At 41.3% G+C, this 144,179-nt stretch overlaps 2 protein-coding genes across 5 annotated transcripts; one reads left to right on the top strand and one right to left on the bottom strand.

The window, feature by feature from the left end:
- Positions 1-50,252: 50,252 nt before the first annotated feature.
- On the top strand, positions 50,253-52,490 carry GPR12 (G protein-coupled receptor 12). The gene is made up of 2 exons (XM_042867792.1): positions 50,253-50,296; positions 50,668-52,490. The coding sequence occupies exon 2, from the start codon at positions 50,681-50,683 to the stop codon at positions 51,677-51,679; it is 999 nt and encodes a 332-aa protein (XP_042723726.1). The 5' UTR covers positions 50,253-50,296; positions 50,668-50,680; the 3' UTR covers positions 51,680-52,490.
- Positions 52,491-82,222: 29,732 nt separating this feature from the next.
- WASF3 (WASP family member 3) lies at positions 82,223-143,870 on the bottom strand. Of its 4 annotated transcripts, none has more exons than XM_042868453.1 (10): positions 143,816-143,870; positions 124,699-124,790; positions 106,657-106,799; positions 100,808-100,942; positions 98,099-98,252; positions 96,429-96,546; positions 90,638-90,813; positions 87,831-88,094; positions 85,850-86,220; positions 82,223-84,784 (listed from the first exon to the last, which is right to left on the bottom strand). In XM_042868453.1, the coding sequence occupies exons 3-10, from the start codon at positions 106,787-106,789 to the stop codon at positions 84,627-84,629; spliced, it is 1,509 nt and encodes a 502-aa protein (XP_042724387.1). In that variant the 5' UTR covers positions 106,790-106,799; positions 124,699-124,790; positions 143,816-143,870; the 3' UTR covers positions 82,223-84,626. The 4 variants fall into 4 exon arrangements, with proteins under 4 accessions (XP_042724387.1, XP_042724383.1, XP_042724384.1 ...); XM_042868449.1 differs by lacking the exon at positions 90,638-90,813 and adding an exon at positions 88,791-88,957; XM_042868450.1 differs by lacking the exons at positions 90,638-90,813; positions 143,816-143,870 and adding exons at positions 88,791-88,957; positions 129,522-129,568.
- Positions 143,871-144,179: the final 309 nt, after the last annotated feature.

The following is a 144,179-nucleotide window of genomic DNA, read 5'->3' as shown; positions in this document are numbered from 1 at the left end:
ATAAACAGAGATGCAGTTGGCGTTGGGTCACCAGACTTAGTGCTCCTTGCTTGGAAAACTCTGTGCACCAAATTCTCCAAAATAATTTGGTGAGGCACAGGCTGCCCAGGGAAGTGATGGAGCTACCATATCTGGACATGCTCAAGAAAAGGGGAGATGTCACACTGAGGGACTAGCATGGTCTAGCACGATCACAACCATGGGTTCATGGTTGTACTAGATGATCCTATCGGTCTTTTCAACCTTAATCATTCTGTGATTCTATGATTCTAATTCAAAGTGTTTTATGAAGCCTGCATGTTGGAGTTAGCAAAGAGCGCTCAATCACCACTTGAGTCTACAGAGGAAAATCTGTGCAATCGGGGAGCTCAGGGTGTGTTACTGGCATTTTTCAGTTCTTCCATAAAGTGGGGTTTATTTCAGAAGTATATGCTTTAGGAAAACAAACAAACAAAAGGGGAAGAATTAAATATGATAAATAATGACTAAGGTAATGAGGCTTGTTGTATTTACTTATAGCCAGGCTGAATGGGGCTGTGAGCAGCCTGGTCTAGAGGGAGGTGTCCCTGCCTACAGCAGGGAGGTTGGAACAATACGATCTTAAAGGTCCCTTCCAACCCTAACTGTTCTATGATTCTATGGTTATATGATAGATCTAAATGAACCTTAAGAATCTCCACAGAAATGGACACCATTTGAAATAATGAAAAGGAAGTGTTGAAATAAGCCTGTAAGATGCTTTTTAAATTATTTTTTTCCTGCTGTGAAGAGAAGGTTCCTTAGGCATTCTCAATATAATAATAAAAATCTGGAAAAATGAAGCATTGAAAATTAGAAGTAGAATTAAAGAGGCAGCCACATGAGGCGTTTTGACATCCGATTCCAATATGTCATCAAGGAGTTACGATAGAGTGAAGATGCTTTTCATGAGCCATAGAAAGAGCCTGGGCTGAACTGCTAAGCCACAGCAATTTCCATGGCAGGTAAGTGTTCTCACTGTGCCTTCCCCATAGAGCTGTCCCCTATGCAGGCAGGATGACCTGTGGTAGAGGTGACAATGAGGAGACAGATGGCTGGGGTGTGGATGGCAGCTCCGTGCTGATGGTGTGAGACACATCCGGCTCCGGGAGCACCTTGACGGGAACAGGAGCTTCAGGGTCTGCGAGGGAGGCTGGGACAGCCTGTGCTCAGAACACCCAAGGGATGTGTCAGTGACATTGCAGAGGGATCAGACATGCAGATGTACAATCAGGGTGGTTATTTCTGTGTTGATTCCACCATTACTCTGATTACAACTGCTTTGGCTGCACCAAGGTGGGCTCTCTCCATCAGCTGCCACATCTCTCCTTCAGCTCATGTGTTCCTGGGATGCAGCATCACGGCCTTTCCCTGCAGGAGTCCAGGTCTCCTCACTGCTTACCAGGGAGCCTGGAGCCAGGAACTCCTCATGCAACAGGAGTGGGGTTGGGGTTTGCAACAGACACTCAACATTGGCATTCAGAGGAGTGGTGCTGACATCTAGCCCTGGTACTGCTTATTCTTCCCATGCCAAGTGCCTAATGAGAATTTGGGTAGGTTCACATTTTCCTCCTTCCTATAAGACAAATTAGATCATGTTTTCAATAAGATATAAAACTCAAGAGTTGGATGGAATTCAATAATTATGTTAATACAAATGCAAAATCTGCCTTCATTGTGCCTAAAAAAAATCCAGCCATGCTCATACAAGCACACGGAATAAAATGTCTTGTTTTTCAGGGTTTTATTTTGATCCTAATAGCACATTGCAGTACTTGCCTCAGACACTGTAAGAGACTTTAAAAACCTGTTAACCCCTGCAAGCAAATAGAAAAGAAACAAAAAGCCTCTGTGCATTACTAAAACGTTACTGACAACTACAGCTGTTCAACCCTCATAAGCTTTACTAATTCCTTGCAATAATGTGTGAATGCTGCTGATAACGTGCCCCAGAGCCAGCTCTTTGTATGTGCTTGGCATTTTAAGCAAAGGGTTTAAATCACCTGGGGTGGTTTATCCTTATGTAACTGTAGACATCTCCCACTCACCTTTCCTCCCGCATCCAGCCCTGCATGTGCAGGTCAGCTGGGCTGTGCTGGATGTGTTCAGATCTATCCCTGCCCCAGCTGTGCTGGAGCTGTCAAATTCTGGTGCTATTCATCAGTCTGTCTCTGCCACATGAGAAATATTCAGCAGCTTTCAGACTCTTGTTGCTGCAGGAGAACATATTAACAGTCCATAAAGGTTCACAGCTTTCCATGATCCCATATAAGTGATATTTGGGAGAAGGAAGGAAGTCAAAACACAAAATCGACTCTGGGACAATAAGACAGCACTGGTGCCATCCCCAGAGCTGAGCTGTGATGCACAAAACCTAACAGTGGTAAAGGCATTGAAGACTCAGATTAACTACGTAATGCTTGGTTAATTGCCTTGCCCTTGTCTAGAATGTGCCTCTGCCTCTTCTCTGTGGATGCCCTCAAGACATTCTCTCCTCTTCCTCCTACAATTCCTCCCATAATATTTTCAAAATGCTGGAAATCATTCAAGTTTGATAAGAAGTATTTTTGCAAACCTACAAAAAGTCTTCAGGGCTTCTGCAAATATTTGTGCTTGGACTGGCAGGGGCTGGTGAGCTCATCCTGGAGGTTCAGAAGAACATCACATCACAGCTGAGGATGCTCCCCTTCGCCTTCAATACTATTTTTAAAGTAGATTTTCATTATCTTTTCATATTCACTCTTATAAGTCAACTTGTGATTTCTTTATGTGCCTCATCGCTCCAGTGTGTTTCTCTAGATAAGCTCATTTGTTACAATGATCTTAGCTCTCCTGGCAGTGCAGTTTGACCACTGCTCTCTCCTGGGGAAGAGGGCATCCTGTGGCTTGGATAGGTACACTCTTTGCTGGTCTAACAACTGGCTGGAGGGCTGGACCCAGAGAGTGGTGGTGAATGGAGTTAAATCCAGCTGGCAACCGGTCACGAGTGGTGCTCCCCAGGGGTTGGTATTGGGGCCTGTCCTGTTCAATATCTTTACTGATTATTTGGATGAAGGAATTGGGTGTGCCTTCAGTAAGTTTGCACATGACACCTAGTTGAGGGGAAGTGTTCATCCACCTGAGGATAGGAAGGCCTTGCAAAAGAACCTGGGTTGGCTGGATTGATGGGCTGAAGCCAATGGGATGAAGTTCAACAAGATCAAGTGCCGGGTTCTCTATTTTGGCCACAACAACCCCAGGCAATGCTTAGGGCAGGGTGACTGGAGGACTGGGTGAAGGAAAGGACCTGGGAGGGTTGGTGGACGCATGGCTGAACCTGAGCCAGCAATGTGCCCAAGTGGCCAAGAAGGCCAGTCACATCCTGGCCTGTATCATAAATACAAGTGCTGCCAGCAGGAGCAGGGAAGTAATCGACACCCTGTACTGAGCTCTGGTGAGGCCGCACCTCAGTTTTGGGCCCCTCACTACAAGAAAGACATCAAGGCCCTGGAATATGTCCAAAAAAAGGCAATGAAGCTGTGAGGGGTCTGAAGCATAAGTCTGCTGAGGGAATTGGGATTGTGCAGTCTGGAGAAGAGGAGGATCAAGGAAGACCTTATTGCTCTGCGCTGCTGCCTGAAAGGAGGCTGTGGCAAGGTGAGGGTTGGCCTCTTTTCCCAGCTAGCAGTGATAGAACAAGGGGGAATAGCTTTATGTTGTGCCAGGGAAGGTTCAGGTTGCGTATTAGGAAAGAGTGGCCAAGCAGTGGAACAGCTGCCCAGGGAAGTGCTTGAGTCACCATTCCTAGAGGTGTTGAAAAAATGTGGAGATGTGGCACTGAGGGACATGGTTTAGTGGACAATATTGGTGGGAGGTAGATCTTAGAAAACTTTTCCAACCTTAATGATCCTATGATTCTATTATTCTACAACATGTGCTGTCAGCACTGAAGATTTCTAAACAATAGCAAATGTATGTATACTTATATATAAAATCCCTGCTTGCTTCCTAAGCTTACTAACCACTGACACTTGATTTCCACAGAGAACTTATAAAGGCTGGTGTCATGTGTGACCTCCTTGAAGTGTGGGTGGCCACAGCCACTCCTGACAAGTGACCATGGGTAGTGGGGACACGACCACTTCTCCAGCAGGCACTGGGACCTTCAGGCAGAAGTCATATCCTCAAAACCACCAGGGCATGGGTCTGCATCATGAGGAGCAACTGCCAGAGCCCATCCCACCAGCAGTTGCACAAGGACCAGAAATGTCTAAAAACACCGTGTCTGTGGTTATATGATGCTGTGCAATGGGATGAGGTGGGAAGACGTTGGTTGGAACTAGTCCTACTCAAACAAGTTGAGGGACCAGAAGCAGAGGAGTTGCATTACACGGTGCTAAATCATTTTCTGATATTTCCTGTCTGAAAGAAAATGTGGCCAGAAGTGAGATATTTACTTGGTCCCATTCCTCCAAGCTATTTCCTCAGACCCGCAGGAATGTTATTCTTCAGGATAACTATTTTGTTCTGGTTGTTACCAATGTTTTGAATCCTGAAAGCTTGTAAGCATTACCTGTGATACTATTCACTGATACAGCCCTGCTCCAGCAATCCCTCTGTGTTCAAGACACTGCCATTAATCTGGGGAGCAACTATTGGAAAATATCAGCACAATCATCCCAAGAAGAAAACGTCCACTCAGCTGGTGCACAGAGGATAATGAAGTTTCTCTCCAAGGTCTGCCATGATCATAATGTCAGACAAGGCTGCATTATGTTCAGGTGAATGTCACATTAGCAACTTGACAGAAGCCCACAGACCATATGTATCTTCTTTCAACTACAGATTACTAATCCCTAGGAAGTACAGAGTAAAGAAAATGGTCTTTTAAGAAATAAAATTAAAGGCATATTCTGTATCAGAAACCCCAGCTTTGCAGAGATAGAAAAGTGCTCTTGATTCTTATAGGTTATACATCTGCTATGAATGCTGCTTCATTCTTTCCTATACCTATCCAGTTCTCCTTTAAAGCAGAAGAACTGAATGCAAATACACGCAGTTCATTTTATAATGTTAAGTAATGATGGCAAGCCAGTGTCTAGAGACACACTGTACAATCTGTCTGAAAAGTTAGTTATGACAAACCCACTGAGACCATCTAGCCTTTCCCCTCCAGTTGGAGAGTTTAGTCCCCTGCAACGATGATCTAATATTATATTTATCATTATTGACTTTCTGTGTCAAGTCAGTTCTGCAGGGACCTGTGCTATTAAGCTTAGGGATGAAATTTTATCAGTCAGAAACTATGTAGTCACTTGATTCACAACATCTTTATTTTCTTGAGAATAAAAAGAAATGTGGTAACTGTCCTGCAGAAAAAGATACACAACACCAGTGCCTTTTTCTGCCACCAGTGTGGATATAGACATAAAACATGAGGGCTCACAATAGGCTGACAAAGAAAGAGGATGGGAAAGTGAAGGGAAATTATGATCAGACCATACAGTTAATTGCTGCTGCGCATTTTGTCTATTCTGATTAACCAGGGGTTTTGTCACCTCCATCTGACTGTTATGAAGCTACATCATCTGTTTAGAACTGTGGAATCATATAGATTGGAAAAGACCTTCATGATCACCAAGTCCAACCATCAACTTCACCTACTGAGTCCCATCGCTAACCACATCCCTCAGTGCCATCTCTTAAAATAGGGACTTTACCACTTCCTTGGGCAGCTCGTTTCATTGCTATTGTGAATGGAGTTGGATCCAAGAGGAGGGATTATTTTAGGGTCTTGCTCTCAAAACTGTACCCTCAAAATTCAGTGACAGTCATCATCATTTGACAGATTCATCTCACTCACCTTCACCATGTGTGACATACATGTCAACATATGAGACAGTCGCACCAGCCTCCTGTGCACAGTGAAATGAGAAATTGTGGATTTTTTTGGTGTGTATTTTAGTCATTTTTCTCCTAAGACAGACACCTGAAGGTTATTAGGCAAGTCATCTACTTCACCCCTCTGTGAAGGAAGCCTGAAGCTACACTGTGGATATCTGCATTTTAGGAGGGTGCAAACTGTGTACCATATGCATTAACATGTGTGCATTTGTGCTATTCTGGAAAAATTCACAACGGTTTTTCTTCTGTTAGTAGTTTATGAAAGTCATAGTGTTTTTTCCAATCTAACCTTAAATTCTAGGAATCTTTGGCTGATATCACTTTAATGTGCATTTCATAGTACATTCACGGAAAAATAATGGCACAGCAAGTGATCAGTAGCATCTGTGACTAATTGCAAACAATCACAACATGAAATTATATTTTCAAGTCTTTAATTAGCTAGAGAATGAGTCCCTTGATTATTTCTGGTATGCTCCGTACTGCCTGACCTAGCAGACTGAAGCCACTGCTTTCTTTCAAGGTCAGCAAAACAAGTATTCCTTTCCTGATCAAAGCAAGTTATATGTTTTTCATCTTGACTACTAGAAGTCAAAAGACAGGAAAAAGGAAGTTCTTTCCCCTGTCCAAGGAAAGTGGAAAAATGAATACTAGCTAATACTACACTTCTACATGCATTGCAGATTTGGCCTCAGAGCTTTTATTTGACTGTTACCTGTTGTTTCTTGCTGTAAATGTTGAATTTACCTTCTTTGAACAAGCCATTAGTCACAATTACTGAAAATTACAGGCTGCACAGTAGTAGTATACCATAGCTGGAAAACATTTTATTGCATGCTGGGAAAACAGATCAAGTCACATTCTGCAGGTGGGTATTTACCAACACTGATAAAGAGCTTTCAGTGCTACACCAAAGGAAGATGTAAAATCAGAAAGTCAACTCACAAAGATGAAGTGGAATAGAAAATTACAGCAGAAATGGACACAGTCAAAACCTGGATCAAGATACAAAGAGTATTTTGCTCTCTTTTCTTCACCGAATGGAAATCACAACTGATGTCTAATGTGGTGAATAGTACTTCTCAGACTGGAGGTGTCCCATGCCCAAGCCCAACCTGAGCCGTGTTGTTTTTTATGCCCAGCCTACAAAAAATTATCAGTGACAGTGTTCCCAATGACAGCACATTCCCACTCACAAGTTTCCCTGAGTCAAGTTAAGCGCTGTGTCTGGCTCTCTCCAGAAAGATGGACTGCCTTTTTGTTCACCTTCTGTAGGGTTGCAGTTCCCCTATCTTCGCTTCAAGACAGTGAACTTCTTTGTCTCTTGCAAAAACAGTGCCAGAAAATGATGCTCGATAAGTATGCTTCGTTCTGCATCTGAGTACCTGAGCAAGGGACAAGCACAGAGATCCCAAATTCAAAAAGAATTTTCAAATAGAAAAGCCTGATAAGTCATTTCAGGATACATCCCTCCTCACCAGACCAAAACGTGACGTATTTGGTTGGAATTTTTCCACCATTTTTTCATTTAAATTGTTCTACTTCACAGCACACATGGCTTTGGTCCATCATACCGTACGGCTGCTGCTAAATGTATTAGGAGGCTCATTGTGTTCTATCATGACTCCAGCAAGGATAAACAGCCAAAAAGACATATATTCCACTCAGCCTCTGGCACGGGTGGACAGTAGATGTTCCACAGCAAAAAGTCACGAGCTATTTTAAAATCATAAATCAGATGCCCCTAGTCTACTGCTAAAATCCGAAATGTTACTGATTTATTACTATTAGTTGCTATTAGTACACACACTAAGAAATTTTCATTAAAAACACTATTAGCAGGAAAAACCTTGTGTAAGTTATCTGTATTAACATTGAAATCTGTGTTGTCATTTCTGATGTTTAGAGTTTCATGTTGTTTCATCTCTTTCCTGCAAAACCCAAAAAATCCAGTTTCCTTTGGACCTATGTTCTGCATCACCTACAGCTTCCCAGTACAACAATCCCATCTCTCCCTCAGGTCAGCTATTGGTGATACCACCACAGCATCCTCACTTTCCCCACTGCATGTCATGAAAACATTAATAGCCCAAACCATATGCAGAAAGGCTGTGAGGCCTGGGATCTGCTTGCCTCTAACCTCAACCTCAACTTGCATGACAAGTTTAATGTGATTCACTGGTCAGAGCTAAGCCCCTAAATGGGAGATAAGGAAAAGAGGATCCTAGGGACATCTGCAGAACACAAAGCCCACATCATACTTTAGGTTCCAAGACTTGCAGGCTTAACAGCACTGTGAAAGAGCATCAGATGTGCTCCTGCTGGATCAGCTCAATCTTAACTAACAGAATAATTATTGGTATTTCACAGCTGAGGGAAAACAGCTTAAAAGAAACCTTGTGCAGCTGTCAGTGATACAGACTTGTATTAAGAGATGCAAAAGGATATGGAGGTAGCACTGCAAAGAGAAGGAAACAAGGCTGCAGCTTCACCACATCCGAGCAGTGGTAGTTAGGTCCGGAGCAGTGCACAAACCCTTTACAAAACTCAGATGTAATTAGTTGTATTTGCTGGGGGGCAGACTTAAAACTCAAAGATTTCAGAAGGCGGACGCAGCTGGTTTATTTTGTTTTGATTGGCTGGTTGGTTTTGCTTGTTCATTTTCTTTTCTTTCTTTGTTTTTAAATCACTCATTTCTTAAGAGATTGTCAGGAGAAGATTGCAGCCTGCCTTAGGCAGTACACAGTATCTCATGTTGCAGAGCCTCATACCTCTACAGTTCCTACCACCGGTGACCCCAGGGACAAATGTACATGCAGTACTGCTGGCTCAGAGCTGCCTTTGGTATCCCATCCAGGAGCTACCCATCTTGTGGCAACCCATTTTGTGGCCACTTTCTCTGAGGAGCCTCATTCAGCATATGGCAATTACTCTCCATACAACTCTGGTTCTGCTGGGGCATCTTGAAGGCATCCCTGAGGGAAACCAGGAGCCTTCTAATGAGCTTCATGCATAATTTTGTATCACATTTTCTCTGGAGGTGAAAGGATTGAATCAGTCAATATTTTGAACTCTGAGAGATGGTGGCTCTCATCTGGAGATACTCATGCAAACCTGGAGAGTGCAAAAGGCATTGTGAGTTGGAAGGTTTGAATGGCATCAGACTCCAGAGAGCAAACATTTGCATCACAAAATCAGTTAATTGTGGTTTTTTTTTAATCTATTGATGCTCTTTGATTTCCCAGGTGAGCTTGGGCAAGATGGTGCATTAGCAATATTGCAAAATGGAAATGGTAATGTTCCCCTTTTGCTGTCTGCTTTATCCATTTTACTCTGCAAATCCCCGGGGCATGGTGAGATACTGCAGCACCTGCCCAGGGATGATCCCACTCTAAGATTGCTCCTACAGGCATTCTTGTAGCATAGTTATCATGAAATCTGTATTTACTGTTTAAACCCACAAGTAGTGCATTTTGGGTTCATTTGTGTCACTGTAAGGCAGTGATTTATTGCCTGAGCAAGGAGATGCTCTCTCCAGGGGAGGAGCTCATCCAACTCTCATCCAAGCCCTCCCACATGGCTCTGGATCGTAGAGTGGAAGTCTAAAACATCCTGATGTCTGAGTTAAGTTGGAAATGGCAACTCTTGCTTTGTGTTTCTTCAGGATGGAGTTTCTATGGTACTCCATGGTTCCATGCACAGTGCTCTGCTCATGGTAGCAGCTCCATCAGCACCTTGCACCTCCACCAGGTTGGGTGCACCCTAAGCTGGAACTCCTCTCCAAGCTGTGTGCATATTTACTGTACAAAATGAGGCGACTCATTCCTCCTCATTGTGTTTTCCCACATAGATGCCTTTTTTTTTTTTAGAGCACAGAGACCAAGACAAGAGCTGGGGCAGTGTCCTCATTTTCCCAGTAGAATCCCCAAGGTCTTGCTGATGACATGGCTACATGTTGGCTTTTTTTTCTGAGAGGGAGTGGGAGGACCAGCTTGGGTCTGGATACAACATAGACATATGAACTGTGGATGTTTCCTCAAGTGCCAGACTCTCATTTTCCTCCCAGCACATCCAGGGGCAGGATAATACTTCATAGGGATGGGGGTACACCAGCATCTCTTTTATTTTCCTGGTAAATCCAGGAAGGAGCCATGTTCTCCAATGTCAGAAGCATGAAAATTTTCTCAGTGTTGCCTTGAAAGGAGGTGGGGTGAGGAGGGATCAGAGACCCACTGCAACACACTCCCTGTATTCTATCAAAAGTAATGACTCATTCATACAAACCAATAGTGGAATACCAACCTTTTTTCAGCAGGCAGATACTAAGGGTACCAAAAGGAGAGCTTGAAAATATCTCCAACCCAGAATATGAAATAGGGAAAATTGGCAGCCCTGAATATAGATAGCTGGCTACCCATCCAAGATGTTTGCTTTCTAATAATAGATAGCTGAGAGAGACATATGGAGAAATTGAGCTCAAAGACTTTTATTTCCTATGTATAAATACACTGAAGTCACAGATGTCTATACAGCCTCAATCTGCCAAGACCAAATGCAAGGAACAGACCCAAAATGAATGGAACAAAAAATGTAGAGCAGTAAACTCTCCGTACTGAAGGATTTGTTCCCTTTCCAATGGGGTGTTTAAAAAGGTGTACCAACCAGTTCAGAATTAATGGATTGATCCATACAAAGTCAAATTTTCTTTATATAGTCCTTTTTCTATTAAACTAGTGCATTGATACCCAAGCTGGTTAGAGGTGTTGGCAGACACCTGCATTTGATCACCCCTCAGCATCCTCTCAGCACTACCAGAAACCTTGCTTAGGGGCCTGAAGCATTGTGAAAACTACTGCTGGGTGGGGAAAATCTGTTTTATATGTACAACGTGAAACTCATATCAATTGCTTGCCCCATTAATAGAGCATTTGAGTTCTAAAGGATGAAAATGTCATTTTCTTGCATAACCCATAAACAGAAATAGTTAATGTACTTGGCATTTACAGTCTCCAGCACTTTTACACACCAGTCCAGCTGGTAACCTGTACGTCTTATGAGATAATGCCCGTGAATTATACTCATCAAGTCTGCAAGGGGAGTCTGTAAGTCCCAGGAGAGCAATAGACTGACTACAGCTTTTACAAGTTCTGCCATAGCAGGAGTCTGAGATTGCAATTGCCAGGAGAGAAATATTTATGGGTCATGAACCTTCAGGCTGCACCAGGAGAGCCTTCAGCTCTTGTCAGCAGCATATATAAACTCTGCTTTTATGTTACTCAGTTGTCCAACCATGGGCAAATTGAATTCCTGCCAGCACTGCCAATATCTGCTGAACAGGTTGTAATTTCTTTTTTTTTTTTGTCATTTCTATGTGATGCATCAGGCAGAGTACGACAGATTTATTATTAAAGTCATATGGGAGGCAAATAGACTTTCTCACTTCTAGGGAAATCAAAGCCTTGTATACTCTGGAAAGCCCCTATGAACAAAAGGGAAACTTAAGGGACCAGAAAAGGGAAAGGTGGTGAAGGACAGATATATTACTGGACTAATTTCTTTTGCAACTTCTTTTGAAATTGCAGCTGCGGAGCAAGGGAAGGACTCTTTTGTCCGCAGGTACTTAGCATCCCACCTCCATTTCTGAGAAGCAAAGAAGGCACCGAATGTCTACTATTCCATTATCCCTGCAATAAACAAAAAAAGATTTAGTTTTTCCAATAAATCCAAGGAGATAAATGAAATCAGAAAAAAATGCTTTCTCAAAGACAGAAAACCAGAGTTCATACAGAAGATTTTTAAAATATCTTGTTCCCTTCTGTAAATCTTGCAATCCTTTATGAAGCATTTGCAGATCATTTGTATCACACTGCAATAAAAATGGAAGCTATTATGACAGTAAGTGTCATTTGGTGCATAGGAACATATATAATCAGCCATGAAACACCTTGCTGCTGAAGTAAGTCAGTCCTCAATTACAGAGCAAATCTAATGTCATCTCTCAGTATATTTATAAAAGAGCAACTGCCATTACAGGCAATGGCACAATTCACATCAATTTGCCTTGAACAGCCCCCTTTCAAACCATAAGAATATATTTATTAATTAATGAGTCTTGGTACAGCTGTAATGGAGCTGTGAGAAGAGCATGGTTGTTATTTTCCAGCTTTATCCGTTTATCGAATAAAAGATAAAACTCCTTACTCCATACTTTGCCTTTCTGAAACAGTTCCTAGGAACTACACCTACTATTTTTAGCTGAGGAGCAGCACACATCGTGCAAACCTCCCCCCAAGACTTCCGCTGTTTTTCTAAGACACTGGAATTTGGCATCTGCTCTGCCTGCAACAACGCCAGGATAAAAATCAGGTTGATGCTGTCCAGAGCCACCGTCTGACGTGTAGGAAATATCGCTTTCATTCCAGCACAACCTCTGCAGGTCTCTCCTTATCCCTGTGCCCAGGTCTTATGCAAAGCCTGACATCAGCACTGCAGAAAGAAGGAAATCCTGAAGATGATGCAGGAGGAACTGGAGCCTGAGTGCAACTAAGTGCCCATGCCATGATGTCCCCGTACCAGCAGCAGCAATCTCCTCTCTCCCAAACCAGGGAGCAAATGTGCTGATGGGGAGTCAAGTTGTGCTGTCTTGGGATGAGTTTTAAGACATATTTCTTCTTCCTATTATTCAAAAGGAAGTCCCATAGGCTCCCTATCCTTGTCATGCAGCTCCGGGTGCAGAAAATGTCCCTGCTGCTCCCCTCCCTTCTGACAAGCTGCATTTTAGGGACATCCATCACACCTTTTTCAGACCAGTACCCTGTACCCCCCACTGGCAGTGATCATCTCCTTGCAAGTATCAGCCCCTGGTCCTCCTACCACTACATCCACCTGCAAAAACTCTGATGCTTCTTCAAATGAGACCAGGATTGTTTAAGCATTTTAGAAAACCTTCTCTCCATTGCTGTAATTTCATAAGAAAGTGTGAGAGCAGGGATGGGTCTCTGTTCCCCATCTGAATGTGAAACTCACACTTGCCAGGTCTCTGTCTCCCCTCTGTGCTGCAGCAGAGCACGGTACAGCCCTGCCTAGGAGACCCAACTCAGCCTGCAGTGCTCCCCCAGATATGCCCAGTATTATGAATGCAAGAAGCATCTCTGCAGGCAGCAATCACCAGCTGCAGAGCACTGTACTGATGCTGGCTGGGCCTGGGAGCAGTCTGTGATGCACACATCTATCATTCAGCGGTACGGGAAGGCAGTGAGGAGGATGGTAAAACAGGAATTAAAATAAAACCGTTTGGATGTAGCCTAGACTGAATTTTATATATCATGGCAACACATAAAAGCTAGCAATCTTGGAAAACACAGGCTTGAACAACAATCTCCAGCCAAGGCTCATTTAAATATATATGCATTTGTAGTATTGTAGATGTGTACATACACATATATATAATTTATGTGACAGGAAAATATAGTGTTTTCAATTTCTACACCCTCCACTGTGGCAATAATTTCTCAGGAAGTGGAAACAAGAAAGTAAAGCCCACCTCCTGCGTGAGCTCTGAGCAAGCCAGATCTCCTCTGCTTCAGAGCTGCTACTCACAATAACCCAAGCTGCAAGTCTCAGTCAGGGACACAGAAATGCTGCTTCCACCCACCACCCCAACCCACTGCACAGAAAATCACATGCAAAAATTCCCTTTAGGTCTGTGGCCAACCCCTGAGCTGCAGAAATAATTTGATTTTCCCTCATTCAAGGCTCCTCTACCAGAAAAAAAATAACAAGAGACTATCAGTAATCAAGAAGAAAACCAGGAGACTATCAGTAATCATGAGGATCTGTGGAGAGAGCAGTAGCACAGGATTGGCAGGCAGGAGCCAAGGAAATCCCCAACAGGGCACTGGGAGATGTAATTCCGCAGCAGAGCCAGTTTGACATAATAAACTCATCTGCACTGGGGAAATGCTTCAGAAACAATCAGTAAAGATGTGAAAGAGCCTCAGAAGTGAGGATGTGCCATGGAGTTCTTCACAGAGAGGCCCATCCTGGGATGGAAGTGGTGGGAGTGGTAGAAGGGTTTGCTGCCCAGGGAGGAGGTGGATATGGCCTCATCCTGCATTAGAATATCCTCAAATGTTAATCAAATGGAAATAGTGTCTGGGCAGCCCCCAGAGGGCTTATTATTAGAGCAGATGGCAGATCAGTATTAGGGTGAGAAGCTGAAAAGCTCGGCCAGCTCTTCTGCAGTGCACACCGAGGAGGTGAAATTCATAGCACGTGCGAAATCACCAAGGGACCAAATGGAAAACCAATTGTTGTTACAAGGAATTGTAGGATATGGAATATCTCAAGTTGGAAGGCACCCATGAGGATCATCAAGCCCAACCCCTGGCTCCACACAGCAGCACCCCAAATCCAATCTCTGCATCTAAGGGTGCTGCAGAGCTCAGCGCTCCCTGTGAGGAGCTGCAGCTGCCATCAGGCCTCCCCTCAGCCTGCCCTGCTCTGGGCTGAGCACACCAGGGGCCACAGCTGCTCCTCATCAGTGTTACTCTCTGTACTCTTCCCATCTTTGTAGCCCTCCTCTGGACACACTCTGATAGTCTTATGTCCTTCTGATACTGCATTGCCAAATCTGCACACAGTTGTTGAGGTGAAACCACACCACTCCTTGGTGTAAAGTCGAAGGGCAGGAGCTTCTCAGATTGCACTGGTTAACAGCTACTCTGCCTTGGGTGATATCAGTTAGTGCTGGGCAATTCTATGCTCCAGATCTCTCTCAGGCATTGCAGAGTAGCTACTGATTGAACATGGCCACTTGCCTCTCCAGTGACTGATACAATAAAGATCTTTTTAGGGTCACATCTCACAAGCGAAGAAAACTACATGTTGGTGAAAGGGTAGTTCTAGAGCTACATTCATGTAAAAGCCAATATTTACCAGCAATTTTAGTTGCAATATCTATTTAGGTACCTTTCGATGCTTGCTATTAAGTGTATTTTCTTCAAGCAGTGTGACAAATAACATCAAAAAGCACAGGTGCTGTTGATTTGTTCTGATCCTTTTCGATCAGCTACACTTAGGGATACTGTTCAACGGGTAGTAAGTAGTGTAATAAATCTCTTTAACTTGGCATAACTAAGCGTAATAAATCTCTAACTATGCATAAACTAAGGAGTGCCAACCTGAGTGCCCTTTCCAAACAAATGCCCATTTTTTTTCCCATCTTTGAAACAAGTTGAGTTGGATTGGACTTGTAAGGGTCATCGTTTCAACCAAATGCTTCAGTTTGAGGACTTTTCATCACAGAATCATAGGGGTTGGAAGGGACCTCTGAAGATCATCTAGTCCAATTGCTCTGCTGAGGCAGGTTCCCTACTTTCCTCCTGAGAGGGAGTCCTCTCATCCTTACACACCCATGCCCTACATGGGAATTATGAATACTTCCTTTGAAAACAGTGATGCACTTTGAACTAGCTGATGAGGAAAGATATCTTGGAGTGATGAGAGGGTATTCTGTGAGAACATCAACTCAGTGCTCAGGAAAGGACAACTGGAAGATTTAGAAATGCAATGCAGAAAGGCACAACAAAGGACATCTTGCCAACCGCCAGTGTATCAATCATAGCTCATTTCTTTCTAGGGCAGGCAATACAAAAAGAAGCTCCACCTCTGGGTCAAGAAATCAGTGCAGGTCTGTCCTGAGCTGCTGGGTGCAAATTAATCCCTCACAGTCTCTCCAAAGATTGCTGAAGATGCACAGTGCTCAGAGGAGCACCTGACACCATCTTGCTCTGTCTTTTTTCACTCCGCGCTGCAGCACTTGAGCAAGATTTGCTGATTTTGCAGGATAAAGCATGGAGACACAAAAGAAGCAAACTAGCTCAGTCCAGAGGGAGGTGGCCTGTGGGAAAAGATGAAATTCCTCAAGGTGCACTAACCTCTTTAACTGCCCTGCTCCTAAAGGACATGTGATGGAGAATGATGCCTGCTGTTACAATCTCTTCCTCTTTTCCTTTGCACTGATGTATTTTCCACATTGCTTACTAGGCCTCCATGCCCAAGAGGAACTCCGTCTACTTTTTTACTCAAAGTCTGCAAAACCTCACAGCGTGAGTCAGAGAAAAAGTAAAAACCTCTTCTATTGAACTGCCTGCTATTGCTTAGATGGAGAAATATAAGACCCCAAGATGAGTTATTGGCCAAATTTTCACCCATGAAATGTGCTTTATTGGCGATAGAATGTATTTGAGCATGCATGATACATCTGCGTAGCTTTTGCTAGGTGTGGAGTCTGGAATCCTTCACCTTTCTGCCTGCATGTGGCAAAGACTCAGATCCCTGCATCCCACAGAAAACCCCATTTGATACAGTTTTAATCTGCATTAAATGTACATTTTTAATCTAGACAAGAGCATTAGTGCTATAAATATGAAGCAAACCTTCAGAGGGAATCTTCTCTGTGTCAGTGCCAGTGCTCTGGCACTGGGCACCACTGTGCAGAGCCTGGCTCCAGCCTCTTTGCACTCTCCTCTCAGGGATTTATGGACATTGATGAGATCCCCCTGAGCCTCCTCTTCTGCAGGCAGAACAGTCTCAGCTCTCTTGGCCTCTCCTCATAGCAGAGATGCTCCAGTCCCTTTATCATCTGGCAGTCCTCCGCTGCACTGTTTCCAGCTTGCTTAAAGCTCTCAAAATGGTTTGAAAATGGTCCATACCTTTAAAACTGTCCCCTCTGGAAGTCCAACTATTTCAGTCTCATGAGGCTGGGAGGGAAGGGTATGCCACCTGCGTGTCAGTCCTCACTTTCAATTTTATTTCCAAAGGATGAAATGCAATAAAAATATCTCCATGTGAAGGCAAGCCCAGGGTTGTGAACATTCCTGCCTCAGGCTGCATATCACAGGTATCGTGAGAAACAACTTTCTTTCATTTTCTGCCCACCAGAAGAAATGTTGGGCACAGATAACAAGGTTCTGGGGCTGATGCCCTCCCTGCACACCCCTCTCTTGGCGACATACCAGCAGACAGGTTGGAGAGCGTTGTTGTAACAGCACCAGGTAGGACTCATAAACTGTAGCTTAGTTTCTATAATCCCTGGGCACTTAGCCCTGAATGAAATCTTTACCATGGCTGTCTAACAAGGGAAGATAGTTCTACCTCTTTATTATTATGCCACTGACACATAGCCGAGGAATGCCAAGACCCACTCATCATCTTCCCACAAATCATCTTCGCTGGAAACAGCAGGCTGTGACATCTGCTACGGCATGAGCTGAGCTGCAGCTTAGATGCTCTGCTTCTCTTGGGAATGGGAAGGAACAGCTTACATGTCAGCTTTTACTCTGTGGACATCTACCCCATACAAACCTATTCCTTCTTCCCACTAACTGGGGCCTCTCCTGGTTGCACCCTTGCTTTAAAGTCAGAAACCTGATACAACATTACTCATACGCAGGAGTAGAGAGGAGAAAGAAGGAGAAAGACCTCCCCACTCCAGCAGTAGGAGTGAGGTCCAGCACAAACAAACAGACCATCTTGCCCTGTTCCAGCAAGCTCTGTAAAAGTTTTCTCCTGAGCTGAGCCAATGCTTGATCTGGGAAGGCTGCACATCCTCACCAAGAACCTCATTCCTGGCATAGCATTATGCGTTTGAGACTTCTCTGAAAGGTTTTGGTTTGCTATATATGCTGCGTTTGTAATGGTCTGCCATAAGAATTGCGCCTGATATCTGACAGATCTCAAATATCTGTGTATGTAACGTATTTTGCAATGATGTAATTAATTGTACCTTCTATGGCAGGGAACCTAAGCAGCTATTTTAAAATCTAATTTATATTTAAGCAAGTAAAGTTAATTGCTTGTCCATAACAATGAAAAAGAAATACACTTTGGAAGATTGCCACGGGTCTCCAATCAATGTAAATTTAACGTGCTTTTGTGCATCTTGGAGTAAAGCTGCATTTTAGTAGCTTAATCAAGTGTTCTAGGAACTCCTGTACAACACATTGCTAGGAAACCAGCTTGCCCATAAATGCCCGCTGGAGGTGTCAGAAGGCTAAGTTCAGGGCAGTCAATACAGATCAGAATCCCACAGCAAAGGGTCAAGTTCTTTCTCGGGTTCTGAAAGAAGCAATCTTACTGAAAACAAACATGATGTGTTACATATGTCTTTATTAAGTAATAATTAATGCTACGAAATGTATAACCCAGCAGTGTATAGAAAAAAAATACACGCTATTTTTTAATTCTCTATCATTCCCTACAGCACTAAAGTTTTTTTTGCAGGAATGGGAAAAAACAAATACTGAATGAGTGGGGTGAGGCCAAATTTAAGTGCTCTACAAACGTTTTAGGAGGTGTGGTAGTGACTCTTCTGTCATTTTCACTTTCAATCGCAGAACAGCATTACCTCTGATTTTGAGTGGTTTCAGGAGAACAGCCAAGTGCTCAAGAGCTGAACTTGTCAAAACCTTTCTTGATTTGGAAATCTCATGAGTTTTGGCTTCTGACAAGACTTTTACTACCCACTGGCTCTAGTGAACTGAAAATATTCCTAGAAAAGGAGATATTCCAACATCTCTTGCTTGTGAGTTCAGCTGAAGCCAGAGCATTCAGAGGGAGGCTGAACAGAATTAAGAGAGCAGAAGCTTTTGACTTGGATCAAGATGTTTTTAACTCTAATACCTGTCACTTCTGAGAAAAAAAATGCAATGGTATTTTAATACGACTTTTTGGGAAGCTGTATGTGCTCTGGCTGTATAAGACTACATCATAAAAGCTTTTGTGACAGTGGCACAGAATATATAGCAGCAAGTGGGAAAGTGACCTGCACCCGCCCCAGTGCTTTCGATGGAGCTTGGCTTCTCTGAGACATCTGAACACTCAAGCTGTGAAAGTCTGCTTGGTCCTGCTTATCAAATTCTGCCCTTAAATGAGCACACACAAAACAGTGCAGCTTAAGGCCAGGAAATATTGTAGGACTTGAAGCCTGCTTTCCATTCCTGGAGAAGCATTTTTCTACGCTCTGTTTCAATGCTTCTTTGTAAAATACAAACCTTGCTTCTTTAACTCACAATAAGTGAGCCCCAGATAAATGCATCCCACCCAATGGGACATGTCATACACACGCAGGTGTTCCATCTCCTCTCCCTGCTGGGGTGAGATGTGTGCACAGCCTGGCACAGATTCTGTAAGCATTAACTGTACTGAATACCATGATAATATCTATTTGAGTCATGGAGATGGGTGAATGTGCTCAACATCACGAAAGCTTGTTGCACAAAATGACCACAAAAGATGATGTCATAAAACTGAGTTTGATTATAAGAGGGAAGAAATTGTTCCTGATTCTGAATTAGGTTTCCCAAGTTCAGCCTTTTGAAATTGCATGGGTGAAACCATGAAGGGAAAAATTATCCTCAGTGAAACCAAATATCTCCATTACTCAAGGAACAATCTCTCTTTATAGCACCGGTGTCCATAATTAATTAGAATCCATGGAGCTAGTCCATTTCAATATTTCTAATTTCATCATTTGGTAATTAATTTATTTTTTGTGACAAGGTGCTTACTGCAGAAAGAAAATAGCATCTGCTCTTAAACCTTGTTAGAGAATGATCTGAAAAATAGATGAGAGCTGTGCTGTACATTTGTTCTTCAGTAGTTGGAAATGCTGCAAGTGATAACAGGTAGGTAACACATAAATCTTTCCCATCTCCTGAAATGTCTGGTTTTATATTCTATTATTTAAATATGTCTGTAAACCAATAACTATTAATCTCAGGAATGTTTTTGCTTATTATGTTTTCTAGGTTTGGTACTACACAGTACCAATCACAGAGACATTATTCAATTTATTGTTGTCTCTTTTTCAAGTGGAAAATTTAGGAACAGTAATAGTAGTAGTTATTATTGGTTATATGAAGGAATAGAACTGAAAGAATGAAAAGCAGAGTAACAAAACCCCATCTATCTGCCTACTCTAACTACAGCACATAGCTAGAGACACAACTGTCCCCAGAAAATCGTTGCATCATCCCTTCAGAATCAGTGGGTATGTATCAGTTGATTTATTTGTCACTATCCTCTCTGCTGGAGGGTCAGCCTGATTGTCCTGCAGAGATCTCAGGATTTCGTGTGAACAGATTTTGAGAGGGGAGGAGTGTGCCTCCACACGTACGACTGATGGTGCTATCAATCTTCTTGACTCACCCATCATCATTCTCTGATGAGTTGTGGTGTGTGGCACTCCTGACAGGCTCCTTCACCTCTCTTTGAGCCGTAGGAGCAGCTGCAGGACCGTAGTACTCTAAAGCTGCCACAGCAGATCTCAAACCTTTCGCTTTCTTTGCCTCTCCCTGTGTCTGTGCCAGCAATATCTGCTATCTCAAAGCATAAAAGTTCTGGCTAAAATCACTGCTTATTCCAGTGGCTCTTCTATGGATAGCATAACACCTAATCAATCAAGTGTCTAAAAGCTCATAAGAAATACAGCAACACTTTGGCTAACATAAACCTCTTCTGTCCAAGGTTTTCTCACTGCTTAAAGTACCAGCAGAACAGATTTTCTGACCAGCTTTTAAGCATTTTTTGTGTGTGTGTGTTTGTTCCTCGCAAGACCAATTTTCTTTCAAATTTTCATAAATTTCTCACAGACTGGCTGCAAACCAGTGTGGCAGTTGCCAAAGGCACAAATACTATCAGTTTATGATAAACAGAGCTAGCTGACCACCTGTTTAACATAGAGCAGATGGGAGAGATGTGGTACAGCCAAGACTGGGCAATACCTACTCCACCCCACTCCACAGTTCCAATTCAGCTGTGTTGGACTCACATATCCCTGACAGACATATTGAGCTCCACCAGCACAGGGACACATGCCCACATGCCCAGAAAGCAAACCTCCTCAATGACTGTAACAGGAGTTCAGGCACAGAAGGGTTTTGAGCTCACCATTGCCCAAAGGTAAACCTGGGGTCTTGACCCGTCTCTACTGGTAAAGGGCAGATTTTAGAAGACCGACTTTCTTCCAGGAGCAATCCCCTCCAGGCAGTTTTCATTCAGCCATCCTGTTTTGGAGATGGAAAGAATTTATCAGGATGGTTTCCAAGCTGATCTAAGTTCCAAAAGTCTTTCTTCAATCTGTTTAATTTACGAGTGTAGGTGAAGCCAAGATGTCTTGCTCTATTCCCTTTTCTGTGAACCATAACTATGTTAAACCTTGAGAAGCAGAGATTTCAGTTTGACAGTTCTTTTGTTACCACATATTCTAAATATAACTTTGAACTGGTGGGTTTACTGAGATTGTTGTCTTCTTTAACTTTTAGGTCTCAGATTCCTGTTCTATAGAAGCTTTGCACTGAGAAATACAATGAGGAATTCTTCAATGACAGCAAGATGCAGCACTAGGTACAATGCTTTATTCTGTGTAAATAATACCATTCAAAGGACAGGACAGAGCATGAATAGCATTGATTTCCAGAACAGCTATTTCAGGACTTAGCAAAATTTGGGCAGGCTGTTCTCTGATCTTGTTGATCTGATATGAGGCTGTGTCCCACCCTGGCAGACAGCAATATGGCCTGAATTACATGCAGCTTCTCACCTCCTGCTTGGGTCATAGCATTACTTTATGCTTGGGCTCACTGTTGCCTTATGGAAAACATGACAGCACTCTGCACTAACACTGAGCTAAAGATGGTGTTTCAAACCATGCTTTACACTCTACAGTGGCTTACAAAGAGGACTTCTATCATCACAGCACTTTGTGACCTTCTCCAAGGGCAGCTGAAATCACCTGGGGTTCAAGGATGAAGGCCTGAATGCAGGCTTAGACCCTCCAAGGGTGAAGCTGTGCGGGAGGAGACTCGATGGAGCCAGTCCAAGCAATGGGATGCACTTTCAGGACCTCACAAACCAAAGCAGCAATGCCCACTACAGAGAGCAGCTTGTCTGAAGCTTCCATCTGTCTAGGTGAACTATACCTTAGAAGTGCTGCCTTTTTCCATTAGCTCTAAATGGAGCCTAGAGCAGCTCTGGTGTAAAAAATTACATTCTCCAAGTTTTAGTGGGTGAATCCATCTCCAAACAACTAGCTGTATTATGGCTGCCCATACAAAGAGCTGTAATTAACCAGAAAGGTTTGCAATCATAAAGCATGGATGTATACAAATTTCAGATTAAACTGTATAAAATTGAAGTAACTATGTTTTATGGAGGATTTGGAAAGAGAAAAGCACAGATTGTTTGTCCAATTCTACTACTGTATAAAATGTATTCTTTCATGGATTTTCTATTTTAACATCTCTAACCTTCAATTAAGAAGAGTGTTTTAAAAATTCTATGGTTTTAAACATTTTATGAAGATAACTTTCAGCCACTTTACCAGCACAAGTATGTGAATAAACTGTTGTCTCATTAGAATGTCCTTTCTCCACCTGAATAGCTCAACATTGACAGCATTTCAGAGCACAAAACTTGGCAGAGAAATAGCCTGACTATATATCCAAAACTAGCCCTGAGTACTTTCTGTGGCCTGCTAACCTTGTGTACTTTGAAAGTGCACAGGTATTTTAAGAAAGTCAGAATGCTGTTGTCAGCTCGTAAATTATTTCATTTCACCAATTACCACAGTATCGATGCGACTGTAGATGTCACAGGTCTTGTGAAGTTCCTGCCAAATTAGAAAAAGGGGAGGGATGAACCCTTGGAGCCTCCTCCACCACTGCTGGAGACTAGGAACTTGTTTACTGAAGTTTTAGCATTTTTGCTGAACACAGAACTGGGAATTCTAATTGCTGTCAATGAAAGTTTTAAAGTTCCAACTTCTTCGAGCAGCACTGTGGGAAGGTGGCATGGCGGGCAGGAGCAGGGCCGGCAGAGAAGACTGTGATGAGACTGAATCTTTGCAAAGTCCCATTACTTCACAGATCCATTTACTCCTCTTCGTCCTTCCCAGGTCTTGCCACCACAGTTTTCTGTTGTCATTGGCTTCCCTGCGCCATTCTAGACCACAATGTGAGTCCATGTTCAACAGTGTATGAACTCCCCCAGTGCTTTCCTCCAGCAGTTTCAAACTGGGAAGCAAAGATAAACTGGGTGTAAAGCCATGCCTTCCTGATTCTTTCCCAGCTCCTGAGCAGTCCTGTGGCCATCACTCCAGCGCAGATCTCTGTCTTGCACATCACCCTTATGTTAATGTTCCACATACAGCTTTAGCTGCCCCATAAATCCTCAATGCATTCCTTGCATCACCCTGTCTGTTCACCATAATTGTGTGGTGAAAAAAGTGTCTGAAAGTAGAGCTAACAAAGACTGAACACAAGTTTGCGCTCAGGAGTCAGGCACCCAAGTAGAAAGGAGTCAGAGCCTGGTTCTCTTTCCTCAGCCTATCCAAGCATACTGCTGTGACAGGAACAGGGACAGCAATGAAGCTCTGCACTTGTCTTTGCCCTGTCTTGCTCATCTTGCCCCCATGTCCCCAATTCTTATGTGTCTCTCTTATGTATCATACTGATACATAGCTGGTTATGAGTATCATTGCAGAAAGCTTCATGTTTTTGTTTGGGGTCTTATTTTTATGTTTGTTTCCTCTCTGGTTGATTTTGCTCCTGTTTTCCCAGAGCTCCTATGCAAAATAGGAAGGAAGAGATCCCACAAAGCCCACCGTTCTTTTTCATAGATTTTCAACAATGTATCCAGTGAGGCAATGCATCCAGTCACATTTCAAATCTGTGCATTTTGGCAATCTTTTCACTGAATTAGTTTGAAATACATGAGGAGATCATGATATCTTTATGATTTTTTTTTTCAGGATATTAGAGGGATAACACCAAGCCCTCTACAAAATGATGGGCAGCATATCTATTACTTCTTCTTTAGACTCCATCACTTGTCCTTGCTGGGGTACCAAGACACTCAAAGTTGTTGTAATATCAATTCCCAGTGTACTAAAACACAATTTGCCTGTTGCTGTGGCAAGATGCTAAGGACCAGATGAAATGAATTATGCTTCTGCTTGAATCTGGGAAGGAGGGTCCCAGGAGCATAACAACAAAGTATAAATAACATCCATTCTGGCACATCTGACAAATGCAAGCTATTAAAAAAAAGTTTATAACATGTTCCAACAAACTTAAGATCTTCCATATAAAAGACCAGAAGCTTCAAAACTGATGCTGTGCATGCACGAAACAAACAAACAAGCAAAATTTAAAAAAAAAAAAAAGAAAGAAAAAAGAAAGAAGTGTATCTGTCTTAGTTTTCTGTAGGAACAGAGTCTGCTACAGGAAGGCCACTTACAAATAAAGACTGGGGTCATGTGAAATATTTGAAGCTGAATCTATCCAGATTTCAATCCCGCCACACGACACGACAGGATGTTTTGGGATAAGGATTTTGTTTGTAATGTAAATCAGTCCTGTGCTTCTATCTAACCCTAGGAAGGTTTTTCAGTACTCACTCAAACTAAGCAAACCTGGCAGGGTGACTAAGATTTCATTTAGCAGGAAGGTCATTATTAGCATAAATCATAGAGTTGCTCAGGTTGGAAAGGACTTTAAGGACCATCAGGTCCTTAACCTAACCATACTACCCTAACTCTAACAACCCTCTGCTAAATCACGTCCCTGAGCACCACATCCATACAGAAGTCCTAGGGCTAGCCAGTTAAAAAGGGTACAGATCTATGACAGAAAGACAGCCCCTGCACTGTGGGGTACATATGAGGCACGAGAGATGGACAGCAGAGGAAACAGTGGGGAGTAACGAAGCAGCTCCAGAAGCAGCCCCAGCACACTCTGTATAACCAGTGCCAGATTTTTTAAAATGTCACAAGAGGAATGGCTTTAGAGGGGAACCTGAATACTAACAGTAAGGTAGCTTTGCTGCTATCCATCTGGAACTCCTCCACACACAGATAAAGTCATTCAGCAAGTAATCTTCCATAGGTGACATCAAACTTCTCTTACACTCTCTCTAAACCGGGGAAGAAAATGAGAAGTTACATGTTGGAAGATATTACAAGTGCTTTATCCGAGCTGCCAGATATTTGTGGAACAGAATCAGGAGCTGCCAGAGAAATCTCCAGTTTGGCAAAACCAATGGGTTTTGCAGTAATGTATTTATCTCAAGGAACCTGCAAGAAGTCCAAGTGGGGTCAGATGTTTTAATAAAAGCCAGAGAGAGGGAAAGACCTCATCTGACCTGCAAAATCTGGATGCTGCTTGTTCATTCTAAGTGGTAAGGCTGAAATGTGCCATAAATGCCATATCAGAGAGGACTCTCAGTTGCAGCCCAGAATAACCAATAACAAGCATGGCTAATGTGAGGTCTAAGTTCTAGCCATGCCTGTGTGTAAATTGAGCAGCAATGACATCTTTACACTTTGCATCCCAAGAGGGTTCTCTTGTCATTATGCGTCTCATATACATCACACATTCTTAGTGAATGTATTTTGGAAAGTTTGCAGTTTCCTTTTGAAAAAAAAAAAAAGCTTTTTTTTTCATAAGATGGAGTTCTTGTTTTCCAGCTCAACTGAGCTTGAAGCCATGGTTTTCAATTCCTCATGCAAATAATTTGGAACAGGAACACAGAAAGGTCTGGGTACAGACTGAGTGTGAACAGTACAAATCAACAAGCATAAAACATATTTTTAACTCACTCCCTTCCCATAAATCCAAATTTCATAGAAAGTGAAGTACAGATCTTCTTATAAGACTGAAAATGTTTCCAAATTTCCTCTCTCATTTAAATTACACTGAGTGCCATAGAAAAGATACCCTTTAGAAATAACAGGTGATTAAACAGCCTGCCTCATCTGTAAATAAGCATGGAATTCAGTGTGTTTGATAAGTTATTTGATTTGCACCTCTTAGTCAAGCTCAAGTTTTGTGACTGCTTACCACATTCCTTTCTTTTGCAACAAATCCCAAATTGCTATTGATGCCAGGGATAGGGAAATGGAATCGCTGTCCAGGCATGTTAGCCTTTTGCTGGGCAGTCATCTGCAATCCAAACACAGAACTCTGACATTATTATTCCAGCCCAGTATGAAAGACTGCAAAACATAAACTCAATCCCCAGTTTCACTCCTACTAATGCACACACAGCATAAGGCTCAAATGATAATGTTCAGCTCTGAATATTTATGTTTTATATGTAGCTTTGTGGTGGTTAGAGGTTTAGTACACCTTTGACTGCTTCTCCTTGCCTAAACAGACAATACAAGGACCATATTCTCTTTGTGGCAATTACTTTCTGAAATCTCCAAGACAGAAGGAACATTACGTAGATACACAAAACACATCACAAGATTTTCTAGTGTTTGCCCCATTTCGATGGGATGGTTAAAAAATGGGAAGAGCCTTACTGATTGCTGAATTTACTTTCAAGAACCAGCAGCTTTCTGTAGTATGGTAATCTAACCAGCTCTCTTGTGCCCGCAGCCAAAATTGTAGCAAGGTGCTAATGGACTCCGGAAATGTCTATAATGTCCCTGTTGAGATTCTCCACCTAATAGACACCTGGTAAATCATTCAGTACTGTCATATGTTTTTCTCTAATTTATTCTCTGAAGACATAGGAAACAGCTTTCCGAGCTTCCCCATTAGAAAAATGCCTTTCAGACATTAAAAGTAAACATTCATTATTGTATCTACAAGCATAATGGTTGGAAAATCACATAAACCCAGCTGGAAAAGGTGCACAGTAATGAAATAAACTAGTGAAAATATGATCTGAACAGTAAAAATGGGTTTAAAAATGGGTTATAAAAGCAATAGTGATTGCGTTTGTTATATGATTACTGTACTGTCAAAACTAAAGGCTGCAACAGCTCTGCAGTCACTGATAACTAATTCATAAGGCACAGCCATAAAAGACTATGCATTAAAGAAGACGTTGTAAAATAACAATTAGATAACTGAATGTACTCTAAAATGCAAACACTGAACACAGAGATGAACCAAGAGAGAGAAGGCTGCATTTTAACAGCTATGTTCTCTCTCTCCAGTTCTGATTTAAATGCTGCTGAGTAGGACACAAGTGTCTATGCTGTGCCAGTTAATGTGCATCCAATACAATTAAAGGAAGCAGTAGTGACACAGACCATTTCCCCAGTGTGTCTGACCATGAATTTTTGGTGACAGTGACTTAGGTACAGTAATTACAGTTTCAGGGAAAGAAATAGTAGAAGACTCCAAGAATATCCACCCTTCCACTAGAATCATTACATCCAGCCTTCATAATCATCAAGCACTTTCGTGAACCTTTCTGTTATGTTTTGTGACCCAACTGTACTCATGAAATCTATAAGGTTTTCTAAAGGGAGAGTCAAAGCTGCCAACATGATCATAGGATATTTATTGCCACCTGCATTTGGCTGTATTTTTTTGCTTGACTCTTTCTCCAGACTGGCTCACAGCTGTATATTGAGCCAAAAGTTTTCTTTAAAGGAAAGAGTAGGTCTTGGACAAACTGTCAGGGACATGAGAACAGCCATAGACAGAGCAAGGGTCTATCTAGTTCAGTGTTCTGTCTCCATTGGGACAGGGCAGAGCATGACAACAGGATAAGCACTCATTAAAAACTGTCCTGATTATGTTCCCTGTCTCCTGTCATTTGTAGATCTTGCATCTCCTGGACCATGTGTGTTAACACAGTGTTAATGTATAGAGATAAAATGACAGAGATGAACATTGGTAACCATCCAGAATTAAAATTGCCCTTTATATTCCTCAATATAAAGCATATTCTTCAGAAAAAGCATGCAACTTTTTTGCAGCCTCTGAGCATGTTTACTACTTTTTCTTTTAAAAACATGAATATATATACTGGGTGCTAAGTAGAGTTGCACAAAACTCCCTTTTGACTCAGCAGTCACTCTTCTGTGCACCATCTCATGGTCATTTTAGCTGTAGCATAAACCTAGGATTTCATATTCAACCAAGTTCTCACTATGATACTTAAAATTTTATCAGCATCATTGTTTTCCTGATGCATAGTATCCATCTGATTATACTTGTATACATTTTGTGCAGCAAGCCCAACTCATCCAGCAATCCAGACTGCTCTTAGGTCTGGATCCTAGTCTCAATGGGTTTTTCTACAGTCTCTGTGAGATCTGCAAGTTTTATCCTGGCTTCCAGTTGAATACTAAACATACTGAGTAGCAACTGAGTCTTGTACAGAGCCTTGAAGACTCTCGTGAGACACATCCTAATCAGATGATGATTCCCTATGAAAAGCTTCTAGATTTATTCAAACTCAAGTCAATGTAATGTGTTTCTAGGAAAACAGCTCTAAAAGTACATCTTATCCTCTACTTACATCTTGCTTTCAACTAGAAATTGAGAGAAGTCTGTTGGTGAGTCTGGCCTCAAGTATGGCTGTGGTAAACTAAAATGGGCCACAGCATAATATGTACAGAAATACAGCAAGCAGAAATGTGATCGGGATGGAGTAACACCTTTTACATAGGTGGAGAATGCCAACTAGTGAACAGCAGCAATTGGTGTCAGTGTGAGGCAGATGCTCCCAGCCACTGCCCATCATAACCTCCACAAAAAATGAGTCAAAATCAGGTCTGTGGAGACAGGGAATACTTGAAACTATCAGGAATAGGGAAAAAGGTCAATGAGGGAGGCGGGGACATTGACTTGGATTCTGATCTGCAGGTCTGGGAAAAGAGAAGAGGATGGAGCTTCTGATCAAAGAGCACAAAGGATGGGTGATGCCACAGCATTAAGGGTGTGCCACAGCATGAGTGGGATGCCCTTATAGTAAAGCCAAAAGGGTTTTCTCCCATATAGATGCAAATATTTCTTTTCCTACACCTCATTTTTGGGTGAATATGATTCTTTCTCACCTCCACCAAATAACTGGCTACTAACCTATTTCACATACAAATCCTTCATATTATTCAGGTCTAACCTGTCAGTCAAAATAACAGGAGGAATCATCAGCTTCAGTCTCTTTATTTGTAATATGCATGATCTCAGGGAAAAAAAATATATATAGATATATATTTGCTTAATTATATATATCATATCTTGAAATACTAAAATACAAAATACCGCTTTGTCCTGTCTTGCCAAACAAACAAATCACAGGCCACTTCATACCATCTAAATGCAAAGACATTACAGGGCAGCTTTGGGAACATCTACCAAATCTCATTAAACACTTCCACTGATAACATAATAACATGCTAAATATTCTTCAGCTGCCATATCACACTCAGAGTCAGAATGCTCCTTTCTTGCCTTTTGTAATGCTGCACTTTGCTTCCATAAAAAGGGAACTCCTATAACAGTTTTGTTTTGAAATACTGGCTCACCCAGCAGGTTGCATATTTTCAAAACTCAGCTTTTCTCACTCTGGTTTCTGGGACACATCATTCTTTAACCTTGGGCTGCTCTCCTGACAAGGTGAAAACTCATTAACCGCCTCCATATAATTTAAACACACAGCTTTGTTACTATGCTGGCAGCAGCCCACAGGGATAGCAGGGATCCTGTAGCAGGAGCTTGTTCTCGTGGCTGGCTATGTCCTCAATAGCTTTCTCTGGGACAGAGGATAATTACCTTCCCAATAACAGAACTGCAGCACCAAAAAATGCAGATGTTTTATGAACTCATATAAAGTAAGCACACCTCCAACAGGACTGTCACATAGACAGTAATACAAACAGTCCCTAGGGGATAAACTCCTCTCCCCATCTCTCCAGGTACCTTCTGGCACAAGTGCTAATAGCACATACAAATCTTCCCGCTCGTGTGTCAATCGCGTTTCCTCAGACTTCCCCACGTGTTTTTTATTTCTAGGCTGAATGCTAAGCAGAAATTGTCAACTTTCCAGGTTCAGTTTGGGTGATGCCAAAATCTTTTGAGCACAACTCAAGGAAGTCAGAGCGGAAGATATTTCATTCACTAAAGAAAAAAGATACTCCAAAAAGCTCTCCAGAGTGTAATAAGGGCCTGCATACAGATTGCTCTGAGCTGTGGTTTGGCATTGGCATTCACAGCAACAGAAAGCTTCCAGTATTTGGCTAGTCCCAAAGTCAGCTACCTCCTGCAGTGTTTCAGGTGCCATCTAAAGCTACTCGTCATTGACTCTGATGAAGATACAATGACGATCCAAGAGCAGCAGCAAGGGAGCAAGGAGAGACAAAAGAATTAAAAGTCTAGCACAGTGTTCATTAACTATATGTATATATATATATATACTTATTATATATATATATAGTTTCCTATATGTAATTAAAATGATGGCAGGAGATGGTTTTGAAAGGATCTAATGATCTTCTACTCATTGCTCCCCTTTTTCCTCAGTCTCTCTTCTCCTTGCTTTCCTTCACTGAACTACATGGGCTTTTGCTGTTCTTTCCCCTGCACCAGAGTTCTTTCCTCCTCTTCTCTTTTAACTGAATCTTTTGGATTAAGAACTGACTGACCATCAGCTTATGGGCTGCCCAGAGCTCATGTGACCATCAGCTTATGGACTGAGCACCTCCGAGAAACCTCATTTCTCACCATGCTTTGCTATGTGTAAGGCTGTGGTTGGGGGTAAAGGCCTCATCCAGTGGAAGGAACAGTAAGGTGGGGAGAACACTGAGGAGGCCTGGCAGGGCCAATAGGGGCTATTGGTGCTCTCAGGGCCAGGAGGCAGTAGCTTACTTCTAAATATTCAGGCACTCCAGCTTATCAGATTTCATTAAAACTGATAGGCTCATACATATTTATAATGTATATTGCCCTCCTTTTCTAAAAATTTAAGAGTTCATTGCTGTAAGCAGATTCTTGAAAGCAGCTTCAAGAATGGCTTACTTTGAAGAATCCAGCCTGCAGTGCTGTAGGCTACTGCAGTTGCCTAAACCTTTACCACTGCTGCAAATTACTTACATTTGTCAATGTCCCCATCCTGCCCACCCATGATATTTCATTATCATTGCCTTTTGTTTCTGAATATTCCACACTGCTGCATTTGTTGCAGAACACATTTGTTACACAGCAAGACAAAATTTAAAGAAGACTGTTGCTTTCAGATAGCCTAAATAATATTCAGCATTCAGAATCAACATTCAACACTCTTTGCTAATGTATGCTTGCTCCTTCTCAACATGCACACACATACTGTGTAAACAGGGTCTCCATCAGAATGAGAGAGGCAGAGTATAGCTTCTCATTCCTCATGACAATACACAGTCACTCCATAAATGGTTCCATTTGCAAATTATCCAGTAGGTTAATAGATTTTAGAGCCTGAAGGGACTTCTGGCATCATCTGGCCTGTATTACCTCTTGCATAACTATGGCATATAGAAGCAGTATAATTTTATCTAGCAATTTCTAATGAAGAAGAAATGATTCTCCCTAACTTGTTGCAGTGAGAGATCTTTGGGGTGATCACTAAGAATGAAATGAAGAGTCTTTTGCCCTTAAAAATGACATTTAAAGGGAGATTTTATAAGTCACCAGTAGCTAAAGAGAGGTGCCCTTTATACTAAATGATAGATGTTATCAAGGTGACTTTGGGCTTCGCTCCACAAAGGCATTTAAGAGTGATTATCTTTAAACTTGTGAACTGTCTGGTTTCCATGGGACTGCTCCTCACTTCTAACAGAGCCTGCATCTAACTTCTCTGCTCACTTAACCGTCACAAAAGCAAACTGAAGACATTTATAAAACAGCCTTAGATGAGCTCTGGAGTGAGCCAAGACTCCAATAATAACTAGATTGCAGCAAAATGGTTTCAAGGCAAGTCTGGAAACACTGCAGTGTCTATTTGTAACACCAAGTTGATTTCAGCTTGACTCTGAGTATGACAATCACCCAGCTAAAAACAGCTTTGGTACTTAACACACCTACTTGAACAGCTTCATTTTTGCTATCAGTAACCACACATTGATGCTCATTTCTTCAGCATAGAATAAGAAATTGTTGATGCTGTAGTGTGTGTTGAGTAAAGACTGACTTTTAAGTGTTGGCTACAGCAGCTGGAGATGTTTGCTCAGCTCGTGCCAGGTTCATTCGTCCCCACTTTAAGATGACAGCATTGTCACAATAGCTGCTCCTTGACATAAACTCAACCTCAAAACATTAATTAGAATCTATGGGGACCACCCAATTTTTTTTTAAGGAAAATACATAATTATGTCAAAGTATATTAAAGAAAAGTAAGTTATATGTCAAGAAAATGAGAAAATAGTATCAGTATGGACAAATAAGATGAGAGATTAAATGTGATAAGCATTATTGCCAGCTTTTGAAAACAGCCGCAGTGTCCAGGTAACTACAGAATTATTTGGGAAAAGAAGAACACATCAGCTCATCAGCAAGTTAGGTATGAGCTAGGAACCTAAATAAAATGAGCAAGGCTGAATAAAACAGCTTCAAGATGAGTTTGTAAACTTTATTGAGTAAGGTAATTTAAGGATAGCTTCAGGTCAGGTTATCCCCTATTTACTTTAAAGAGCATCTTTCATTTCCTTGATTTGTTCCATAGGTTTATCTTCATTCCTCAAGCTAAAGATTCATTTGTCACATGAAGTCTGCATCTATTAATTAAGCCTCTGAAGAGCACCACTAAGATTCTCATTTATCTTCTTCTCACTGTAGACTTTAGCCTGAACAAACCATAGTACTTTAGCAATACTAATGGCAAAACCACTAAAAATGATTGCTTTTTTTAGTACCCATCCTAAGATGACAGTGAATGGAATACCTGTACTAAACACTGTGAATGGCACTTCTCTATTCTCCACTAAGGTGATTCCTTACACCTCTGGTTTTGCAGTTGTAATTTGAATCACAGATTCATTTGAGTTGGAAGGAGCCTTTAAAGGCCATCTGGCCCAAATCCCATGCAATGAGCAGGGACATACACAGCTCCATCAGGTGCTCAGAGCCCTGTCCAGTCTGACCTTGAATGTCCCCAGGGATGGGACATCCATCATATTTCTGGGCAACCTATTCCAGTGTCTCACCGTCTTTATCATGAAAAACTTTTTTCCCTATGTCCAGTCTAAATCTCCCCTATTGTTCAACAATAAGAGCAACAACAAAAACTCTACACTATGGAGAAACTGTAAGAAGATCTATTAATGGCTATGCAAAGGCTAAAGCAATATCCACCTGTGATATAGTGAAGAGAAAGACAGATTTGTAGAAGGAAACAGAAGACCTGGTTCCATAGCAGGAGCAGTTCAGAGCCTTTGCTTAAAACAAGTCCTAGTCAGGATCCAAGGATCAAATGCTCACTAGCATTGGCAAAGCACTGGGTCTGCTCCTGGAGTACATCTTTAGTTCCTTCAAAAGGAATCCAACTTGTGTATTCCAAGATCACTTCCAGATACAGATCAAATGCTAAGGGGGCAACTGTTCCAATAACACACTTCTCAAGTAAAATACCAATGCAGTTGCAGTTCCTACTGGAAGCAGGCACAAGTCTGCTCTGCTGGTTTCAGAAACAAAGCAGTGAGTTAACCCCTCTGGCAGGACATAGAAACTGGTTGACTAGAGCTCTTTGGGAGCTCTCATGTAAGTTCAATACTCTATTACTAGAAGGTAAGATCAGCCTTTTAAGAGGTTGATCTTTCCCCAAAACAGTGAGCTGCTTTTGTGTTCTAAATGCCAAAACAGTCACAGAAGGAAAACTTCAGCACCATGAAATGGAACTGGAGAGAGAAATCAGTTCCCTTCAAGCTTCAAACAGAGGCTGAAAGTTTCATAAATGATCTGTGGTGAAAAACTCCCTTGAAAACTGGGATGAAGGCTAGAGTTCGAGATGGAAAGATGTGGGCACACCAAAAATTAGGAAAATTGAGAAAGCCATTGCAAGTCTCACTTGTTCACCGATTTCCTCATAACCTTCAGCAGAACTTGAAGGACTGAAATATTTGGCTGAAGGATGGAAAAACAGTGAGAATTAGAGGTGTGAGCAACCTCCACTGATACATGAATCCCCCCAAAATTGATCACTAATACAGAAGAGAATCTCCCCTAGCAATGGCATGTCCTGCTCACAGAAGACTTCATTCACCCCTTGCCACTACTATTTCATATTCTCATGCTATAAATTGCTATTTCAGCACCAAAGCACCCCAAGTCTAAGCAATTGTTTTATGCATCCATGATGTGGATGCAAGAAGAGTTAGAAATTTCAGGCTTGAACGTGAGGAATGAAAAAAAAATTAGAAGTACCATTTATGATGTGTTTTCTTTTTTATCCTCTAGATAAGTTGCTAGCTGGTCCTAAAAAAAAATAAAATAAAAAAAAATAATAAAAAAAATTGAAATGAATTTCAGAGAGAATTTACTATCTCAGAAATGTAATGAAGACTTTGGGTTTTTGCCATTCATTTGCTCTTAAGGGAGTTTTTGTCTGGCATGGGAAAAACTCATCCACAGCCAAAGTGATGGTGCACAGAGAGCGAAAAAAGACAGATACAGCAAATTACACATGTGCTGTGTGCTTAGTGCAGACTGGGGAATCCAGACACACAACTATCACTCCTGACATAACATCTCACCAAAAATATACTGCCAGGAACATTCCATTCCTCTCAGCTAGTGGTGGTGCTGCTCCTGCAGTCCTATTACACTGAGCTACAAAGGAGTTGAAGAGCAGGGATTTTGTTGGAGTCCGCAGTGCTCTATTGATCCCTCATCCCCAGTTGGGTGTGCCCAGCTCCCTGCAGAGCCATGATGAGCACACCTGCTGCTACAGCACAGCACATCCTGAAATGGCTTTACATCTCTGCTTGTGTACCTGGTCCCCAGTTTCTGTACCAGGACAGATTCCCCCTGCATGTCCTCCCCTTCCAGCACATTAGTGGAAGGTACAAAACAGTAAATTTATACAGGTTTCTAGATGCCATTCTCTGAGAGATTGTATTTTAAGGATGCTTTTTGATTCAGACATCACTCTTCTACCCTGCCCATCAGCAGTCTTGGATGTAGCTTAGCAACACAGTCAGAAATGAAAAGCCTAAGGCAGCCAGACAAGTCACTGTAGGATGACAAGTTGTGTGCTGACCAACCTGCCATGGCTGCCTGCACCCACATTGTTAAACATGGGCCACAGCAGACTTGTGACTCTGTAGTTTGCTCTTGCCACTGAGAAGATGTATCTGCTTACAGTACTTCAGCTGAGAGGAGGTCATTTCCACTTTCATCCTGCCAGGGCCCATCATTTTGTTGTTAGTTGATTTGACAGCCCCTGTGTAGAATGAGTCTGTGGATGACTGGAAGCATGTTTCTATAATTTTCCACTTCCCTCCCATCTGTAGGACAGCTTGGCACTCTTTCTGCAGACACAAGGCTGGCAGGAGCTGGAAGCACCCATGGAATGAGAAGGAAATGCTGGCTGTGATGTAGGTGGCTGGGGGAGGCAGTATGGAGGGGTTGTAGAGAGAAAAGAATTACCCAGGTGCTTTTCAGGGCAGGGGGGAGCCTGAGGATTCACAGAGGCTAGAAGGTAACAGTTGATTGTGTGAAGGCATTTCTGAGGGCATTGACTCAATGTAAAAGAAAAAAATGCTTTGGCAAGAACGTAGATACTGCAGGCATTTTCATACACTATGAAAATCCTTGAGTTAGGGACGAGCTCTCCTATGAGGAAAAATAGATTCAAAGAAAACCAAGCAAATATGCATTACATCTGTATTTATCTTAGTAATCAGCACAAGAGTTCAGCAACTCTGCTCTGAACGACATCCAGCTCTGAGTTCAGCATTTTGCATTTATTATTTAGCTCTTTAGATTAAAGAGTTGGATTTTTTTTTCCACTCTAATGTTTTAAGTGATTCAGACACGCCTTTCACAGAATAAATAGTGCTGTTTTCTTAAAAATGCTGTTCCTGGACCTCGCTGGCTGGCAGGTCACATGCATTTCAACAGAAATTCAAGTTGGCTGCATACAACAGCAGAAATTAAACCGAGCAAAGCCCCGTGAGAACAATAAATGAGAAAGCATACACACACCAGAATTTGGTCAATTATTCATAAAATGTGATCACTGTAAATAGGTTGTTTCTACGTCTGCTCACAAATCTTATGTATTTCTAAGATGTAAGTCGGTGAGGTTTTATGTTTTGTTTCCTGTCTCTTGGGTTTCTCTAAATGTAAGTTAGAGTTTTCTGTTTGTTTACTTTCTTTCCCCTAACACCAACAAAATCTCTGGAATTGGCAATGGCACTCTGGATGCCTGAAGAAGCAATTTTTCAAATTGAGGCACAGACACTTGAATTTCTCTCGGGATCTTCATAATCACAGTATCTTTCAGGCATCAGGTACAAAACTTGCTTTTGAAAAGACAGCTTCAATTCTTACACATCTGACCTATCCCCTTGCTCAAGAGAAGACTCAAATTCTCAAAGCAACAAAGGCAGAGACAGCTACTTAGTTATCTGAATTTGTATATCATCAGTATTTACTATTTATATCCCAGTGGCATTGTCTTACACACAGTGCAACATAGATGAAGAGAATCCTCTCTGCAACGTGCAGCTCACAGTTATAACTACAGCCTCCAGGAAAAAGTAAGAGGAAGATGCTCTTGGTCTCTCCGCCTCAGTTCGTCACCTTTGAAATGTTGATTTTGGGGGCTCAAAATACTTATGCTAGTAGCTACCACAGAAAATAATCTACACACTTAAACAGAGCATTTGGAGACTTCTTCAGAGACAGATTCAGCACTAAGAAATATCTTATAAATGTGGGCTGCGTGCTCCCGTGAATCCAAACAGCTCAAAGACAGAGAGGGCAAGTAAGGAAACTCCAATTTATTAGTAAGCAAAGTGAACAAATACACACAAACACAGACAAAAAAAAAAAAACACCTTGTATCACACAGGCCATTCTCATCAGCTTTAGATTTGTAAGCCAGGATTTTGAATGCATGAAACTACAGACTTTGCCCTTGTATTTTGTTACTGCTGCCTCTGAGTGGGGCAGCAGTTACCTTACTGACAGCCTTCTTTGTGATTTTGCAGCGCATAAAGAGCTACTATCCTTAAAATCTGTACATTTAAAAATACAAATCAGCAAAACTCTTACCTGTTTCTTTTTCTTCTTTGTTCTTGTTAGAGAATAACTAAACAACCTACCAAGTTAAACAGAAACAGCAAGCAGCATTCAATGAATACTAAACTGGTTGGTTTCTGGTTCATCAGTTCTTACATTGGGCTCCCACCAGCTGGAGGCTCAGATGTGCTAAGCATAATTACAAATGTTATTTGCAAATATAATTCACAGTTCATTTATGATGGGAATTGTTTTCTTCTTACCTCAGGAATTTCTGCTTACTTGGCTGAACAGAAAAGGAACATTTCTTCACTTTAGGACTTGGATGTAGAAAAAGAATTCTACCGTATTTCCTTCATATTCCTCTTGTTCTCCTCACTTTCTCTTTTTCTCTTTAGTATGTAACACTACGTCTCAAACGCTATGACTGGTGTTTAGACAACAGCACGTAGGTGTACTTTGCTTCTGAGCACTGCACTGCCAGAAGACACAGAAGCACCACTGTATGGGAAAACTAAAAAAGAATAAAAAGAAAAAAAATTCTGATCTTGGTCACTTGTACAATGACTTGTCCCATTGTATACCTCTACAGATTAAATAAGCACTGAAACTAAAAGCCACCACCTGTGTCTTAATATAACAAAAAAAAAAAAAAAAAGAAATCCATGAGGCCTCTAGCAAGTGAGGGTGACCTTTCTGATCGCCCAAAGCAGAGGTTCCTTCACTACCTCCTCACAGTTCAAACACAACCTCACACAGTAAAATCTGCCTGAAAGCCAAATTCTTCTTCCTGTCAGTACTTCCTCTGATTGTGCCCTTTATATGCAGCTTAAGAGCTCCCTCATCAAGTCACTATAGCCTTGAACTCCTTGAGTTTGAGGTGTTATGAGATTTAGCTGAGCTTATCTAGTATAGAGCAACATGTGCCCACTAATCAGCAGGTACAGAAAAACCTGCTGCAGTATCATCTCACCCCTCCTTGCACTCACCACCTGTTTGCTGGCTCATCTGTTTCTGTTTTTTTCCCCATCCATCTGTTGTGCTTTCCACTGCCTTCACTGTAAGATGTGCTACATATTTTTATAGCAACTAGCACAAAACGACATGTGTCAGCACTGAGGCATGAACAAAGTTAGCAGTAGAATGATAATAACAAGACCCTGAAACAGTACAATTTTCACCAGAATCAGCTGAATTCAGTCACCTGAAGGAAACATACTTGATGCTCCAGCCTTCTATTTGTTCAGGATTCGCTCTTGGCTCAGTTAGCCATTTCAACCACCACAGACAGCGCTGAACTTTTTTATCTGCACAGCAGCACATCTTTCCAGCACTAATCAGTAAAGCATTGACCTCTTGGTAGGTGACAACAGACAAGCCTGCTTGTGCTCTGTAGTGGTGACAACTTCCTGCAATGCTGTAAGGAACATGCTGTGACAGCCAGTAATGAGACCAGACAGATGACAATCTGAAAAACATGAGAGTAATGCTGAAGTGAGCAAAACATTTAACCCTGTAATCTCTCTATGGAGAACACAACAGCAATCCCACATCCAGTCGCTCTCTGCAAGCAAGATAAGCCAGGAGGGGACCTATGTGAAATCTAGAGATCTTGGTTCCTTCCATATAGAGCAGAGGAGTGTCCCTTGTACCTTGTACACCTCAGAAGATAGTGCATTCAAACAGGTAGTGACCTCAGTATAAAGCAACTGGGTAACCATCTGCAATTGCTCCGTCTGTTCCAGTCAAGTCTGCATCATACAGCCACGGTGCCAAGTAAGCAAGCTACATATTCGTTTATTTCGTTTAGCTCCTCTCCTTTAGGAAAAAGGAGCTAGAGCTATTAGGATTTTCTTTCTTTTGAACTTCTATGTAACATTTACAGGAAAGAATTTCTCTTCTCCTCTGTCTGGGAAAGTTCTCTTCACTTGGACTTCAGTTCTAAAGAGTCCTGACTGTTTGGACAAAGACTGAAGGCTCTTGAGGAGAACACAGCAGCTCCCTAGAACCTGTGCCTGAGTGTTTCACTCAGTACTGGCTGTTGGCACAGCCAGACAAATCCCAATTACTTATTCCCTTACCAGCTCAGTAATGCATCCAACAAAAGCTGCATAATCAGGAAAATAACAATGACTGCTATGCTTAATCTCCCCATTTTGTACAAGCCCATCCAAGATACTGAATGTCAACAACCTTAAAAATAAAAAAACTCATTGATTGCTGGGACTGGTTTCTAGGGCAGCATTTCACAGGGGAGCATCCTGCTTAAAAGACAATAAAGAAAGGGGATGAAACACAGCACATCCAGACTCCAAGGACCAGGTGGATTTCCCTTTACAGCAATGTTGTGATACACATCCACATTCTTCATACAGAGCTCTTGGCGCTTTCTGAAGTTCAGTTTACATCTTGACAGCCTCAGGTCAATGCTGTACAACAAAAGAAGCTAGGTGGGTCAGGGCTTTTTCCCAAAGTCCTGCCTGTTTCATGGAAATAATGATAAATGGGATGCTCCCTTCATGAAATGTTGCAGTGCAGACTATTGCCTTTTGATTAGTGACAGTATGCTTTCAGTACTTTCTCTTTTAATACATTCTGTTTGTACTGTAGATTTCTATTAGTTTTCATATGAACTATGGCTCTAACTTAAAGTTTTTCAGAACTTCTTTTATTCTTGCTGTGAAGACAAAAGGGCAGGTTGCTTCTTAAAACACACATATTAAATAAAATGTGTTTTCCCTGAGTAACACAACTTGTTTCGTAGAAAAAGAAACCAAACATTTCCAGTAGGTACCTGATACAAAAGTAGATAAACAAAAGAGAAGTAACCTGGGTTACAAACTGATGGCACAGGGACAAGTATTGCTAGATGCAGGTGTCCAAAATCCAACGGTAGGGTCAAATCCAAATTTGATTGTGGCTTTGCTAAAGTTTCAACAGGAGTGCTTTTGTCTCCTCTGCTCTCCTTAATTAGTGTCAAATCCACTACTGAGCTGCAGCAATACTGACATTCCAGGAAACAACGGCTGGCTAATGGGGGAAAAGATCTGTACATGTTGCAAGGAGAAATTGTTTTTAATTTGTGCCTATGGGATTCTGATATTTAAGCACTGGCCTTAAACTTCTGCTCCATAGGGATCTATTGCTGCACATCTATGCTAAAAGTACCAGTTGTGTTGCAATAAACCTAAATAAGTAAGGACTGATATAATGCTAAGTGACATAGCGCTGTGAATGCCATTCCATATGCAGGAGTGCACACATCCATTAAGCATTCTACACCAATAACCACCCCCTGTGTATAAACACATTACCACATTGCACGTTGCCTGTACTACTCACTTTGAGCAAGAATCAGCTTTAGACAGCCCGGATTAACTCAGATCCACTCCCACACACACGGACATAAACTTATATGGAACACCAACAAAGACCAGCAGTGATGTTGAGGTTACCATCAGTTTTGCCACTACATGCATTATTTTCCATGGCTATGATGATTCACACTGAGACATTTGATTGGGTTATCTTCCATGCAGTCTCTCATATAAAAATATATAAACAGATAGATAAACAGACAGTTAGATAGAGAAAGGGGAAGAAGAGATCAGGTAAACGTATGAAAGTCTTCTGAGATACTTTTCTCCAGCTTAACACACAGTTGGATTACGCAGTGTGTGATATTTACTGCAAGGTGACATGAGGTCATCATGAACCATCCACTGCATTTTAGTATGTTCACTCGCTGCTGTAAATGGCACAATGGAATGTCAATGCCCATGGATGTTCATCGTCAAGCGTTTTCTTTAAAAGGCTTGGTAAAATAACACCACCAGATTTAATTTTCTTTAGATAAATGTCTTTCCTATATCAATATGTAAAAATGAATATCTTCCATATTCCATATGTAAAAACCTTTATTACATCATAATGTAGCAAACATTACTTTAATAAAGTGCAAAAGTACAAGGAAGACTTCAATGACAGAGATAGAAGCTCTCCTTTTTTTTTCCATGAGGTAAATCTTTATATTCAAGTAACTTCTGTTGTAATTCATTGACAATTATTAGCATCATTGTGGCAGCTTCCCAAGGCGTGATAATACTACTGTGTTTACTTTACAAAGGAGGAGCTGAAACACAAGAAGACTGTGGTTCATCTCGTTGGACTTCAGACATCTAAAACATTAGCCTAAGTTCCCTTTGTTATAAACAGAAAGAGAAGCAAGCTCTTTCAAAGGCTGCTTAGTCCTTCCTAAGATGAACGCACTGAAATTACTGCAGCTCATCTACAGCTAAGCTGGCTACAGACAGAAATTTGTTTGCTTGAGAAGATGATATGAGATATGATGCATAATCCTCACACATGCAGACTTGCTTAGAAAACACGCAGCTGAAAGTTTTCAAAAGTGCATGCAGTAAGTAATGAAACACACAGATGGATCACACTGCTGACTTATTGCTTTGAATCTACTGCAATACAAATTAAGATGTAAGGTCAAAAAACATCCTGGATTTTTGGACTAAAGTTGAATAATTTTGCACACATAAGGTTTTGAAAAAAATAATTTTACTTGTTTTTACTTTACATTCCTCCTATTTCCTTAAAAGAATCCTCTATCACAAATCTTTCCTGGAGTTTCAGCATGAAATGTGGCAATTTCCAAGTAGCACAAAGGCAGGAGAAAGTGAGCTAGCGTCTAAAGAGAATGGAGAGAATGAATCCACAAAGCCACAGTTAGTTTTTAAGTGTTATGGTCATATTGTAAAATTCCCATCAGTTTGGCTTGTTACAATGTATTTTTTCCATTATCATTTTTTTCCAGAAGAAATGAAGTGTGATACTATGGGCTGCGTTCAAAATCAAATGGTATCGTTGATTTCAGTGGAGTTGTCCGAGTGTAAAGTTAGAGCAGGATTTTAGTTCATCTCATACAGCTAAGTGAAAACAGGTGTTCAGAACAGACAAAAACAGGGTGGCCAAATTCTAAACCTGTTTAAACTAGTATTAAAATGTATTCCACATTTTGGAAACCAAGTTGCAGCCAAAGTGTTCTGGATTTAACATAGCGATTTTGCTTATTTCACTTTCGTAAGTTTGACAGCATACAAATAAATCAATCACAAAATCCAGATAAAGATCTAGTTTCAGCCAGGCTTGCCTTTGTATGCTGCGAAAGCACACAGCTGAGAAATCTAGGAGGAGGATTCTTTACTTTTACAAACCTGGATGTTTTTCAACGTTTCTTTTCATTCTCAAATCCTTCTAACTAGCCAGTTCAGGTATCTACTAATCTAAAGGGGAACTGAAATGCTTTAAAATGTGTACATGCCAATATTGTTTAACTCTGGTGATCACAACCGATGTACTGCCCAGGCAATGAAGAGTCGAAGAGTAAACAGAACAAAGAAACCATCCTGTGGTATTGATGCAGAATAGCACTACAGCTGCTACTGAGAAAGAAAAAAAAAAGTATTGGTTTGGCTGAGTCCTTCCATGGCTTAGATGAGTGGTTTCAGGCAATTTGTCAATACACTGGGCACGCCATCTCCTGTGCAAGTTTTTACAAGTCGGGAAGCCATACAAGAATATTTAGGTCAAATAAATAATATATATCTCATAAGGAGTACAAGTCAGTGGGAGTGGGCTAGTCCTTGGAGGTTGCTCTTTGGTGGGCAACATTTGTTTCCCGAAAATAGATGCAAGAGAGTTTTAACCATTTATATCAAGAGTGCTGAAGACTTATATTGCATTGCTGTGGGTTTTTTTTTCATACAAATATATAAAAAGAAGATGTTTCTAAGAGAAAAAGAGTCAGAGAAGCACATTCAGGTATAAATGAATATATATTAGGTCAGCTTCTGACTGTTTAGTAAGGCTCTTATCAATTTATACTGAGCGGTTCGGAATTTTCCTCTTCCACTACCCACGGATCTGAATTCACCTGGAAACAAAGATTGAATTGATAATGAAATAAAGCATGGCAAGTTAGGAATGTACACAGCAGGGTTGGACTGTCCAGCAGCCTGAGTTTATTGACTGTGCATTCCAGTTCCTATTGCATATATGTTTACTGTTCCTTTACACGTCAAACCACGTATTTTTGATATCAGCCACCCGCAGTCAGAGATCACCATGTGCTCTTTAACACATCGTTTTGCTTAACAGTGCACTTTATGTATCTTCCTGTCTCAATTACAGCAGCTGTAATATTTGAAGCGCTCAATTCAAGTGGCTACTTTCAGTCACAAATGGGTGCCTTTCAGACCACCACATGACCACCAGTTGGTGCACCCAGACCTCCCTGTCCTGCTGTGCACTCAGCAAGCAGAGAAGGACAGTGCTACAAACAGCAGCAGTAACGATACCGAGGTCCTTCCACTGGATTCACCACCCAGGATGGAGACGAACCTAAGCTGTATCTGTCACTTAGATCTCTCCTAGCTTCTCTAATCACAGTCTGTCTTGCTTAGCACATCAGGTTGGAAAACAAGGCTGGTCTCAAACTGACAAGAAATGTCCATAGAATTGACCCAAAACATCTAAGAGTAAGAAATACTTTTGCTAGAATCGCTACAGTTCATGGCTTGGGGCACTTCTATTACAAGAACATGAGAGTTGTGTGGACATAAGCAAAGGTATATTTGCCCTTTTCATATAATAATCACCATGTGGGAATGCAGAAACTTCTCTTGTTGCAAATAGTCAGCCTTATACTTTTTCATCAGGCCACTTTGCTATCTTCTGTCGTGTTTTGTGTGCTATAAATCATAGCTGTGTCACTGAGGTTTAGAAAGAAAAAGATGGAAAGAAGAAATGTATCAGTCACTGCATCCATAAATGAGGACGGGGGATTACTATGGCTTCTTTTCAGGCCATTGCTGGGGTGGTTATCTGCACGTACAGCAGTTCTCCTGGGAACAGCTGAAGCCTAATGGGTTATAGCAGCCTATATAGCAAGATTGTTAAAAAAAGAGCCAGGACTTGCCAGGAGAGATAGATACCAAGCCCACATCAAAGGAAACAACAAGATATAAAAATGAGGCTGGATTCCTCAGTGCCATGAATGAGTTTGTTACAGAGTGTTAAGCTATCAGTATGGACTAATTTCACACAAAGGCACTGGAACAACATTACTGCAGATTCAGAAGTGGTGCTCTCCCCTGGGAAGGTTCTCAGGAGAACCACTTCCAATTGCTTTTGTCCCACTCATCCCCCCCCGCATTCAACCCTGGGAAGAAGTGCTATATTTCAGCTCTTGCCAGAGAGAGAGACAAATGAGAGAAAAATCCTTCTACCAGGCTTGAAATCCCCAAATGCTTTTAGTGGTTGTGATTTCCCCAGCGAGCAATTTTTAACAGAATGAGCAGATAAAATTACACCACAAACCATCGGGTTGAAGGATAGAGCCATCATCATAATCAAGCATCACTCTCACAACTGTTTCATCTCAGGAATTTCCTGAATATTCATTCTTCTTAATAGCAAGGGACAGAGATCACTAACATATTTTAAATACACACGGAAGAACTCTGCCTATGCTTCACCACAATAGAAACACTGGCTGTATTTACTGGGCATGTATTTACTGCTCCATTAGATCAAGCCGGTGCAGCCCAGTGTTCTCAGCCACATGATATACAGCTGTACACGTGTACAGCAGCTGTACAGTTGCACTGTTTACACTGTCACTGCATCAGCCCCAAACTCCCTACCACATCCGTGGGATAATTAAATATCAGACACTGATCTCAAATATGTAGAAGGGGAGCCACGAGGCGATAGATTTATGGCCTTATAAATGAAATCACGATGAGCCACCAGTTCTGCTCATCTCCCTTTTCCCACTGATCTTAAAATCTCCTTTACAGTATTATTCTTTATTCATATGACTGCTGTGAATAATGATTGCTCTTATAAATCTTCACAGGTTCAGATACTTAATCACACACCTAATGCATCTATGAGCAGCTGAGCAGCCCTGTAGACCTGACTTATTAAGGCCAGCTTTCAATTACCAGCTGTGAGGTCGCATATTTCACCGTTCCTCTTTCCACCATCTGAATGTCAGATGTATAAAGCATTTGACATTTCGGGAAACACCAGCGTTATAACAACTCCCCAGAGTTATGACCATGCACTAATTTTTAGACAACAGCTGCTAATAAGCATGTAATTTTCAAGCTCTAATTTCAACTCTAATATACATAATTTAAAATCCCCAATTCAAAGCTTTTTAAAATTTAAATGAGATCTCTTGCTAGTATTAAAAAAATATATATATCAGCATGATCACTAAACCAAAAATATGAGTAAATGCACAATTAGCATGTGTGCATATAAATTCCACTGTATGAATGGGCACTGGTTACAAATAATAGCTTTTTTAGTAGATTCTCTGTGAGAATCTACTAAACCAGAAATGGTTTACTTAAAATCACTCTCATTGCAGAGACTGGTCATCTTAGCTGAAAATTTTTCCATGGATGAACGAGCTGTGAAAATTAATCACTTTTATGGCCACAGAAAGAGGTTGTTCTGGGTCACTGTCCAGATAGTAAAATACTAGAAGCCTATGATCTAGTTTATAATTCATCATAGGCTATAGTTAGCCCTAGAGTTATTAAAGTCATTTTCTTGCTCTTTTCGAAGCAGTAATTACTCCAGAGATTTCTGCAGCTTATAGTTTAAATGCCAAGTTCAATCATTTGATTACTATATGCCTGTAAGTTAAAAAATACTTCAGTAAAGTGCTTATTATTTGAGGTGGACATTCCAAAGGAAAACGCATCAACAAACCCAGCCCTTGAAGTTTCAGTAGTTCTGCAATCGCATGGAAATTCAGCATAAGTCATTCATTATCAATATAACAGTACAATTACAGTCGAACACTTGAGCCCAGCAGTGTATTTCATGCGTATGCAGTTCTTCAGCAAACACCAGTGGGTGTTTGGATAGTGTGGGGAGGCCAAGAGTTAATGTATAAAAAAGGATGGCAGAAATGAGTGGATTCAGAGCCTCGTAGGGCAGGTGGAATTCAGTGTATTTTAAAGGGGAAAATAAGTGCATTTAGCTAGGGATTCAAACAGAAGGGCGTCATGGTCAGAACATCAGTGGAAAGTACATTAGGATCTTTATTCTATTACTCGCCGTTTCACATCAGATTGGAAATGAGCCAATAGGAAACACAGCTCTTGTCATCACACCTTTACCTTTGAGAGAGATTCTGGAAGTAATTAAAAATTAAAAGTTCATGTGATGATGCTTGGCCTTTTGTCACTGATACCAAGCTCTGTTTAATGTACTGTGCCATCAGTAACAGTTTTGTTTGAGTATTAGTTTGGTGTGTACTAGCCAAATATAGTAAAAGCAGTCAGAGCAGCAGGGAGGGTTCTGAAGATGGTATTTTATGGGGTGTCGCATTAATTATGTGAATGTACCTCTTTTCTATAGAAAATAAGAACACTTCTGGAAGTATGGTATACTGAAGTAAAGCCTACAAAGCATATTCAGCTATTTACCAAGTGGATGCAGATAAAAGTAGCACTCAGAACAAACATCAAATAAAACTCAGAAATCTTTGAGTCTCTTAGCACTTAAGGCCAAGAAAAATCTTTGGACCAACAAGTCTGACCTCTGTAAGACTTATTTGAATACTCCTTATTTTTAATAAATCTGTCAACATGCTTCCTTCAAACGGGATTCAAAATAGCCAATGATGAATACTTCTCAATATCAAATATTTCCTGAGGAGCTTTGGAAGAGAAAAAGAGCACCTTATATTTGAAGCTTGAGAGGCACCAATTCGGAAAGGTGTTTCCATTCAGAGATTATCTCATAGCAGAGCTGCAAATGTTTCCTTTCCAGTGGATTCCACCTGAACTACATTTTAACTTCATTTGATAACATGGATTAAAGTGCAGCATCATTTTCATGAAGGTAATAATTCTTGAAAAATATGGTGGATGTCAAGAATTGCTGAGATATAGTTTCCTCTGACACAAAAGAGGAAGTCAAACCCTTCTATTCAGTTTATTTGGCCACCGAGCAAGCTGACAGTTAGAACTCTCTCACTGAAAGACGTCAGTTCACACCACAGAAAGCAGTCAATAAACAATAACTTCAATGTTTCTGCACAATGAGAGCATCTTGTTGGACCATCTGTCCGTCCATCCATCCATCCATCCATCCATCCATCCATCCATCCATCCAACCTCCTAACAGCTAATTTTGCTGCTGTGTATTGCATGACATTCCACTTGGGCAATTTGAAAAGACATTCGTGAGTTTTATAACAGCTTCAGGTCTATAGTGCTCAGATTATGAATGTGTGCAAGCTCACGCATCTTTTTCTCATTTCTCTCTTTCGCTTACCGTACAGGTTACATAGTTGGTTAAGAAAATCATGAAAATATTGCCTCCAGTAGTAGCCAGCTCCAGCATTCAGGTGTGATAACATACCTTTAAGCATCGTTATCACAATTTCCACCAAGATACAAGCTTCATAATTTAAATCATCATATATATATATGATGTAGGAGTATAGACAGGTTTCTGTCAGGGAACTTGGTCATCTCCTCTATTATAACTGAACACACCTTTCAGAAACACTCTCAGAAATATTCCCCATGCTTTTAATACTCAGGATGCCCATTATCTCATTTTAAATACCTAGAATTATCAACACACCTTGAATCACTTTCAGCTTTGAGAGATTACTCTGCCAGCAAACAGAGCAACCAAATATAGCTGGAAGCCAGCCTTTCCACCTAAGCGTGTTCAATATAATGATTCACAGTACAAACTTTTGCCATGATAACATACACCTTTTAGTATTTTTATTATGTATGTCTTGTTTTCTGGTTTAAAAAGCCTGAGAAGTGAGCACAGAACCAATGTCCTCTGTGGTCCTTTGAAGAACTTAATGTATTTTGTGGTGGCCTGAAGAAGCTCACTGCATACCACGCTCATCTCAAGCTTTATTCGTAATCAGTAATCAGAGACTGGCATGAAAGCACTTGTTGTAGATGTAGCAAAAAAATAGATGAAAGATGCGCAGAAGCATAAACAATGTGCACCGTACCCAGTTCCAGAATAATCCAACCATGACAAATCAAAAAAAGAGGAGCAAAATAGTTATTTAACGTACACATGTGCTTTGTTAAAGGAAGTAGGAAAGAGAAACAGTGGTTAAAAAAAAAAAAAAAAAAAAAAAGTAGATGTACATTCAGGGAAACATATCCCGAAGTCAGATACTTTTGAAGATTCCAAACATTAAACCAATTATTAGGTAAGATAGAGTTCTCTGACAGAGGATGCCTTATGCTAACCATGGCTATTAAAAGCAGTTGGCACCCAAGCGAGAAGGAATAGCTTCCAAACACCTAAGACCATCATGGTCTTTTACCTGAAGAGAATGAACTGTGAGTTAAGAGAAAATTTTCCCTGCTATCATAACCTATAAAGAAATAAAAATCAGGTGTTACTAATTTGGGGCACAGTTTTTATTCTGGCATTTGCACACGTAGAACTTTTATTTCATAAAGACATCTTCCTAAAAGGTATTAAGAGGAAATCATTCGTGCGGGATGCACTGTTCCAGTGATTAATTATCTTGCTATTAAATGTGCTTGATTTTGAATCTGAACTTCTCTAACTGGCTTCCAGGCATTATACCCTTTTCTGTTAGAGGCATATAAAATCCTGGTGAAAGAATGCTCTAATCCAGTCATCTCTCAATTTTCTCCTAGAGAAACTGAAAAGAGTAACTTCCATAAATCCCTCACTATGACGCAATTTCTCAGGTCTTCAATGCCATGTCTGTGACTTTTCTCTGAATTCTCTCTTCTTTCTCAGTACATTTAAAAAAAAAAAAAAAAAAAAGTGCATCCAGCTTTCAAATACTAATCTCATCAGTGCCCTGACCAGAGGTAACACAGAATCATAGGGCTTGGAAGGAACCTCTGGAGATCATCCAGTACAACCCCTGCTAAAGCAAGTTCCCTGCTAACACAGGCTGAGCAGGAAAGCATTCAAACAGGTCTTGAATATCACCAGAGAAGAAGGCTCCACCACTTCTCTGGGCAACCTGTTTCAGTGCTCTGTCACCCTCACAGTAGAGAAGTTCTTTTGCATGTTTATATGTAACTTCTTGCATCCCAGTTTTTGCCTATTTACCCTTGCTCTGTCACCGTGGTGATACAGTGGTATCACTGAAAGGAGCCTCGCTTCAACCATTTGACTCTCACTCCTCAGATATTTATGAACAGCAGAGATCCCCTCCGTCTTCTCTTCTCCAGACTGAACAGCCCCAGCTCTCTCAGCCTTTTCCCATAAGGGAGATGCTCTAAGCCCCAGTCATCTTTGTGGTCCTCAATTCGACTCTCTCCAGTAGTTCCCTTTCTTGAACTGGGGAGCCCAGAACTGGACACAGCACTCCTGATGTGGCCTCACCATGGCAGTGTAGAGGAGGAGAATCACTCCCCTGCACCTGCTAGCCACACTCTTTGTAATGCACCCCAGGATCCCACTTGGCCACAAGGGCACACTGCTGGCTCATGGCCAACCTGCTGCCCAACAGAACACCAGGTCCTCCTCTGCAGAGCTCCTTTTCAGCAGGTCAGCCATCAACCTGTACTGGCACATGTGGTTTTTCCTCCCCCTTTGCCCTTGTTGCCCTTTTCCTCTTTACCCAACTCTCCAGTCTGTCCAGGTCTTGCTGAATGGCAACACAGCCTTCTAGCTTTGTATCATCAGCAAACTTGCTGTGGGTGAACTCTATCCCTTTGTGCATGTCACTGATGAACATGTCAAACAAAAACAACAACATTTTCAACAACATGTTGAACAGAGCCTGCACTGACCTCAAGGAAAGCCCACAGCTACAGGTCTCCAACTAGACTCTGTGCCACTGACCACAACCTCCTGAGTTCTGCCAGTCAGCCAGTTCTCAGCCCACCTCACTACCTACTCCATACCCCCAACGTCACATCCTTGTTCCTGTTCACGGCTCTCCCTGTATCACAAGGAGGCTGTCTTTGTTACAGCCCTGCACGAGGACCTCTCGTATATAGCCGACCAAGCGCCGAACCCCCACCCGCTCCCGCCCGCCTCGCAGCAGGAGGCATCTGCGCAGGCGCGCGAGCACGAGGCGAACCCCCGTTCCCGCGCAGAGCCCACGTGGCCGCGCGCGCGCCGCCTTCCCCTTTCCTCTCCTCACCCGAACCGCTGCGCGCGCAGGAGAAGGGGGGGGGGGGGGGGGGGGGGGGGGCGAGCGCGCGCACCTGCGCTGCGCCCTCGGCCCCTGGCGCCGAGTGGTGGAGGGCGGCCGCCTCGGAGGGACCCTGCGAGCCTCGTCCTCCGGGACAGTCCAGGTGTGTGCGTGCCGGGGGGGGGGGGGCTGCTTGGGGGGTGCGGTGCCCACTCGGAGTTTGTGAGCCCTCGGAGGACCTCAGCCCCCCACCCTGGGCGGGGCTTTCCTCACTGGGGGTCGGGGAAGGACCGTCGCCCCCTCACCCGTAACGCTTACCGCGGCTGCGGCACAGCGGCGCTGCGGGGCGGGGGGGTCGCGCTGTGGCGCCTTTTCCTCAGCGGGGGTCGGTGCTCCGGGTACCCACCTCTGTCTGCGGTGCCGTTTATGTAACGAGAGCCCTCCCGGCAGGCGGTGCCGCCCGGGGCGCTGCGCTCTCGGGGCGCTGCCTGCAGCGCTGAGTGCGGGCGGTAAAACCCTGTCTTTCCGTTGAAGAACCGGGGTTAAAATGAATGAAGAGCCGACGGTCAATGCGAGCTGGCTGCCTCAGGACCGCGTAGAAGCCGGCTCTACCGAGAACGCCTCGGGCTCCTCCCTGGTTCCCGTGGTAGAGCCGGAGCCAGAGCTCTGGGTGAACCCCTGGGACATTGTCCTGTGCACCTCGGGGACCCTCATCTCCTGCGAGAATGCCGTGGTGGTGCTTATCATTTTCCATAACCCCAGCCTCCGCGCGCCCATGTTCCTGCTGATAGGCAGCCTGGCGCTGGCGGACCTCCTGGCGGGGATCGGACTTATCGTCAATTTCGTGTTTGCGTACCTGCTGCGCTCGGAAGCCACCAAACTGGTGACGGTTGGACTCATTGTTGCCTCTTTCTCCGCGTCCGTTGGCAGCTTGCTGGCTATCACTGTCGATCGGTACCTTTCCTTGTATTACGCTTTGACTTACAATTCGGAGAGGACTGTCACTTTTACCTATGTCATGCTTGTACTGCTGTGGGGAGCAGCTATCTGTATCGGACTGCTGCCTGTGATGGGCTGGAACTGCCTCAGAGATGAATCCACCTGCAGTGTTATCAGACCGCTCACTAAAAATAACGCGGCGGTCCTCTCGGTCTCCTTCTTGCTTATGTTTGCCCTCATGCTGCAGCTCTACATTCAGATCTGTAAAATCGTGATGCGCCATGCCCATCAGATTGCCTTGCAGCACCATTTCCTGGCCACTTCCCACTATGTCACCACCCGAAAAGGAGTGTCTACTTTGGCCATTATTTTGGGGACTTTCGCGGCTTGCTGGATGCCTTTTACGCTCTATTCTTTAATAGCAGATTACACCTATCCTTCTATATATACCTATGCCACCCTCCTGCCTGCTACCTACAATTCCATCATCAACCCTGTAATATATGCTTTTAGAAACCAGGAGATACAGAAAGCGCTGTGGCTCGTCTGCTGTGGCTGCATTCCTTCTAACCTGTCTCAGAGAGCGAGATCGCCCAGCGATGTCTGACTGGCGGCCAGCAGGACGCTCCTTAACACCTTCCTTCCCAGCCATCCCTGTGACCGTGTCTTTGGTTTAGATGCATTCATTAAGAGGCGTGTGGTGGGTTCCAGTCAGAGCCACAGGACATGCTGACCTTTTGTGAACAGCAAACCCCAGTGACCAAAATGAAGCAAATGGTTTAAAAGGGAGATTTCCAAAATCAAAGTAATCGGTGTTCTTACAGATTTATGATGTTGCTCAGGGTCTTTTTGTTATAAATATATAATCTAGACTTTGCCATGCTTGCCACGATTTTACATTAAGTTTGCTAATTAAAAATGGATTTAAACAGCATACCTCATTTGAAATTGTTTATGTGATTGAGTTCAGCCATACTGCATGTTACAGTCTGTTGTCAGGATATGTTTCCCCTCTTAATTCTTATTAAAACAGTAGGAAAAAAAATAATAAAAGAAGGAAAAAACCACTGCCCTGTTCCCACAAACCCATTTTTATATCATGAGAATGCTCTTCAAAATAATGGCCAATTGTACTGATTTATCTAGTATTTATTGTGATAATCTCACTGCAATGAATTTGCTGTGAGTGAGGAAGTACTTGCATAGCTTTTATTTTACATCTCTGCATGAATTAAGTTGCTCATTATTTTTATGGAGTTCCACTTCTCTACCGAGTTCTGGCTGGATGTTGAAACAGAAGATAGGCTTTGCCTTCTTACTCAGAAGTCAGGCCGATGTTTTCTCTTAAGTGTGGGACATCAGGCCTCATTATATTATTAACTTTAAAAGAACTCACTGGGGAGTTTTGAAGTTGATGAATCAACATGGTCTCTTCTGGCTGCATTTGTAACAGATGCAACACTTTGATGTGTCTCAGACAAGTTTTGTCTTTCTGTAGTGAAATATCAAATGGAATAACCTAATATTTTGGATCTACATGAAAGTTTGTTACTAAGTCAAAACGATTGCCACATGTTTTCACTATTCTGCTGTAATTTAAAATGTAGAAATTTATAAATTCTCGGAGCATACCTGGTTCATAATTGTATGCAACCAGAACTGCAACTTGAATCAAAATTGTCTCCCTTTCTGGCAGTTTTGTCCGTTACAGATTGGGGTTCTTCTCGCTGTATGCATGTCAGTTCTCTTCATTATAAGATGATAGTTCTGGTCTAAAAAGCAGAGCTTCCTCTCATGAATGGTTAAGTTTAAAAGCTATTTCTTACCTTTTACTGGAGCCACATTAGAAAGCAATAGAAATAAAACACTGCTTTCTAATTTCAAGACTTGATTGTCAGAGAGGAAATCTTTCTAGGAGATTTGTGAAGTTCATTGTCTATTCCAGTGTCAGTGCATAGGAGTTAATGGGAGCTCCTTGCACTGGCGTTAATGGGAGCTCCATGTGTTAATGCCCTGACATCAGTAGGAGGTTTTGTTCCCTTGAATGTCGCAGTCGGCATACTGTATTGTTGCTTCAGTGTCTTCAATTGCAGTTAAAACAAAAAATCTCGAGTGTAAAATCAGCAATATTTACAGTTCAATGAAATAATATACCTGTGTAGTATAAATAGTAGAGACAACTGTGTTGCTGGTCTGGATTTTTCCAAATGGAACCTGTCCTTTTCACATGGATGTTTGGATGACTGTAGCTTTCTGTGACGTTAAGAATCATATGCTGTACGCAGTGCTGAATCTCAAATGTGAATGAATTGTCTACAAACAAGGCTCTGTAGAGGTTTTATGAGCAATAATTGAGTTGCAATGCTGGGTTCAAATTCCATTATCTACCTGCTTCAACCTTCACGATATTTGGCTCTTTCTTTGTAAGCTGATTAGTTTGGTAATTGTGGCATGGTCTGTAGAGCTGTAAACTCGCAGCTCCCTTGGCTTTACTGCCATTTACAGATTCTCAACACAGTTAGAATGTGGTCCCTACTCTGTGTAGGGTGTTGGTGTTCTTTATCTGCTTAGGAATGCTCATGATGCTCCAGTTGTTGTCAGGTTCCTTTTTTGTTACAGATTTCTGTAGAAGAAATAATCAGGTCATAAATATCCACACTATGTACGAGTGTGGTTTTGCAAGTATGCAAAGTACTGAGATGAAATGGGGGTAGAAGGCATGAACTGAATAACGTAGAGAGGCTGGATAATATAGAGTGGCACTTCTTAAGACAACAGCTGAGATACACTAAAGCGATACATCTAGCCCCCTCCTTTTGCTGTTTTCTTTTTCTTTTTGCTCCTCTGAATCAAACTGCTGAGGAAGTGTGGTGAGGATGAGCAGCTACAACTGTGACCGTAATTCAGTCCCTAGGGCAGCCGTTCTGCTGTTTAAGCAGACCTGTTCTCATCTTCTCACATTGCCTTGCAGGCACGAGTGTTTTTCTCTCTGCAACACCTGGGTGGCAGGGAAGTTAGAAAAAAAAACCAAAAAACAACAGCACAGAGGGAAATCATGTCATCCCCTCTTTCACACTGCTCCTTGTCATCTTCCTCACTCCACAGGCTGCTTAAGTCCTCCATGGCGTTTAATGCTGTCAGGAGAGCCAACCTTTTCCCTGTGCCAGAGCAGAGATCTGTGATTGGAAGCTCCTCTCCTCAGGAATGATTCGAGTCAAAAAGAGGAGAGAAGGATTAATTATAGAAGTTACCAAAAAAAAACCCAACGGCTCACAGGGGCATGATTTGCCCTCATTTGATGAGTAACTCGTTTACCTTTCACCACAGACAGGTGAGAAACATGATTTTGCCTCCTGAGCTACTGCTGTGATGCCAGTGAGGGTGCTGGCTCTTTGAGAAGTGGTCTGAAGTTGAGACATTCTGGCAGCATAGGCCAGAAAATCCTTCTGGAAGTCAGTGACCTTGGTTTGTCCATAGCTGTCAGATTGAGCTCTAGCATGGTTTACGGTAGTAGTGAGATGCTATTAAATGCACCTCTGAATGATTTCTTGGGCTGTGGGTACGAAGCCACCTACCTCACTTCCATAAGAAGAAATGCATGAAAGACAGCTGCTTTTCAGACTGTGAAATTAAGTATTTTACTGCTTTTATGTTAGACTGTGTAGGCAGTAACAGTGTAGGCCCCAGATCATTAGGGTCTGGTGCCAGTATCCATGCGAAGATACCTCTGAAACTGACAGAAAGCTGGACAGCTTGCAGGAATGTCATTGTTTTTGTCCCACTGAAGCACACCTGTGCATCAGAATTCACCGTGCTGGGTACAATAAAGTAGTTTCATCATAATGTCAATTTTCAAGATTTGAAGTTCTTTTTTATTTATTAACGTATCTGACCTGAAGTTAAATTTGCTGTAGTAGTTTTAGTCATCCATTCAACCTCAAAGCCTGTATTTTAATTGTATTATTTTAACCGTTTCTCCAAACAGTGAGAACTCCAGCAATAAGGTTTTAGTATAACAGCAATAAAATCCTCCATGTTGCAGGTACTATAAACTGCTGAGTAACCTCAGAGCAATAGGGAGGAAGCAATATATTCTTCAGACAAAAAATAATTTGCGTAAGGAGAAGTCTTCCTTCGTTAAACAGGGGCTGTAGGACCGATGTGGGTCATTATTTCTGGTTTGTCTTACAGTTCTTGAGTTACTGAATGGGATTACTCAGCAATAGCTGCCTACCTTAGTTTTTGGATGCTGAATTCATGCTGTCTGTAAGAGAGAGCTCCATACTGCAGAGGGCATTTTTGCTCTTTTCTGTGTTGGATATTTAGTCGTATGTTGGTCTCTGGATAAATTACTTGTGTTCAGCATTTCTGATTGTTACTCAGTTCTGTACATTCCCAAATCTGTGGTGCCCATCACGGTGGGTGTATCAAGATGAATGTAATAACTGGTGCTAGCCTGTTCTGAAGGCAGTTTGGTTTTTAAAAGAACAAGATTAAGGTGCCATTGAAGAAACCCCCTGCCAGTACCTGGGGTGTTTGGGAGCTGGCTGAAAGGCCTGCTGTGGCTGCTGTATGTTCCTGCCACGGACAGCCAGTGACAGAAGTAGTTGCATCCATCCTTCATGTTCAGGGGACAGCCTTGAAATGTCTTGGACTGGCTGAAATCCCTCCACAAGCAGCAGTGAGTTTTGGCTTGGGCCAGCTGCTGTGCTGTCCCCAGGGAGTTAATTCTTCTGTTGCCTCATTTTCTTAGGGCACACTTAGCTTCTGAAAATAAGATACCTGTATTCGTTTCTCCAAAGCGCCGGGCAGCCTGGCACTGTGATTGAATGTTGGCATGAAATTGCATCACTAAAATTCAGACCCCTTAAATATTAACCCATTACTTTTAAGGATTACTGTTCTGTAGCATTCAGGACCCTGTTTTCAAAATGCTGGCCCTGACTTTCATGCAGAGAAAGTAAGTATTGATCTTCCTTTTATATGTAATATTCCTGTATTTATAGGAAAGAAAAACAGTTGGGCAGAGTGGTCACTGCTTAAAAAACGCCAACTCTTCTGTTACTTCTGTGATGCTGAGTGGTTCTCGGTCCTTCAAACAGCAGCTAACTGCTACCTGGCAACTGTCCTGATAACCCTGAGTGCCCACAAGTCAGTTTCGAAGCTTCGCAGCCTGAGGAGAGGGACCAGAGTGGTTGCCAGTACAAAGCAGTCTGACAGAACAGCTCTGTTCTATCTGCACATCAACTGCAGACAGATCAAGTCCTGTGTGTGTGAGAACAGTGTCAGGAGCCTTGGCCAGCATTTCATTGGGTCGCTCTACTGCCACAAGGCAACATCAGCCAGCCTGTCCCACACAGTTCTCACATTAAGAGTTAAAGAATACTGAGAACGCTGAAGTGCTGCTGGCCAGCTGTTCTGGAAGTGGTATCAGTGTTATGCTTCTTGAGGAGGATGAAGGATGCAGCAGGACCTGTGGAAGAAATCAAGGATAGCATTAAATATCTACATGCGTTTTCATTACATATAGACTCTTCAAATAATTTATAGTGTGCAATAAACTGAGTTCTAATAGAGCAAGACATTGCAAGTTAGGAAGAATCCCTCAGTAACTTGTTGAGGTTAGGCAGCAGAGTTACTTAAGAGCACGTGGTGCTTATAAAATAAAGGAGATTTCAGGTAATGGTGCATTACTGTAATTAGGAAATAAAATTAAAAATTGGAATTTTCTGATTTTTTTCTTTTTTTTTTTTAATGCTTGTTTATAAAGTCATGGTTTTTTTTTTTTCTTTTCTCTTTCAGTGTCACATTTAGTTTGGCTTAGTGGTTGTTCAGAGATGTGCAATGAAGGAAAAAATAAGATGTCAGTATCTCTGCTTATAAAGAAAAAAGCTAAAAGGAAGGATTGTGCTTCTATGCTTTATATGTATTAGGTAAATAATAATGCGGGGAAGGTGAATTAGGCATGCTTATCTTCCTGTCTCTCAGTAAGATGATAGGGTTCCCAGTAAACTTGAAAGACTTCTTGGGGCCAAGAACTTGCAGATCCCATTAATGGATCAAAAATCTCGATGGTAGCTGCTTTCACATTAAGGAAGTGATGAAAAATGAGGAGGTACAAGTCCTTGTGGCCTGGGGAATCAGCCAAGTACTTGGTGTCTGAGCTTGGATAGGAAGGATGCTTTCATTCAAGCATGCCCTGGGAAGGAAAAGTCATTTTGAATTGTGCATCTTGAGCCTTCTGTGACACACACACAGCACCTGAAGGATGCCATAGATGCTGGTGTGGGGCACGGAGCTGCAGTCCCTGTGCTCTTGAGGCCAGCGTTACTGTTGTTATTGCTGAATGGTGTCCCGAGAACAGAAAGGAGGAAATAGGATCAGAAGTGAAGTGCTCCTCTCTTGAACACACAAACTCATGAGTTTTATTCAGATTATTACAGAATGAAATGGCTCCACTGTAAATGAGAAGATTTTTGTGGAGAAATATTGAAAATACTAAAAAGAGCCAAGGCAGGTTATTCTACAGTAAAGTTTGCTGAGGAGTTTCTGGGCCAGTAACTTTACATGAGCTGTATGTTCAAGAACAGCTTGCCTTTGTGCTAGAAATCCCTCTGAAGTTTGTTCACAAAACTGTTCTGAGTCTTGTAAGGCAGACTAAAAGGAAACAGTTACGTATCTCACTGTTACACAGACTTCTGGAAGAGAAGAAAATAACAATGAATGTAGGTGAGATGGAGCTGTGTTACAGTCAGGCAGGGCCTCAGTCCCGGGATGGAAACTAATTCAGTGCCATTGAAAGGATATGGGAAAATTTTCCAGGGGAGGTTTTGCAAATGGATTGAGAGTAACATTCTCAATCAAACGTTCCATCCCAAATTCCTTGAATTAACTTCTGAGGAAATTTTTCTGACTTCCCACGTCTTTTGATTTGCACTCCACATACATGAAGGCAAATTCTTGCTGATGTGATGAGTATTGAACAAGGTACAGTACCATGGGTTCCTCCCCCAGGTTGGGAGCAGACTTTTCTGTCCCAGAACTACAGAAGTGATTTATATATACATGGACTTGTTGGAGGGCGTCCAGGGGAGGGCCACAAAAATGATCCAAGGGATGGAACACCTCTCCTATGGAGACAGCTGAGAGGTCTGGGGCTGTTCAGTCTGGAGAAGAAAAGGCTGTGGGGAGACCTGAGAGCAGCCTTTTGGTATCTAAAGGGGGGCTGTAAGAAAGCAGGGGCCAGACTCCTCAGCAGGGTCTGTGGTGATAGAACAAGGGGAAATGGTTTCAGGCTCAAAGAGAAGAGATTTAGGTTGGAAAAAGACTTTTATGATGAGGCACTGGCACAGATTGCCCAGAGATGTGGTGGATGCCCCATCCCTGGGGATTTTTAAGATGCATCTGGATCAGGACCTGGGCAACCTGATCCCTGTTCATTGCAGGGGAGTTGGACGACATGACCTTTAAAGGTCCCTTCCAACTCTAAGGATTCTATGATTATCCCTATATAAAACAGACCTTTTAAAAATCCTAGAGTACTTAGAAACATTTGTTGCACATTCAAGGCCTTCATGAAACCAGTAGTGAAGAGTAATTCAACTGGTGACAGTAGGGCTCTCCTACAAAACCAGCAGTCCTTTTTATTTCAAAACTTGCCTCATTCTTTTGCGTAAGCACAGCGCTGCATTTTTACATACAAGCTTATATACAAAGGTTTTTGTAGATTTCTACTCAGTAGAACCTTTTGAAAGACAATGCACTGATAAATCCTTAGCTCTGTACAAGCTTCATAGTTTTCTTAACTGAGAAGAGTTAGAGAACCAGTGTTAACCCCATGATTTTGTAGTTTAACTTTCAAATATATCAGCAGCACTTTTAAATTAAGCAACTTTGAGCATTTGCTTCCTACTGAAAGTTTATCTGATTTACTTTCAGAGGAAAAAATGAGTGAACTGCTCATGTTTTCTTTATACTGGTGATAATCCTTTAAATCGTTTGATCCCTAATATATGGTATGCCATGATGTCTGTGCTCAGACATGCTCCTGGTTTCTCATGGATAAAGCAAGTCTAACTGCATGTGGTGAAGGCAGTCCTTCAAAGATCTACCTTAGAAAATGAAATGACCTCATACTTCTAAGAAATAGACTCTCACAAAATAGTTGGGTTGTAAAATTAGAACCTCAGGGAGCAGGGGTTGGGCAAGGTGACCTCCAGAGGCCCCTGCCCACCTCCGTCCTTCTGTGTGATTGTCTGTGAATTCTCATGTCTCTAATTTGGATACCCATCTTTGGAATTTACAGGCATATTGTACGTGGCCACATCTAGGACACAGTACAGGAGGGTTATTTACCACTCACACGATCCTATACAGCAGTTATATGTTCCTGCATGCCATCTTTCCCTCTTCTTTCTCCCTTTGTGTTTCGTAAATGCTTTGGAAACAGGACTGCACAGATCACGAGTCTAAACAGCAGTCTGCTGAGTCATCTGACACAGGTGCACATTTTGCACTGACTGATGCTAACCTGCAGGCTATTGCAGTATCTAAAAATTCTTCTATATTTATTTTTAAAGAGCGCACCAAATACATCTGTGCTTTAGAAGCATTCTGGAAAAAGACACTGCAGAACCACAGAGAAGAATGAGATTGAAAGGAGCCTCTGGAATCCACTTGCTCACATCCATCCTCCAGCAAGGACACCCAGGGCCGTGCCCATGTGATTTTGAAAGGTCCCAAGGAGGAGATCCCACAGCCTCTGGGCAGCCTGTGCCAGTGCTCTGTCATCCACAGTGCTCCTGGTGTTCAGAGGGAACCGCCTGTGTGTCAGCGTGCGCTCATGGCCTCTGCTCCTGGAACTGGGCACCACTGACAGAGCCTGGCTCTGACCTCTTGGCACCTTCCCTCCAGGTACTGACAGACACTGATGAGATCCCCCTGTGCCTCCTCTTCTCCAGGCTGAGAGCTTCTCCCTCTCAGCTTTTCCTTGTAGGATCTGTAAAATTTGGGACCAAGGTGTGGACCTCTTTATGCCTTGATTGATTTTGGTACCTGCTGAAGTTTCCTCTTACTGCAGCATGCACTAAGATGAAACACATCAAAATAATAGGGAATTCAGCTGTTGAGCTGTTAGTTTACAGAACACAAATGAAAGCAGTGTGAGCTGTTCCTTTGGAAACGGAGATAGCCGCATCCCTTTTATGTCCCCGTGGAGCTCAGGGAATTGTGCTCCATCCATGGGTTTTTGCTTTGCTGCTCTTCAGTTCTACTGTGACAGCTTACTCCCTCACTATGTGAGCCACACTCAGCCCTTCTTGTGATGCCCCTGCCCCACAGAGCTCACAACAAAATGGCACACAGGTGGGGCTTTGCTTTCAGTGTTAATCCCAGGCTCAAAGCATGCTGGTTTTTGAAGCAAGCTCTGCTCGCAGCAGAGATCTTTCTGATCTCTGATGATATGAAACAGCCTTCTGCAATGACACTTAAACCTAACTTCATCTCTTTTCTTTTGCATTTCCCATTCATTATAAGCAGTGTCTGCGTTTAGTTTGGGAGGAGAGGAATAACTCACTATTTTTACACAGCTGACCACAGAGCATGCTGAAGGCATGGTAGTCTGCTCCTGGACTCAGGCTGGTCCCACAGGTTAACCTATACAGAAGCAAGATGTAGTTTTCCAAAGTTTGGAAATGGTGCTTGTAATTTGTGCCAATAGCATGGAATGGGTATTGCAGCTGAAAAGACAGGTAAATAGATTATGTACACAGCAAAATATTAAGGCAGTCTCTAGGGCTACTTGCCTGTGCTTAAATGCATTTTCCACTGCAGCCCATAGCAGTCCCAGGTGTGTACAGAGGAGGACAGTATGGACTCTTCTGGGAAGTGGGCTTCCTACATTTGTCTAGAAGTAGTCACGTTACTTTTAACCGTTCTTCATGCCTGCATCTTTTTAGTCTAACATCTACCATTACATTGTCCTTTTTTGGTCTCGGCTTTACTGTCACAGCCAAAACCTACAAAAGTTGATTGTAAATGTGTTTACAAAGAAATTTCATGGAATGTTATAACTGTGCCTCTGAAATAAAGCTATAAAACTCTGTATTTCACTGCAGGCCATAGAATTTAGATTACCCTGGGCCAATAGAACCACTCACAGTTTTCTAGGTCTACTAACAAGACCCCTACTTTCTTTCTATGGCCAAATGCAATTAAAAATAACCTATGGTTTACCATGCCCATCTGTGGATTTTTCAGAGAGAGGTATTGCACAATTCACCCAAACTGCCACTACTTCTGATTGCAGTGTGGTTCCATTTGGAATTCTAAAAGCTTTCACAAAAGCAGCTGCACAGGGATTGTTTTCAGTCTACACATCCCAGTAGGATACAAATGGCTTTAAAACAATAATTGGAATTCTGTGTGTTGTGCTTTTATTCAAGAACCAGTTACTGGTTTAATACATAGCGACGTGTGGTGGTTATTTGTTATACTAGCTAGGTTTCTTGAGTTAACTGTGGTTGAAGTTTGAACCATAGCTTGCCAATATATAAAATCATTTTAAAGGGAAGCAAAACATCTTTGCCTCAGTTTCCTTTAAGATTAAAGCTTTGGATTGCAACCTACAGAGCTTCTTGTTGTATACAAGATAGTCATTTAATGCACTTTATTTAAAAAAAAGGCACAAATTATTTTGTTAATAAACAGTTACAATTGCACTATGCTGTAAGCATCAGTTACAAAATATGAACTGTACAGTTTTGTAGTCAACATTGTAAGTGTTTAGTCCTAAACGATTGAAACGATGACATGTTTCAGTTCAATGTTAATTTTATATGTGGTACATGTAACTAATAATAAATTTTCCTTTCTAAAAAAAAAAGAATGTCTGCCCATTTAATTGAATTTCACATTTCAAGCAGCGTTACTGTATTTCTTCCAAAAATATGAAGTTGTGTTCTAATGCAAAGTGGTGGCAGAAGATACTTGCTGAATTGGAGGAGGGGTGAATTCAGATGTGCAAACTTCAGCTGCACTTTTGTTGATCCCCTGACACCGTGGAAGGAAGAAGCAGGAACTCCAGTTTTCTGCACAGTCTGAAAGGAGAGCTGAAAGGAATTCTAGAATGTAGGGTTGTGCCAAAGCATCCTTTCAAGTTTACCTTTTAAATCCAAATTAATTTCTACTTCACTTCTTTTCTGTCCCTCTGCCATTTATTTTCACTGTATGCACTTAAATCTTGGTGAAGAAAATTCAGCTGCCCTGTAGAAGAGGCTTTGTAGGGGATCTACTACATGGATGTAGACAGTGTTTCAGTTTCAGTTAGTGATCATTAACTGGAGTAGATAAGAGTTGAAAGAAGCTATGTTAACTTGAATTCTTCTTTGAGTTACATTTGGTCTGATCTTCCAGCTGAACGGCTCCAAATCAGGAGCACAATCCATTCTCTGTTTCCAATGTGACTGACAGACAGGCAAAAAGAAAACGGTGAACTGTCTCATTCTCAGAGAAAGAGGGAGAGAATTCACGTGTGTGTGTGTGTGTGTTTTGAATTATTTTCTTGAGTACCCATCTTATTTTTCAGGCACAAACATTGCTGGAAAGAGCTACATCTCTAACTTTAAAGCTGACCATTCCGTATCGTAGTCAATGAACACTTGACTTCTGACCTTATCTGGTGACTGACAGAGGGTCAGGTAAGTAATGGAGAGCGAGGCTGCACTGCGTAGGTCTGCATTGCTGCAGCTCGGCTGTATCTTCCATCTTCCCAGCTGGAGAAAATCTCAGTGATGTTTGCCACACAGCAGAGACACAGCTCTCCTCTCCTGCTCTCACATCAGACGTGTGGGCACAAGCTGCTTACTGTAGAGAAGAAGAATTGATGTAATGGAGAGGAGCAGGGGACAAGCTGCAGCACACCAGTTTCTCTTTCTGCAGTTGAGCTATTGCCAGTTCTGCAGCACAGTAGTGATAAGGATGTATTGGATACACGGTTTTTATTCAAACATCAACAGCAGCTACACCAATTTAGACCCCTGGGCTCTACCAATCAACCAATCTACTAAACAGTAAATTGAATAAAAATTAGTGGGAAGAAACAATAGGGGGGGAGGGGAAATACATATTTCATCTAACAGAGAAGCCACAACATGTAATAAACCAGATTACAATATATATGAAAAAAATATACAATACTTTGATATCAAATGCATTCTGTAAAGGTAGGGGCTCGGTTCTTGCATGTCTTGTTCTCCTTTGCATATTTTTCCCTGTCTTTGCTGATAGAGACAATGAGAAGAAGAAAAAGGCTGAGATTCAACATATAATTATCAAATAAATGCTCTGTAACAACAGCTATTTATTAAAATTCAGCACCCTTAGAAGAGAAGCCATAATATCCATTTCAATGAGGTAATGCTGTAAGGATAAATTCTGCTTCTAATAAAAGGAGCAGCTAAAATGGTGAATGGCTGGCAGGCAGCTCACAGATTTTTCTAAGACCCCCAATAAGGCATCTAAAATAATTGTATTCTTCTCAAAGAAGGCGGAGAGGATATCAGAAAGTGTGAGATTAAGCACTGGGTTAAGAAGGCTGTTAGAAACAAAATTCCCAAAATGAAAAGATCCCTGAGTAGTTAAATGTATAGTTGTAATAAGGCAAATCATAGAAGACTCTGAAGGGCACAACATGTCAAAGCATGAAGAAACCTCTAATAAAAACTGTGACAGGCAGGAAGCTTGCTCAGTCTGAAGTCTGTGGGTACAGTAAGTACAAAAAATAGGCAGTGAGAAAAACACTGTGGAGGAAAGTAAAATGATTTATGATCTTCATTGATGTTTATTAAGAGACTTAGAAATCTCATGTTGGATACTTTGTTTGCAGAGAGAAGAGTCTGAGGAGTTGATTGCTGGGACAGCAAGATGGCTCAAAGTCAAGCTTACTGAGCAGGGTGGGAGAAACACCGGATGAAATGGGAACAATTGTTCTACATGACAGATAACGGTGTAAGAAAGTTAGGGAACACCACAAAGGGTGGCTGGATTTTACAGGTGGGAAAGGGGAATTCTGTGGGAAGCAATGAAATTTTGCAGGTAATTGAAGGGTGATGCTAGGAATCTTTTGGTAGTGGAATCCAGCAGGCCCAACACTGCTTCAGCGAGCACCTCAATAGTACTGTAGAAGGCTAAGATTACCTAGGTAGCAGTACTGAAGCAATAACTGGTGCATCCGTATATCAAAATGGGAACCAATAGTGAAAAGGTAATTAGGGTTGTTGTTTGGGTGGAGGTTGGGGTAAGAATTAAAAAAGGTGGTGAAGAAGAATGGAAATGGGCAAAACCATTCACATCACATTGCTGTCTGAAGGTCTCTTTGGGCAACCCTGTGCATGAGCACAAGTCTGAAGTAGCAGTCTCAAATGAAAATCTCATCAGGAGGGCAAAGTGGCTGGCAAGATCAATAAAGCAAACAATAGTAAAAACCTGCCAAATCTTAATGGTACTCAGCCAGAATTATAAAGGGATTCCTTTTAAAATAATGGAAGCATTAATGGTGTTAAGGAACTGGAGGAAATCCTGGCTGCATCTTTGTGTAGTGCACGTAACATCCTTCTTGCAAAGTGGTGCAGCAGCGTCACAAGCTCAGGAAGCAGCACTGCTAAGAAGGGTGGGTGGAATTAACAGAGAACTGAAGGTATTGGCAACGCCTGGTTCACCCAGTAATCCCAAACTGCCTCCTTTCCTAATGCATAGCATTCTGTGCACTGTGGTTGGATATCAGGTATTTTTGTCAACTGTGTCTGGAGCTGAACAGAGGAAAATGGCTGAATTTTTTTGTTATGGACTTACAACAGAGAACTTTCATGGCCAATAATAGTAAGCGTATTTATAAGGATACAGTAATTGAAAGTTATTTATCTGTCAGGCATGTCGAATAATTGCCGTGCTGTAGTAAACAGAGGAAAATGTTGTTGCATTAGGCTCACTAGCTGAAATTGAGGCTATAGTTCAGTGTTGCCCTTTTTTTCAAGGAGACTCAGCTGCAGTGCTGCAGATGCATGTGCCTGTTCTGATGTTCTTATGTGTCTGTAGGTCACATTGGAGGCAGGCTGCTGGCTAGGTGGACATTTGGACTAAGTAGAGCATATCTTCTCTTTTTACTAAATGATTATGAACGGCTCTATTTATAGCAGGAAACCAGAGAGCACCTACAGCCTCACCAATGTCCCACAGCCAGAATTTCAGTATCTGTTCAAAGTGTGAGGCCTGTGCAGTTAACAGATTTTTTACCCTCATCATTTGAAAACTATATAAGAAATACCACTGATCTGTTACGTATGCCATAGACAATTCCATTTGCAGAGGAATCTCAGGCCTTTTAAAAGCTTCCAAGTCATAGCCACCTTTTAAAGTTATTTTTAAATGGCCCTAAGTAAATCTTTGTACAACTGCTTTTAAGGCCAGCAGCTCAACATCTTCACCCCACAGCCAAAATACATGTATCTGCCAAAATGTTATGTCCCTTTCTTTTGCATTAACTTATGCTAATTATGAAGACTGCCTTTCAACTCAGGGGGTTCTTTATCTGACAACAAAAAGTATTTTGCTGTACCAACTCATTTCATCTTTATTTTTTATTATGACGTATGAGGTCTAAATCACGCTTGACCTAAATAAGAGAGCCTAAATGAACGTGTTTTTAAGATGCAGTGAGTTTGCCATCATCATAATTTTGGTCTGTCAAGCTCAAGTGCATCCTCTTAGGATTTTCAGGACAAGAATATTATACTCCAGATCATTCCACTTACAGGGCAAGGGATGCAGAAAGATGCAGAGAATGTGGCAAGTTAGGGTAAGAGAGTTTGTCCTCACAACCCCAGAGTCTCAGGCCCTAGATTGGCCAATTCAGCTTGGTAGAAATATATTTCCTTTCTGACATAAAAGCGAGTGGTCATGAAGATGCCCTGCTCTTGAGTGGGAAGCAAGGGCAGGCAAGCTTCCACTGTGCTCCCACTGACCCTCTCTGAGGTCCTGCACTCCCCTTGGGTTCGCCCTGGCTCTGTTCCTCTGCAGATATGGCTGAATTCACTGCTTGGCAAGGTAGTGTGTGGGCCGTGCAGCCAGGGCCAGGCAGCGGCAGCAGCAGCAGCTCACCTCTCCCTTTATGTTTTGGCTGCCTCTGCAGTCTGTTGTTGAAATAGATTCTAGGATTTATTGTCAGTGCTGGATTCCCAATCCCTTCAGACAGCTTTCTGGGAGAACTAATAAAGCAGATGGTTTTGTTGTGGTGGTTGATGATTGCTTTTTTATTTTTAATTAGGCAGCGTATTTTCAGTCCCTGTAGTTCTCTGTGCTGAGGCTGGTTTTGTGGGTTTTTGGGTTTTTTTTTTTTCCTTCTAGGAAGAAGTCACAGAAAAATGTTGTGACCCTTTAATGCTCAGTGCATTTCAGTCAGCTGGCTCATTCTGGTCATGGCTCGTCTGTCTTTGGCTTTGCCAAAACAGGCACCAATGGCAGTGCTTAGCCTTAGTTTACTGCAACTCCCTGCATCTGCCAGTTTTCAAGCTAGCTCAGACTGGCCCAATTTGCACCAGAAGCAGCAGCAGCCTTCCTCAGATGGCAGCAGTGATCTACCTCCACACCCCACCACGCATCTGCTAACCTTGGTCTTCTCTACTAGCAGAAGGGGAGCCTGGAGAGGGGCCCCAGGTTGCTGCTGGTATGGAGAGGCTGGTCTCTCACTTGTGACACCAGCTAGAGTGCAGGTGCAGAGACAGACACTTACTGGTCCAGGATGTGTTTGCTGCTCAAACTCCTGTGACGGATCGCCTGTGGGAAAAAGTCACCAGGCTCAGTGGACATGTCATAAGCCAGACTTGTCCTGTGGATGTGCAGGTTGGCAGTGCTGGTGGAAGCACGTTCACAGCAGAGCCACAGCAGCTCCTTGATTTCCAGCTCACGTCGACTCGGTGTTTTCTTCACACTTACACTTAATTTGTCTTACCAGGGAATGTATTCTTCTCCAGAGATGAGACAAAGCATTTGTCAGAGCCCAGTAGTTCTCTCTATTCTGTTCAGCATCTTTCTGCTTCTACTTGATTCTATTAAAGGCTCTTTTAATGAGCATACATTAAACATATACGTCTCTCTCCAGAGATCTAAGCAGTGGAATCTCCAGGTTTTCCACTGCTTCACAAAGTGATGCGACACTTTGTTTTAGTCAAGTTAAAAACAGAACAAAATGCTGCTGTTTCCCTTTCAGTCATCTCACTTTCAGCAGTGATTTGCAAGAAGACTGTTCCTTCTTCCTCCACGTAAAAGTTATTATTTACACCATTTAAATGACAGCTCAATCATATGATAAAGGACTTCCCCAAGCGCAGGTCTTTTCCATGTGTCAAAATATCTGTATATTCAATATTCAACATCAGACAGAATTGTGCTGCAGCAGTAGGCAAAGCTTCCCTGATTATTATATCACTGTGGAGAGCGCTTCCTTCTGGAAAGCTGTTCTGAGGTAGAAGTCAGCAGGGCACTGATCCTTGCAGCAGAAACCAGCAGGAAAAACCCATAGCAGCAGCCACTTATGTTGAAGGATGTCAGTGCACATGGAAAGGTGAGGTTGTATACAGAACAGTTCAGGCCATTTGTGACAAAGTAGCAATGTTTTTTTCAGAGATGAGGAATCCTTGGCAAGCACAGGTAAAGCACTTCACAGCAGGTGGCAACCTGAGCACAAAGAGGTCCGCCAAGCATATGGGAAACACAAGTGTCTGCTGCTTGTCCTTCCTGTTTCCCTCGCCGGTGCTCGCTGTGAGGAAGTGGCAGGTAAGAGTAGCTTACTCTGTGTGTTTGTGGGATGAATTCTAAATTGATACAGAGAGTTTAACATCTTTCTTTTTTTAAAGTTTTTTGAGCGATTTCCACTCCTGCAAAAGATAGGTTCCACTACATTGCTTTTATGTCTCCCTGTCAGTACCTTACATCCTCTAGAAGAGCACACCATCACACAATAGCTTTAAAGCTTAACAACTTAAAATGACTGTGTCCACCCTTCAGGATGATATCAACCTTTTGGTGATGCAGAGGCAAATGCCAGTAACGTGAAAGGCTTTCATTAAAAGGATGTGGAAAGAAACTGATGCTTTGTGGGTTCTGTGGGGTTTTGGGGTCTGGGCACTGTCTTCCACTGCATGCTGCAGACATGCCTTCAGTCCCAGCTAGCAGAAATCCAACTGGCGATGCAGCAGCTGAGAGCTTCTGGATCAGGTTAAAGGCTGTAAGAAGTGTATGGCTTGCTTGACCTCTTAATTAATATGAAAGTTATAGAAACACTCATGTTCAATAGGGCTCTGCTAACACAGATGAAGAATGGCTTTATTTTGTTCCTGCTAGAGACAGACCCCAAGAGGTTTCTTTGCAACTAGCATCAATTGGTTCAACTGCAGCAGAGAATATTTCCTGCAGAAGGGTGAAGGGACATTTGCAGCTTTCCAAGTCAAAAACAATCCTTAAAACTCCATCTAAAAACCACCTAGCAGCTGTGTAGAGCCCTGTGACTACCCTGGACTGCAGCAGCTATAAGAAACAGAACTAGAAACAAAGTCCTGCTCAGGAGAGCATATTGGTTTGTTGCTGATGGAGAAACCAGAAGCTGAGTGCTTGACCTCACGTACGTTTTGGCTCAGAGAAATTCCACTGCCATTAAGAGAGCAAGCGTGCAAGTAGAAGAGCATGACTGCACCCAGGCATGCACACTTCCACAGACTTCTAGGACGTGGCATTTCAGAAATACACAGAGTAATGAGCCAGAGTGTGTATTTTGTGAGAGCCTGTCCTCTCTACAGTGAACATTATAAAAGGCTTTAGGAAACAACCTCTGGCTCTGCTTTCCCTCTTGTTCTCCATCAGGAGCAGACTGTGAGGTGTAGAGATGACACGTGAGATGCCTGTGAGGGGAGACAGTGGGAAGGCAGAGGAGTAGCTGGGAAGGAGCCAGCTTGGACCAGCCTAGAGGAAGGATTTTATCTTGATGCATATGCTTTGAGCTGTAGAGAGGGCAGACAGATGGTGAGAAGGGGATACAGTCCCCTAGGTGCTGGTAGCCTAACACCCCCAGCATATAACACAAATTTAGTAACAGAGAGGAGCTGAGGAGAAACTTCTATAATTCCACAAAATGGAATGGAGAGGGCAGGAACAGGCTGCCCAGGGCAGTGCTGGATTCCCCATGCTTGGAGAAATTTAAGAGATATGTAGACGTGGCACTAAGGGACGTGGAGCAGTGGTAGGACTCAGCAGGTCAGACTGAAGGTTGGACTTGGTGATCTTGAAAGTCTTCTCCAGCATGAATTCAAATAACAGTAATATCTGTGAATGGCAGCTCTGCCCTCAGACGTACCTGCTGCTCCCTGTTTTGTGTCATCTGTGCTCTTACATGGATCCTGTCCCACCATTCAAGTCACTGATGAAAACGTCAGGCAGCACTGGCCCATGTATCAGCCTGTGAAGAACATCTCTTGTCATTAGCTACCATTAGCTAAGCTGGACTTCAAATCAAATGACCCTTCATGCCTGACAGCCTCCCAGACTGCAAACCCACTCATCCTCTCATATCTTCCTTGAGTACCCAGTGGGGAAACCACGCTGGAAGTCTTGCTAAAGACAAGGATACGAGCCCCATTGCTCTCCCTTATTCCACCACAGAGGTAGCTGTGGCCTTGCCAAAGCTGTGCTGGCTGTTCCAGTTGCCTTCTGCAGTTCCCTTTATTGTTGCTCTTTTTGAAGATGGGCATACAACTTTTCCCAACAAGCAGCAGCCACAGAAGACACCTCCATTTGGGTCTGTGCATCGGTGCTCAATGACAGACACACTTTGGGAACCCCAGGCTGGTTATCTTGAACCAGTTTTTCTTAAGTCCTTGAATGGGATGATTTTGCCTTCTTTTTTTCTCCATACACTGAGATGAGAATGGTGCTCAACATTGTCACCCAATCTGTTCTCATGCTTGTAAAAGTGTTTTTCTCATCAGAAGGAATCTGATAAAGACCACTGATGGGCAGGGGAGGATTAAGAACGTGAGCTATTTCATTTATTCAATGAAAGCCAAAAACTGACATGAGTATAGCGTGTTAGGAAAACCATCTGGAATGAACTGGAGATCTGAGGAGCCCATGAATAAAAAAAGATGATGTAAGATGAGCTGATGGATGGAAGCTGAAGCAAGTTCAGTCTCCAAACACCCAGATATGTAAGCATTGGGTGACAGTCCCCAGGAAACATGGGTTCCCACTCCTGATGATGGGATGGCTCGGGCCACTGGGCTGTATAAAGGAATAAATGAGTGTAAAACAAAAGAGCCTTTAAAATACTGGTGGTCTGACTTCATGGTTTAATGGCTTCTTACCATGAACCAGTGACCCATAGTAACATCAGTGCCTCCTCAGGCTCAGTACAATGGGCCCCCAGCCTTTTATTTTTTCCACTTACATGTGATGATTTGTAATTTTAAGTATTACAAAAAAGATTTACCATGGGGCACCAGCTTTGGAAATAACGTAATTTTAAATTAGACCAAGGTCTAATCTTCCTTGTCTCACAATGGATTTATGTCCAGAGGCAGAAATAGCCTTTCAAATACAAAAATAACACTTGAGTCTCTGTCTCTGCAACAGATAGACCAAAACAGATAGAAAGACAGCATTACAGGTATGTCCTTTAAGAAACCACATGGCTCACAGTCCAAGCTGAAGGTGTACTTGATGTCCTCCAGATCAGAGTAAAGCAGTCAAGGCAGGATACTGTCTCTGCAGGTAATTTGGCATGATATACCCCGGTCCTTGCCTTAGGATCTAATGCAGATAACCCATGTTTAATGCAAATTTTAAAACTATCAATTAGCCATGATTTCCCAGTCCACTGAGAATCACTTAGTGGTGTCAGTCTGTTGATAGGGACTGACCCACAATTGCTCTAATATTTGGCTCTTCTATTCACAGAGCCAGGCTGGAAGAGAGCTGAGTGAGTGTAAGTGACGTAGCTGAGGCACAGGCAGAAGGCACAGTTCCTAGATGAAGCATGGCCTTACATCTCCAGGACAACCAAAATGGCAACTTCATAAGACTGAATACACAGGGAAGAAAAAGGAAAGAAATACAAAACAAACAAGCCCCATACAGTGCTAGCATTGATGAACAGGTATTGATGTTCATGAAATAGAATTCCTGTAGCATCCAGTGTTTTGCTGAGCTATTATATGTTCCCTATTGCTATTTTCTACTTCATCTCCAGCATCTCTGGCATCGCATTTTTAAAAATAATTTGGCTGCAATAATAGGATGAAATACTGGAAACCCCCACTTTGCAGAAATTCCTCCTTGTCCATTTGACAGTGCATCCAAATGCCCATGTAACTGAAGCAGCAGCGTGCCTTATTGTCCCAGATAACTGCACAAGCCACTTGCTAGGAAACCTGTTCACAAACTGCTTTTTAATCTGGTTTTATGCTTTTGTCCTACTGCCCTTTTTGAGAAGTGGTGTTGAAGGAAATTATGTGACTTGTATCAGGTTGCTTACATCCGGAGAGTAAGAGCCTGAGCCCTGGGCTCTCTGACCTCAGCTGCATTACTGGCTGTCAGAACACCCTCAGTTTGGTAGAGGGCACACAGTGGGAGGAGGCAGAAAGTCACACCTGGAGCAGTATGCTTACATCACTCTCTGAATGCACATGGAAACGAAGGTGGGTGGAAATTCCTATTAGTGAGAAGTGCATTGCACAGCCCCTGAAAGTCTTGTTAATGGAGTTCTTTTCCAGGTTCATTCTTAAATTGATCCTGAATTACTGAAATTGCTGGTGAGCTAGGAACAGCCAGTATATTGCTAGGGATTTGTCAGGTACACATTTAATGGTAAGCATGTGTATGTGTGCTCAAAGAGCACCCAGCACTGCACAGCTGCTCATCGGAGAAATCAGATCCACACTGGAAGCTAATGATAATGCAGCAAAGCATGTACACTCCTGACAACACGTCCTAAGAAAGATTCATTTTCAGAAAAATAAGGTAGGACGGAATGATGAACAGTCATCATTCAACACAGAACCTTTTTAGGTTTAGATCACTTCAAGAATCATACAATCACAGAATCACCAAGGTTGAAAAAAGTCATCAAGATCATCCAGTCCAACCATCCACCTCCCACCAATAGTTCTCACTAAACCATGTCTCTGAACACAATGTCCAAACGTTCCTTGAACACCTCATGGGTCGGTGACTCCAGCACCTCCCTGAGCAGTCCATTCCAGTGCCTGACCACTCTTCCTGACATCCAGTCTGAATCTCCCCTCACACAACTTGAGGCCAGTCCCTCTCGTTCTATAGCTGTTACCTAGGAAAAGAGGCCGACTCTCACCTCACCACACCTTCCTTTCAAGCAGTTGTACAGAGCAGTGAGATTTCCCCTGTACCTCCTCCAGACTGAACAATCTCCAGCTCCCCAAGCCTCATGCTCCAGACCCATCACAGCTTCATTGCCCTTCTCTGGACACACTCCAGGGCCTCGATGTCTTTCTGTAGTGAACACAGTACTCGAGGTGCGGCCTCACCAGAGCTGAATGCCAAAGAGGACCACTTCCAATCACTTCCCTGGTGCTGCTGGCTGCACTACTGCTGACTGTAGAATCCAGACTCTGGGTGCTTCAGCAGACTTATCTGTAGGTAAACTGAAGTAAATTACCTTGAAAGTAATCATTTGTTGAAATAATTAATTAATTAAATTGGATGCATCTTCAGAAAAGAAAAGTTCAAACAAACAGCGTCAATCCACTCCCTTTCACATAAATAATTGATCTGTATGATGGCATTTGTAGTGTCTGAAGTTATTTTCCACATTTTGTTTGCCTACACAGGGCATTTCCAAAGAAATCAAAGGACTTCCCCATGAGAGCATGAGAAATTAAGAAATAAGGAGTATAAGATGGGATTTGAAGGAACTGGGCTTGTTTAGCTTGGAGAAAAGAATGCTCCAGGGAGACCTCATTGTGGCCTTCCAGTACTTGAAGGGAGCTTATAAACAGGAGGGGGAACGGCTGTTTATGAGGGTGAACAGTGATAGGACAAGGGGGAATGGTTTAAAACAGACAGGGGAGGTTTAGGTTAGATATTAGGAGGAAGTTTTTCACTCAGAGGGTGGTGACACACTGGAACAGGTTGCCCAAGGAGGCTGTGGATGCCCCATCCCTGGAGGCATTCAAGGCCAGGCTGGATGTGGCTCTGGGCAGCCTGGTCCGGTGGTTGGTGACCCTGCACATAGCAGGGGGTTGATACTGGATGATCTTTGAGGTCCTTTTCAACCCAGGCCATTCTATGAAGATATAAGCCTTTAAATGCTGCACTGGAGAGTAGCTTTGCTGAAGAAACACTGCCTGTACATACATCTGCTGCATGTGCAGAAGCTGCACTACAGATGATGGCCAAGCTGGCTCCATATTCATTTCTGTACTCCAAGATACTCTGTAGAGAAAACCTTGGCCCACAAAAGTCATAATTTTAAATAATTCTTTTGAAAATCAATGTATGTACTTTGAAAAAGGTAATTTTTCCAGCTATTAAAACAGCCTGTCTGAAGAACTTTTCTAAATTTCATCATGCATACAGTACTGCCATCAGAATGAGGAGCCTAGCTTGACGTTCCTTACAAGGTGAGTAGTGGACAAAGCACAGCAACCTGCGGCTGCCTTCTGCTCAGACTGACACCTGAAGAAATGGTGTCCCTGGCTCCCAGGACCTTTCCCAAGCACAGCTCAGGCTCGCAGAACAGCATGCAGAGACCCAGCCAGGAGTGCAGACGTCCTGGCGCACTGTGCTCATTGCGCTCTGCTCCTGTGACTCACCATGAACTGCACAGCGTACAATTTTATGTACCAACTGCGGGTGTTCAGTCAATCTTAATTGTATTTCGTGTTGTGACAAGCTCTTGGAAAGAGACATTGTTCTGATGGAAATGTTTTCTTTCATTGTCACCTTTCTCTTCTGTTCAAGATCAAAGCAAATTGTAGAAAAATAGAGCCTGGAGAACAGAGCTGTGGAAGCAGATTGTTACCCAGCTCCTGCCAGCTCAGGGGGAAGAACAACAGAATGAAGAGGGAGCAATTCCCTTCCAGATACAGCACAGGCCAATGCTGGGGTTGCACCATGGGCAGATCCAGGCCAAGGGAAGCTGTGCCAGGAATGGCAGCATACGCTTTGTGTGCGCCCTGACAACTCAGTCTTTGACTTCTTTAATCCAAACCCATTCGCTGCTTCATATAATTGCAGCGTAACGCTTAGCGCAGTTTGGTCTACGGCAGAACTCTCTGCTCATGGGAGGGCTTTTAAGTACAAAATGGCCAAGGCTCCTGTTCAGGTAGCATTGCTGCTGCCAATTATCCCTCCAATTTGGGACAGACTGCAGGGATCATCTTTTTTTTTTTTTTTCACGTTTATACGGCATCTGGAATTGCAAGCTTCTTGCTATAACCACAAACACTAATAAAATAGCAACGTCTGCAATACATTTATTGTTCTGAAAGAACACAAAAACCATCTGGAAACTGCAAATATATCAAGTTTATTAAGAAAGGCAAAATGGATCTTTTTTATGCTATTAGTACTATTGGCTTGTAATCTCTTGATGCAGTTTATACATCACAGAGTTTCCGATTTAATATTCTGCCCAGAGGATGATATAAAAGCCATTATTGATTTCTATTCCCTGTAAGCAGGCTTCATCTCTATGTAAATTAAAGATTCTACAATGTATTTCACATTAAAGATTAGTTGTCATTCCAGCGTCGATCTATTCTTACACCAGCAGGGTGACATACTGGCACGTTCCAGACAATGAAAGAAGGAGTGCTGCACTTAAATGATGCTTCAAAAACCATCAACTGCCTTCATCATTTCAGTGGAAGAATTATCCCTGTTTTTTTTTCCACTGGAAAGGGACAACAGAAGACAACAGATCTTCCATCTACCAACTATTCAAATCCTTCGTGTACCCAGAGAAGTTCCAGAAGTGAGAGAGCAAAAAAAGAAGCCATAGAAACGTGCTAGGACCCTTCACACGGCACAAATCTGACACCTCAGCTGGCTTCTCCCTTCACTGCATTCTTTGGGAGTAGGGAACACGGGCACTGCAAGAGAGCTCTAACTGCACCTCAGTGAGGCTACTGGGGCTCTTCCTTTGGAGATCAGGAGCCATTTGTGTTCTCACAGTGATGGTGAAGGCAGTGACAGGATCCACAGCTGATCAGTCACTGTACTTAAGGAGGGGGACCTCAGACCCATCTCAGAGGCCCTTGTCACGCGCTGGAGAACCTTAGCAATGACAACAAATACTGGATGCAGTCCTGAGCAGTTCTGGTGTGACCCGCACAACCTGGGATCCTACCCTATCCTATCCTACCCTGGGATCCTATGAAAGAGGAGCACTTTGCCTCTCCAGTCCTTTCCTAACAGGCAGACAGGCAGCTCTCCCCTCCCCCTTGATTGCTAGCCTTTTCAATCCAAACAGTGCCCTCGGGTTATTGCTCATTAGGCTGCTGAGGTAGGGAATTCCAGGGGACATCCTTTAGCAGGGGGATGGACTCCAGAGGTCCCTTCCAATCCCCGCAATTCTGTGAAATCTCTGAGCATACCAAGTTCATTGCACTTCTCCCAGGCAAGGCTAGAGAGACACCACCAAGATTTTCTGGTTTGGGGTATATTCCCCTCAGCTACAGCCATTGAAAGTCTGCTGTGTAAATGCAGTATGCACAGCTAATTATTTTAGTGATTTTTATTGCTGTGTAACAGAAAAAGAGCAGCACGCACACTGCCAGCCATGCACAATCTCCCCTGCAGAAAGAGGAAATTCCACCATTTTTAACTCAGTCATTACATTTACAGCAACACATACCAAGCAAAAACGCTCATCTTCCCTAGAGCTCAAACATGTATCAGGATGAAATGCTTACAACTCATCAACACCGATCTTCTGTAATAAATGCCCACCTTCCACAGAGGCCTTCTCTACATGTGTGTGCATAGAATCACAGAGCACTCTGAGTTGGAAGGGCCCCACAACGTAATTGACTCCTGGCTCCCCAAAGGAACACTGTGCACAGCATCACCCAGTTACTGGCAGAGCAACAGTTAAAATTATCTGCAGAGGACCATTCCCAGTGTCCTTGTTCCCTTACAGCTATCAAATCAGTGCAGCAGAGCTCACATTAGAGCTTGTGCTAATAGCTGAGTTTCTCTTTGCTTCGCAACTTCTGCAGCCAAGGAAGGCTTCCTCATGGGGATGAGGTTAGAGGTGTGTGGGTCTTGCCAGAGAATCAGCAGTTCTAAAGAGACTGAAATCTCACCAGGTGATGTAGAAATGCTTACTCTGTGGTTGCATAGTAGAACTAAATGATGGCATTAAGAGTTTAGGGAACAGTGAAATGCATCAATCTCTGTACCTTCATCTCTCTTGTGATGATGATCTGAATCTCAATTAGAACAAACCCTTATGATTGCCTCTTTTGTCCGCTGGAGGTCAGTATCCTACAGAAATACAGTCCTCTTACCTGGAGTAAGGGTTTGCAGAAGATAACAGTCTCGTAGCAGCATCTGATTTTTCTGTCATAGATTTTAACGCTTCTGATACAGCAAAATGAAGACAGAAGCCTGGTCTGTGTCCCGCATTGTCAAGGGAAGATCTCCCTACTCAACCAACCTGGCATTTTCCTAATGTCACACGAAGAATTCAACAAATGGCAGACTTACTCTTTTCCGAGGTGCACACCTGGCCTCGTATTTTAAACAAACACTGAAGTGTAACTGCCCGATGATAGATTTTTTTGCTGCCTAGTTAATCCTGCTTGGCTCATTTGGTAGGATTAGCTTCAGAGCCGCCGGCTGTTTGGGCTGCTGCACAAGCTGTGTAGGAGAGCAATGCTGCACTATGCTGCTTTCAAAAACATCTGCAGTGCTCCTTCATCAATCAGCAGCACCTTGCTAGGTGCATCAAGGAGGTGGCTTTTTGTCTCTCCACAGAGTAGCAACATGTAATGCTGAAGAATCACAACAGTAGATGAAAGTGAGTGCGTCCTGGAAACATAAATGGATGTGCACACAGCTGCTTGGCAGTGCAGTATCACGGCCACTGTTCAGGCACTGTCCATATCAGCATTTTAGCTTGGATCACAAACCCTTCTGAGGAAAATCTCCTGCTCATTCTCACTTGCCATGCTTTAATTCACGTGATGGAGCAGTGCATGAATTCAGTTCATTCCTGCTGAAGCTGGATGTAAGTCACGCTCTCACTGTAGTGGGCATTTTGTCTGTAGAACAAGACTAGAGACAGAATGAGAACTCCTGAAACAGGGACAGGACTGACCAACACTGCCTGCTCCAATTTATGGACTCGTTCTCTTTGAAGTTCACTTAACACAGAGACAGCTGACGTGCTGGTTGGCCTCAAGGCCGACTAAACAGCAGTTTCACCTGTCTGCAGTAGTGTGCTTGTCATCTGCAGATCTGAAGGTAGTTTGAGCAGAGAGAAAGTAATGTTCTGAAGTAATGTTCATCTGTCCGGCTAGGCATCAAGTGAAAAACACGAGGCATTCAGTCTGAGCAGATGCGACAGTCCCAGTGCCCAACGTATCTGAAGAGATGCAACTTTCAAGCTTTACAGTAACTGTTCTAATACACTGATGGTGCCCCGATATCTTCAGTTCTGTTCTGTCATGAAGACATGTTCTAAGGGCTCAGTTTTACCCTACCTTACCACTACTTCTCCACTGCCATTCCACTTATGCTTCTTGATCTAACAAACTTTGCTTTATCCCATCTCCTGGACACCACTGGGATCTCTGTTAGCGTTCAGCGTACAGGTGGGTGAGAATAAACAATCATCCCCTGCAGCAGACTGATAATTACTGCAACTGTGCAAATCTCACAATCAGAAACGTTGAACTAGGAGTTGTGCTTTATGTATGCTTCAAGCATACTTCATGGGACGTTCAGGCTGGATATTAGGAAACATTTCTTCCCAGAAAGAGCGGAGAGGCAGTGGCACAGGCTGCCCAGGGGAGTGGGGCAGTCACTGTCCCAGGTGTTTCACTGTCCATGTTTCTTAAACACATGGAGATGTGGCACTGGGGGATGTGGTTAGTGGGCACTGGGGGATGGGTTGGGGTTGGACTGGATGATCTCAGAGGTCTTTTCCAATGTTCGTGGTTTTATCATTCTATGTTTTATGCACAAACCCCTGAAATATCCTGCCACCTTGAACCCATGTTTTACTTTCTGCACAGAAGACATTCCTGGTTCACTGGACTCCTTTTAATAGTTCTTGCATTCATGAATTTTAAAAGACATCTATTTATCATTTAAATGTCACGTTAACTCTATTCGTCCTAATCCAGTAGCAAGGCACTGCCAGTGTTGTTTGTACTCTCATGTCTCATCTGATCAATGAAGGAAATAAAAGCTGAAGCAGGCAAATGGATGGACTGAAAACAAAGGTCATTACATACTGAAGGGTTCTATATGGAGATGGAATAAAACAAAGAAGTATCACCAATTATCCACTGAAACATCTCTTATTTTTCAGCACAGTAAGAATCTTTCTCCCCCATCTCTGTCCTAAAATTTCTATTCTTCCACCTCCCTTTTAAGAGAGAAAAGAATCCCACAAATCTGCAGTGTTATTCTCCCCATTTAAGAGAGGCACCTTGTAGTTAATGCTTTTTCTTAGATACCCCATAAGAAAAAAGCAACATTACAGTTAGACAACCCCCGTGTCTCTTATTTGAAATCAGTCTAGCTGTTGGCAGCTGCCTTGCACTTTGGTATATTTTAACAAGATTTGAAAATCCCTAAAGTGAAGATTTATTATCTCTTTCAGCCAAGAATGAAGTAAATCTATCATGCTGTATAAATAATTCATATGAATGCTAGAAACATAGCAGGAATATAGGTCAGGAGGAGCACCACAGGAGAGGGACAGAATGTCCTTTACTTGGAGTATGAGGCAGATCTAAATTCTGCTTCCTGAGACAGACTATGTCAGCTGAAAGAATGAAGATGGCTCTTAAATCATTTAGAAAGCAAAGGGTGACTTGACAGCCACTGGGGGATTTTGAAGAGAATACAGAGGATGAAAGAAACTGTAACTTCTTTTTCAGATAAGAATTTGTCTGAGGTAAGTCAGCTGGATACGAAGGTGATCTTGTGTACCTTCAGAAAAAAGCTTGAAAAGTGGCAGGGGGGTTGGAACTGGATGATCTGTGAGATCCCTTCCAACCCAAGTCATTCCATGATTCTATGCTGGTGATTTCCAGCCATTAAGACAAATCAGTGACCCATCGCTGGGAGAACCGATGAGCCAGCCAGGAGGATCCATTAAGTGAAACTCCAAATGCTTCCAGGAGCAACTCTCCTATAAATAATTGAGAGCTGGGAGTATGTATTTCAGTTTAAACACTGCGGGATAGCACCTTACACATCACGTGCCTTAGCATATAGAAGTTCTCTAGTCACAACCAAATATTTTGATGAACCTCTAAGGGAGACCTTCACAGCAGTCCAAAAGTCCCCGAGCTGCTGTAAGGAAAGCCTCCCAGTATTTGCTAGTCAGGATATGTCATAAAAAAGAGATCACACAGAAATACGCTTATGAGGAAGCTTCTACAGAAGGTCTGGACAATGTTACATTAGTAGTCGTTCTAAGAATATAAAACACACAAGGAAATTCTTGCTTAAATACGGAAATACCATTCACTACATATTGATGATCAGTGTAGCCAGCTGCTTGAAAACAACACAAGAAAACATTTCAGAAAGTATGTAAAGTTTGGAAGAAAAAATCCAGAGCAGAAGAATGAACCAATACAGGTGTAACTGAAAACAGCACAAGAGCAGACCAGGTATACACAAACTTGAAAGAATGCCCCAAGTGAAGCCAAGGCGAGGCCTTCCTGGATGGAATGAGCAGTAGTTTTGGAAAGATTCGTGCTGCACCACTAAGTTAAAGCTAGGACAAAGAATCGTGCTGCTTCAGCATCATCCTCTGTGGAGGAGAAAAGCCTCTATACCTCTATATGGCATCCCTTGGAATGCCCACTTTTTGGTCACTGTGCTGATAAGACAAATCTATCCAAGGGAAAGAAAGCACAGCCCGCCAACCAACCAACCATCCTGCTGCAGCAGTGAACAGGAACAGCCTTGGCCGATAATGCAAACTATCTATTAAAAAAAGTTGAAAGAAAATAGAGAAGGATGCAGAGGGATCCACTGATACGCAGTGCCTTACTGCCTCCCGCTGTTAAGTACATAACATACGTGGCCATAATGCCAAGGGATTTCTTACACAGAGGTGCTGCAGTCTTTGCATCACCCCATCTCTTTCAGAATACTCGGTAGGATTCCTGCCTCAAAGACAGGTGGGACGAAGTGCCCACTATGAAGTGGTTTGGGGGTAATTGCCAGACATCTGGCAGTTGTGCTTCACCTACCCTTCATTACTTTGGCATGAGTGATTGTGGAGCAGGGCAGACAGATGTGCCACCTCTCCAAGTTGCTCAGCCTTTTCCACCAGTAACACTGATGCACCACATAAGAAGACAAGTTGTTGCCCTCAGCTTGAATCTCCCAAGTACTTTGCATGTGGCCTCTCACCGTGAGCAAAGTACAGCTAATCAGATAAGAACTTCCTTATTTATCTGCAATGTTAAGAATTAATCTCCAAAGAGACTACTATATTTAGCTAAGAATCTCTTAAGGGCTACTTGTTTTCTTATGCAGCTGAAAAAATGCCCGATCCAGCACAAACACATGAAGATGCTTTCCATATGTATGAGCACGCACTTGTCACCCACAGACAAGAACATACTGCTCCAGAGAAAACTAAAGTTGTTTGACAGCACGTGAAAAATCACTCCTTGCCTCCAGCTATTACTAGAGAAGGCAAATAACAAAATTCCTTCTCCCTACTCCATACGAAATGTTTTTTCCAGTGGTCCAATTCTTTCTATTCCCCTGTACAAAGCAATGGGATGGTTGATTGGAAACCTACAGCGAGTCCTTCCGAAGTACCCACTCTTCCTTTCCAGTCCCAGAGAACTGAGCTCATCACTGAACAACCTTCACAAGTCTACTCTGCAGCCAATCCAGGGCCTGGCGGGTTCCAGCAGGGATCATCCTTTATTTCCATTCCCCATACGTCGCTGAGCACATTGACAACTCTTTACGACATCAATACAAAGCCACCCCAAGATCCTGCTGAAAATCCACGGATGTGTGAACATGCATGCATGTGTGTGTACCTATGTATGTAATGGAATCGGAAAGGACTCCAACTCTGACTTACTACAAACCAGCCAAAAAAGAACCATGAGCCAGAGGGAATGGAATTTTCAATTGAAAAGAGTAAAGATGAGCTCCTTTTCCTACAAAACAAGCATATCTAAAATGCATAAATAAATTTAATGTGCAGTAGGCTACTCTACATTACAGAATCGGCTTATGCAAGCTCTTCCCAAAATGATGGGAAACCTCTACTGTTACCATATGAGGTTTTAACTCTAAGATTAACTTAAAATATTTTTGTAGTAGGTAGGAATGAGCTTGCATTTGTACAATGGTGTGTTTGACATCATTAATCCACAAAGATCCTTATAAAAGGGCGGAAGGGGAAGAGGCTGCTGAGTACCATTTCCTGCCCAATGCTTTCTGAAAGCCAAGGCGCCTTTATCATCTTTCACTGAAAGTAAATAAATAAAGCTACCTATAGGAAAAATAACACGTGTTTAAACTGGCCAAGAACTTTTAAGTTAGATTTTGAATCGAGGTTGCAGAATAAGGAAAGACAACGTAGGTTAGGAGGAGCAGCAGTGTCCAAAGGAAGTTTGGTTTTGCAGACTGCAGCCTATGTCGCAGGAAAACTGTGGCTCCTGAGATCACAGGTAGCATTTGGAAATGTTACATTTTCATTTCACTCATTTAACAGTCAGGGACAGAGATCAAGAGCAAAATCTTAATAATCTAAGGAAAGAAAGACAGGCTCGAAAGTGAGATTTTATTCATATTTGTTACTTATTCACAACCCAAAGTATGATAAAACTGATAAAAACAGCCTAGAATGTTAGTTCACATCACTAAATTCAATTCACATTTGTATTAATAAAATACTGAAAGGAAAATGACAACACAGCAGGTTCAGGAAAACAGGGTGGCTACTATGAAATCTACACCATCTTAACCGGTCACAAGTGTTCACTTGTTTCACATTTATTATTTAAAAACAACACAAATTACAAAATTCCTGATACACCCAAGTCCTCTGTGCTCATAAAATATATCTTCTGTCTTATCAAATTTCAGTAGAATGGAAAGAAAGAACTGCTGAGATATTTCATTTCAATACGTACTACAAGAATACTGAGTACCCCCCAGCTGCACAGCAATGCAGCACTGCAGTCTGAGCTGCACTTCTGTCCAACTCACACGAAGAATCATTTGCGAGCTGCTCTGCAAGTGCATCGCTATGATCAGAACAAACCTCCACTCATGCATTAGTCAGTGCCATCATCAAGCTGTGGCCTAAATTCCGCCCTGTGTGCACACTGACCTCAGACTCCAGAGCACAGAATAAAGCAAAATCGAGCTCTGTATTTAAGGCAAAGGCAATCAGATCCAACAAACTGAGATGAGTACCCTCAGCTGCCACCACGAAATAGGAGCTGCTCACTGTTCTGCAGATTGGTTGTATTTGGTATGATAAATCTTCAGTGCTGATACAGAGGCAGCACACTGCCACCCTACCATAAAAACAACCGTCCCAGATTGAAAAGTCATATGCAGATTGAACAGCAGAGAAACAGCCAGTAGCTTGCATGCAAACATCATGTTAGACTGTTACATTCTTGAGAATACAACTGTTGATTGTATAAACACAGGTGAGATATCTTTTATTTCTTCTTTTTATTTTTTTCCATTTCACATACCTTTCCCCCCCCCCTTTTGTTATTTTTGAGAACAGGTGGGGTCTCACAGAACAAAGGAGCTTTAACAAATGTTTAGACCTGGAATTACAGACTTCTGTTGCAAAGATTAAAATCGCAATCTGTTAAAGAAAGAATTTTTCTTCCTCTTCCTGATACGCTTTTAAAAGCCTCACTGGCTGAAGCAGCAGCCCAACTCTCAGTCCAGAAGAAAAAACCATTTTCATGCTGTACTGAAAAAAAACCACGGATCATTTTAAGAGAGAACAGAAACAGCCAAAGCAGACTGTATGTCAGCAGCTCTACCGTGGGGAAGAGAAAAAGAATGGATATAGATGCCATAGTACCTAAACAGCCATTGAAACTGCTCTAAGTGCCAAACGTTACAGAAATGCAATGTATGAGGCAGGAAATACATTCAGAATAATGGCAGCTCTGGGTAAATGAGCTATGGGAAATGGAAAGCAATCGCTGTGACCATCCATAGAGAAACCAACAAACAAAAACTCAGTTACGAGCGTTTGTGCCTACAGGCATAAGGACCAAGTTTAATACTTGTGAAATGCATCTGACTGCTAGATCTAGACTGACAAAGTTCCGTTCTTTAGTCCTAATACAGCTACCTTTCCTACACTGGAACAAGCCTGTTGTTTCAATCAGGTCTATCCTGAAACTTCTGTGTCTAGTTGGCCCAGATCCTGGAAATGAGAAGCTGTACAGGTGTTTTAATTTTATTTTGTAACACGGGCACACATTCACTACCTACTTAAGACTTCCCAGCACCCTTCCCAACAAGCTGCCAGCATCCTACTGCTATCACTGTTACAAACTTATCCAGTCTGCTCACCAACATGTTAATTTTGGATCAAGAGGATTCGTTCTTCAAAGTATGCGTTTCATTTTCTGCTACATTTTTAAGATTAAAAAAAAAAGAGGTTAGGTTGTATAAAATCAAGTCTGTATGCAAAAATCTAAGCCCAGTAGTGCTTAAAAATAGACTAAGTAGGTATTTAGTTACTGTCTACTGCATTTTAACATGGGCATAATTAGCATCTAATAAAAATCTAAAAGTTGTATATTCATGGAACAACATTTCATCCAGTTATAGAGTTAACCAACCCCAAAGACTAACAAGCAGACCAACTCACAAGTACCCATGTTGCTTACATAATTAAAGGAATAAGATGCAAAGTCAAAAAAATATATTTTATCCTTCAAAAGATAAGGAAAGTAAAACAAAATGCTGGTTCTGTAACAGTGCAACAACTGCAGCATGTTTTGCACGCAGCACATGATTTGCTACATTTAGTGGCACTTAAGTATTATGCGGTAAATACTGAAAGTAAGACAAGTTTCTGATCTGCATAAGCATAATCACATTATTACCAGAGTTGCTAAGCTACAGCATTCTGAATAATATCAATTCAACTTTAGCATTTCAATCACTAGCCTTAATACACGTCAACATCCTGTTTTACATCTTGCTACCAAAGCAATCACAGAAGCCAAGTATTTTGTGAATTTGCCACCGTGCTCAGACCAGGTTCAATCTGACCAATCATTCTCATCAAATTCAGAATCATCATCAGAATCACTGTACTCCACAGCAATGCGTCGTGAAAGGATGGTTGCCACATCATTCCCAACAGGTTCTCGTTTTGCTTCTTGCTCACGTTGCTCTTGCACCTTTTTCAGCTGTATTCCTGTAGAGATTAAGTTTTCCAGGTTAAGTTTACACATTTCTTTCATTTCTTACTTCACATACTCAAAAAGAAAGTCAAAGAAACCGTTGAATTGGAGCACCTCCCTCAGCAAAGAAGAGACAAAGTCCAAACGAAATAGGCAGACTGGAATTCATTCTCAAGACTAGAGTTCTTCTAGACCTACTATAGAATGGCTTGGGTTGGAAGAGACTTTAAAGATCATCTAATCCCAACCTCCCTGCCAAGGGCAGGGTTACCAAACACTAAATCAGGCTGCCCAGGGCCTCACCCAACCAGCCCCTGAATACCTGCAGGGAAGGGACATCCACAGCTTCTCTGAGCAGCTGTGCCAGTGCCTCACCATCTTCTGAGTAAAGAATTTCTTCCCATCATCTAACCTAAATCTCCCCTCTTCTAGTTTAAAACCATTCCCCCCTGTCCTATCAATATCTGCCCATACAAGAAGCCTGTCTCCCTCCTGTTTATACAAGTTCCCTTCAAGTACTGGATTGAGGTCTCTTTGGAGCCTTCTCTTCTCCAGGCTGAACAACATGGTGATAATATATTAAACCTAAGTATTCAAGATTGTACACATCCTTCTGACATGAAAAGTGAAGTTTTCACAAGTGCACAAATTTGGAAACAGCAGAACTGCTCTACCCTGTAAACAAAGTCAGGAGTAGCTATTAATCACTGGTTAAAAATCACTGGGCCAAAATTTGGTGCTGGATACCTCAGTTCTGATTAGAACAAAAAAAAATCAGTGTACTTTTAATGGAACGGTCTACATAGTATACATAAACACAGTTTTCATTTTATTATGTACACCCAAATACTAGCTTGCATTTAGCAAAGCTTCAAGATCTCCAATCTGTTTCTAAAAAGTAATGCTCCAAAGTCACGATGGTTAGAGTATGCATCTGGTACCTGTGGTAAACCAGCCTTCTCAAAGAAATTCTGCCTAGCGGGGAACAGAAGCCATGAACGTGGATTGCTGGAAAATACAGCGCTTCATTGAAGGGAAAAACCAAAAGAAATGGCTAAAAAGGGGAAGTGCCCACTCACCCATCCGGATGGCAGCCAGGAGGTCACTTCGCGCATCGCTCACCGGCGGCTGGGTGAATTCGTGGCGCTTCGCCTCAGCAGCTGGAGGAGCGTGCATGGGGGAGGAAGAGAGGGAGGAAGCTGCAGCAGGAGGGCCTGGTGGGGGCGGTGGGGGGCCAGGAGGAGGAGGAGCGGTGACAACAAGCCCGCTGGGAGGAGGAGGATGAGCGGATACGTATACAGAGCCCGCCATCAGTCCAGAATGGGAAGGTGGCCCAGGAAGCTGAAGGGGACTAACAAATGCTGTCTGTGCTGATGGAATCATGGGGGGAGGAGGAGGAGGGGGAGGACCTGCAGGATTGTAATATTCCACCATCTGAGCTGGAAGCATCCTATACAAAACAAAATGAAAACATTAAATACATCAGAAGTTGGGACTTACGGCACAGAACAATCACCCCTCAAACTGCTCTCATCTAACCTCAGCTAAACAAAAAATTGAAGGAAATTTAAAATTGTGATTTAAATATGCAAACGATTATAAAACATGTAAATTGCCACATATTGATGATCCTTTGTTAAAGCAGAAGGGCACGTCCTTTCAGAAGTTCACAACAACAACAAAAAAGGGAGTTTATATTATTGCTCCTGCCTAGTTAACTATGTACCCACATGTGTTCCTAAACATCTGTGAGAACATTATGTACAGTGCTGTTGCAAATCAGAATGGATCAAGAAAACTTCAGACTAGTAAAATCACTTCCACAGAAGGTGGTGTTACAACAAATACTAGGAGACAAGAGAGAAGGCATGGAGGATAATGGCAAGCAGGACTGGGCAGCTTCACCCAATGGTTTATCACGCATCTCATGTGCTTCTTTAGTCAAGTTTATCAACTTAAATATCATCCAATTAGGTTGATACATTTGATGCATACTTTAGAGAAGAACAGGGAAAAGCTGCTTTGTTGAAACACGATTAATGGAAATGTTATAACAGAAAAAATGGGAAATTCGTATATGTGTTATGGTAAAGACCTAGATACAGAAGACAGGAGTAAGTGACATTCAGTCATACAGGTCAATGAATGACAATTCTAATACACTGCTAATAGTCATGCATCTGGGAACTAACCACAGGTATTTCTGCCAGGAACTGGAAACAACAGAAAAAGAAGGCTGGAGCAATCAATCAGAGCAAAAATGAATAATCTACAGCATGACAACACCATTAACTGGACAAATGCTACCCCAGGATGCACCACCGAAACTGAAAAAGCTTGGCTGGCTCAGTTTAAAATGACCCAGAGAAGAGCAAATACAAATTAGCTGAGGTTGTAATTGGAAGTTTTGGGCCACTAAAGCAAAAAGGCATTGGCAAAAGAAAAAAATAGGTAAGGACTCATTAGAAAGTAGGTGATGTCTTTCTATCAGAGAGGCAAAACATGAGAACAAACCTTTCTTCACAGTGTGTTCAGATAAAATATTTACACAGGAATTTAATAAATTCACAAACCGAATAATGGAGATGTCTGCAGGGAACTCAATTCTGAGTCTGATGAGATCCCTTCTAGTTCAGTCACCAGTTCCTTTATAAATCATTTCAGTGATGCAATACAAAGACTCATGTATATTACATTCAGGAATACCTTCTCTGCACCTTTCCTGGAATTTAAAACATCATACAAATTATGTTCTCCCTGCACTAAGTGCCTTCTGCTATAAAGGAAACTGCCCCCTTCTTAATATTATATTAGGGACCTTTAGGATTACAAACATATCGATTTCATCCTATTCTATACAGAATTCACTATTTCTGCTTTCCTTATTTCCTCACTCAAATTCAGCCTGCATGTAAGAATACCATCAAACTTGTTCCCTCTCTGCAGTGAGATAACTAAGGTACTCGGGACTCTTTGTACCCACGTTATGCTGATGGTTATGACAAACACGTGGCCCTCCAGCTTTGTCAACAATTCACTGGAGTAAGTCAGGAGTTTTACCCATATTCTGCTGGTACCACAGGTACTGAGCTATGCTGGCCATCTGCAGGCTGGGGAGGAGGTGGAGGTGGCTGCTGAGGTCTGTTTAAGGTAGCGTGTCGTGCTGTAGTAGAAGGTGGTCTGTATTCGTGTTCATGGCTTTGGGATACGCCAAAGGACTGTGAGCCATCTCCTGTTCCATAGGAAGGCATTGCTATCTGCTGATGGAGGGAATGATTCGGAGTGGCAGGATAAGAATAATCTGTAACGTCAGATGCATGGGACCTAAAATTAAAGTAAATGGATGCAGAAGAACAGATGAAGCACGTTCAACAGTATTATCTAAACGGTTCACAAGAAAAGAATGCAATTAGGATTATTTTTTCTGCAGTGGGACTCCCTGACTATCAAGCACCACTCTCAGCTAAGATCATTAAGTAACAGAGACTTCAAAAAAGAAAGGAATTTTCCCCAGGTTTTACTATTCTTTAGTAGCAGCAAGGAAGCATGCTGTTTATGTCAATGATTTTGACAGTCCCCTGTTTGAAGCAATGTTATTTACCAATTTGGCCTTACGTTGACAACAGCAGCAGAAAAATGAAAGCAATATTGCAAGCACTCAAATATGCAGAAGATGATGCTTTACCAAAGCAGAGAAAACAAATTTCAGAAGTTAGGAAATGCTTTTTGTTTGCACAAATACTTTTGTTGCAAAGGCTTAGAGAAGCTGGGAAATATAAATATTAGTTGAGCAGAGAGTTCATAAAGATACAAAGCCCAGGGTGCTCTCTCAAACAAGCCCAAGAGAGGGAGCAAAGAATCCCTTCATCCCATTGTTGCACAGAGCTGTATCGTATTAGTAATGAACAATGGTGCAGCCTGGCTTTTAGTAAATGCAGTAAACTGATGCACTTGTCTGTAAGACTGGAAGCAAGGTAAGCAACAAAAAGCCAGGGCTTTGAGTAAAGCAAAATGACAAACCCTTTGGGCATTTTGTCCTCTTTCATGCTTCCTGCCTGCTCCATTTTCTTTGCGTCACTCATGAACTCAATGCCCATTTTCCTTCTCTCCCACTCTTCTTTTCTTGTTCTTACTTTTCTCACATTAACTTGCTGGTTTCTGTTTGGATTCAGCTTGTGTTTCTCTCTCTGAAGTATAACAAGTATAACAAATTAATTGCAAATTGCCACAGTTTGGACGCTTGGATGTTAACCTTTAATGTGCAAGTTTTACAATTAGCAAGCTAAATCAGAAATGAACTTTTTTTTTAATCTCAGAATTTAAAAAAATGACAGAGACGAATACAAAAAAAGTCCTAAAGAAGTGAAACACACCACTCATGCAGTAGCTGTCAGCATAAGAACCTCTCTGAAGCCAGCACCTATTTCTGAATGCATCGTGCCTTTATGATTCGATTCCCACAAGTGAGACAAACCCCAGGAGAAGGCAATCTTCCCTCCACCTTCACTTCTGGTCACAAAATTTATTTTTCACACTTGTAAAGCAGATTTCAGGATTTAATCACTAATATTTGCTTCACTGAAGTTGCAAGTTCTTCACTTCATAAGTCCTTGAAGTTTTGTAATAAGCACAAGATAAGTTGTCCCAAAAAATCTATACCCAACATAATGATGCATCTTTACAATTTCTGCTTACAGTGTCTTGCAGATTGCAACCATTATTGATATCTGCAAATAGCTGAAAACATTTCAACACTGCTGGGAGATTACAGACGATGTCTATGCCAGTAATTAAATTTGAGAAACCTGGAAGCAAGGTTTTAAGGCCAGAAAAAGGACTTGAAATGCGTGAAAGGCAGAGCTCAAAGGCAATAAAAATCCACATCTTGCACTTGGCAGATAAAAATCAATGTCATCTTATCAGAGGATGGTCGTTGTGACACATAGCAGACTGGCAACAAGGAGATAACATTTTGCAGCAGGAACCACAAAAAAAAAAAAAACAACTGTGACAAAAAGATTCTAGAGAGTTTCTGAGCACGCTACTGAAGTAGCAAGTAGCAATTTTCTTTATGTCTTGTTATTTAATTTTATTACTTTTGTGATTATGTTGTTATTCTTGATCCCCACTAAGGTTGAAACATGAGGTATACAAAGTTCTGAGCAGCTTGGATGTGTAACTTTATCTCAGCTGTACACCAACTGAAGGCATCAGTGCACACTTCTGCAGTGATGGTGGTTTCCCCATCCCGGCCACAGTGGAACAAATTAGTTCCATTCATTCCTAGCACTACTGCTCCCAATTAACTGTGACAGAAACAAAATGGGAGAAAATCTTTTTTGTGAAACCAGCTTAGTGAACAAACTCAGCCTTCTGTGCACAACAGGAGAAGGTAACTCCCACTGAGCTCAAAGGGAATCTCACACAACAAAAATGAGCTCTGCTGTGTATCCTAAAGCAGAGATTTTTCTTCAGAGATCTATTTCAAGCAATAATGTTACATTTGGCATTGCAGTTTGTTTTGTAGACAAACCAGACATGAAGAAAGAAGTTCTGCCATTAACTGGCAGAATGCAATTGAACTATTTTGCAACTACAGCTACTTAAGATCGAATACAAAGCATAAAGCAAACACTTATTTCATTCCAGTGCACAATAAATCATGATGACTATCATGATCATCTGGCGCTAAGGAGGAAAAATATCATTAATTACAGAATGTATGTCGTTATCTATAAGAAGAGCTTTAAAACACACAGTGTGTCTTGTCTATTCTCACTACCCCCAGCCTGTACAAACATCTAATTCTACTCAGTGTTTGGGAACATACAACTATGGCATAAGAAACAGCTTGGTTGTAAACAGACCTAGTATCTGGGGACAGTGATCCCTCGGAAGATGCTCCATGGTACACACTCTGAGACAACCTGTTGTCAGGTCTAAGCTCTTTGTCATACGCCATCATATTCCACTCCTGGCGTCTGTTCCTGGCTTTTCTAACCTTTTTCACCTCACGGGTGGTGCCATCTATACGCTTTTGCTCCTGATGTTCAAACAAAAGAAATAAAGCACGCAGAGAGAGAAAAAAAGGGAAAGGAAAAAAGCAGGTTAAAATGCAGTTAGAGTGCATGAAATTAAGACCAGATTTACAGATGAAGCCAAGTCTTCATAAAATTTCTCTGCACTGAAAATGCCAAGAACTCCTTAAGCTATGAACCCCATAAGCAAGAAAATGCCACTTTGCCCTTCTTCTGTAGGATGCACGTCCCAGTGTGATACAGACCTACTGTTTTTATTATTTAACATGCCCTCCCTTCACACATCTGGTAAGTAACCACATTCCTCCTAGTTGTGCTTCATCCTCGCTTCTGATTATTCAATATAAGAATGATTAAATGACACTAATTCTCTCTGCAGTGTGTCAGTAATACTCAGGCCAGCAATGTGTTACAGCTTGATTACTTCAGTTGGTTTAGCTTTTGAAATCTTTCAGTATTAGTTCAGGCCCAGTCAACATCAGTGACAGTTATCTATCAGATCTCCCAGCAGTGAGACTCCATGCTTTCCCAAATCTGGAACTTCTCCATCTGCCACTTTTGACTTCTCAGCATGAATACAAAATCATATTGGTGCTTTGGTATGAAAACAAGGAAGACTGAACAGTCCAAACTGAAAGAGGTACATATGTGCTACTCTTTTCCTCAATATTTACAGGGACATTTGATTATTACAATTATTCTTTTTAATCATCTCAAGAATCCACATTTTACTCATAGAAGGAACCTCTTTAACCTATTTATTTATAATTTGGTATTAATCTTTTGGCTGTTAGAAAAATTCTCACTAATGCAAGCATAATCAACAGGATTTAGACAGGAGCTGATAGGCAAGCATTTTATTCTTGAATCTCTACCTCCAAAGCGCAGGCGATAGCTGGAAAGTGCCACCAAAAAGGAAAATGAAAAGATGAACAGAAATTCCCAGAACTGTCAAATAGCACCAATTAAATAATTCTGAAACAATTTATTTGGCATTATACAGCTGAAAAATTAACAGACATTGCCTTTGTTTTGGATCTTTGGCTTGCTCATGCACGTCTGTATCACAGACCTGTGAGCTACATTTGCCAGCATTAACAACGACAGAAAAATCTTTACCAAATGTGCTTGACAACACTTGCTCATTCCTGCCCCTGTAGTGAGAATTTCTTTTTACTTTGATTAATGTTAAGTAAAGATTAACACTTTGGTTCCTTTTTTTTTTTTCTCCTGCCTATTAATTTTTTTAATTTTTTCCTCCCCAAACTTTTTAGCATCACTCCCTTATTTATCCAGGTTATACAACACTTTACCTTCTCCTTTAATGCCACTTCTTTACATCAACGTTTTCCAATATGGGAATTGGAGCAGAAGGGAGACAGGTTCATTTGTGCTTTATTTTAAACATACGAAGTTCTCCTATTCCCCATGTTTCTAAATGCTTTACATCTGTCTTTCTCACTTGATCACTGCAAAATCTAATTTGTTTTAATTCTGATCTTTTATCCTGATTCATTTCCTTAACTTTTGTTACCATCTCATACTGTATTTAAGAAGCACAAGAGGCCTCCAGATGAACTAAAAACCTGCTTCCTCGTTTTCTCCTCACAGAAAAGTAATTCCATCCTCTGAGGGTCACTTCTATCCATTTCTTCTAAGTTTCTAAAGTAAATGTCAGCCTTTCGAACCATGCACAGCACTCCTTGGAAGAGAATCATTTCAATGCAGTTCCTGCACAGCCAGGAGTGCTTATGTGACTGCTTACACATCATCACCCATTTAATAGCTTTTTTTTTTTTTTTAAATTTTAAGAGATCACCACGTTTTTATGGAAAAAAAAAGCAACCAGGTGTGTGTGTTAATAAACAACAACACACAACCAAGTCTTTGTTTGATTTCATTGGATCAGACTTGGACTGGTTGTTCCAGATCACCATCTGTAAGTATGCTAAAGCAATAAATACGCTGGAACCCCTTTTACTCAAGCTGTACTAAGCACTACTTGTACTGATTTTTTATCATCTCAAGGCATCTCTAAAACATTTAATTTTTTCAATAACAGCAAGGCAGACAAATGGCAGCAGCAGACAAAACCATATATAACTCTGGTAGAGCAGCTTTATGCTGTTCCAGGAACAGAGGATGATCTTATTAGCTCCTACACACCATGGAAACACTTTCACATCCTGAAAAATGAGCGATAGTTCTAGGTATAATGCATGAAACAGTTTTAGGGGACCTGAGGACTTCAAAAATAACTAGTTAGAAACATTTTTTTAATGAAAATTAAGCATTATTAAGAAGAGTTACTTCCTCTTAGTTAAGTGTAACAGAAGCTGTGGTAGACAAAGAAATGCCGTAGGTTAAGCCAGCAAAAGCAGGTACATCAATCATCTGTTGGCAGGAGTGATCTCAGTCATATAACAAAGCGTACTGCAGCCTTCAGAGTTAAGTTAAATTCAAGTTGGATATTTGCACCAAGAGTTAGCAAATGATATTTCAAGCATCTTTATAAGGAATAACAGCCTGCAACTGAAAGTAGCGTCAGCCAAGTATTTTCAGGACATTCAAAGAAAAAAAAACCAAAGATCAATGAGCCTAGCATATTTTCCTGAGTTCATAAAATTTACAGGGTCACATCCATCACAAGTCATCAATGATTTCTGAAATGCAAGCACACAAACCCCCCAATTTTAGAGTTTTCTAGTTATCTGGATAACTAATTATTCCTAATGGAAACAATAAAAAGCAAAGTAGAAATATCTTCCTTTGGTGAACTGAATGACTAACAACTGGTCTACGATCACACCACTCAGATTACTGCCATATGGAAGCCAAACTCACTACACTCTTATGCACCAACCTACTGAAAGCTCTGAAGTAAAAAAACAAAAACCAGAACACAAGCAAATAAAAAACCCTGGGAATATACTGCAGATTTCAAACTTGTAAGGGAGATTACAACTTCATTTGGAGCTGGAAGAGCCAAATCAGAGGAATTCTGTCTTAAAATTCTCCACATTCAAGCTGAAAGAAGAACTGTGATATTTGAAGGCAGAAAATGAAACACTTCACCAATTTTCTGCTGTGATTTACTCACACATTTAAGGCAAATTACCAACACAGTATTGGAAAACACACCCTTTGGTGCTGAGAGTGTTCTTAATCTTCACTGACCGCCAGAAACGTTGAGGCTAAAAACCAGCTACATTGGTCACTTTAGTAGGACTGCATAGTTAATAATATGCTAAACAATACGTATCTATTTCTTCCCTCACTGCCTCTCAACAGGTTTTACACTTGATGCTTCTGTAAAGTATAAATTGTTGGCAAAATTCTCAGTTAGTTGATCCGAAGTATAACTTCAACCATAACATCGTTAGAAGATGCTCTGGATTCATCCTCAGTCATTGCTACTTTAGGGACAAAAGAACAAAATAAATTGGCAGTCTCAAGCAACCTGTGGGAGGAACATCTCAACCCAACCATGCAGCCCTCCAGAGATTCCAGAAGATACTATCCTGATTTGCACATCAACTTCTGGAATGCTAGAAAACCCTGACTTCTACTTGTCAAAGTCACATCTTTCTATGCAAATTTCCATCTGTGTTGCTTTCTTTGTACCTGATCTTGCTGTACGTGCAATCAAATCAAATAGCACTCCAGGTAGAATTTATGTTTCTGAGATGCATGGCTGTAATTCTACATGATTGGAACAGAGTGTATTTTGCATCTTGTTTGTAGACTGTAATACAGCAATTAACATCCACAAAAAATACACCATGGGTGGAAATAAGTGAGACACGTTGCCTAAAACAGTCTGACAGCAAATCTTGATACAAAAGGTTCTGTAAAAATCTCTAAAGGTATCAAAACGTTTTCAAGTGATGAACTTTAAAAAGGCCTCTGTATTTTCCCTTTTTTAGTATCAAATCAGAATGAAAAATTTAACAGTTGATGGCTTCCTTTTATCCCTTTCTCTAAGGAAAAGCCCTAAATTTGAAGAGGGAAAAAAGGGCTGGAAGGAAAAAACCTCAAAGGTTCTAATTAACCCTATACGTTTTTTTTTCCCATAAAAAGTACTGGAGAACAAAAGCTGCTATAATTGTTTCCCATCTCTCAGTCAACTCTATGGTTTATCATACTGAGGACACAGTAGGATTATAACCCTGCATATAAATTTTTATGCAATCAGACACATAACCAATTGAATATTTTCAAGTACGGTGCATTGGACAACATCTTGCACTGAAAACATTTACTTAGCTTTTTTTCACTGCTATTTCATACTGAGATACCTTTCGAAACAGAAAACACTTCTGACTGGTACTCCTAACAGGAAGATCTGATTATTTGTTTCCAAAATTAGAATCATTAATTAAAACAGCTGCTGAATTCAAGTTATTAACTAAGTCTTCTTGTTTTGTTAAAATATGTTGTAGTCAGAAAGCTTTGTCTAGCCACAGGAACAATGTCATACATTTTATAAAATGTAATTTTATGAGATTACAGCAGTGAAACTCCCCTATAGCTGTGTCCTATACACAGATTTCTAAGCAGCTACCATACACACCAGTACACATCCAGGTATACATATGTGCTATGATATACAATACCTACTTATACTTACATTCCTATACAGATGCCATATCTATGATGTTTGTATATATCTGTGTACTGAAAAATAAGTCATTTCCTTCTATTTCCTCTGAAGTCTGTGTACCTGTCACATCTTAATTCAAATCCTTTATCTCCCATTAAACTTATTTAGAAGAGCACCTGCTGTCAGATAAGATTGCAGTCCATGCTTAACACTTAAAAAAAAGAAGGAAAGAAAGAAAAAGAAATTGCCCTCAGTAACACTGTAGTAATGTTACGGCCCTCACATCTGATCAAAAATTCACAGGAAAGAAGCTCCAAATGTAGCACTGTAATTCTTCATTCAAAGCTAAAAACCTTTAAAAGAAGAAACTTTGATTGCTTCAAATACACACCTCAATCAAACTGCTGAAACCAATCCAGGACTGAAGAAAAAAGAAAAAGCCGTTTTGTTGCTGTTTTTGAACTTTGAGGAAGGAAGGAATATCATGCCTAAAACAAGCCTACTCTTGGTGCTAATGCACACATTTAGGCCGTGTATTGTCATTTTACTACTACCTTGCTATGCACAGAAAAGTGAAGAGTTACTACCAAGGAACTGAAAAACAGAGTACACACTTCTGAGTAAGCCCATGTTTTGCGACGGGAGGTGATGCAGCTGGATAAAGAACTAAGAAAACTGCAATTTCTAATTCATTTTTCCCCCCTAAATCACAGGGTCTTTTTTTTTTTTTTCCCTAAAGCACAACAGGGCTATTTCACTGAGCATTAACATGCAGTTACTGGCAAACGATTAAAGAAAGTGTGTTGGAAGACAACTATAGTTCTCCTAACATTCAATTTGCCAACTTACAACAGACATTGTGAACTAGAAAAACTGAAATGACTCAGAGTCTGTAACCACTCGTGAAGTGGAAAAATCCTTCCATGCACACAAACCAAGTATGGCCTAGCAATTCTTATGTCCACACAAGTGTAAGCAAAATTTTAATATATTTATTTCTTATGTTTCTGCTTTTACCTTTTGTCTCCTCTTTTCTTTTCGCTTATCTTCAGTATCTTGTAACATTTTTTCTTTCCAAAGATCAAAAAAATAGGAAGGATCGGTATAGAACTTCAATCCATCTTTCTTATCATCCCTGTAAACACAGTAGAAGAGAAGCTAAGAAAATATGAAGCAGCATTTTTGAACTAACAAACCTTACCTTCAAAGGCCATCCAAATTTGTTTTCTCTGCATCGTGAAATGACAGGATATCAAGAGCATGAAGTGCCACTCTTGGCAATTACATCTTGCAGTTGGTTTGACTCATGACAGGGATTTCAGAGAAATGGGGTGAAACCCACAGCCCTGCAGGAGGCGTCCTCCCAGCTGACTGCTGGCGTGAAATTCCTTGGCTCTACAAGATCAGTGCCAAAATGGGATGTGTAGGGACAGAGGAGCCTAAGTTACGCATGGAACACAGCTGACTCAAAAGAACTGCAAAAGGAGTATTTGGTTCAATCCAGACAAGGAAGCACAAGATGATCACTACTCTGAATGGCAGAAGAGTTAGGAAGGTGGTAGGAACTGAAGGTTGAGTTCTGCCAAACTCTTATAGGATGATTTGAGACAGAGCCTGGTAGTTTGAATTGGCATCAGCTCTCAGGATCACAGAGACTGCTGGGTCAGGGTACAGAGGACAGATCTTACGCACACCGGTGCTACAGTGGCTAAATCCTTATTTCCTGTGTGCTAGAGCTTCTCATTACTAAGATTATTAAAGGGAGTTGTGGGGCCATTCTTTCATCCCTTCAGCTTTGATCAGACCAAAAATTGGAGTGCAATTAGTACAAGCAAATAAAAATAATTCAAAACCGGTGGCTGTAAAAGACTTAAAAGTTTAAGTAAATTTCACAAATGCATTCTTAATACAAAAGGAAGAACGCAATAAAGCTCACTGACAGTACTTTCCTGATACCAACTGGACCACAGCTTTCCAGTACACTTGGTTGATAAAACACTCACTGGATGCCCATAAATATAGAACACAATTGTCTGTAGCAGAGAGTAAAACAGTGCACTTCAGCTATAAATTGAATAATTTTATCTTCCAAGTAAAAGCTACAAAAAAGAAAAAAAACAACACCATAAATGTTCTGTATCATTCCTAAATAAAAAAAAAATCAAATAAGCTACCATAGAGCTTGAGTTCCTGCTCTATATAGATCTCACAGATCTTGTAATCCAGTACCTATCAAAAGTTAAAGGATGCAGTAAAAATATGTTTGTCCACAACCCTTCAGGTGAAGCTGATTTCATTAACATCTGAAATCAGGAGCAAAAAAGTGTGTGAGTGTGCACATACACACACACTGGGAGAGGGCAGAGAAGGCAAAAGCAACAAAACCAAATTTCTAGATAAATAAACCAAAGAAAGCATTGTTCACTGTATTATTCATTTTCTTTTCACTTTTTACATGATGAATGGCACTTGCCCTCTGATGCTATGCTGTCATGTAACGCTGAAATACAATGATTTTTTGTCAGGTACAACCTATGATTTTCAGTGTGATAACAGCAATTTTTGTCTTCATAAACAGAGAAGTCTTCAACAAAAACAAATCTCAATAACCAGCAAAGGTTTTCCCATCCCCTGCAGTCACTCTTTACATACAAACAGAAGAATGCGAGCACTCAATGCTTCCATACCTGTAAGGTGAAAGAATATTCAGAGGAGGTGGTTTGTCACTTTGATTATAAATATCAGCCACTGGGTTAGGAATGCTGTTCTTCGAAACTACCTGCTGATCTTGAATTGTTGAACTCTTGAATGCTTTTTTCATATTGATGTCCTGTAGTGATACTGTTAAAAACAAAAATGTATTTAACATATATTTGAAATCAACTGAAGTGAAAATTCATTTTATGTGAACTCTTTAAAAATATCTGTAGAAAAAACATAGAAGGGAAACTGAAAGATGTGTTTGTACTTTTCAGGAGCAATCGTGATATATAGATATTCAAGCATGTAAGAGCTGATGTAATAAATCAAATTTACATCCCACTTGATCCATAAGTTCACTTGAAATAACAGGAACACGAACTGTATGTCTTGGAAGTTGATGAAGTAATCCTGTCATATGCAGATGTGCAATGATTCCCCCCCCTTTTTTTTTTTTTTTACAAGGCTCAGCCTGGATTTCTAATAGCAGAAAGCCTGGCTTCAGCCATGGAACACAAAGTTTGATATTCCTCTGTCACAGCATGGTTTATAATTACATCTGGTATCCATCAGCATTCAATCCCACTCTAATGATTAAATTACAGCCTCTGGAATTCCTATGAGATCATTCCACGACTTTTACTATCTTTCAATTCCCTGTGCTCCCATACAACTGACAATGTCTTTCAATCTTAAGTCTTTCTCATCTCTCTACAGAGGGAAATAGGTTTGTACATTCCAATAACATACTTTTATTGCATCTTTGCTGGTACACAGTCCTGTCAGCCTATCTAGGCTTTCTTTTGTGCTTAAAATATATTTCCCTGAGATGGAGTGTCCTTCACAAAAAAGCTGCAGATAATGGCAATCACAATTTAAAGTGACTATGTTATCTTCTATTCTTTGGCAACCTGATGTTTGGTGGGGAGGGGAGAGTGTTGTGTTTGACTGTCAAACAGAGAACTGAAGTCTTCACTGGCTTATTTATACTGATATTATTTCTGGAATTTATTGTATATAACAAAATGCATATTCATATGCATACAGCTTATTATCTTGAAGGTGATAGCAGCAGTATAAATTGAAGACAATTTATAGTACGCTCTTTTTAATAACTCTCACAACTCTGGAAACTAACAAGAAGGTATCCTGCAATACAAATGAGACCTTAGAAAAAGGAAAGAAAAGCATATACAAACACAAAAAAACACCTCTAATGAGCACAGCATTTCCAAAAACAATGTACTTGAAAGTCATGAACTCTGATACCACCCATCTCAACGTGGAATTAGTTCACTCTACAGATATCATCTAGTTTGCTCATATTACCACAACATGCCTCAAAATCTAAGCTGACTAGTGGCTCAATAAGAGCTTAGCTTATGTTCCCATGTAGCTCGTAAGCTCACTTCCAGTTAACATTTCTCAAAACAGGAAAAATATGCATCATGCAATACTTTCCAATTACCAGCTAGCTAGAAATGGAAAGCTAAATATTATACTATTAAATATCAGTGGCACCATTTAATATTGGCATGAATAGCAATATTAAATATAACATATCAGCTTTATAATTAATACTATTAAATTTATTTCAAGTAGTATCCATTAATAAGCAGACACTACTTACTGCTTACAGTGTCCTGATTAAAAAGATTTCACATTTTACTATATGTCAGAAAATTTAATTTTCTGGAAAACAGAAGAAATGATTTCACCAAGACATACATGCAGTGGCTGGCTCAGAAAGGTAACTGAACATGAAAGCAAACACACATGTTAGAGCTTTCAGGCCTAGATAGAAGCATGTTCTGCTCACTTCACTGAAGGAAGTGCTTTCAAACAATGTAATGCCATTACTCAAAGTCTTCATCTTTACTGTTTATTTATGATGTTATGTATATATATGAATACGTATTTTAATATTTTATATTTCTTGGAACATGTTGCCCAGAGAGGTGGTAGATGCCCCGATTTTTGCAGACATTTAAGACAAGGTTGAACCAGGCTCTGAACAATCTGATCAAGCTGTGATGTCCCTGTTCCCTGGCAGTGAGTTGGACTAGATGACCTTTAAAGGTCCCTTCCAACTCTAAAGATTCCATGGTTCTATGATTCATGACGTTAATAACCAAATGTTTCAGCAAGTGAGGACACAGCAGCAGAAACGTCTGTTTTTAGTGACTAGGACCTCCTAGAGAATTTCAGCTATTCAAAGTAGGCACGCAGCGATTCCTTAAGAAGTGCTTTAAGATCTTTGGTAACTGTAGCCAGAACAGCCTCCAGTAAAACAGTTTGTTACCACCCTATCCTGAAATGAATAGATCTACTGCCTCAAACTTTTTCAAACGCACTCATTTATTTCCAGTAATGTTCAGACTTATTCACTTACGATTTATTTTATTCACAGACTAAAATTCTCCCCATGTCATGCATGACAAATGCAGCTTAATAGTTCCATTACTTTAGGGGTTTCATCAAGTAATACTAACTCAAATATGAAGACAGTTATATGACCTGAGATTTTTTTTTTCCCCTCGCTCTTCTAACAAGTTTTCTTAGCAACGCAAGCTGGGAAAAATCAAGATGAAATACTGGTTCAAGATTACTTTGAAAAGAGAGAGACTGTTGTGTAATTAAATACAGTGGCCTTGTCAACATCACTCCTGGCTCAACGCCTTCATGCAATTACCTACCTTCTTCTACTGTTGAATCCAGCTGGGTAACTTTGACAGCAAGGCGATCGATTCTGTCTTGAAGGGAATTTGCTCTGATGTAGAAGCTGTTAGCCTCATTAAACAATTCACCAAATATGTCTTCAGCATGTTTACCTGTATAAGAAAAGAAGCAAGGAAATCTCTTTGCTAGAGAGGTACAAAATACAAGACAAATGGCTTCAATTTGATGCAGTTATAATAAACACTGTCTGCAGGATTGTAACAGCATAGTTCTTCGTTTAGCAAAGTTTTGGGCAAAATATTTGAACATGGTCTCGAAACATACTCTAAATGCTGCCTGAAGTCTATTCTGGACATCCAGGTTGGCCATCTGCTTAAAATAACAGAAAAAGAAAACTAACAAATCCCACATACTCACACAAAAATATGCACACAGACTGCCAAGACATAAGGCTGCTCATTAAAACCTGCCTCCACAATGAAAAAGAAGACTTAAAATTATTGCTATTACTGCTGAAGTAAATTCAGAAAACTAAGATCTAGTAACCTACAGTCATTAACATTTGTTTAATTACAGACACAAGCATAAGCCAATGTCAAAACGAAGGCAAGGTGAAGCAAACTGAAGGAGGTTCCTCAAACCTCAAAGCTTGCTCAGCTTTATGCTTACCCTACATGTTGCTCTGTCACTGAAGCCTTCTGTGAGACTGAGATGACAGTGCCCACTTGACCATGGTCTATCTGAACTTGACAGAGTACAGAGTACAAAAGAGGAATCTACAGTCTTTTCAGCCTCCCTTTCAGCTGTCATGTTTTCTTAATCACGATAACAGCACAGATCATATAACAGTCTAGATCTGTAGCCATAAATGCTATCTTAATTAAATGTGCTACAGTGGATGAGAGTACCACATGACAAAACCAACCCCTTCTTGGTACATAGGACCTTATGTTTTCCCATCCCCTCCCTAGACCTTTCTTCTCCTAAAGTACCAGATGCTGTCATTCATTTCATTCACCTCCTATCCCAGCCATTCTCTCAGCTCCATTTTTAACGTTCCCCCTGCACCAGACACTCCCCTACAAATTTCAGGTTCCACCTGACCACTAAACTGACAGTACTGCACCTGCTTACATCTCATTCCCCCTTCTACTCTACAAACACGTTGTTGCCATTAAATTATAATTCCACCTACTATTTCTGTATCCAGTATCTTGAGACTCCCATGCTCTGTCAATCCCTCACATAGCAGAGGTACTCCAGTCACTTCTGTGTCTTCACGACCTTATGTTGGGCTCTCTCCAGTATGTCCGTGCCTCTCTTGTACTGGGGGTATTCAGAACTGGACCCAGCACACCAGGCGCAGCCTCACCAGGGCTGAGAAGAGGAGGAGGATCACCTCCCTTGAGCTGCTGGCCACGCTTTGCCTAATGCAGCTAAGAATGCCATCGGCATCTCTTAGCAGTTTGTAGGTTCATGCCTTCTCCTTCTTGCCTAGCTGAAAACAGGCCAGACACTTGCTTTCCTCCAGTCTGCACACACCTCCAAACATTACCGAGAATGGCCTTGCAATCACGTCAGCCAGCTTCCTCAGAACCTATGGGGGCACTGCATCAGAACCCATGGACTGTTGAATGTCCAGTTTGCTCAAGAATTCTGTGGCCCAATCCTCCTTCACCAAAAGTTACACCCTGCTTGCTCCAGCCTTTCCTCCTGGTCTCTGAGACCCAGGATTCCTGAAGGCCAGATTTGCAACTAAGGACAGAAGCAAATAAGGAATTCAGTACCTCAGCCTCTCCACTGCCCTACATAACCAAGTCTCCCATTTCATTCAGGAGAGGGCCCACATTTTCCCTAGTTGTTTTTACCCTTTGTATCCTGGCCATATTCAGTTCCATTTGGGCTTTTTTCAACTCTTCAACTAAATAAAGCAGGTCTTACATTCTTCATCCACCAGCATTCTGAGCTCAAAACATCAATACATTCCAATGTATGCTAGTTTACGTTAGTATGTTGAGATCAAAGACATCACCACTAGAAAGGCCACACAGATGTGTGCTTGTCTGCTATCTGTCAGTAGACAAAGTAAGTCAAAATTTGATTGTGAATATATTTTTAATAGTGATTAATTTAAAAAACAAACAAACAACAACAACAAAGAGCTTGCCACTCTAAAGCAAGTGAAAATTTGATCAGTAACCAAACTGCAGACAAGCTATTTAAGTTCCAAGGGTAAATCTTTCAATTTAAGAGCTGATTTTGGCACTGTGAGCTTTCAGTTAAGAGCCATCAAGTACATCCAACATTCAGACAATCTAAATTATTATTGAAAAATAATAATTACGCACTTTGCCTTCTAAAGCTTCCCCTTCCCACAGAAACAGTTGAGGGGAAATGTAATCACGATGCTGCCTCACCAAATCCCTCTTCTCAAACTCCTTTAATGTCAATTGAAGGAGTGGCCCTTTCTAGCACTTGCACGGGTAGTCTTCACACAGCTATATATTTGATCATAGGTTCATAGAATATCCCAAGTTGGAAGAGGCCCACAAGGATAATTATGTCCAACTCCCCACTCCCACACAGGACTACCCTAAACTCGAACCTTGTGTGTGAGAGCGCAGCACAAATGCTTCTTGAACTCTGGCAGGTTGGCGCCCTGGGCAGCCTGCTGCATGCCCACCATCCTAACACCCACCTGACTCTCCCCTGAGACAGCTTGATACTGTTCCCTCAGGTCCTGTCACGGTCACCGGAGAGAATAAACCACAAAATAAACTTCCAAGCACCATTAAACATTTCTGGAGGTTGGGATTTCCCAAATAATTGAAATCATAACACCTCCAATCAAGTTCTGCAGTGATTACATGGAACACCATCATGACGCATCAGCTTACAACATCCCCAGATGTGTTGTACAGTAAAACTTGCATATGGGTCAACGAAAGGAGCTCTGTACTGGCTACAATTCATATTCATCTAGAAATAAAATTTCAACCTCACAGGCATGTATGAATCAATGGAGAAGTCACAGATAAAAAAACATGAAATATTTAAAGACTCAAAGAAAAGAAAGTCAATTAGTCATAATGCCAACTTGAAATAACAACTGTTAATGTACAGGATCAGATCCAGATAAAATCTAATTAGGAAGCATTCAATACAGAAGTATATTTACGGCTTTAATACTTAGCCTTCAAAAGTAATCAGGTGTAATTATTTCTTAGACATAACCTTAAGTCAGTAACAAAACCACAGTGCAACAGATCCTGTTGCAGAGACCAGTTTTTTAAATTGGCAAGAGCCCTGCTGCCATCAGTTCAAACTCCAGTGCCAAAAGTTACAGAGTATTTGTGGATGGTGTTTCTTCAAGGTCTTCCCTCTGTGTTTTACCCTATGAAGCAAGCATCATACTCACAAATACAAGCTGCAAATCCTTACAAGTCCTCCAACATAGTAGATTCTCTTCCTCCAAGTGGAGGTGAATCCCCCTAGTCAAGCTTTTGCCTTATGTAAGGAGCACAGTTTCACATAGAACTCTGCTTACTCTGCCTGTGCTCCAAGCCAGCTGGCTGCAAACAAACCCAAATCTGGAGTCATACTAGAAAAAAAAAAGCTCCATTGAGATCACATTCCCTTTGGATAAGTGCTTGTTCATGTCTCCTGAAAAGAGCAGGAGAAAGCCAAATTTGTAAGCAACAGCTCAGATCTGCCAGTTTTTAGAGTCTACAGTGGGCCTCCAGTGAAACACTAAAACAAAGCACAACTGCAAGAAGGACTTGCACTTGCTCTCTCCATGCTTCATGCTGTGGGAACACCCATAAGCTCTGATACTGTCAGCAAGACATTCTACATCAGCTCCAGCACAATATTTTTCTACGATCATTTCCTCCCAGTTGGCTTGAAACAGGCAAAAAAAAAACAAGAAGTGCAGCCTGACAAAAATGCTCTGCAAACACGACAAATTTTCCTGTTAGACTGTAGATAAGACTGGTTGTAAGACCTCACTCATTAAAAGTCACATTCATCTGTTAAAACAAATGACCCATTATTTATCCACATAGATCTTTAACTGCATCCTAATAAAGTACATCAGGGCTGTCTGAAGGGACTTCTGACTACCTGAGAAACCTGCTAAGCAGCAGGCATGAATTGTTTCTCAGCTAGTGCCTCACCAGCAGACATAAGAGGATGTGAATACACAAGGCAACAGATGAACTAGCTCCAATGCTGTATCTGGAGAAGAGTAAGCTAGACATTCCTAGCAAGATTTAAAAAGCCAGAGATGTAAAGGAACTATTACCCACATTCTGGCAATCATTGTACACCACCAAAATGAGGTCAGATACCCTTGAACGCCATCAGGAAATATCACTTGCTGAAACTCGACACAGAACAACTGCCAAATGAAATAGCAGCTGAAGGTAATGATAGTAAATGCAAATATACATTAACTATAAATAACTTAAGCTCTAAATTAGCTGCTACTGCTCAGAAACAACCAAACATTTGACAACCACTTAGATACTCCCCTGAAAACGTCAACTCAAAAGTTTAGCAGTCAAAAAACAACATTCCTTGAACTTTCAGGGAATTAATGACAAAAAAGTCACTGTGACACTGTTTGGACTACAATGCTACTCCACATTTAAAAAAAAACCTCTAACTTCAATCTTCCAGACATAAATAAACATCTACAGAATTACAAAATGATTTCACTCCTAACAAAAATGCTAACAGTACAGGACACTTTAACTTACAACATATCACCAGGAGGATGATAATGATTTAAAAATAACAGCTGATAACAGAAAAGATGGAAGGTAACCACTTTCCATTATGTTTCCAAGGTATCAAAAGAAAGATAGGGAACAATTTCTATTGTGTGACATTTTGCCACAGGTCGTTGTGCATGAAAAATTCAGAATTCTATTTGAGCACATCTAAACAATTCCAGAGATGATAGGTTTACAAAAGCTTGCCACACAGGATGACTCAGATAAACCTCCAGCTCAGAAAATCCCTAAATTCGTTGACCACTGGAAAGCAGAACATGACGTGTATCTGGTACTCTCTCCCTAAGCACAGGCTATTTAGTATCACCACAAACTGAACATCAATCTAGTAGGATGCATAGTCAAACCACGCAGACTTTAACAAACCATTTACATTTGCAAAGTGAAAAAAATGATGAATTGATTGTTTCTTTTCTAGGACCAGAATTATCAGCACAAACAACAGCTGCTGGCTGTTGGATGCTTTCTGAAGAAGTCAGATTTCTCATTATTAAGAAGCATTATTCTCCTTGCAAGCGCTCCACACATGCTGCTAGAATTACTAGCTGCAGCATCAGCTGAGAGGTGTATTGTGCAGGCTGTTCTGTGTGGAGATAATGCTAGCAGTAGCCTGCGGATTTGTTTTTGGCAAATTCCATTCTTTCAGAATGTTTAATTTTGTTCATCCTGAGAAATAATAACACCTTAAAAAAACTGAAATTTTCCAATCTGTTATTTAATGACAGGAGGTGGAAGTTTGCTGTCTTCATCTTGGACAACTGCAAGCCAAGAACAACTGAAATGCTAGTTCCATACCTAGCACCAATTTCTCACATCTCAGAAAAGCCTCCTAATTGACTATGTCATAGTTGTTTCTTCCTTACACTTAAAAACCTCAGAGAGGCTCTGCCTGCATAAAAATTTAAAATATAGAAGAGAATAAAAGCATTGAAGTAGCATAATACTACTGTATTACATAGGTGGCAATGTCCTGAATCAGTTTTGCTATTACAACGAGCTATTTTAGAGCCTTCCATTTGTTCAGGTTTTCAACAGGAAGCTGGAACTTAAAAGAAGTTGCAGATACTTACTCAAGCTGCTTAGTTGGCGTATGATGGCAGCAAGGGTACTATTCGTTACACATTCCAGCTCACTAGTAATTCCCTCTGGTAGAGCTCCTCGGCAGAGATGCCTCGGTTCAATGTTTCTTTTTACCAAAGGCATGGCTTACAACCTGGAATTTACAGAAAAAGAGAGACTTTTTTTACAACAGTGGAAATAAGAGCTATGAATTTGTTCAGCACACATTCAGCTTTAATGCAAAACATACTTCACCTTTCTTCTTTCAAAGCACTTGCTTCAGTCTTCCCCTTGTAAGATGCTGCACTTCTACAAAGGCAAAGGAGTCACGGGCTCAAGTCAGAATGTGACAAGAGCACAAAGCATGCACTCAACAGACACAACATACACCAGTTCCAAGGCAAGAAGTATGCTATTTACTGCTATGCAGACCAGTGCTACAGCATGCCAGTGCTTCGCAGAATCATTGGACTTCAGCACACATTTGCATTTTAAAAACTGGCAGTTCCCCCTGGACTCACAGGAATGAATGCTGTCTGCAGAGAGCAGGTCACTGCCTTGGCACAGAGCATTTGCCCAGAGGGCCACAGACTGCTTGTCCATGCACAACAGCCCCATAACTGTCACAGAAGCTGACCAACCCTCATCCCAATAGGTTCTCTATCAAAATGATGCACTCATCTGACAGATAAGGGCACGACACCTGAACAGAAACAGGCTGGGTGAGAATGAGAGAGACGTTCTATGTGATGAGAAAGACTGTTTTTCATTAGTATTGTTGGATGACAATCTGAATGAGGCAATAAAATGTGTTTACCACCGTCTAGACATGTGCCAGATAAGAGAAGACATTTTTCTGAGGGAACAAAGGCTATTAGAACTGGTCATCTAGGGATCAAAAATAACCAACAAACATATGCACAGAATAAATTAGGGAAAACTAGGGAACTGAATACTTCATTAGGCTTAACCAGCATGGAGGGAAGTATGATGCTGGAAACAGAAAAACAGATATCAAGCATTTCAGAAATCAGGTGGCCAATTAGTGAATGCAGAATGCTAAATTCTCTATAATGAACACTTTTTTAGCCTAAGTTCTACAGAACCATTCCTAGATGAAAAACGTGCAGAGATGGACTTCCAGAGACAGGGCATTTTCTTTAGTTATATTTTCTATTGCTGTTTCCAGCCTTCCAGAACAAGGCCTGCTTGTAACTCCTGTTACAAGAAAGTGAGCTAGTCTCTGTATCCAAAGGAAACAGCAGCAAGTTTATTCCATTCTGATTAATTTACGCATTAAGTGTAATTATGTAGGCTAAGATGTTGTATTTTCCAAAGAAATGGAAACCACTCATTATAAGAAAACCTCAAGGAATTAAATAAAGGCTCCTTAAGAGTTGCCTCTGAGAAACAGCAACAATGAAGTTGAGAGCTTGCAGGTTAAAATTAGGGATCAGGTCAATACAGGACATCTAATGGTTGTGGTTTACTACAGGTTTCCTGATCAATGACAGACTGTTGACAAGGTCTTCCTACTTCAGCTAATAGGAGCACCATGCTTGCAGGCTCTCATCCTGATGGGGGTTTATAAACACCTGGATTTCTGCCAGGAAAACAACATGGCAGGCTAAAGCAACCCAGAAGATTCCTGGAGTCCATTAAGGATAACTTCCAGATCTAATTATTTGACAGATGAACCAGAGGTATTAGTAGCAGAGAAACTCATTCTGATTATCTGCCACTACATTAAACATGTTGAATCAGGTACGTGATCAACCACATTTGGATTTTATAACAATTTTAATACAGCTTCTCTTCCCATCCACCCCCAGATACACAGAAGACAAAACAAAGACTTGTTATTAATTTTAAGACTTGTATCAGTTCAGAAGGTTGGGACCAATCACAAAAGACTGTTTTACTTTAGCTAAGCAGATACTACAGTCAGAGACTTGCACCTAAGATGAATAGGACCAAGCCTCAGCTGGACATCACACAACTCCTGATCCAGAAGCCTGTCTGCGCAGTGCGTACACCATTAGTCACCCTGAACGCAAATTCACACCTCTGCTTCAAGCAAGCCAGGGATCAGCTTCCACATGGTGCCACAGCATCAGCCCACCCTCTGCATCTGGCACCAGAGATGAAGGGCCCAGAAAGCAGTTCTGAGGCTGCACCAGAAGGATATGAGACACGAGCACCAGACCTAAGAACAAGAACAAAAGTCAACAGGTGGAAAGGAAACATAAGGTTGGATGTCACTCAACATCTCCTGAAATCCATCTGTTTGATGTTGATCACAAACAACACCTCACAGGGCCAAACTGACCTGAGCTCAGATACCGCTCAAACCCTACAGACAACAGCAAGTGCAGTTAACTTAATTTCCATGCACGTTTGAAAAGAACAGCACATCAGAAACTTGAATTAGCTTAGATCAGGCCATTAAAAATTTGCATTAGATACATTCCCTCCATTTTCTCATTTCCCTTTTCTTTTTTTTTTTTTTCCCTTGCTCATAACAACTTAGGCTTAACTGCCTTACGTTTTAAAATTAGAAGGCGCTTAGCAACAGTTACTGCCTTAGAGGTAAGCAGGTAAAGATCTATCTACAGACAGAGATAACTAAGGAATTGGTGCTTTTCTTCCTAGGCTTTTCCTGCTCCTGCAAAGCATCCCCTCCCCCCAGGTCACTTCTGACCACCGTCCTGCAGCCAGCAGCTGTTGAACTGCATGCAGGGAGCTTGACATTGCCTTGGCAAGTCAGATTTAAAAATCAAGTAGAAAGCAGATGTACAGTAACAAAGATGAAAGAAGACAAACAAAATGTACAATCTTTCTAAACAACAGCAGAGCATGCCTATTATAAAAGGCAAGCTGAGTTTTCAAGTGTTTGACCAACTGGCAAAAACTCAAACCAACAGCTGCTCCTAGAATCTGCCTTTGCCTTTCCACATCCCCCAAAAGGCACTGTCATTTGCACTAAAAACATACCAACAGAATAATCTAAAAAAGGAGCTAGATTTTGTGATTCTTATGATATTCAAGTTCTTTATATGTTCACTAATAATACAAAGTGAATGCCAGTTCATTATATAATCCCTTTACTTGTGAACGTCTCCTTGTTTTATTTTCTCAAAGACACTGTTCAATTTTTTTTATTATTATTCTTAAAAGGAGGCTTTTTTCTTATGCCCTCTAGTAGAATATAAAAAGCTGAACATATCTGCCCCAAAAAAGAGCCTTCCATACATTCATCCCAATTCTCTCTGAATACATAACTTTTAGGAGGTTTTAGTACTTTCACTGACGACTCTCACAGCCCCCTGAAAAAAAAGAGGAACCACCATAATTCTCTTTCTGTAGAGAAGAAAGAGACGGATTGAATAAGTGGCCTGTTGAAAGCAATGGAGCTTGATATTACATAAATGTATTCAGCAACTACACTCCTCACAAGAGGTCCACAGAAGCCAAGAGAACTTCTTTGTCGCATCAATAGAAGGATACAAGTACAATAAGGTGAGATGAAATACCTCATGCACAAGCTCTGCTATGCAGCTACCTAAACGTAAGCGCTTCAACCTAGAACTGAATACCACCTCAGCAAACACACAGAAGTGCTGTACGCTTCCGTGCCTCTAGCTTCACACTCTGATTACACGCCTCATACAAACCACACTGCCTCCGTGCCCAGGATACTTCAGCTTTTCAAATGCCTGCAAACAGTTATATTTTGCCACACCTACTGTCCTACCCCTCAACTCAACACCCTAAATTTCCACCTGAGTTGCACTCAGTTGGAGTAACATTGACCATTTTCCTATTCAAGTTTGTAGTTCAAGCTACCTGGGGCGTGCTAAACAGGAAGAGAAGGGAAAAAGCAGGAAGATGAACAGACCCAAAGCTCCACATCTGCAGATGCTATCCCTTCTCCGGATTTCCCCCAGCCACTACCAGCACAGATCTCCTTGTACTCCAAAGGCCTTCATCCTTCACTGAAGATGAAAAGAAGGGGCTACATGGATAACATACTCCAGTTCTCTTATCTCAAGGGAAGGAAAGGAATACACATTCCTTTACACACATTCCATCGTGTTTTCCCTCATTCAAAAAAAAAAGACGACAATAACTAGGAACCCAAGCTTTGGGAATTTTTCCTACTCACTTGTGAATTTCATTTACTTCTCTGTCTGTAATGACAAGATTTACTTCTCTGTCTGTAACGACAAGAAAATGAGAACTAGCAGATAATGTGAAAATCATTATTTTAAGTTCACAATCTGGGTGTCATCAATCTATCCTTTCTAATAAAAAACAAAACAATGTGTGTTGTTTTTGTTTTTTTTAAACTAAGTTAATTCCAACCAAGCTTTTAATCAGCATTTTGTATGCTGCAAAAGTTTGTAAAATACATGGCATCCATTACTGTATACCATTGTTAAAATGGCACAGAATAAGATTACCTGCAATTGCCAAGTTTTAAAAGAACTGTGAAAAACTAGAAGATCCATCAAGCATGCAATTACTGTCTCAAAGTACCAAAATGCAGTATTTTGACTAAACACCATGATTGTAAGTCTTAAGTGCTTTAAGTGCTTTACTTCTATACTTTCATTTAAGAGACCAAGTATATTATTTTCTTATTAGTAAATGCACGGTTTTTTCGTGTTTTCTTTATTTTTTTCTTAATGCAATTCTTGGTTTTGATACTGTTTGTTCCGACAAGGGCAGGCATTTGTCACAAGTACACAGAACGTCTAATAGCATTTTCCTCCTCCAAGTAACTAAAGAGCAAGAAAAAATTTTCTTATCCTTAGTAAACCAGATCTTTTGGCAAGACATTACACATAAAGCAAAATGCCTAGAAAATACCCACCTCAAAAGGAATAGGTGAAATTTATTTTATAAGCAACCGTCTACCATCATCATTTCCAAAAATCTTTCTTCTGAATACCAAATATACCTGAAAAAGGCATCCAAGGCTGAAAAATTCATCCAAGGCTGAAACAAGAATTTCTTGTCTTCACAGCATCAGACCATCGCTTCTGATGTAGTCACACCAACCTAGTAGTGTTGGTGAAATTAGCACCCAAATGATTTTGTTTCTTTAACACAGCTCTACACTTCCACTATCTAGGAAGCGTGGCACAATGAACAAGACTGAGAGATGTTACTACTTTAAATTCTTCCTTCTGAATGGAAAGAAAACATTCCAAAACTACAATCCCAACGCTAACTCCTCTCCATCACAGTGCTCATCCCCAGCAGTTTCCAAGGAGATAAAAATTGTGTCATTTTGACAGAGATTGTGATAAAGTTTCACCTTCTACTCCAAAGTAAGTACAAGATGTGTATGATCCTTTCAGTAGCCTAACAATTGTTAAAGAAAGATATTTCGTGCTTTCTATAAATTAAACAAGCATACAGACAATCATTAGCATAACTGAGGTTACTGCATTTTTATCTTCATTTCTGTAGAATCCCACTACAGCTCTTTTCTGATTCAATTAGGACATTAGAGTATCTTTTTTTTTTTTTTTTCCTGTACTAAGTTCTTATCAGGCAAATTAATCGATTATAAAACATTTCTCAGCTAGTTTTAATCTTTCCTCCTTTCTCTATGCTCATATTTCCCCAAAAGCCACCTGAAATAATTTTTGGCTGTCTCCTTCTTTCGATTCACGCTCTCACTTATAGCAGCTTACTACACTAGGGCAGGAGGAGTTTCAGGCTTTAAACACCTCAAGACAAGTTGCTTTCTTGAATATAACATTGAGTTCCCATTCTTTGAAATTCTTTTCACAAAACAAAGCACAAAGCGATGAAAGAAAAACAAGGCAGTCCACTGCAACTACTTTTAAGATTTGAAATATGATTCTCATTCATTAAGCTTAACACGGAAGAGAAAATGCATCAGTGCTTGTAGGATAACTATGTAGGGAAAAAAAACGCATACTTGAAATTCAATAGATGCTCACAGATTGCACAATACAATAGCTTGCTGTCATGAATTCACTCACCCTGCCAGCATCAGTTCCATCCACTCCTTTGTACTCATCCTGTATTGGAAAACAGATGAACCAGGACACCTTCACACTTGACTAGAGCCTCTTATCAGCTGTTCTTTTCCTAACCAAAACCTTGTTTGTTACATCAAAACACTGATCTTTCTCTCCCAGATGAAGTAATGGTACTCAAGAAATTAAGTTAATTAAACTGGGAGGCATCTTCCAGCTATACTTGTTGCTGGGGAAAAAAAACAAAACAAAACAAAACAAACAAAAAAAAAGCACCACCAACAACATTGGGCTAAAAAAACACTCTAAGAAAACACAGAAGCTTTTGCTGAACCCAAACAGGTACATCTGAATCTGATGTAAGAGGATGGCGTTACCTCACGCTCTGCTTAAGGGCAAAAAGTGGTCAGTTGCATCACTGTCATGGAAAAAAGGTTGAACTCAGCCTGTATGGGTCCAAGTCTGGAACGGCCACCATGAATTTATTTTATTGTTCAGTAAGAGCACAATTACTCATCTTCTCTCCATATGCACGTGGATAACTAACAACACACACAATGATGACAACTCACATTCTTGCTTTCCCCTTGAACAAACAGTGCCCAGTTTAAAGTATCAACAAAAGATGCTGAGACATTAATCTTGCTATTAGCACGACGGCTGCTCGTTCTGCACAAGCCCCCTCCAGATGGCTCTATTTGAGAGGAATGGTGGGATGGGGAAGAAGGAATATTCCACACCATTCTGAACATCTGTTCAGCTGCCTTCATACGTTAAAAACAACAGAAAAACTTACTGCCACCACTGATTTTCCTATCCCAAACTAATACTACGTTAGCACCAAATGCATTCGAAATGTTACAAGTGTACACAGGAGAAAAAATGGCTTTTCAAGTCACGCGAGAGCATTTGATTGTTTTTTGCTATCTTAAGAATAGACTTGTTCCAGTAAGTACTTATGCTGCACTGAAAACATTTTCCTTTCATATGACCTTTCCCTGTATCATGCTCCAAGAATTTATTATCGTCTCTTTTCCTATTCAAACAAACAGAACTGAATTGAGTCACCATTTGTTTTCCTTTATTTCTAGTTTTATTTCTGTTTGACTTCACTGAAACGATACACAGTATGCATTTGTCGGAGTTTAAGTTCTATCTCAATAGTTCTGCACAGCAACTCGAAAATATTTTCCTTGGGCATATACAAAAAACGTGGCAGCTCTTTTTTTTCAAGCAGAGGTGAAAGAAATAAATACAAAGCTACTTTATTGTACCGCAGTCTACCTCTCAAGTAACATTTATGCTTTAAAAATACCACTGCTTGAAAAGAAGCACTCAGCCAGAAGGAGGAACTCAGCACTGTGTTAAGAAAGCAGAAGCAGTGCTTTGTCCTACAGCAGAGGAAGACGACTTAAGATTGATAATCCCCTGTCCTGCTTCTGCACCATCTCTGCAAGTGCAAACCATAGGGCTGCTAAATTAATTCAGCCCTTTCTACTTTGAATAACCAATGGTTACACAAATGAAAACGTGCAAGAACTGACAACAACGCTGATCAGAAAAGCAGCATCTTGTCAAGTCTCATTTTGTTTTCACCTTTGTGACCTAAATGATAACATTTAATGAGGAGTATAAGCTGTATGAGGTCAAAAGGAGTAAAATCACAGAGCAGCAGAGAGCTAGTTATAACATCAAGCTAATTCAGTATAGCACAATCCTCCAATACCAGGTCAAAATTCTTTCCAGATGTCATCTCCATGGATCTCATCAAGTTTGACTACGGAGTTAATTACAGAGAGAGCTACACAGTTCACACTCTCTTTAAACAAAGTCAATAGCCCAGCTAGCTAGAAAAGTGCCTATGTGTCATTCTCAGGTCATTCTTATACCACTCAGCAGAAGCATTCCTAGCCTTGAAGCAAATCACGGTTCAAATACTTCACAGTACACTTAAAATACTAATGATACCCACCTATCCAGTACCACTACATTTTTGTAGCACATTCTGTTTCTCTTAGGACAATGGGGTAATAAAATCAAAAACTGACAAGAAAAATGCTAAGTCAAGCATACTAAGATGTTTCCTACTCATCTGGAGGAAGTTTGCCTTGTTCAGCATCTGCCCATTGCAGGATCTGATAGGACTGCAGTTCAAAAAGCATTATAAACACCATTTCCCTCTTGTGAAACTGCAGGTGCAGAGCAGCTGCTATTTTCAACTATCAAAAGAGAACAGTAACTGGGATTCTTTCAGTAAGGCCTCCTGGATGAATGAGTATTAGGCATCCAAACCAGTCAAAGCAAGCACCCTAATACATATTCTCACTGCAGTATGAATTATGGAAAGTTTCCTTTCATCTAGTGGTTGACAAACCTGCACATAGCAGGAGGGTTGAAACTAGATGATCACTGTGGTCCCTTTCCAACCCAGACCATTCTATGGTTGTATGATCTAGATTACAGAAATGCAATAATTTGATCATATATGAACACCAGCAGCATTATGATTGTATGGTATGTTATGCTACTTCAGACAATTCGACACTGGAACAAATTCTGTAAAAAATGTTAAAAATTTGCACTAAAAATGTGTTTTTCCTCACACATTTAAACTACAAAAATGCACAAACAGTTCTTGGAGTCCATTTAGAACACACTTGTACCAGCCTTCCTCCTTCACAAACAGCAAGTGTTATCAGAAGCTAATTCCTTGATTATCTGAAGAAAATGTAGAAGGCAGCTAGGCCTTGCTGGATTAGCCTGATGCCATTTAACAGAGCCTTGCTGGATTTAAAGTGCTCGAAATACCTGTCTGGGTCACAGCCCACGTGATGAAGGCTGAACGTTAAGACCTCCAGGATCCAGCATGTGGTGAAGAACATGCAGTTCAAATCCTCAAATCACCTTAAGCTAAACCAGAAGCAAATTCAGTAATTTGCTTCTCGGGATTCCAATTAACCTTAAATTGCAGGGGAAAGTACAGAAATGGATGAAGGATCCACTTCATGCCCAATAATACCCATTCATATTGCAATACATTGTGTTCCTTACCTCCCTTACAGGTCTAATAATTGTTACCAAGAGAATACTTTCAGAACAGCATTTTTCAGAAAAAATATGCTGTTCTTCAACTTCTTCCCCCCTGCAGTTAATCTAAAAGGTCAGGGGGACGTGTTAAGTTCTCATAGTTGTTTTTCATTTAAAAAATCGTGCACGCATACACATATACAGTGCACGTACATATATTTGATATATATACACACATACACACAGCTGTTACGCACATGGAACTCTAGGATGATAGATGAGAGCAATTACACAGGTCAAACTGCAAGAGAAAAAACACTCTGTATCCTGACAGTTCAGCATCAGTCTTTGTCTGCCCCAGCTCCTGATGTGCCTCCTGGAACCCCAGTTCTCACCAGGCAGGACAGACTTTTCCACTGCAAAGCAGCTGTAGCAATGTTTGACCAGTCCACCATAGTATATCTCACAATGCCTGAAATGTCTTGCACGTAACCTCAATATCCACCTGAACAACCAATGTCTTTGAGCATAAAAGTTTCCCAGCACATGTCTCCAGTACGCAAACAGATCATGAAAATTTAAGCTACAATTCCCCAAGGCAGAGCTTCCCATCCACTCCTCCCAAGGAAAACACTCTTTACTCAGATGGCAGTTAGGCACAGGCACCACTTGCCCAGAGAAGCTGTGGATGCCCCATCCCTGCAGGTACTCAAGGTCAGGCTGGATGGGGCGCTGGGCAGACAGGTCTAGTGCTTGGCTACTCTGCTCATGGCAGGGGGTTGAAGCTCAATGATCTTTAAGGTCCTTTCTAACCCAAGTCATCCCACGGTTGTATGATTTCAGCTCTAAACTCCAGATTTTCCCAATCCTTCTGATTGGGAAGCAATCAGTATTTCACTTTCCCTATGTATCAGAAATAAAGAAAGAACAGCTAAGGCTATGTGTGGAAAACACGTTTCTTTGGGCTCATTCTATGGAAAAATTTAACAAAATATTGTATTTAGATTCTATTATTAACAGCTGAGTCTAAGGAAAGCAACATAAGAATTTCTAAGTGTGAGCCAAGCGTGCCATCTGTTCTCACGAAGCATGCCAGTCACCACAAGATGGACCAGAGCATACCACAGAGTGTAGTGCAATCGAGGACTGGTACATAAACCAAGTGATAGAAGGGCATCACTACAGTGGCAAAAAAACAACCACACAAAAACAACCACACTCAGCACAACCTACACACAGTCTGACTAAGCGCCAGAACTAATGCAGCCAGGTATAAACTGGAAGGGGGTAGATTTAGATTAGCTATCATGAAGAAATTCTTTACTGAAGGTGGTGAGACACTGGAACAGGCTGCCCAGTGAGGCTGTGGATGTCCCCTCCCTGGAAGCATTCAAGGCCAGAATGAATGGGGCTTTGAGCAACCTGGTCTAGGGGGAGGTGTCCCTGCCTATAGCAGAGGGGTCAGAATTAGATTACCTTAAAGGTCCCTTCCAACCCAGCCATACTATGATTCTGCAGCTCTACGTGGCTGTTTTGCCTAAAGAGGGCTGAGCTCTGATTAGAGGTTTCCCAGAGCAGGAATACTTTTCATAGCTTTCCTACAAGTTATCTGCCAGTGTTCATAAACTTGAGCACTAATTATGCAATTCCTCCCTATCAAGTAACCTTCCTCCTCTCTGCCTTCCACATTGTTACCTTCAAATTACCACAAAAATCAGTCATCTTTGAAACAAGAAGTAATTCATAATTTTCCAGATCTTAACATAAAATAGTAATAGTTATAGATAGCACAGCAGAACATTCAGCTGTTAAAGGCACATAAGCTCCATATACACCTACAGTTGAATTATAATCAAATAACAGGGTCGAGAGAAAAAAAAAGGACCATATCTCTTTCCTACCTCATCATTGCTGAAGACGTTTTTCAAAAACTTAAGTTACCTGGACAGATACCAACTAATATCGTTCACCAAGAACAGAATAATACAAAAAATAAGAACAAAAAACAACAAAACTGCAGTATAGTACAAAAACAAACAAACAAACAAACAAATGAATACATGTGATAATTATCTTATTAATGCACGAAGCACATAATATACAAAGATCACCCCAAACACAAAACATTTTCCCACGTTGGCTCTTCTGTAACATATTCTCCTTTTTACCAGCCTCCCAAATTTACATGTCAAAGTTCTGCCCTGTATTAGCTTCCTAATAATTCAATCTATAAGCCTTGTTTGGTTTTGTTTTGTTTTCTTTTTAAATGAAGCCTAAAATGAACATCAAGCATTACTAAATGTAACATGCAATAATGCAAAGCCTTATTTCCAGCACTGAAGAGATTTCCTCACTACGCTTACAGTAACTCCCATTGTGAGCTAAATAAGCTACTATTAAACCATCATGAGTCTCAGACCAAATACAGCAGTCAGCCTTCTCTAAAAATCCTCTTTCTGGAAGGTTGAAAAGCTGTGTTCCATGAAATCTGGCATTGCATCAACAGATCTCCATGGAGCTGGCAGGGCAGGACTGCTCCAGAAACCAGCTTCAAGGAAAAAGAACATTCTCACTAGATATAATCAATCACTTAGAAGAGGCTTCAGCAACTTTTTCCAGTTACAGTAACCAAATCTTAGCTAAGATTACTGGGGATACAGATTCTTCCAGTGATAATGCTAAATTGTTTTTAAGGTCTGCTTTCTTCCAGTATTTCAAATTAGTGCACATAAACATGTTTCATGGAACCTATTTTAACTACATAGGTAGAATCTACTTTCTTTCCTTTTTATATAGATATGCTGTATGTATTTATTACATTATATGGATATATAAATTTATGTATGTATCAGTTTTGAAAATGTTAGTACTGTTTTTTAAGAGTACTAAATTTCAGAACCTAATATTGAGCATTTGGGAGCATCGTGCTGACTCCATCTATCTCCAGTTCTGCTTTTAGTCAATATCAATTAGTCAATATTTAGTCAATATCAAGTGAAGAGTTAGAAGGAAAACAGAGTAGTATAATATTGCACTATTATACTGGGTAATAATATTATAGAATAGCACAGTAGTAGAGTAAAAGCAGACCTGAACTAAATAAATGCAGTTTGCAAGGAAGAATGGCACCATCCACTAGTGGTTTTCTGCTTGTAGACCTCCAGAGATGTTCAAAGACTTCAAAAGGAATTAGGAAATATGCCATAGGAAACTATGGCTAGAGATGACATTAGCAAGTTGTGTGGTACAACAGGAGCTGCCTAGGGGGTGCTGATGATCCTGTGTCTGCATTATACCCATTTTCGGGGAAGAGAAGTGGGATATTTGTTCCAAACAAGCTCCCCAACTATCAAGACCCATTAGATTCTGATCACTCCTAGAGAGCACCTTACAGTTTTATATTACTCAAAAAAGAAAATCATTCATACAGCCCACAGCTGGGGGGATGTGCATCATCAAAACATGCCTGATTGCGGTGCTAGAATTTCTAATACTTAACATTTTAGAGGTCAGGCTTTTATGCCCCCCAGGACTCTACAATCACTTAGGAGACAGCAGGAGAGTACAGAAGGAGATGCTGTCCCAATGCTCTCTCACTATGATCAAAGACCTGAACTGAATTCTACTTGTGTTACTGTACACAGCGAGTCCTCAGATCTTCAAGAGGATCCAAACCAAAATGACAGCATGTTGCTATAGGCTAAGAAGCCTATTCACTATGTAAAGGTCAAAAAAGAACTAAATTTATTTTGCTTTTTTGGGGACAAGGTGAATAGGGAAGGGAAAACACTTGGGAAAAAAAAAGTGCCATCCCAAGGCTGAAAACCTGCCTGCATAGTAGCTTTGAATTATGTCTCACCCCAGTTTTAGTGAATGAAGGTTTCACAGGAAAGAAGGGAATAAAGATACTTTATGCACAGAATTCATGGCTTTATCTACCTCTTTCCCTCCAACACACTCAACCACCAAATGCCTGGGGAAGGACCTCATCTTCCCACTAGTTACCACCCCAAAAGAGCACCAGAAAGTCTGTTACAGCAAGGTTGCACAGTACCTGTGTTACTACAGTATCTGTACACTTAGACATTGTTTTTACTTTCCAAAGTTGAGAAAAGCAAGCATCATCTCAGCTATATAGTTGAGGAAGACAAAGCTATTTGATTATGCTTACGGGCTCTCAGGGACTGTAGAAGGACTGGAAATTGGACGTAGATCAGACCAATACTGAGCAATAAATGCTTCAACCACAAGATGAGTTATGTTTCCTCAGAAGCAAAACCCAGCTATTGCCTTAGGACCCACTCCACTTAAAGTTGTGCTTTTTATGGCAGCTGCAAACCAACTACTTCTTGATTTAATTAAACAGATTTTTTTCCCCATTCCCTCTTTCAACCCCTCTGCTATCATAACTGCTGCTCCTGGCTGAGCTACTTGCAGGCTGGAATCAGACGTAAGCAAATAGAAACATAATCCAAAGGAAAGAAGCCAAAGCAGTTTATGGAATTACTGCCCTTATAGCCAAGACTACGTAAGTGATAGTGAGAGCACTCAATCTGCTTTGGTACTAAGAAAGACAGAAAGACAGAAAGACAGAGAGAAAGACAGCTAGTGATTCAAGTTAACCTCTCATACAGAAACAGAACAGAGACATTGAAAAGACCAGCTACATCTAGTTGTACAGGTGAATAGCAAGCTAAACAGAAGTGATTACTTACTGTCAAAACTAGACTAGAAAGATACATTGGCCTGGGTGATTAATAACAGCTTTTGCAAGAACCAGCATCAATAATGTCATTGGAGGAAGATTCAAATCTTGTCACTCTTGTTGCTAGGAATATAAAATTACGGTAAACGGCTCAGAGCTGTTGCAATTTTCTGTCATCCTCTGTTGTCCCATCTCCCAAAATCACTTTGGAGGCCCAGTAAGAGATTCTGTTTCCAGACCAACAAAATCTTACTGAACAGAAGAAAATAGGTATTTCTCATGTATTTACTCCCAAGACTAGCAGAAGCATCTGATGTGTTGTAAGGTCTGTGTTACGTGACGTTTCTCCTGCATATACTACGAATGATATTTCCCTTGTTAACTAATTCATATATGCATCATTTTCATAAAAAGATGCTTTTGTTGAATGTTAGTGTGGTATATGTTGGTTTAAATTGTTTATCTGCAAGAAAAAAAAAAACAACAACAAAACAGCATATACCTATAAATGCTTAAGACCAAATTAATTTAAAAGGCATGAAGTATTAAAAGATTTTTATGCTTGTTTCAATAAATGTACTCTGAAAGGTGAAAGGAGACTCCACAACCTCTCAGGGTAGTTTGTTCCAGTGCTTTGTTGCCCTCAAAGTAAAGAAGCTTTTCATCGCGTTCAGTGGGAACTTCCTGTGTTCTGGTCTGTGCCTGCTGCCTCTCATCCCCTCCTTTTCTCAGCTGACCTAGACAGAAAGATCCGGGGGATGCAAAGAATACTCAAAGGCTCTCCTTATGCCTTTAGTCTCTATGTATAGCCTGTCACAGAAGATTTGTAATGAAGGTGCTGAGTGTTTTCTCTTAAGTGAAATGCATGCCTTTCAAAAACAAAAAGTTTTGCAAAGATGACGTAACACAATCAGAGACAATCATCATCAGTTCCCAACTGCATCATGCATCAGTGCTCACTTCCCCCAAAGTGTTCTCTCATCTAAAACCATGAAGTCTGTGTTGCAAACCTCTAAACAAAATTTCCATTTTTCAGGGCTATTTCTGCACTTCCATCTGAACGTATCACTGTTTTATAAAGGAAATGTGAACAGTTCTACAAGGAAAGTCAGAAGCCAGGGCCCCCTCTCCCTCCATCAGACAGTAGGGTCAGGTCCTCCTCCTTCCCTTCAAACACCACATTCTCAGCTTCACAGCCTCAACAAGCTAAGAAGCATCCATCCCACCAACTGGTGTTGCTGTTATCCTTGTGAGTGAAATACTATCTTGGGAAACACGATTATTAGTTTAAATCCCACTGAGCTGGTGAGACCTCACAATCCAAAAGCACAGGGCTTTTTGACCATGGCTGCAAGCAGCTGGCCACTGTGCATGAGAACTGCTCTCACCACCTCTGTTTTGAGGCTCCAGGAGGCAGACAGTATCACGGTTGTCAGCCTAAGGCCTAAGGCTGTTTGAGAATCACAACAAACTAAACAAAATTTGCACAACTGCATTAGAGACCAGAGGTTCTGTAGATTAACAAATTAACATTAGGCACAAAGGCACTGATGCCAATTCTCAAGAAGCATCATTTGAGTCATCTAAGAATCATAAAGGTTGAAAAAGACCTAAAACCGCCTAGTCCAACCATTCATCAATTGCCAATATTCCTCACCTAAACCATGTCCTCAGGCACTACATCTACCCTTAAACACCACCAGGGATGATGAGTCTGCCGCTTCCCTGGGCAGCCCATTGCAATGCCTGACCGCTCTTCCTGAGAAGAAATTCTTCCTAATACCCAACCTGAATCTCCCCTGGCATGACTTGAGACTGTTCCCGTGTGTCCTATCACAGTTACCTGAGAGAAGAAGCCAAAGCCCATCTCATCACAACCTCCTTTCAGGCTGCAGAGAGCAATACTGTCTCCTGAAGATTACATTGTCCTTTCACACACCAAATTACATAACTAATCAATTCTTAACACTGCTTTCAACTATGCTTTAAATAGTCAATGTAATCCACAGAGACAAGCTGCATATATGGAAAAATCAAGCCATCAGAGACTAATCGACACACAGTTCAAGAAGCAATTTAACCACATCAGTTTAAATTTAGAAACTGATTCAGTTAAATCTGTGCACAGACAACTGAGATTTAAACCTCATCTTCGAGCAGATTCCCACATATTAGCTGTATAATTCTGAAGGGGAGTTACTGTAATGCCTGTCACAAAAAGAGTTCAAAGAAGAATCCAGAAACTGCAACCATTTGTAGTATAGACATCGTATTGAACTGCTCATATAGACCATCATTATGAAGAATCTGTTCAAACCATTGCTCTGAACAGGATGGGCATATTTAGGTCTCTCACTGCCCAGATGCCACTTTTATCAAATTACTTCACCTTGCATATGACCATCAAATCCATTTTGCCACGCTACAATTCAAAAATAAAGTACTTCAACTCCAAACATTAGTCAAGTATCCAAAGGAAAGCTACAGAAAAGAAGGAGACAGACTCTTTAGCAGAGACTGTGGTGACAGAACAAGAGGAAACAGTTTCAAGCTCAAAGAGGGCAGATTTAGTTTAAATGCAAGGAAAAAATGTTTTACAGTGCACGTGATGAGGCACTGGAACAGGTTGCCCAGAGATGTGGTTGATGCCCCATCCCTGAAGACTTTCCAGGTGAAGCTGGATAAGGCACTGGGCAACCTGACGTAGCTGTGATGTCCCTGTTCACTGCAGGAGAGTTGGACTAGACAGCCTTCAGAGGTCTCTTCCAACTCTAAGGATTCTGTGATTCTATGAAGTCCCAATGAGACATAAAGGCACGCTGCATAGAATCCAAAGCCAATACATGCAAGAGTTAAACCCAAATACTAAGTCTCCTTTAAAATCAAGATCAGAAAACATCAGAAGCTCATGAACATTGCATGCATCTCTCAATTAAGATCAGAATCTGTGATTTTTAAGTCAGCTCTACTAAAAAATAGATCCACATGAACTTGACTTTACTCACTTACAATGCAAAGATTTCAGGATACTCTCTCCTCGTTCCTAGGACATTCCCCCCACCTTCACAGGGCACTCAATTGAGAAACACCATCCTGCTTCTTTCTCCTAACACTGCTATATAATTAATGAACTACAGCTTTTTGCTGACTGAGACAGTGTTTTTCATTAGTTTACTATAGCTGGACAGAAAGAAATAGGCTTCTGGAGAACAGCAGGAGAATTTTGGACAACTCAGCCAGCAAAAAGCTGGCACTTTAAGGAATCTGTACCTTTCACAAATAGTTAACAGTTATATTTTATTTTGAGCAACTTCACAACTATTGGGCTGTTCGTATTAGCAAAACACACTGGGAAACCTGGAGAAGCAAGAAGAGACAAGGCACGTTGATCATCCGAGTGAGGATAAGAATGACTCAACTTAAAAACACCTTACTATACATGCAAAACAGGCTTATTTCACAGACTTTGGAAATAAGGGGTCTCTACCACAAACAGCTAAACACTGCTTTCAACCTCATTGTCTTCTCAAAAGGAAGAACACTAAAGATGCCCCCCAGGTTTTAGGTTTCTCTGCTTCCCGTTACAGATGTAGAAAAGCTGCAGTCTCTTAAAATCAGCACATCTTTACTTACACAAACAAAACTGCCTAAAGCTTGGCAGAAGTCCTTTCTAGCTTCAACCTGCACAGCGCATATCTTCCATCACAGTCAAGCAGATGCTACACAGCTTTTTCTTGCTTTTCCACAAACAGAAAACATGTTCTGCATCCAGAAGCGTGGGGTGTATCAGAGCATCCCAGCCAAGACAGACTGGGGAAAAGAGGGCTTTTCCATGGGATGTTAGTTTAATATCAATAATATAAACCTTTTATTATCCATTGCACTTTTTGAGGCAAGCAGTCAAACATATAACCTCAGCAGATTTGGTTTAAATCTCTAAGACAGCACATCAGCAAAGTACAGATTATAGAGGGTAAAAATAATTAATGGATGCAAATTTAAAATCCGGTATTTCCTGAGCATCCACAAATACAATAAATTTCTGTTTTCTACACAACAAGATTACTATCTAAATAACAGCCTCCTGGCCTGTCAGTGTGTTTTGCCAGTTGTTTCAGTGCCTAATGCAGCCCATCTTCAACATGAGAGAAATACAAGCCTGATTCCCAGTCAAAATTCAAAACCTTCTGGACAGTTTCCAAACTTCAACGTTGGTCTCCAGTTTAAGAAGTTTACCACAGCTTTAAATAGCAGAGTCATACATCACAAAGTGTGTTCAATATGAGCTCCATCGACCAACTCACCATTAAAAAAGGAAGTAGAGAATATCCTTTCTGTTCACTCGTTTGGGAAAACGGTTGTTCTGTAACTTGCTAGCACTCTCAGGTGGCTTTATCTGCAATCAGAAAGACAAAATCATCAGTAATTTTGACTTGTCGGTATCAGAATGACAAACTAAATATATACATTAAAAACCAGGCTCACTGATCAATTAAAATACTAAAAACACGTGTGAGTCTCTAGAGGTACTACTGAGCTGAACACTAACATCATGCTAGAGTTTAATTATATTTTTAAAGGTCAGAAAAATGCTTGGCTATTTCATAATTAAGGCCCCTGTTTTTAACAAGAAATATCTAGAGAGGAAGTAAGATTGACCCACTTAAAGACGGGGATGGAAAAATTGAAGATAATGGCTTATAGTAAAGCATAACGAAATACAAGTTTGAATCCCACTGAGACACTTCACAGTAGATTAAATATTACTTAGATACATACTTGCTAAAACAAACCAACTAAAAATGTAATGAGCAGCTCATGCAATAATAAGTTATTGTCTCCACAAAAGCATTACAGATTTTAGCTCCAAGAGAATAGTTCACCGCTCCCCCCTGAATTTACGTTATCCTCCCTCAAAGTATCATAGCTTTAACAGCATGCTGCCCTCCCTCTCAATTCCAATAAGCAGTGCTGCAGTGGACACCTATTGCAAACAATATTCCTCCTCCAGTTAGATTGCTATCAACATCCGCTAGTTGACCAAGATCTTGATCCTCACTGAAGTGTTCATACACATTCAGAAGGAACTGTTCTGAATATACATATAAAATGTATATATGTGTATATAAAATGCATATATGTGTAAGTTCATTCATACTCAGAGGTCTTCCCATCTTATCACAAAGATTTGTGCAGTATGTGGGGAAGAGGCGTCTTCCAAATGTGAGCTGCATGTGTGACTAAAATAATACGCAAAGTACCCTGTTAACATCAGTGATCTGAATTCAATAATAGAATCAAAAATGTTGGAAAAGACGACTAAGATTACCTAGTCCAACCACCAGCTCATCAGCACCCATTACTTTACACCCGTATTGGGAAGATAGTTTTTGCAGTCATTCACAGGGAGCTTACCTTACTTTCTAGCAACTCCTGTACCTGATTGAGTGAGGGAAAACATAGAAACCTAGCAACTTCTCCTGCAATTGGAAACTGAAAAATCACCCCAGTGATTTCATGAGCACATAAGTTACAATTATTTACTCAGTTATACTCATGTCTTGAGAAACAGCAGATCTGCTTTAGATCTAGACCGAGAAAATCCTACAAAACATACGTCTTTAGAGCGTTAGCTTAGTACAAGGTGACTGGAACTTTATAAAGAACTTAAACCCTCTAGTACCATGCTATTAGGATGGCTGGGGATATATTTACATCACATTAATCTTTGCAGGAGAAGCACCTTAGGAATCTCGAGTAGCTTCCTCACACTAGTCCTTGATGCAACAGTCTGTAAGGCTGCACTATATAAATAGAATCACTGAATCCACCCTCTGATGAATGAACTCTTTGCTCAGGTCAGCAATGTGTACAGCCTACAGTGAAGGGAAAAATGCCAAGAATTACCGTATGGATGGTGAGGATGATAATCTTGCACATTTTTCATGGTCGAATGATATCAAGTATCCTGGCACTTGTTCCAGCAGACAGTATAAATCCTTATACCATTAAACGAAAACAGCAAGTCATGGCCAACACCAAGACATGGCCAACACCAAGATGTTTTGTGCCTTCTCTTCTACTGACATTTTTCTGATTTATTTTTAACTAAAATATTAAACAAAACCAACAGAGAACACAGGAATGGAACACAGTGACAAAGTCCACAATTTCTCCTTATGCTATGTCCTTATGCATTATGTCTCCTTATGTTCTATACTTGAGACAGATAACTATGATGAAAAATATATTGCAGATGCACGCAGTATGAGCTAAAGGAAAACACATTTCAGTACACCCTTAACAGCCCAAATCTCCATCTCCTAGCACAACCAAATATACACACTTCCTTTTGAATGGATTTTCTTTTCCATAAGATCTCCAAGAGGAAAGGAATCCCAACAGAAGTCATTTAAAGAAAAAAATTATCTAGCACATGAGTGACTCCTCTGCCAAGCGCCACATTTGACTTACAGTGACTGATGAAATTACAGAAAGTACTCAACAGTTTCAATAGGATACAACTTTAGAGATAGAAAGCATATAAAACTGAGTTCTGGATAGAAATATATACACAGCTGAATTGTGTTTAAAATCAGTGTCTTAAAACTTTCTAAACAGAACTCTTAGTATACAAGCAATTTAAAGAACAAGCTATATGGCATACAGAGGATTACCTCAGAAATCCACAGAGGAAAAGGATTTAATGCAAAACATAACTTTTATACAGATTGAGGATTAAAAGTATTCGAACAGTAGGTCATCATCAAAATAGTGAAGAAAGGATTTTATGGTGAAGTCTGCTTTGTAGGATAGGGGGGAGGGTTTTTAAAACATGGTTACATACACAGACATCCAAAGCTTACTACTGTAGTTCGAGTTAAAACAGCAGCTGTTATTACATACATACAAAAGGAAGTGTTTAAAATTTTCAGTACTGATTTGCCTTTGTAATTTCCTGTGCTCAAAAGCATGCAACTAAAATCTTGCACTGAAGCTCTATAGAAGTAATCTGGAAAAACTCGAAGTGCTACTGGGGTATTGGAAGAGCAGAACCGCGCATCAAAAAGAGGTTTGAATGAAATGCTTCTACATGGTGTGGGGTGCTATTCTACAACACAGCAATGAAAACAATTACTCAGAACCAAGCAAGGGGCTTGTAGTGGCCCATCCTCAGCAGCTTTGATGAGATTGATAAAGATAACTACAAAGTCTCTTCTCTTTAGACTGGGTCTGAGCCAGATCTCAGTCTTCAAGTCAGACATGACAGCTGCAGCACAAAGGAAGACACAGCATCTCATGTTTTCCAGGTGGTTTTAACTTGAGATTCAGTTGCTGCTGTCCAGAGCACAGATGTCTAGATGTCCAAAGACATCTAGAGATGCAGACTTAGGATATATGCTGTCCTTGGAGTGTATAGGGCAATCTGTCCTCTCCTGAGCTCTTTAAGGATAGCTCCCTACCTTCCTGAAAATAGCTTTGATGGTCAGACTTCATTGCAGCATCTAGTGCATCCACTGCCATCAAGTCCTTCCAAGTGAGTTTATGCTCCTGGAGTTTTGCTTTGAAGCATACAACAAAGCAAAAATATTCAACCTGTATCCAGTACCTCTCTTATTCACTGTCATTCATTGGATTATGGTAAAAATATTTACTGCTTGATGATATTAGACAGAAGATGCGTGTCAACCAGAAGCTGGAATTTATCTCTGGTTAAATATTTGTCTTTCTGAGATTTCACCATCTAGAAAAGACAGTCAGCTAAGACCATGAGCCAGACAGTAACAGCACTGGTCTGCCAAGCATTCTGGCAGGTAAGAAGCATGTTAGCACTGACCACCCCCAAATGTCACCTCTTTGACACCTCAGTAGTTAGAGGCTTGCCCAGGCCAGCACTCTTCTTGGACAGCCAGCACTGATTCTTCACTGCAAACAATGCCAAATCCAAAGACAACGTCATGCTAGACTGCCTAGAGGTCTCTTAATATACCAATATCAAACACGATGCAGCTATAATTCTTTCACTCTGTCGTCTTAGATCTAAACAGTAAAGATTCTCCAATCACTGAGAAATACAGACAGGTGCTACACGGTTAAGTACTCCAGCCACAAAGAAAACACATTGGATCACTGAAGATACTCACCCATGGCTCGAGGCAAGACAGATACAGGCCTTCAAGTTACATGTTTCAGCAGTAGGTACGGTGACACGAGCAACACAAACAACATTCAGATAACCAAGCAGTACTGAAAGCAAATAAAGGAGCTGCCCATTGCCCCAACAAGAATTAAGAAATTGTTCACTTCAGATTACTCTGTAAGTAGTAGAAGGTTATGTAGTTTATAGCTGACTATATACTTTATAACATTAGAGAAAAGTAGAATAACAGAAGCATGACCTGCACGCAAGAACACGGCACCACTGAAAAAATATAAAGTCAAAAATGCCACACATACAAATAGGTATCCCTAAAAAGAAATACCTAACAGCTAAGTTAAATAGATAAATAGATAAATAGTTAAATAGTTAAATAGATAAATGAAGTTTAGAAGGCTTCAGAATGCCTAAGGAAAAAAAGTAAAACAAATCTGATATTTCCCTTCATAGCCTCACAGCTATGAAGAAGAGCAAAAAGGAAGGAGACAGCAGTAAGATTATGCACTTAAAACTCTATATCTTTCAGCACAGTAATCCACTGTCTTGACCTAAAACTTAACTATCAAAATATACCACAGTGGTAATCGCTAAGCTTTACTTGACTTCTGATACAGTTCTCATGACTCCTTTTAAAATGTTAGGATATAAATGCAGAAAAAAAACATTTAGTGGTTGAAACAGGTGTCTACACAAACTTTATATACACTGAAGTCCATGCTAAATAAAGATTGGCATGCTTTCTATAAAAAACAACCATCATGGTCAGTGTTTTCTATTGGGACACATTTCTACTTTGGAGAAGCAGCCAGCTGCCCTCAAAAGCAGTATCTTACAAAAGCAATTTCCACAAAGAAATTTTGATACAGTGAAAAAAATCAAGATACAATAATCAAGTCTAATATACCAAAAACACAGCTGTATTTCTTAGTATGTATAATATATGATATGTATATTCCAGATCTCCCTTACCAATTCATATTAATGTGACTGCAGGTTTCTCAGTCAGTCTCTTGTCTGAGATCCCTCTTCAGTCTTCCAATAACCATAGAAATATCCATTCCAACTACATTTTCAATGACCCCACTGCACTCCTCTACTGAAGAGTCTGAAGTTACAAATAATGCATGTTGTTTTCACAAGTTAAAGAGAATTACAGAATTGTAAGGGTTGAAAGGGACCTCTGGAAATCACCTGCTGCAACTCCTCAGCTGAAGCAGGTTTCCTAGATTAGATTATACAGAAAAGTGTTACACAAGAGAGCATCCAGACAGATTTTGATTACCTCAAGTCAACCAGTTCACATTCCACCTCACTGTTCATCCATCTGTCCCACATCCTCTAAGCTTACCCATGAAGATATTATGGGGGACAGCCTCAAAACCCTTACTGGAGACAGGATACTCAGCACATGATGCTCTCTCCTCATCTACCCAGCCAACCGCAACACCACAGAAGGCTGCCACATTGGTCAAGCATAATCTCCTCCTGCTGAATCCAAGTTGGCTACTCCAACCAGATTCTCCTTGACCAAGGGGAAGCTTTCCTTTCTCAAGATTCTTTCTTATCTCCAAGGCCTGGCATTCACAGAACCACAGAATCGTAGGGGTTGGAAGGGACCTCCAGAGATCATCGAGTCCAATCCCCCTGCCAAAGCAGGTTCCCTACACCAGGTCGCACAGGTAGGTGTCCAGCTGGGTCTTAAATATCTCCAGAGAAGGAGATTCCATAGCCTCCCTGGGCAGCCTGTTCCAGCGCTCCATCACCCTCACTGTAAAGAAATTCTTGTGCACATTCGTGCGGAACTTCCTATGCTCCAGTTTCTGGCTGTTTTCCCTTGTCCTGTCTCCACATACTGCTGAAAAGAGTTTTTCTTGCCCTTGAATTCTCTTGTTAGGTTTAATTGCAAGTGGAATTTAAGTAAGATGCAATATATCTTAACTCTGGGGGAAAAAAAATCTTAGAAGTCTTGAAGAAGTGATAACTGTTTGCTGAAAGGCAAAACCCATCAATAAATCTATATCAGTTTTTTCATTCAAAGAGCAAAAGATACTCTCTTAGTAGTAGCAAAAGCTACTACTAAGCAGAAAAGGAAAGAAAACATGCCACATGCCTAACATAATGCCATGTCTGCTGAGGAAGGTCCAAAATAAGGGTGTGGCTTATGCTTGAGAGTGGAAGCAGTCAGGTCTTTTGGTTATTACTGACTATTTGAAGGAGAAGGGAAAGGACAGTAAGGAATCTGGCACAGGTTCAGATCCAAGTCTTCCAATCACCACACAGGAACATACAGTGCTCTGGGGCTCTAGCTCCACATCCCAAAGGACAGAGACTGAGCAGCACAGCTGTGACACAGAGCTTCCCCTTCTTGCCTCACAGCTGCTTGGGGTTGGCAGAGGAGCAGCACAGAAACAAGCTGCTACAGAAAAGGGAGGTTCTGCTAAAAGTTTGAGTACTGCTGGTGTTAAGTGCATGACGTGTTTGCTCAAAAACACAAGCATGTGTCTGATGATGTAAAGATTTCCTATAGCATGGAAAGCCAACAAGCAAAGACTGAGAATTCAGTGCTTGATCAAATCTTTGTTCTCCCACCGTAAGTGACTGAAATACTCATGTAGATCTACATAGGTCAAGTTTGTAACTAAAATTTGCTGTGGTGGTACAGGCACCACAATCCCCTGAGCTGACCACACACATCATCACAAATTACAAAATTCCTGCAAATTCTGCATCAAGCACAGTGAATTGAAGCAGGCTGAGAAGGTACAGAATCTTTTTCTTAAAAGCTCTTTTATGAAGAACCACTTCAAAGTATCACCTGACCCCAGAGGCTACAGTTTTTCATGAACAACAGAGCAGGGATGCCTTGCCCTCCAGAAAGGCCCCCAGTAAAGAGTGAGAATAACAATAAGCAGCGTGCATACAACAATCCTTGCCCTGATGTGGTTCACTAAAGATTGAGGTTTAAGACTTTACAACTTGGATCAGTACAACCTTCCAGATATAACCTTGCTGCTACAGAAATATATGTCCTTCCCTAAGCAGAAAAACAAGTAGAATAAAGAGCCCACCACCCACTAGCAGTGATCCACCACTCGTAACCTCATACGAGATGCACTTCTGAAAAAAACAGGAAGCAAAATAAAAGGGATTAGCCAGACTTCAAAAGTATGAAAGACTACACAAAAGACATTTCCAGATTTCACACCCCTTCATAACTTTGCCACCTCTGAGATGAGAACATTGATTTAACAGCTGGAAGCGATAATGCACTATCAACCTCAAGCACAAACAGCTCTGGAGCTGTTTATTCATGCATTAGCAACAAAAGGTAAAAGTAAAGAGTGGGAGAAAACTATTACTAGACCAGATGATTGATACATGAAGTCTCCCTTTGACTACAAATAATCTCTTTGGCAGACACTATGCATTAATAAGGAAGTGGTCTTCACTTTCCTCTAAGCCTGTACAGTATCAGTAACCATTCTTGGATAAAATTGTTATACATCTCAATCTCATACAATATGGTTAACTAACACTCTCTTTGGTTTGGGGTGTTTGGTTTGCTTTTTTTTGGTGAGAGGTGAATACAGTTGCAGAGTACCATATCTGCCTCTGCTTTCTCCTCAACTACTTCATCCTTAAGGTCCAGCTGTTCAACATGTCACACTTTCTTCTATTCAGAAACTCACCGAAATTTGTTTCATGCCTCTAGAAAAACCATAACAAGCAATTTTCCCATTTTGATTAAGCAAATTCTTTTCTTCTTTCAACACTCTTTTAAGAACTGCATTTAAATCAGCGAGTCCTGCTTGCTTAGAACACAGAAAATCAAAACTATATTGTATACCTGAAGACATGAGCAAAAAAGCAAGATTTTTTAATGAAATGCTAGTAATATCATGCAAATTAATCCATAATAGATTTTAATTACTTCTACAAATCTTGTATTTCCTGCAGTAACATTCATGTTTTGTTCAAAGTTGATTTAGAAGACTCAAAAGCACACTTGTAACAAAGGAATACTGGTCCTTCAGGGTCTGTATTTCAATCAAGTTTTAGTTTCAAGGCTTCCCACACATATTTTAGTTTTAAAATACAGGGAGTTTGAACATCTCAAAGGGAATATGACCACTTAAAATAAGCCTCAATTACGCTGCCTGCTTTTCCTCCTCCATGTTCAACACCCGTATTTCCAACCTTCAGAGTTAAATCTCCCTAACATCCCCCACCCACTGCCAAAGCGTATTATTTTTCTCCATTCTTACCTTCTCCCTGTAAGTTAATGAGCCTAAACTAACCTCTTTGGGTATCTGGAACTGCTATACATTGTATTTATTCACCTGTAACACAGCATAAAGTTCTCTCTTACCAACAAATCAAAGCTTTTCACCCTGCAGGCTGTCATCCCTTAGATACACAAAGCTTACTTCAATGTATTTTCTATTGCAGCAATAGCTTTAACCAAAGACAAATAAGAAGAGAGATGCTCAAATTGCACATTTATATTTATAGGTTAACTTTATAGTCACTTACAAATAAATAAGCTGTCAATTTATATCTGAGCCTCAACATTTAATTTCAGCTTTGAAAAGTTCCAAAAAGATGCCTTGTTTTTGGCTGTGTGCTCCTCTGGAGCCCAGTAATTGGGCTGAGCAAAAACCTTGCCAGGCTATGATTAACACTTAGCAGTTCAAGGGCTAGCTGCCCTTGTTGTTTCAACCTCATCAATTGTAATGACACACCATTACGTTTAAGCTTCCAAAAACCATTTAACATTTGATTTCACTGAAAACTGTTTTACTGCGTTTTGGAAATAAAATCACTTTTTCCTCATTTGAAGATCCATGATGATGCCAGACATATGCTTGTTTTCCAAACAACAACTGTTTAGAAGAGAGAATACTCTTTCTGATGTCCCTGCCAAAAACAACATTCTGTGGTTTAAAGATATCTGATAGTAGGCAGTTGGCTCAGAAGAAGAAAGAAGGGTTTACATTTGGTGATGCATTTGAAGCCTTACATCTACTTTCCCCCATTTTAAGTTTCTTTTGGGATGACTGTAGCAGGGGAGGGAAGGGTTTGTCGTGTTGCTATTTCATTGTTTTGTTGTTGTTGTTGTTGTTTTTAATCTCATAGCATTTCACTCCTTAAAAATACGAAAAGCATCTGTGGGTTGTGGTTTGTTTTTTTTTTTAACCAGAAATGGCACGAAGCAGTTTACCACAAAGCAGTTCTTTCTTAAGGGGAATAATAGGTTATAAAAGAATGACTGAGAGGGAAGTAAAAGAAGAATTCAGAAGAAATCACAAGAAATGCTTAGGAGAGAATCTGCAGCATGAGGAAGGGGAACAGAAAATCCAAATGAGGAAGTGGCACGCAACAAAAAGCGTTAGCAGATTCATCTTAAAACATAGGACAGAGAAGCAAAGATCAAACTGGGGGTTTTCAGCTGCTGCTGCCATGGGCAGAAGGACAAACCAAACCACCAGAACTTGCCCTTCAAAGGCGGTTATTTCACTGCAGCTGAAGTCATTTCAGATTAAGAGACAGAGAAAGCAGTAGAGACACTTAATACTTCTTAAAGACTTACTTATGTGCGTTTCAGAAAGCCACAATATTAAGGCAATGTTTCAAGTCCCCAACTCTTTACTTGCTATAAATGCAAAGCAATTGCTTCAGTAGAGATGAGCAAGACAGGTAAGGTCTGCACAATGGAGAGCCTGCAGAGAAACAAGGCGGCTGAGCCAAAAGAGACTCCAGCATGGAGAAAACAAAGGAAGGTGCTGAACGCTGAAAGAAACTCTTGTGCCTGCTTCTTCCTGTAGAAAGAACAGTAGGCAAAGCATGATGCTTTCTGTGTATCTGCAGGTCTGTTTGTCCAGCACAGCCTGGTAAACACCCTTCTATTACACAGATAACCCAGAACTAACAGTAAGCCACCTGTACTGTTGTTTCAAGACTACCTGCTTAAAATCTATTTTAGGGTTAACTACAGCCCCATTCATACAGCTTTAAGTTGGCACGTGGAGGCTAGAAGGAATTTCAATATTCAAGCCATGTGCAAAAAAACAGTAATACATGCAAGCATCTTGAAATCCAGCACAGAAGTTAAATAATTAAATGCAGGCTTTATTTGAAGTGATGTGCTATCTCCTCCATGTTTACATCTGTTTAAGTATTCAGAGCAGCAGTCAGCCTTTAGAAGAAAAACAGTACTTTCCCAGGAAATAATTCTGCAATAAACCTATTCTGATAGAAGTTCTGGAGGATTTCAGCATTTGCTAGGAAGCTCAGCAGTAAGCTGTAACTGCTACAAAAAAAACAAGACAGACAGATTTTCACTGGAGTTCCCATTCTGAAGCTCAGAAGTTCAGATTCAGAAGTTCAAACTCTTCATTTCTTCATTCCCGTGTAACGATATGCAGAAAAGCTTCTCAAAGTGTTTCCAAAGGCCATTTAAAAGCTCTAAATAAAAGAAGCTCCCAGGCCTTGTCTTGTGGCACAAGAGTCGCTAGAGCTGCTTGCTGCCCGGATAGGAAAAGGCACACTAACAAATTTGCTCAACACTATGGAATAATGACCTTTTCCACCACAGGATTCCAAAGCAAAGATTAAAAAAAAAAAAAAAAAATCCAATATTTGCTGGAATACAGTTAACATACGTGAATATTTTATGTTTGTCACCCATCGCAAATACAAGTTCTCCAACTACTGCTTACTACTGAGAAAACCAACTACTGCTTATTACTAAGAAAATGATTGTCACTACAGAGATGTACAAGAACCCTGGGACACTAACAAACTGAAGGCTCAGGCTATGAGCAAACTATATATCGTAATGTTAATTAAACTTCCAAGTCATGAGAATACAGACGAGAATCTGCACCTTTACCAGCCTTCATTTTTTTATGGGTTTTGTTTGTTTGTTTGTTTTTTCTTTTTAAAAAGAAAGGGAGTTCTAGATAGAAGGGCTATAGCTGTTCAACTGTTTTACAAGGACTCCCAGTTCAGCTGTACAACAGTAACACAAAGGCAAGGTCCTTACCTTACAGGCCGTTACAAACACAAGACAAAAGAGGGTTTACTCTTTTTCAGCCTTCAAATGAAGGCATTGCAACACAGTTCCAGGCTGCAAGAAAAAAAGCTACTGGAGAAGGATGAGCGAGCAACAGCTGCAGACAACAACTATAACCATATGTGTTAACTGGAAACACTCAAATAAAGGAACAGTCAAACTCCAGCAGGCCATTACAATAACCAGGATCAGAATAAACTTCACCCCCAGATTCCAGTTGCTACAAAGAGCCCCTCTGCAGCAAGTGACGAGCAGGAGAAGGGTTAACAAGTCCAGGGAAGACAGCCCCGATGGTTACAGTTTATCTCCTGTTCTCTACTATAAATATGGCAGAGTTCCAGTAATTCCCAACTTATGCTCATTGTCCTTCACACGCAGTCTTAATTAACATTAGGTCCTTTTTGCATTAGCAGCCAGACTTGCATAAAACATTTCTGATGAGATTATACAAGCTTCTCAGTCTTCACTGATGTGGTGCTTTGTTCAGCTTCAGTTTCTATGAATTCCCAACAATAAAAGGAAATATTTTTGTCCTTTTAGAATACAGACAGATTAAGTTTTGTTCCATTAGCACGCACTTCTGCTTTGATGATCTAATCTGCCCAAGGATACGGATCCACAAGCATCTACCAGCCATAGCATACAGCAAATAATTTGACTATCTATACTCGGTCTTTATATAAATAAACGAGGCTCCTCGTGCACAGCACATAAAAGACAGCTGGTACTACAGTGTTTAAGAAAACCATATCATCTTCTGTCCAGTACATCCCGTACAGCTCGTGCCCTGAGAATCACATTTTGGTGAGGTGCTATCATATCAGAACAACGAGCTTCACCTCTGAGGTCACGCAAGAAGCAAGCAGGGCCTCCTGCCAAAGAGAAAAACTCCACTGACATTGTTAATGTGAAGGAGATGTTTCTAACTTGGCATAGCTTAGATACGTCCCACTTCCAGGCTCGCGTATCAACGCACATGCTGCATGTGCTGTCTTGTGAGCAGTCTGTGGGACTCCAGCCTCCAAAACACCATTGCACTGTCACTGTCACATTGCATTTCCACTGCTGCATGTTTATGCCATCAATGACCTCTGCCTACATAATCTACCAGAACAATAAGATTGTTAGATAGGCTTCATAAACCAGGAAGTAAGCATGCTCATTTAATCCATAATATTACTGCACACTATTATCTATTTACTCAACAACCTAAAGGACAAGCTACTGAAGAAAAACATTGAAAAATATGAGAAGTGACAAAGTTGAGCATCTAAGAAAATCCAACATCACTCAATTCCCAACGAGCAGACAAAAGTGTTCCCAGAACCAAGAATCTCTGACACATTAACAGCAGGGTAGCACTGCGCTAGACAGAAAGAAACACGTCCCCAAAAGATGAGGGTTTCCATTTGGGCAAATCCAACACGCCTAGAAGCATACCCAGCCAAACTGAATACTGCAAGTGAAGATGGTGAAGCCTCTACATTGTACTACCATAGCTCCACTCCAACCAGCAGCTTATTTCTGTAGTCAACTGCTCAGCAACAGCTACAATGCACATAAGAAATGGCTTCATATGCTCATAGTCAAACACCTGAAATTCTGACACCACCTCAGAAAGGCCACATGAATGACCTTCAAGAAAAAAAATCAGTAGGAAAAAATACAAAAAAAGGCCGAATGACAGCAAAGAGATTTCACCACTCTTTGCCTACCTAAGAATATCCATGTAAAATTTCAAATGCCTGATCAATTATAACCATTAGTAGCTGCCATGAAGTTGGAGAAATTTATCTATCAATTGCATTTAGATCATGCATGAAATAGCATTTTCACTATTTACAATATGAAATTTCCTTCCCAGCTTCAAAGTTCTGTCAAGCAATCCAAAACTGAGAGGACACAAAAAACATAGTACATATATCATTCTAAACAAAGTGTGTATTCAGAGATCAAAAAAGCACCCCCAGAACATAGCCACGCTATTTACAACTGCCAAACTATGCTTTTACAGCTGCACAGGAGGAGACGACGACTGCATGAGCCTCCAAGAAAACCTGCAATATTTGAACTTAATGGTGATAAATATATTTCATTAATGTGAATTTATCTGTGCAGACTGCTGTGCAAATAAATGATGCTTGATAGAGTTCTACCACAAGAAATTATTTCATAGTTTCTGTGCAGGGCCAACTTCAACAACAGGGATGCGCAATAAAATGTCATGCCAAAGAACAGGGAAACTGAATCTAGTTCTGATTTATGGAACTAGAGAGAAAACAAGTCAGGCCATAACTCTGTGCACCAGAATATTTTTATTTCAGGACAAGAAAAAAAACAAATTTAAGTCAACCTAAAATGCTGTTTCTGACAGATTCATTGGAAGTTAGGACTGCGTCAGATAGATTACTCCTATTTATGTCCATTATAATGACCAGAAAACATGAACCTAGGGCAGATTCAAATTACTGTAAGTATCTGTACGCTCTCTATGCCACTTACCGGGACTTAAAAGGTTGCATCACTTAGTCTTCATTGTGAAGACTATTACAAAAATCTAACTATTTCAGAATGCAAGATTAATTCAATAGCTAAAGCCAAAATACTTGTATGCTGACCACATCCAAGATGTTTACTTTAGTTACGTTACTATGTTCACTAATTCTTAGTCAATTCTGTAACTCAGCACTCAAGTTCTCCTGCCAGTTCTTTCCAGTACTTCAAATAAACAATTAAAAAAAGCAACAAAACAGCCACCTCTCGCCAGACAACTTGAAATTATGAATGATTAGGAGAGAACCAACATATTTTAAACATAACCTGCTTATGAAATGCTGGGGAAACGTTTTTTGTTTTTGACTGACTTCTGTGTTTAAAACAAACACAAGCATTAATCAAGTTCTACCTGAGCAACTCAACTTTTCTGCACTTAAAACAAAAGATACTTAACTCAGAGTAACATCAGTAGTGGCAACTCAAAAATAAAATCAACGTGGCATAAAGATAATCCACACTTACAAGAATCACACATTTTCCCCCAGTCTTGATCCCTACAAACACATTTGGCTATCAAACCCATAAGAGAACAAAGAAGTCACGTCACACCTGTACTCAAAAGGTAGGAAGCTGCTCCAAAATCTTGAAAATTAGCAACCAGAATTCTGCTAAATATAAACTCCATTATGAATAAATAAATAAGTAAAAATACCATGTTTGACCACAGACCCAGAGAACACCATTAGTTTAATGTCGAACATTTCAGTGGAAAACTGATTTGCCAAGTGTTTAAGAATCCCTGTAAATCCCTACCACAAATGAAATTGGATTTGTCTTCCAAAGCACAAACAAGTCTAATACATGCTTGCCATACTAATAAACCTTCACAAAAATTCTCCAGTAGCTTCACCTGACAAAAAATAAAGAAGTTAAACAAGATAAGCTCTGATTTCACTGCTTTAAGTGACCACAAAGACTTCCCTTCTGATCTTTAGCTGATCCTACGCACATATTTCTTTATTTCTTCCCAAACATTTTGTTTCTTCTTTTAGAGGAGGAAAAAGAAGTGAATAGCTAAACACATTTCAGTTACTTCAGATTTTATAGGGGTGAAAAACAACACGTCTGCAGATACAACCACCCCAGTGCAACATTTCAGAGGCTTTTACAACAGGTTGCCTTCTGAACAGTTGGATCTAAATGCCAGTAAGCGTGAAGGAAAGCACTCACACATTAGTGCTGAACAAATAAACGTGGTCTTATTTCATATTAATTCATCGTTAACTCTAAACTCAGGCTAGGTTCTCAGGAAAAAATGTGTGGTGTAGCAGTCTTTCTGCAGAGCCAAGGTTCAAGATGCCTTCATGTAATTCTTAGACATCGATTTCCATAAGTTACAAAAATTCCGTACAAGTCTGACATAGGGGAAGAGAAATACCCTCTATCTTTCCTATTTCTGCTCTTAAGAGAATAAGCAGTCACTACTTGTAGCATCCCTTGGAAAAGAAACCTTCAGAACACAATGTGCAGCTGCATTTAACTCTGGAAGACACCTATTTCCAACCTGGTTCTTCTTTACACTGAATAACTTCAGAATTAGATAACTGAGGCCGGATGGATTGTACCCCAGAGTGCTGAGGGAGTTAGCAGATGTGGTTGCCAACCCTCTCTGCATCATTTTGGCAGTCCTGGCTAACCAGGGATGTCCTGGTGGACTGGAGACTGGTAGATGTGATGCTCATCTTCAAAAAGGGACTGAAAGATGATCCTGGTAGCTACAGGCCTATCTCAGCTACAGTCTCACCTCGGTGCTGGGGAAGGTTATGGAATGGATAATCTCAGGAACAATCATGGACCAGTTAAAGGTTAACCAGGGAATCAGGCCCAGTCAGCGTGGGTTTACAAATGGTAGATCCTGTTTGACAAACCTAATTTCGTTCTATGACAAGGTGACCCATTGGTGGATGAAGGTATGGCTGTCACGGTGGTCTATCTGGACTTCCGTGAAAGCTTTGACACTGTTCCCCACAACATTTTTGTGGAGAAGCTGGCTGCCCACAGTTTGGATGTGCATACACTCTGCTGGGTGAAACACTGGCTGGATGGCCAGGCCCAAAGAGTTGTGGTCAATGGAGATAAATCCAGTTGGCAGCCGGGCATGAGCAGCATCCCCCAGGGCTCAGTACTGGGGCCACTTCTATTTAACATCTTTATTAACAGTCTTGATGAGGGGATCGAGTGCACCCTCAGTAAGTTTGCAGACACCAAGTTGAGAGGGAGCGTTGATCTGCCTGAGGGGAGAAAGGCACAGAATCGCACAGAATCACAGAATCACCCGGGTTGGAAGGGACCTCAAGGATCATGTAGTTCCAACCCCCCTGCTTAGCAGGGCCACCAAACATACACATTTAGATCAGGTTGCCCAGGACCCCGTCCAACCTGGCCTTGAACACGTCCAAGGACGGGGCATCCACAACCTCCCTGGGCAGCCCGTTCCAGGGCCTAACCACTCTCTAGGCACCTACTGAGGGACCTGGATAGACTGGATCAATGGGCCAAGGTAAACTGTATGACTTTCAGTAGGGCCAAGTGTCGGGTCCTGCATTTTGGTCACAACAACCCAGGCACCCTATAGGCTTGGGGAGCAGTAGCTGGGAAGCTGCCTGATGGAAAGGGACCTTGGTGCACTGATGGACAGTCGATTGAATATGAGCCATCAGTGTGCCCAGGTGGCCAAGAAGGCCAATGGCATCCTGGCTTGGATCAGGAATGGTGTGGTGAGCAGGACTAGGGAAGTCATCCTGCCCCTGTACTCGGCACTGGTGAGGCCTCACCTCGAGTGCTGTGTTCAGTTTTGGGCACCTCAGTACAGAAAGGACATGGAGGTGCTGGAGCAGGTCCAAAGGAGGGCAACAAGGCTTGTGAAGGGCTTGGAGAATATGGCCTATGAGGAGAGACTGAAAGAACTGGGAGTGTTCAGTCTGGGGAAGAGGAGGCTGAGGGGAGACATTACTGCTCTCTTCCATATCTGAAAGGTGTTTACAGTGAGTGAGAGTTGGTCTCTTCTCCTTGGTGACAGGTGACAGGATGAGGGGAAATGGCCTCAAGTTGTGCCAGGGGAGGTTTAAGTTGGTTATCAGGAAAGAACTTCATTACAGAAGGGGTTGTTAAGCACTGGAATAGGCTCCTCAGGGAGGTAATTGAGTCACCATCCCTGCATGTGTTTAAAAATCATTTGGATGTGGTGCTCAGGGACATGATTTAGTAGAGGGTTGTTAGTTAAGGTAGGATGGTTAGGTTGTGGTTGGACTCGATGATCTTTAAGATCTTTTCCAACCTGAGCAATTCTATGATTCTAAGACATTAGCCAGGTGAAAACATTGTCTTCCCATCCGCTGTCAGCAAGTTCTTAGTAACAACCACAAAAAGTCCAAAACTTCACTGGTGCCACCCATGAATTAGGTGAGATATCGATACAACTTTGAATGAAAGAGATGATGAAGTGCTGTATTACAAAATCTATTTCAAATTCAGTTACAAAACTGTACTGCAATTGCACAGCAACTAAGAAAAGACTTCACTTGTACAATTTCTTTTTCACCCATTTCTTGCTATGAGCAGACAAGAGCTTTGGAAGATGGTGCTGTGGGTGGTTCAAAAGAACAAAGATTTAACTGCATATGTTTATTTCAGAATCACAGAACCTTTAAGACTGGAAAAGACAGACAAGATTACCTAGTCCAACTGTCAACCCATCACCACATCAATCAAACCACACCCCTAAGAGCCACATCTACTTAGTATAAGATAAGCAGTTCTCTCCAGCAGTCTACACTACTCCATTCACTCTTCTTTCTACCAAGACCGAATTGTCTACACAGGAAGTTCAGACAAAATGGAATACTTGCACAAGCATGAGCGCTAATCCACTGTCCAGGTGACACCAACACAGCGATTTAAATGCTCATCTGCTATTAGCTCTTCTGTAAGTCTCTGCAATATCTGCTGGAGTTTGGTTTTTTTTTTTCAAACACTGCCCTACTAATCATTGCATACAAGAAGCTTTGAGCTAACATTACTATCATCTGTCACATCTGTGGCTTTTCTTTTGCTTCCCTCTGCAGAGGAATACTGCCTGCAGACACTTACTGTTTCATATAAATACATGGTGTGCTTCCTCACACTGAAGAACAAACCATATACATCTGAGCTAATCTAGTCAACCAAGAACAACCAGTGCGTAAGAAGCTGGTATTAGCACTCCTAAAATCATCATCATTGTTTATTTAAGATATGTTGTACAGACAGGGCATATTCTAAAAAGCAGAGCATGGCTACGCTACCATTAACTATAGAGAATAGTATGCACTGAACCATATAAATCAAACCTGAAGCCTTGTTAACTTATTCCTGCTATGAAAGTCTCTTTTTATAACACAAGCAATTCTAATTCTGGAATAAAGTCATTTTTTATTACTTCCACAAACAGAAAGATTAGCAAAGACCGCACAACTTCCGTAACTATTGTGTATAATCAAGACCATTGTTTCAGCATCTGATTAAGAAGTGTTTTCTAATCTTCTTTATGTGAAGAAAATAGCTGTGGAAAAGGAGAAGAAAAAGGACTGACTCAATTATTTCACATACAACAAAACCTCTCCATTCACTGCCCAGTAACTACATTCCCACTTCCACAAGCCATGCAAACAGCAAAAAACCCCTCCGAAGTCACCCTTCAGCCAGCAGAAGAAGAGTTTGCTTTGCATAACAGAACCCCAGAACGCTTCTGGAAATATATCTTGCTGCCACATTGTTCAGCGGGAATACAGCCCGGTCCTGGTGACAGGCTGAACAGCTACAGATAAAGCCTCCTTCTGGCAGGACCTACTTGAAAGCCACGTTCACAGAGCCAGAACGACGTGGGGCCTTCATTTCAGTGCAAGTGACGGTCCTTCCACGTTAGTCTGTTTTCTCCTTAAATGCCAAACTAAGCTAGCGCTAACTGAGCGCAACACCTAACAAAGTGCATTTCCACACCTCAAATACAGGGTTTAATCCTTTGGATCCTCAAGTTTGCCAGCGCTGTAACTTGTCACTTCACCCTTACAACCTAATGGTCCCACATCGCACCGATCCACGTAGCAGCAGCCGGATGGCTGAGCTCCGAGATGCGGGCTGTGGAGCAGGGCAGCGTGCTGGAGAAGCGCAGCCGTACCGCTACTCCATTACTTCACTCCCTCCTCCAAGCAGCACCGCACTACCAGGGAAAGCACCGTCTCAGGCCAAGTCAGAACAACACCGCTATCTCATGCAAAAACAACGCTTTTCGATTCCCCGCGTAAAGACAAAATAAAGAGCCCAGCCCGGCACACAGCGAAGCACAACCACCCCTCGGATGTTAAGTCTCCCGAGTTCCCGGCTGCGTCCCAATCCGCCCCATCCTTCCCTCCGGGAGGACTCGCTCCCCGATCCCCGCTCCCCACCGCTGACAAAGCGGCACAAAGACGCGGTCACACGCCGCGTTCCCATTCCTGCACGGAGCGCAAATCCGAACCGCCCGTGCGCGCGAAGCGCGTTCTGCCCGGGAACCTCACGACCGCATCCCACGGCCGGCGTTGGCCCCACAGCACGGACCTCGGCTTACAGACCACCGCCGGGGAAGGTGGCGGCGGTTGCGCGGCCCCTCACCCACCTGACGCCGCGCTCCGTCCCATCCCGCGCCGCCGTCCCCTACGGCCACCGCCGCCACCGCGCGGAGCCTTCCCCGGCTGAGACCCCGCGCCCTCACCGCCCCACCCCTCTGCCGAAAGCCCCGCCCCCTCGCTTCCCCCTTTGGCCCGCGCCAAGAGGGGCGGGACAAGGAGGACGGGCGACAGCCAATCTCTCGCCGCGCACCTCCTTGATTGGCGTGAAAAGCAATCAATGGAAACGCCGGGAGGGAGGGTCGAGCCGTCAATCAGCGGCCCCTACCTGGGGCTCGCAAGAAGGCTGTCCGCGGGTTGCCGGTTCGCCGCTTCCCGCACGCTGTGCGAGCCCGGCCTGGGGATGCCGGCGGG

The sequence above is a fragment of the Lagopus leucura genome, unplaced genomic scaffold (assembly GCF_019238085.1).
Source record: "Lagopus leucura isolate 7727_CA_CO unplaced genomic scaffold, USGS_WTPT01 Super-Scaffold_100001, whole genome shotgun sequence".
In the NCBI taxonomy this organism is placed as follows: domain Eukaryota; kingdom Metazoa; phylum Chordata; class Aves; order Galliformes; family Phasianidae; genus Lagopus; species Lagopus leucura.
Note: the sequence above shows the minus strand (reverse complement) of the source record. Positions and strands in the feature narration are given on the sequence as shown.

Bases quoted from the DNA above. Each gene is read 5' to 3' on its own strand.
- WASF3 (XM_042868453.1), bottom strand. From the start codon at position 106,789: ATGCCTTTGGTAAAAAGAAACATTGAACCGAGGCATCTCTGCCGAGGA. The intron at 90,814-96,428 runs GTAAAAGCAGAA...TTTGAACATCAG, and splicing joins AAGAAAAGAGGAGACAAAAG to GAGCAAAAGCGTATAGATGG. The intron at 88,095-90,637 runs GTCTGTTTACAA...CTTTAATTTTAG, and splicing joins TCACTGTCCCCAGATACTAG to GTCCCATGCATCTGACGTTA.
- GPR12 (XM_042867792.1), top strand. From the start codon at position 50,681: ATGAATGAAGAGCCGACGGTCAATGCGAGCTGGCTGCCTCAGGACCGC.